The following is a 144,179-nucleotide window of genomic DNA, read 5'->3' as shown; positions in this document are numbered from 1 at the left end:
CAATGAGGTCAAGGCCTTACTCACTTCTAACAGTGTACTTGCACACTTCAATGAGTCCTTTCCTGTGTGCATCGCTTGTGATGCTTCCCCTTACGGGGTAGGAGCCGTCCTGAGCCACCTCAGGTCTGATGGAACTCAGGTTCCTGTTGCATATTACTCCAGAACACTGTCTTCTGCTGAGCGCAACTACGCTCAGATAGACAGGGAGGCTCTGGCTGTTGTTGCTGGAATTAAAAAATTCCATGATTTTTTGTATGGTAGGCATTTCACGGTCTTCACTGACCATAAGCCTCTGCTGGGACTGTTTACCACATGTAAACAAACTCCCCAAATCATTTTCCCTAGAATGCTTAGGTGGTCTATTTTTCTGTCTGCATATGATTTTTCCTTACTCCACAAGCCTGGGAAAGAAATGGGCCATGCTGATGGCCTCAGTAGATTGCCCCTGCCAGTAGTAGAAGCTGACCCTGCACCAGCTGTCAACATTCTTTCCATCCAAGCCTTGCCCGAGTCCCCTCTGAATGCCAGGGATGTTGCCGCTGAAACAGGCACAGATCACACACTTTCATGTGTCCTTTCTTGGGTTTTGTCTGGATGGCCTGAGCACTGCCCTAGTCCTGAGTTTCAGATTTTCTGGTCCAAAAGGAATGAGTTGTCCACTTCTCAGGGTTGTCTGCTTTGGGGAAACAGAGTTGTCATTCCCACCTCAATGAGGACTAGGATCTTAGAGTCCCTCCACGAGGGTCATCCTGGCATTGTTCGCATGAAGGCCCTTGTGCGCAGCCACTTGTGGTGGCCTGGGTTAGATAAGGACATTGAGGCTAAGGTGCATGCATGCCACCTGTGCCAGCGCTCTCGCCCAGAGATGCCCCATGCTCCTGTGCATAGATGGGAGGATACACAGTCCCCATGGTCTAGGTGCACATTGACTACGCTGGGCCCTTTCAGGGCCAGTTCTTCTTGGTCCTCGTTGACAGTCATTCAAAATGGCTTGAGGTTGTACCTGTCTCATCCACCACCACTGCAAAGACTATTCAGGTACTGAGGGGGATTTTTGCTGCACACGGGCTCCCAGATGTCATCGTGTCTGACAACGGCCCTCACTTTACTTCCTCCGAATTCCAAGCTTTCTTACAGGCTAACATGATTCGTCATGCCACGTCTGCACCCTTCCACCCGTCCACCACCGGTATGGCTGAACGCATGGTCCGCATCACAAAGGACGCCTTGAAAAGACTCACCTATGGGGACTGGCATCACAGGTTGGCTGACTTTCTCCTTTCTTACCGCACCACACCGTCCAATTCTACAGGGAGAAGCCCAGCTGAACTTCGCTGGGGGCGCAAACTTACTACGAAGCTTGACCGGTTGCATCCGGACAGACTGCCTTCATCTACCTCACATCCTAGGGCACCTAGACAACTACTTGTGGGAGCCCCGGTTTGGACTCGCAATTACGGGCCTGGTCATACATGGGTCCCCGCTTCTATTTCCAGGGTCACAGGTCCTCTATCCTAGCCCTGGACAACGGTCGTGTCCTGCGTCGGCACATCGACCAACTCCGCCCTAGGCGGGATCTTCCAGATGAGACTCCTGGGCCTTTTCCAGGGGGAGGGGGACCCTTTAGAGCAAAGGGAGGGGCACGAGCTGCTGCCCACCTCCAATGATGGAGCCACAAACGGCCCATTCCAAGATTCCGCGAGTGCCCCAAACAGGAATTCTAAGAGCCTATCCAACTACCAGGCATTCACGCCTACTCCAGCCAGGGAGTCACCCGGGGGTACAATCACTATTCACCTGCACAGCACAGTACTCCAGTCAGGGAGGATACCCGGGAGCATCCCAATAAATCATACCCCGCAAGAGAGCTGGCACATAATCCCCAGAGTTGGCCTGACCTTACCCCAAGTCCTACAGGGGGTCAAACATACAGGGAGATGGTCGAGGAACCAAGTCCCAACCGCAACACCTCTAGCCCAAATCAGGGAGTAACTGAGTTTTGGGAAGGTACAGAAACCCACACGAGCCCGGACACAAGCACGGGGTTTAGGGAATGGACAGCCTCCTGACAGGTCTTGGACGGACCTAGGAGGTTCTACAGAGACGCCCAGCAGTGGCTATCACTTCAAGGGGCCCGAGGGCCTACAGCTAGGCAGGTCAACCAGGTCACAAAGTGACAGAAGCCCTCGCCTGACGAGCCCGGTGGGCGAGCAAGCAGGCCGGGCATTGGGGCACAGTCCTTGGGAGGCACCAAGGCATGATAAGGAGAACAGGCTCACGTCTCCCCTCAGTCAGGGAACACCTGTCAGAAACCCAGAGCTGAGAAGGTCACAGAGAGCAAGGAAATCTCCTAAATACTTAGAGGATTACATAACCTTGCTGACCAAACAAAAGCCAGTAAACAGTAGGAGCACTGGGGAGTAGAACACTGCATCAAGAAATAATTGTATGTTGGTAGTAGTCTTAGCCGGGGGAAAGGGGTGTTATGTCCCGAGCCTTGCAAACGGGCTCGGGGCGTTTGCAGGCAGTCCCGGGCAGGTGCAAGCTGCCCGGACCAGACAGGCTGTCGCCAGTGCCTGTGCGCATGCGCGGGTGCTGGCGCGGGAAAAGTAACACATTGACCCGGGAATTGCCTATATAAGAGGCTGGGAGCTTTTGGGCGTTGCTGAAGCCTTCACCTGTAAGCTGAACACAGAATAAAAGAAAACCTGAGAACTACAACTGCTTCTTGTGTCTGCTTTTCGCCAAGGACTCAACAGGACTGATCTCAGTGCCAGTTCCATAGAAAGCAATCTCCTTGCCAATAAGAAAGTGCCAAAATTATAGTTGCAACAACACATGGAAGCAGAATAATTTTTTTCCTAGGGATATCAGGAATTAATTCCATTAGAATATTCCTGCTGGGTATGCTGCATTCTTCTTCAGTATTCTGCTTCTAAGGGCAGAGCTCACAAGCAGGGCATCAGCTTCCTAGATATTTTCCCCAGTGCGTGTTAGTTTTGATAGGCATACTTTATCTGCAAATGGAGGATTACTTATCAGTCATTTATGAATAAGATCTAGGTTATCTTAGTCTTGAAATATTAATTAGTCTTGAAAATAGATTCCTGCTCCTATTATTTGAAACAAGCATGGCCTTTTGTTCTGAAGGATAGACACTGTAGCTTAATAACATTAATGGGAAATATTGATCAAGCTAATGACTATCACTATAACTTCTGGCAGTGAATTTCACAAGTTAATTTCTCCTGTGTGAAGACATACTTTTTTTTTTGTCCCATGCTGGTCTATTTTAAAACTCCTGTATTATGAAATTATAGAATTTCAGAAAAAATCTGTTACTACACTCATACCAACAGATAAGAGAACAGAAATGAAAATTTTCTTTTCTCTATACCAGGGGTTCCCAACCGGGGGTGCGAGACAATATTCCAGGGGTGAGAAAACTTGGGTTTAGAAGTTTCAAAATTATAGTGTATATGCATAATTCATTGCCATTATATCAAACATTTGTAAGGGATGCGAGAATATATCAGAAGCATTCTAGTGATGCGAGGTATAGAAAAGGTCGGGAAACGCTGCTCTATATCATTCATAATTTTCTAAATGTCTATTTTTATAGATTTAGCAAATTTATATGCTGCCCAAACTCAGTGGAGATGGACTGCTTGCAAAATTATACTTAGTTAATAATAATAAGTAGAAAGATATGGCTTAATTTTTGCCTCCATGATGTTTTCCTCCCTCCCTTTCTAAAGTAACAATATTTAAAACTACAAGTAGTCTTTGACTTATGACCATAAACATGTAATAAATTGTTGCAGTCATTAAGCAGGAAGCCATGTGACTGCACTCAATTTTCATTAAGCAAATATTATGGTTGTTAAATAAATCCTTTATCTCCAATGGGCATTTTTCACCAAAAACCAGTTCATACAAAGATGTTTTGTTTTTCTTGAATTAAGTAAAACTGACTATAATTGATACTATATGATATATAAAAGATATAATGTCTTGTGAAAGATGTATACAGTTAACCAACTGTGCCTTGTAATTTGCCAGATTTGCAGAAGACTATTATATAGGACCAATAAAGATTTTCTTAAATCTCAACTGATTATAAATTTTGCAGTGAAGATCCATTTGCTACTGCCAGTGGGTAATCACGAGGAGGGGATTCTGATAGGGACAGTGATGAAAGTAGGAAACATTTTGTACTAAACAAATGTGTTTGTGGATAGGAAGCTTTTCTTTTTTAGTTAAAATGTTTAGTCCTTGCCAATCCATGAAGCAACAAACAAATCAGAAATCATGTGCTAGTGGAGTCCTTTGCCTTTACATCTACCTCCATTTGTTGTTGTTTTTCAACTTCATGCTCCATTTGACATGATTGCAAGAGATATGGAGGTGGGAGGCAAATCCAATAATCAGTTTTGCTGAAATAATTAGTAAACAAGTCGTCTCCAATGATAGATGCTACAGGGGGAAAAGAGGATTTCTCTGTTGAAACTGTGTTCACAAACCCAAGACTGGACTGTTCACAAACCCGGTTCATTTGACTCTGTGTAAGGGATATTTTAACTGCACCCTTAAGCTACTCCTGTCAGATGGATTCTAAACCCGTTTAAGAAAATCCTGCCTGGGCTGAAGTCTTATTATCTACATTGCCTGGTTGCTCTGTTATTTGGATGAGGACTGCAGAAATGGTTGGCCCCACTCACTTGCAAAATAACCTCAGCTGCCAGGACAAGCCTCTTCCTGCAAAGTAGTTAATGAAATGCCAGGATTACTGCAGTCTAAAAGAAATACAGCAGCCAAAATCCAGGATATTGTAAAATTGCAACAGGAAAGCCTGTGTTGAGGTTACATTTATAACCAGAAGGATGAGTATAGTGTGACATTTGTTCCTGCCCTCCAAAAACAATTGCTGACCCATTCTGGCACCTGGGCAGTGTGGACAGATCATGTCTTACATTACTGTGTAACTTTAAAAACAGGCTCTCAAAGGCTCTTCTTTTCCTCTTTCCTCCTAGCGCTTTTTCCCCTCTCATGTTGTGTCTTTTAGATTTCAAACCCATTTGTAGGGATTATGCTATTTGATATGTATCTACTGCAAATCCATTTTGGCTAAAAAAAAGGGGGGGGGCTAAAAAATAACATTTGATAATCCTTATTTATAAATTGCCTTAATGATAATTCCTGAAAACGATCCCCTAGAAAGCAGTGAGAATGACCACACTGGAAATATTATAACATTTAAAAATGAGCAGATAAAACAAAAGGGACTGAAAGAAAGAAACAGGTGATCTAAATGATTAAAAAAATAAAGAAAAAAACATAGTTGCTGTTAGGTCCTGAATCCATCCTTAATAGGGTCACTACCTATGACACATAAGACACATATTCTGACACATAAGTCAGAATATGTATGTTTTTTAATTCACTGTCAGTACAAAATGAAAATGTATTGTTTTATTGCTACTGTGCATTGACTTAGTGATGTAATTTATCACCATTGGACACCCAGTCCAACAAATCATTTTCCTGACAGTATTATCAGCTGCCTTAGCTATGTTGACAGTTCCCAGCACAAGCTGTAATGGATGGTGATTATTGTACAGTAATGCATTTAATCAGCACTTCAAATGACTTAGATGTTGTGCCATAGTGCCATTCATCAAGGTGGCCTTTTGTTTATCCACATCTTCTATATTTCACTTGATTTTTGACAGTCATCAGCAAATGCTTCTTCAAACCAAAAATCCACATAAGGCTGGTCTACAAACAAATTCCTGATTATGTAGAACAGTGTTTCTCAGTCTCAGAGACTTTAAGATGGGTAAACTTCAACTTCTTGAATTCACCAACCAGCACATGGACTTGTGCCAGATTTGGGATACAGGCTTACTTTCTTCACACCTACAGAAAGCCAAAAACTTTACTAAGTGAGCCAAGAATGACAATGTTCCCTTCCCAGCAGTGGACTCAGCAGGGTGTGGTTAAAAAAAAAAGTCAAGATGGAGGCTATGACAATGTGTTTGAGGCCCTGCATGCTTTTTATGTAAATATAGTCACCTCAGCGAGATGGGTGGCATAGAAATTTAATAACAAACAAACAAAAGACACAAATCAAACACAAATAGAGCTTCAGTTACACCGTTGTGACTACCAATCAGACTTCTTTTAATCATAGTGAGTAGACACCTCTGCTGCCCAGCATCATACAACTGATACAATCTTTCCCATCAGGGTTTGGATATATGTGTTTGAACATCCAAGGTTATAAACATAGAGATGTTTGTGCTGGCTGGCTGGGGATTTCTGGGAACTGAGGTCTATGCTTCCTAAAGTTGCCAAAGTTGAAAAAAACTGCTATGTAGAATCAAGGAGATGACTTTGAAGAAAATAAGAACAAAAAGGTTACATAAGGAAAGAGGACTGAAATGTTCTTGGAAAACAAGAGAGTATTTAGAAGACACTCAGACAAATTCCTTCCTGACTCATTGGGATCTAAGAGGGAGAAGAGGTAAAGCATACTCAGACTTGCAAGATTCAGCAATTTTAGCCTCTCCCAATAAAGGTTAGTTCAATTCTTCTGATGGGATCTTTTGATCTGGTCTATTTCAAGCCCAGGGAGACCAAAGGCTGGCCTAGGATTTAGTGAGCTCTTCTATTTCATTAGGACTATTATTACTGCACTTCTTATTGTCTGGTGTAATGCTGTGCTTTTATTACATACTGGAGTTAATATTGTGCTTTTAGATACAGCATTTTCATTCTGTACTTTATTGGTATTTTTAAAATATATATGTGCCATGGCCCGAGGAATATGGCTTATGGACAAATTCAAAGTGTAATAAATAAAATAGAAATAATTAAAAGACACAACAGTGATTTATTAATTGATTACAATTATTGCAATGTGCTACACCTAGCTCATTACTAAGCTCCATAGCCCTGAGATAAAGGTAGGTTTATATTCTTGAATTTCCTAATTGGAATGTGGTGAAGACAGTGGTGGGATTCAGCTGGTTTGCACCACTTCGGCAGAACCGGTAGCTAATTTTTTGTTGCCCAGGCCCAGAATGGACTTCTAGAAGTGGCATCTACACAGAGAACTGGTTGTTCACCTATCTGAATCCCACCATTGGGTGAAGATCATTTCATCCATGTTCATTTGCACATAGTCCAGGTACCAAACTGAGTGGCCAATTGTAGGAAATTTACAGAAACCTGAAATTGAGCCCTAGGAACAACAAAATAATGACTCTGTTTGCACATTATGATAAACTCCAACTTGACTAACTATGGGAAATTGAACAAGATAAAGAATACCAAGCACATACCATATTTTAGTGAGCATAATGGTTGGATAAGGACAGTGCATAAAATCAGAAACAAACAACATGCATTATGGTTTAGTCATCCCAAAGGTGCTTTTCAAAAGGCAATTGGATTTCCTTGGTTTTTACCTTGAAAATATTTCACTTATTATGACTTAGTGCAATGATGGTGAACCTTTTAGAGACCGAGTGCCCAAACTGCAACCCAAAACCCACTTATGCATTGTCGGGTGCCGGGTGGGTATGGCCCATTGGCTGGGTGTGGCCAATTGGCTGGGCATGGCCCATTGGCTGAGCGTGGCTGCAGTGGTAATGGCAGACTGGGTGGGACTAAAAAGTTCAATCAATCAATTCCAACTTTGCAAGATCTTTTTTTCCCCACGAGAAGTTGAAATTTACTGATTGATTGAACCTTTTTTTTTTTTTGCACACGGCGGCGGAGGCCTAAAGCAAAAAGGTTTTATAAAACCCAGCTGAAGGCCTAGGACTGGAGTGACAGCCTGCCTGCCCACAGAAAGGGCTCTGAGTGGTCGCCTCTGGCACCAGTGCCATAGGTTCACCACCACTGACTTAGTGTAATGTATAAATTCAGTCAAAAGCAATTTGATGTGTATTCACCCAAAGTGAAACGACCACCATGGGTATATTAAATAGTTAATATACAGTAACTGGGATTAACTTAATACAGTGATGATACAGCATATTTATAAAATATTACAGTGATATTTGTTTAAAAATATGTGATAATTGTGGCCCATAATCTCATTTAGAGTCAGGTAAGTTTACAGATAAAGCGTATCTTGAAAAAAATAATCAAATTCATTGTTTTCTAGAAGCAGCCAAGCTCTATTCTATTTGCAAATATTTTATTTTACATGAATAATGTTCACATATGATTCCATGAATGTGTAGATGGACAGCTTCAGTTACGTTTCTTCCCATATGCTTTAGATTGCCATAGTTGGTCTATGTGAAATAGAGTGTTTTATAGTTGACAAACTCTGCCAAAAATAACAAAAAACACTTTGTTAGATATGTTCAAAATAAAAGGAAGTGAAAAGTGAATGGAATTCTGCATATGATCAGCACAAAACAGTCAGGGAGGTGCCAGGAGACTGGGCATAAGTGTGGTGAATACATTTTTGAAGGAAGAACATTTGCCTCTCCCTTGTAAAAGGTGATGTGCCCTCTTCTCAAACAATCCTAGATTGATGAGACATTTTAAAGAATTTTTATCTGTTGTCCAACTTTTCTTTTTAGAGAAGCTTGCAGAGAAGGTGGTGGGCTTATAATTACAGAGATTCATGGGTGAAACAGATTAGTTAGATCATTATCACTCTTGATTCAGATGAGTTTATGGGATAGAAACTGCAATGATCATCTTAGTGGACTGGGTTGGAGGAAGTGAAATCTTCTATGCTCTGGTAGTTCCTGAGATGGCTTTAAGTACTGTCCCCATGGTAACCTCCTGGGCTAGCAATGATGACTTTAGAGGAGGTCATAGCTCTGTGCTGATTCTCCTCTTTCTAGAGAGGCTATCTTGAAAGTAGAGAGAAATCAAGACTCTGTATATTCTGTTATAGGATTCTACAGGGCTGAGCTCTTTGCTCCTTCTATTCAATATCTATGCAAAGCTGCTGGAAGAGGCCATGTATTGCACTGGTTTAAGTATCATGAATATGTAGATGACACCCACCTATACACTCTAGGACACATGAGAGATATGATGGAGGTCCTCTTCCAGTTGGTGGGGAGGAACAGATACAGTCTGAGCTCTAGCAAGACAGGGTTTCAAAGCTCATCTGCCCTTGAACCAAGGAGTAGGACAGGTATAGGCAATGTGGGGTGCTGCCAAAAATTATAAGGCGCTAGCAGTGGATATAAGATCTAGTTACTATAACTGTGCAATGACAAGTTGTTTGGTGGTTGGCATAGTTCAGCAAGGGTGAAATTTGTGCCTTCCAGTCAATTTTGACTCTCGCTGATTGCAATTTTATTGGCTAGTATCGATTGGAAATGGCTTGTCAGTTTCTTCTTCCAAGATCAAGGTCACCCAATGGCTTTGTGCCTAAAGTGGGAATACACACAGAACAGCACACACTCTGCTAGAGAGAAGTTCCTTGAAGATGGGCTCCAGCATGAGTTTGAAACCTTGGAAGACAAAACCTCTGTACATGGTGACCAACTCAGATTGGATCCTGCAATTGCTCTGAGGGGCTGGCTTCTGTCCATCTATTGAGCTGGAAGAGAGGCCTTGCTGAGAAGCCTCTAAGGGAATGCAGATTTCTTCTGTGGAACTGTCTATGCCATACATATAGGCCACCTTTTCCTATTGGGCCTTCAAAAGGCTGTTAAGATGTTGCTGTTCAATGACTGTTTGAAACATGCTGGGGTTTATCTGATTTCTAGCTGGTAATGCATCTAGTATTGTTTGTTTATTTATATCTTGTCTTTATTAATTTTACAAATAACTCAAAGCAGTGAACATATCCAACATACCTTTCTCCTCTTATTTTCATCACAACAACCCTGTGAGGTGAGTTGGTCGGAGAGAGAGTGACTGACCCAGCTGGCTTTTATGGCTATGGTAGGACTTGAACTTACAGTCTCTTGCTTTCTAGCCTGGTACCTTAACCACCAGACCAAGCTGGCTCAATTCAGTTATTTGGTACAATATCTGGTTGCTTTTGTTTTGTGGCTATATGCTGGTAGATGTAAATCTCTCACAGCTTTTGGGAACTTATATAAATAAACTACAGATTAGTCACTCTAATACTGGAATCTTGTAAAGAATATAGAACAAATCATAAAAGGATTGCCTTTAACAAAGTTCACTTAATAAATGAAGGGACCTTGGAGGTCATCTTATCCAACCCCCTGCTCAGGCAGGAAACCCTATACCATTTTGGACAAATGGCTGTCCAGTTTCTTCTTAAAAACTTCCCGTGTTGGAGCATTCACCACTTCTGGAGGCAGGTTATTTCACTGGTTAATTGTTCTAACTGTCAGGAAGTTTCTCCTTAGTTCTAGGTTGCTTCTCTCTTTGGTTAATTTCCACCAGGACAAGTTGCTTCTTGTCCTGCCTTCAGGTGCTTTGGAAAATAGCTTGATTCCCTCTTCTTTGGGGCAGCCCCTGAGATATCATATCCCCCCTCGTCCTTCTCTTTGTTAAACTAGACATACCCAATTCCAGCAACCGTTCCTTATATGTTTTAACCTCCAGTCCCCTAATCATCTTTGTTGCTCTTCTCTGTACTCTTTCTAGAGTCTCAACATATTTTTTCGTGGTGACCAAACTGGATGCAATATTCCAAGTGTGGCCTTACCAAGGCATTGTAAAGTGGTATTAATACTTCACGTGATCTTGATGCCTTTCCTACACTTTGAAGGTAGCACAGTCATTAGCAGAAATCAGCATGGATTTATCAAAAGCAAGTGTTCCCTAGTAATCTTATCTCATTTTTTATTAGGAAACTTAGTAAACGGTGGGACTATTGTAATATATCTTGACTCCAGTGAAACATTTGACAAATTACTCAGACACTTTGATTAGCAAGCCAGTCAACTGTGGTTCTGGATGGAGTGACAATTAAGTACCTACACAGATAGCATGAAAGTCATACTCAAAGAAGTATGTAACTCTCATAGAATTTTAGGAGAAAAAAAATTAGAAAAACTTTATTAATGGTTCCTGATGAAATTGGGAGAAATCTTGAGCAGGGCATCTTTTAAGATTGTCAGGTACTATAAACATAGGTTTAAAAGAGGAGATAAACTGAGAATCAGGATATTTTGGGTATGGAAGAATGATATTGACAAAAATGTTATGGGTAGTCCTTGACTTACAACATTTGTTTAATGACCAAAATTACAGTGGAGCAGAAAAAATTGACTTATGACTATTTTTCACAGTTAACAGCCATTGCAGCTTCCCCATGGTCACATGATCAGAATTCAGACGCTTGGCAACTAGCACGTATTTATGACAATTGCAGTGTCTTGTGATCGTGTGATAGTCTTTTGCAAACTTCTGACAAGCAAATTCAATGGGGAAGTCAGATTCATTTAACAACTGTGTTACTATCTTAACAACTGCAGTGATTCACTTAACTATGCCAAGAAAGGTCATAAACTGGGGCAAAACATATGATATCCTGTGATAAAATGCAGGGGGGAAGGAGATTGGGGAAATGGGAATAGGAATGGAAAGGAAGGAGGAGGGATGACAGGGTGACAGGAAGCATAATTGTCAATCTGGAATGAATCGGCTAGCCAAGGATGAAGTTGTAAGAATAAAATGTGAAACTCCACCAAAGAGGCACCAAACCCCAAAGCCATTCCCAAAACATCTCATTTGAATATGATTGGACCCCGATGAACTGGTCAAGGGGGGAGGGCCATGGACAAGGGGAAAACGCTAGTTTTGTGTGGGAATATTCAGATCCAGCTTTGCTTACGCTGTAACCGCTTGAACATAGTAAAAGTAAACCTTTCACTTCAACCATGGAGTTGAAGGTCTTTTGTTCCTAAGTGCCCAAGCTGGGATGGGCCTGACAGAAGAATTTTTTTGGTTGAAATGGTAGAGAAGGTAAAATGTTATTTTGAAATTATATTTTTCTTGGTGAAGGGGGAAATGATTTATTTTAATATTTTATATTCTCTTTGGAGGGGGGAGGATGAAGTGAGAGGTGGAGCAATCACCCAATTGCGTAGCAAACAGATGGAACGGTGGAAAGCAGCCAACAGGGAGAACATCAGGGCGAGGTAGGAGTGCACAGATGCCCAAACGTGTAGCACCCGTATGAATGTCACTTACGATGGTGGGGGGGGTGAGAGGAGAGGATGTGGAGCAGAGGTTGAGAGAAATGCGGGGGTGTGGCTGTGATCCCAGAGAGAGTTGCAACACTGACAGAGGAGAACTGGATGCCCCCAGGGTGGACAATGAAAAGGGGAAGGGGATGAGAGTTAATATTATGGGAGGAAAGAAGGATGAAGGGGTTTGGGGGGAGATGGGTGCTAGCAATGGAGGGGTGGGAGGAGTGATCCAGAGGAACGATAGAAGGAAGTGCAAGGAGAGTAACAAAGAAACATCTGGAACACAAATTGACCGGCCGGGACCAGTGACGCGGTCCAGGAGCCGGGTGCAAATGTCAGCCAAACCCATTTAAGTCATCATTGTTTACTGGCTTCTTAGCCCTGATGATGTTTGGAGTTCCCAAACGAAAGCTCGGCAGCTTTTAGTAAAGTATATTTTTATATCTATATTTTCCTGGTGGTCGCATTTTTATTTATACTATAAACATGCCCAGGAGTCGTATTTTTATGGAAATTTTTCAATATATTCTCTTTATATTTTTCCATTTTCTACACTTTTCTTTTAAAAAGTTTGTATTAATTTTTTTTATCTTTGTATTTCTAAACTTCAGTAAAGTTATTGCTATAAAACAAAGGGACTGACTTTGAGATCAAACTCAGTTAAAAATCACCCATTATTGTTCTGTCTACCAATTCAAATTAAGCTTCACGTTAGAATCATAGCATTAAAGACATTAAGAAAAAAGACATTGAAGTCATTAATCCAATCTCCTAGTTAGTATGACTATTTCTTCCAGAGCACTGAAGAATCTGGTTTCAGTCACAAAACCAAGCCCTAGGATAAATATAAGTATAAGGAAGAAATTCTAAAATAATTCAATCTATGCTTTAAATTACCCAAAATATGAACATAAAATGCTTAAAATGCCTAAAAGTACAAGAATGTATTAACCAGAAAATCATCAGGTTTCTCTCAGGCAAATATTCCAATCCCGGGGGATGGGAGGCAGAGAAGAGAGTCTCTTTTTAGTGCTCTTTGTCTTACTGTTAAGGGGAACTTTCCTAACACAAAGAGATGTTCAATAATACATTGATTTTCTCCTTAGTTGTGAGATGCTGGAATCTTTATTTTAAATTAATTTTTTAAAAAACTTCTCGATTTAGAAAGGTAAGAAATGAAAAAAAAATAAAAGAAAAAGACAGAAAGGGAGAAAGAAAAGATAAAAGATAAAAGAAAAGAATTTATGGAATGCTGTGCAATGTAATTTCTCATCGGCCTTTCATGGTAGGTCATACTAGGAAACCAGTGTCATACAAACTAATAGTACTTTCATTATAAAATTATAGTGACAAAATCCTGCAAGTTTGAATGTGCTTCTCTCCTCCCACCATCCCTTTATCTTTGTGAGAACCAGGAAGGGTAAGTCTGAGATGGTTATGTGTTATGTTTGCTATTCGTTGCAGCATTGAAGAGGCAGCAGGTGAAACAAAACTCTCTTTATTGCAAAGGGAAAACCGAAAAGCACACGCTCCGCCCCTATTTATACACTCAGCTTAGGAGGCGGCAACCAATCAGATTATAGTATTCTCCCACTTAAATGCATACTAACTAGTCTGTAGACAGAAAGTCTGGCTGGCAGGCCACGTGGTCTGCTAACTGTTCTTACAGAGATCCCTGCAATCGTTTCACAAATTTAACTTAATACATTACAACTTGGGTTACAGATCTGACCTGGACTCAAATTTCTTTTATTTGACCATGTTTTGATTACAGTTGTTCCTCCTGTCCCTTAAGGTTATCCCTTGTTCCTATTACATTTTTGTGCTTATTTGTCTGACAACTTTGGGGAGTTATCATTTTCGAATACCTGTTGGGTTTTCATTAATTCCCTGTATCTGATCACCCATCTGTATCTATTTATATGAATCCAGTATTTATAAACTCAGAGTCTGGCGTTCCACTGTTTGATGTGTATGCAACTGACCTAGAGAGGAATTCAGTCTCCATGGAATTTTGCAATTGATTGCAACATTTTGAGATTAGAATCAAGCTCACAGCAAAAGCTCTGGCTTATGTTCTGCAACTTTAAACGGCTTTTGCATTCTACTACATGTCACATTGGATGTTCTGCTTCAATAATGAAAGAAAGCATCATTTCAGAGAACATCTAAATGCTTTCTAAAGAAATGCCATTCCACCAAGATGTAATTTAAACCTTACCACTCTGACAAACTATTTAGAAGAAATATTAGGGATACCAGATCTGGGCTGTAAAAATCTAGGCAAACACTAGACTTGGAGTTTTCTGTATCTAATTGTTGTCTAGATTTTTTGCAACCCAGATATTATAATCTTATTAATACTCTAGCTGAGAAATTAGAAAGGATTTCCAGATGAAAAGTCTCTGTAGTTAATGATGCCTAAATCACCCCCCCCCCAAAGCTCTTTCCTAGCAATATATCAGATATTTACTATAGATTCTAGTGGGTATGGATTTATAAGACCCATCAAAATAAACTTTGTCTCTTATATAACCTCATTGTTCTGAATCGGCCATTGCCTGATTTATTTATCCTTTTATCTATCACTAAATGATGCTTCTGAAGATTTCACTCCATGTAGAAGTCATCAGGCCTGTGTGCAGATACCAGTGGTACCACCTCAGTTAGACACTTTGCTTTGTAGAGGTATATTGTTCTACCTAGACAGGGAGAACAAAAGCTTTGTGTCCACAAAAAGATGTAGCATGACCATTCCACCTTGCCTTTGAAAGGAGGCACCTCTGCGCATCTACTTTACATGAGCAGAAGTCCAAATTATCAGATGAATGAAAACCAGGGCTTTGGTGAACTGAAACTCAGTACAAGTAAATCCTTTTTGTAAAAGCAGTTAATAATTTCTGTGGTGTCTCTCCAAAGCTGCTGCAAGATGGGTATGTGGTTATCCTTATAAACTAGAGATACTGAATAAATGCTCCTGGTATATGCTAGTTTTTGAAAAAGAGTTTTTCTTTGTTCTAATGTTGATTTTATTCATCTGAGAGATGGAATTCATAAGAAAATTAGAGTCATTTTGGAGCCTTTGTTGCCATGGCAACACTTTGCTGCAGTTATACGTCTTTCCTTCAAATCTCAATTCAGAGGTGTCTGGTTATATTTATTCTTGTCCTTTACAGAACCTTATGTTATGATGAAAAAAAATCTTATAAAGATACAGTCAAACATCTGAATTTAAGTTCTTGGAAGGAAAGTTATAGCAGCCCAAAGATGCTACTATAAGCAGCAGATTAAGGGGCTGACAGATTGGATGCATTCTACTTTCTTCAGAATTCAAAACCATCTTTTTTGCAGGAATACCAGCTGGTTCCTTATGGCTTCCTGCACTGCCCCGCTTTGCCATGACCTGCTTTTTTTCTAAGTAAGAAACTTGCACGTTTCACACAAACACATTTTCAGAATTTGTCAAAACCATGACTAGGATTCACCAAAGGAGAATCCAGTTTCCTGGCTACCCTCCCACAACTAGATTAGTTGGACTTCAGATTCCATTCCCTCCAGATAAGGGGAATTACGAAAGAATTTCTGCCATTTTGTACACAAACTATCCATAAAAGGCTTCCAATCACCAATAAATGTAGATGATGTCTTTTCTCAAATCAAAGAAATTAGAGTATCCATTTCAGCAAAATCTATCAACGTGACCGATCATTCCTCCATAGTGGGTAATGTTGAATCTTTCCATCTCTGTGCATATAGTAATCTCATCGCAGCAATCATATATTTGAAATAATCTTCCATGGTACTTTTGAACTGTTTATCCATTAATCCGAAAAGGAAAAGTTCTGGCTTTAGTTGAATATTGATCTTCAAAATCCTTCATATCAAAATACGTATTTGAATTCATTTTTTTAAAATAACTTTTTTACATGTCCACCAAGCATAATAAAATGTCTTTTCATGCTGAAAAAAAATGAATTTGTGATCTATGGTTTTGATGATTAGATAGGACAGATTATAGAAAGAAGAGCAACATGATGTAACATTAGAAAGAGAGCTTAAAGATATTTGTATTTTATAACTGCTGTGAAGAATATTGGAAGCTATTTCTTTATATATTTTTTTTCTTTTCTGTTTTCCTTCAACAATTTTTCTTTTCTTGCACTTTTTGCTTGATTTTTTCCTTTGTATTAATTTGTGTAATTAATTTGTCTAATTAATCTTCTTGTTTAAAAGTGTGTGTGTGTGTTTGTGTGTGTGTCTGTGTGTATATATATTTTTGTGTGTGTATATATAGGTAGTTCTTGACTAAACACTTCGTTTAATGACTATTCAAAGCTACAATGGCACTGAAAAAAATGACTTATGACCATTTTTCACACGTATAACCATTGCAGCATCCCCATGGTCAATGATCAAAATTTGGATGTTTGGCAACTAGTTCCTATTTATGATGATTGTAATGTCCCAGGGTCATGAGATCACCTTTTGTGACTTCTGACAAGCAAAGTCAATGGGGAAACCAGATTCACTTAAGAACTGTCCAACTAATTTAACAACTGCAGTGATTTACTTAATAACTATGGCAAGAAACATCATAACATGGGGCAAAGGTCACTTAACAAATGTCTCACTTAACAACAGAAATTTGTTGTAAGTCGAGAACTACCAGTATACACACACACACACACACAGAGAGAGATACACATACATGTGTGTGTGTGTGTATGTATATCTATCTATCTATCTATCTATCTATCTATCTATCTATCTATCTATCTATCTATCTATATCTATATCTATCTATCTATCTATCTATCTATCTATCTATCTATCTATCTTTCTATCTATATATATAATAACAAAACGTGATCACCAGGAAAGTATAAAACATTAAAAGTTTTAAATATAAAACATTAAAAGTTTTAAATATAAAACATAAAAGTTTTAATAAAAAGAAGACCGAGCTTTCGTTGGCTCCTGCCAACATCATCAGGGTATATACAAGTCAATGGGAGAACACAGCCAAGCTCCCACCCAATCAGTTCATACCCCCACTGGCAGTTAAAAGGAAGAAACAGCTAAAACCACAGATTGCTCCTCAAAGCACAAAGCTGAAAACACCAGCCTGAAGATGACAAATGGGACTTCGTCGAAATGTCGCCAAGACACTTCCAATTTTACATGGGAGAAAACCCGAATAACCAAAGACCTACATACAAACACCCGCGAAAACCTCAGAAAACACACACACACACACATATATATATGTTATATATATATGTCTTTGGTTGTTCGGGTTTTCTCCAACGTAAAATTGGAAGTGTCTTGGCGACGTTTCGACGAAGTCCCATTCATCATCTTCACACACACACACACACACACACACACATATATATTCAAGAATATTGGTAAAAATGCGACTCCCAGGCATAATTATGAATAAAAGAATAAAATACGATCACCGGGAGGGTTAAAATAAGAATACTTTACTACAAATATACTTATACTAAAAAGTTGCTAAGCTTTCGCATCTTGGTTATCAGCTGGCCAATCAGGGCCAGTAACACGGTCTAGGAGCCGTGCGCAAACATTACTTGAACCTACTTAAACCACCTTTATTGTAATGGCCTTTTAGCCCTGACGATGCTGGGGAGTTCCCCCAGCGAAAGCTTGGCAACTTTTTAGTATAAGTATATTTTTAGTAAAGTATTCTTATTTTAACCCTCCCGGTGATCGTATTTTATTCTTTTATTCATATATTATATATATAAATATATAAAATTTCTGCCATTGAGGTCCAGGATATCTGGATGGTACGTGGTTGTGAAAGATCAGTCTGAGTTTTATTGCTACTCCAGTCTGCTAACTGCAGACTAGAAAAGAAGACTGTAAGGATTCCTTTTTCCACCTTACCTTCTTTCAATTGACTGGGTCTTATGCAACATGTGACAGGGTAATTGGAAGGAAGGAAGGCCTATCACTTATAGACTTAATAATAATAATATAGTTGAAAGGGACCTTGGAGGTCATCTAGTCCAACTCCCTGCTCAGGCAGGAAACCCTATACCATTTCAGACAAATGGCTGTCCAGTTTCTTCTTAAAAATTTCCAGTGTTGGAGCATTCACAACTTCTGGAGGCAGGTTGTTCCACTGATTAATTGTTTTAACTGTTAGGAAGCTTCTCCTTAGTTCTAGGTTGCTTCTCTCTTTGGTTAGTTTCCACCAGTTGCTTCTTGTCCTGCCTTCAGGTGCTTTGGAAAATAGCTTGACTCCCTCTTCTTTGTGGCAGCCCCTGAGATATTGGAACACTGCTATCATGTCCCCCCTCATCCTTCTCTTCATTAAATTAGACATACCTAATTCCAACAACCATTCCTTATATGTTTTAGCCTCCGGTCCCCTGATCATCTTTGTTGCTCTTATCTGCTTGATGCATTGTGAATCTTCCCAAAATATAAACAATATATATTTCTCCAGCCAAGAAGTTATTGTATCACCCCCCCCCCCCAAAAAAAAAATTAGGCAAGAGCACCTCTAAGTTTTCTATTCAGCGGAAAATGAAAGAATAGTCTTTGCAGTTTTCAGAGGACTATACATGTGTTTGTCACTTTATATACAACATAAATATACAGACCTACCAGCTGAAGATCTCCCATTAAGAAAGCCATGGTAGGACTTTAACAAAATGCTATATTACATGCATCCAAGCATGAATAGTTTATTAGAAAATACAGCAATGTAATAAATGTATTCCTTTCATATAATTATATATTGCAAGTTGTTTCAAGAATTCATGGCATTCAGAACAAGTCAGCCATAACTAATTTGCACTGAAATTAATGGTAGTCACTATAACAAATAGTCTCATTGATTTCAGTGGTGCTTTTTATGCTTCACTTAGATGAAATACTATCTCAAAATAAATGTGGCAGGTGAATTAAAGTTGCTCTTTCTACTTATAATATATCTCTCCCAAGACCCCCCCCCCGAAAGAACAAATGAATATTTTTTTGTTAAATTAACAAGGAAATTTAGATTTTAATTCTAAATAAGAAAAAGTTCCTTGGAGTATGGAAAAGGTGACAAGCCTAGAAATTCTCATTTGAAAGTTAAAAGCTTAATCCTAGGCTTACTATATTAACATGGCTTAAAGAGTGGATAATGCTCAGAGATAAAAGACTATTATACCTAGAGGGGCATCACCTAAAACTTTGTTGGCATGTCTTTCTGTGGTATGAGAGGAATAAAATTCATAGATACTTTCAAAACCACTTTATAAGAAATGCACTTCTTTTAGAAAGGGAAAAAATAAAAGCGAAAATTTATATTAATATACCTGGATGGCTTTCAACAATGGAAGCATTTGCTTACCCAAATTTAATTAATTATGACAAAGTTGTGACCTATAAAGATATTTTGGACAATGAAGGGAAATTGAAAGACAGACAAGAATTACAAGAACAAGGTATGGTGGCCATATTTGCAAATCTAAACGAGATATGAAAAAGATGTTAAAACAATGGGATACTATAAAGAACAGACAGAATTTGATCAGATACTGCTAAAAACAGATGAAAAACTGATTAAGAAACTCCATAAATATCTGTTAAGCTTAAAGATGGAAGAGGAACAAGTAAAAGAAACAATGATAACATGGGCAAAGAACTTTGGACATAATATAGAATTAGAACAGGGCTTTTCAACCTTTTCACCCATTGTATCACTTTTAGGATATGGCAACATTCAAGTACCACCAGTCACCTAGCAAAGTGTCAAAAACTTGATGACCCCCCCCAAAACAGGAAAAAAGTGATGAAGTACAAGTAATACTCAACTTACAACAGTTTGCTTAGTGACTGTTTGAAGTTACAATGGCACTGAAAAAAGTGTCCCCCAAGCCACAGGCGAGCAAGACACCTGCCTGCCCACCCAGCTGCACTCTTCCTCCTGTCCGAGTTTTCATTGTGGTGAGCATTTCTGTGGAGGATTGGCAGCGGGGTTGGGGGTGGGGAGTGCTTGGTTTTTATTTCCCCTGCTGGGTGGTTGCAGCAGGTTTTGGTCACTTCACATGACCCTGGGACACTGTGACCGTCATAAATATGAATCAGTTGCCAAGCATCTGAATGTAAATCACAAGACCCTGGAGATTCTGCAACATTCCAGCTGATCAGTACTTCTTCTGGGCTCAGCAGAAATGTCAGGATCAGTGCTGCTTTCCAGCTGATTGGCGCTTCTTCTAGGCTCTGCAGAAGCGTCAGTATCAGTGCTGCTTTCCAGCTGATTGGTGCTTCTTCAGGGCTCAGCAGAAGCACCAGGATCAGTACCGAGCTCCAGCTGGAGCCTGGTGCTGATCCTGGAGCTTCCACTGAGCCCTGACAGCCCTGAAGTGCTGATCAGCTAGAAAGCGGCACTGATCCTGGCGCTTCCGCTGAGCCCTGACAGCCCTGCAGCTCCAGCCATCTCTTGCTCAGGCTTGTGCGGTGTTGCCACTGGTTCAGCTCATTCCCCTCCCCTGCTACTTTTCTAGGATGGTCGCGTACCACCTGCCAGGTGCCAATGTATCACAGGTGGTACCCGTACCACTGGTTGAAAAGCCCTGGAATTAGAAAACTGGCAAAGCTTATGGGAAAGAAATGCTAAATTAATGAAAGCAGTGGCATATAAAGAAAACTTATATAAAATGTTTTACAGATGGCATTTATCACCAGTGAGATTAGCAAAAATGTTTAAAAATATTTCAAACAAGTGTTGGAAATGCAAACAAAAGCCAGGTACCTATTACCATATCTGGTGGACATGCCCTAAAGCTAAAAGATTTTGGGCAAAAATACACTTATGGTTGGAGAAAATGACTAAAAAAATAAATAGATTTCAAGCCAGAATTATTTTTGTTAGGAATAATAGGAGCAAATTATGAGAAAGACTGTATATATTTAATTTTACATGTACTAACTGCAGCAAGAATTGTATTTGCCCAATATTGGAAAAATGAAAACTTACCAACTGAAGAAGAACTAATTAAGAAAATTTTAGAGTGTGCAGAAATGGATAGATTGACTTTAAAGATAAAAGAGAAAGAAGATTCAGTGCATTTTAAAACATGGGATAATTTTTATCAATAGCTAGAAAAACAAGTTAGAGAGAAAGGAATGTGATATGTAACATCAAATATATACTAGTAAAAAGATTATTGAGCGATTAATTAAAATATTGTTTATGATTATTATTCATTGTTTTTTAAATACATGAACCCAGACAATGCTGTTTGCTAAATATTAAGAATGTCATTTAAAAAAATCTTAACCCTAACCCCAACCCTAACCCTGACCCACCCTATTCCTAATCCTATAAACATTATATATATATATACTTTAGAAAGAAGGTTGTAGTTTATTGAAGAGCAGAGCCAGATAGAAATGTGACCACATGTTGCTGGGAGTGGTGGGTTTTTATACCTTCTTGGGCTTTTGTGTTTGGAGTTGTTCCTGTGGCATGAACTTTGACCTGAGGTTCAGTGTGCCTTTTTAGTATTCTGATGGTGGTGGGTTAATCCTATTATGTCCTAAAAGTCATATCCTGCTTCCCTGGGGCTGTGGCTGTGGGTAAGGGGTTGTTGGTTCTAGGGATCTTTGACTTTCTAATCCCATCAGTTGCAGCCTTCCTGCCCCCAACCTTTTTGAATAGGATTATCAAATCTGCATTTCTACAGACCTGGTTTCTGCTTGGGGCAGAGAGACTTGGGCTTGATTTCCTTTGGAGAAATATAATATTCTGTCCTTTTTAATACCCCCCCCCAAAAAAAACATTTTCTTCTCTAGGAGGGTGGGTGGGTGCTGACTTCCAACAAGGCTTACTAAATTGATACAAACATTGAAATAGTATCTACTCTCACTATTTCAAAGTCTGCATTGGCCAGTGATTGAGTAGCTTAGCTAAATCCTTCCTTGCACACAGAAAAACAAATCTACCCCCCCAAAGCCATTACAATAATAAATGTGAAGTATCTCATCTGTCATGTATGGTTAGGTGATACTATCAAAATCGTCTTGACTGATCTCAACAGCCTGGGCAAGCTGTGATCAAGTACTTACCTGATAGACCACCAGAAAATCCCAAAGTTGTATTTCCCAAGGAATTTTTTTAAAAACTGTTAGAAGAAAATTGCAACACTACATGGAAATGTCTGTACAATCATTAGGAACTGTATTGTATTCAACTCATTTGAGGATGTTGATTTTACAACCTGCCTTTTTGTTCCTATTTTGATGCTTTTATTCAATAGCAAATATTATATATTTAATGCTGTTGAATAAAAAAGAATAGCATATAGGCTATTCTTCCTATATGCCACAACTACAATTCCATTCAGAGCTTTAAATTTCCTATTTGCAAAAATCTTTCCAAAACTTGTGACTAAAGCAACAGAAAATGGAACCAAGGGTGAAAGATTGGACATAGTGGCAGTGATATTGAACTGAGAAGTTCACTCTTCTTGAGTGGATTGGAGTTCATGTCTGTTAATGCAGAGAGAGATTTAATTACATTTTAATTATGAAAAGTGATCTTACATTAAGTCTAAAAGGTATAATTTTTAGCAGCAACCACATGGTGGCAATCATGCTCTTTGTTATCAAATTAATGATGGGTAGATCAGAAGGTCACTTTGCGAGCAAATAAATATTCACACTGATTCTGCAAACGGACTTCTTTTTTATTTGAATTTCTCCTATTAATGCTGATGAATAGACTGCAGAACTTTTTATTGTAACATCCCACTTGTGGCTGATTTCTACTACTGTTAATTTTATCCTTTCACTTAATTCCATTAGCTTGCTTGGTTACAATACCTTTTTTCTCTTTGTAAAAAAAAGAAGAAAATAAAAAGACCATAATGAAAATTATTCTGTGATGTCATGTTAGCATTTGTTTCAGATGAGCTCTTAATTTAAGATTTGCTTGGATTCCTTTAATGGAATAGAGCAGGGGTGTCAAACTGCTGGCCCACGGGCTGGATGCGTCACATGGAAGCTGTGCCCACCCCATTGTCAGCAATGGCAAACCAGTTCCGATACATTGCGCGATGTCACAAGTTTGACATGTCTGGAACAGAGGTATCTGATTGAGTAGCAACTGGTATATATTAAATCCTGCCTATTAAATAGCAAAAATCATATGTTTTAGCATTAACAATGTTGGGATTATCCTTTAGGCATTGTGTAGAATTATTTTAATATTTAAATTTCTCTTTGACAATTTCCCTAAAATTGATGTTATTAGGAAAAATGCTGCATCCAGCATAGGAAAGCAAATCAGCTTGTTTTCATTCACTTATTTAATCCATTCATATTGTGATATGGGTGGAGGCAGGAGAAAGTCAGAGGATGGATCCAATTTATAACATTTTTTTCACTAGAACTATAAATAGGTTGTATTTTCATCTTACAATCACATTACTGGAAATTCTTGACTTATGACCACAATTGGGACTGGAAGCTCTGCTGCTAAGTGATAAGGTTGTTAAGTGAGTCATGCTCAATTGTACAACCTTTTTTGCCATAGTTGTTAAGTGAATCCAGCTTCTGTATTGACTTTGCTTATTCTTGGGAAGGTCACAAACCCCAGTCACATGATTGCAGGAGCGTTGCAATGGTCTTAACTGGTTGTAAGTCACTTTTTTAGAATTGTCATAATTTTGAATGGTCATTAAATTAGTGGTCATAAATCAAGAACTAGTGCTCAGACTATTAGTGCTTATCATTAAAGCTAAAAATGTTGTCCTTTCAGTTAAAAATCTATATTTCTTTAATGTAATTATTTATATCTCTCTTTTCTTCACTGCATTCATGTTGCTGTATGTGGACTAAATGTTATCTCTCTTTCTATTACTGGAAGATACTAATGGACTGAGATGAAGAGCCAGGTCACCAAGAGATTGGCAGCGAACTTGAAAGGCAATGTGAACATATCACTCCAGATCTGCTTTGACAGTGTAAGCACAGCCAATAGCACTCATGTATATCATATGAATTAACATGTTCATGATTTAGTTTTAAAAAGGAACCACGTGCAGAAATATGGCTTCATAGTTCACATTGTTTTTTCTGTCAGCTGAATATTTATAGGGATTCTTTTTCTTTTGTGAGATTGTAAACCTTTTTGAGTATAAAAATGTCTATGTGCATATATACTGTATGTGTGAATAAATAAATGCAGAGATTTGGTATATTTGGTTATTGATTGATTATGTGCCATCAACTCATTGTTGACTCTTAGTGACCACATAAATAGATCTTCTTCATGACAATCTGTCCCTTACCTGGTCTTTTGGGTCTTCCAATGATGTACTCATTGCCACTGTAACTGAGTCCATCCATCTTGTTGCTGATTGTCGTCTTCTCTTTCCTTCCACCTTTCCTAGCATTAGAGCCTTCTCTAGGGAGCTAGGTCTTCACACAATGTGTCTGAAGTAAGATAAATTGAGCCCATATCTTTTGTGTGTTATGAGAATTCTGGGTTGATTGTTCAGTAATCAATTTATTTGTTTTCTTGGCTATACATGTTATTTTCAGGAGTCTTCTCCAATACTAAAGTTCAAAACCCATTCAGCATCAAGATGTTTTTAGAACTTGAGAGTCCCAAGACTCAAAGCCTTTCAGGCTTGCTGAGGTTGAGCCATTGTTTGCCACCCAAACCTCCACATCCTCCAGACAGTAAAACAGGACATGTAATAACCTTCTAAGTTGTTTTAACACAGGAACAGCAGTATAGTTTGTGGGAATTGAAGTATTCCCTGCAAATAAGATGAGTTCCCATAGAATACTTCCTGACTTTGAGGATGAATTTGCCACAACAATGGATTTCTGCAAAAAATCTTTCTAATTTTAGAAGTACAACTGGTTCACTAGTATTGCTACTTAAGAGGCTCTGGATCATTTCAGTTCTATGTACTTCATTTCTAATTGCATTCCATGTGGGTTCTACAGCCTTAAGGCTGAACAAACAGGATGTCTCTTGGATGCAAATAGTCCCTTTCAAGCATTCAATGAATATGCATTAGGGAAGTGAGGAGAGAGGAATTCTGGTGACAGGCTTCATCCCTAATTTACATGTCTTTTAATTTAAGACCCGATGAGAACCTTTATAACACAACTGAATGCAGACAAGAGTCACTCCCTGCAAAATCCTGAAAAAGCAGTGTTCTCAGTGACAAGGAGATAGAAGAGGCTACTTTCTAGGTCCTGTTTTGTCCAGCAAGAACTGCTTTTTAAGCTCTATTTTCTAATACTTCTAAAAGTTGAAAATTTATGGACTTCAATTTGTGAAATTATTCAGTTGGCATGGCTATTGATGAGAATTCTAGGAGTTATTAAGGAGAGCAACCAGATTGGAGAAGTCTACTTTGAAGAATCTCTTTAGGCTTCAGTAAAACCCATGCCATTCTCCCCAACACACATTTTGAATTTGTATGTTGTTCAGAAACTCCATATTTGCTCATTGTGGACATCATGACAAAATCCAGCACTACTTCCAGGGGCTTAGAATCCCACTACTATGGGGCTATAGCAATGGGATTGGTCAAGACTGGCATATGTAGATCTAAAAATTGCTCTTCTTGCTTCTGCAGCAATTATCACTTTCTGTCTTCTGATCATCACCTTAACTGAACAAACTCAGGGAATATAATCTGAGGATTCTCAATTCATCCACTGTTGCTGATAGTTTGGGTAGGCAAAAATGAAACATAATGGGATCTTTTTCCTTGTTCTCCTACATTTGTCTAACTCAGATTTGCAAGTCATACTCAGCTCTGCAGTATCCATTTGCCACTACAGCCCCTCTGCAGTTTACTGCTGCAATTAAGTGAAGCAACTATTCCAAAATCAACAAAACAGCTGCTATAAGAGCCATACCATTTAATGTTTATTTAATATTACTCAGGAGAGTTGAGACAGTCTTTTTCCAAAGCACTGACCATTTAAATCATTATTACAATTCTTTATTTTTTAAAAAAGCAGCAAAGGGGCCTTTTCTATGAATCACTGGTAGATTTTGAAGAAAAGTAGGTAAGATGATCGTTTATACAGTATGTGAATCTTCCATAATTCTATATTAATGGATGAAGACATGAATCTGCCTGCCTTCCTGCCTGCCTATCTATCTATCTATCTATCTATCTATCTATCTATCTATCTATCTATCTATCTATCTATCTATCTAACTTGCTGCTTTTAATATTTTTTATAAACAACTCAAGGTGAACATACCCAGTACACCTTTCTCCTATTTTCCTCCTCTTTTTCCAAAGCACTGACCATTTAAATCATTATTACAATTCTTTATTTTTTAAAAAAGCAGCAAAGGGGCCTTTTCTATGAATCACTGGTAGATTTTGAAGAAAAGTAGGTAAGATGATCGTTTATACAGTATGTGAATCTTCCATAATTCTATATTAATGGATGAAGACATGAATCTGCCTGCCTTCCTGCCTGCCTATCTATCTATCTATCTATCTATCTATCTATCTATCTATCTATCTATCTATCTATCTATCTATCTAACTTGCTGCTTTTAATATTTTTTATAAACAACTCAAGGTGAACATACCCAGTACACCTTTCTCCTATTTTCCTCACAACAACCCCATGAGGTGAGTTGGGCTGAGTGAGAGTGACTGAAATTCAGTTTACAAATGCACCATATTATCTTCAATGCTGAACATTTGTGGCACAGTACTATGTGTGTTTTTTAACAAATGAAGTTCAGTCCTCTTCTTCAAATTACTGTATTTTGAAAGAGCTGTCCAATTCAAAGCCAGTTTATAAGTTAAGAAACTGACCATCAACAGTTAGCTAGAGATCATATGATCATGGTCTATTTCTACTGAAACTGTAAGCTTTATTTAATATTTGCATATGATAGAGACAGAGACAGAAAGATGATAGATACTTTAAATTAGTCTTGATGACTACCTGGACAAATCCATATTGGTTTTTATGACAAAATTCAGAAATGATTTGCTTTTGCCTTTTTCTCAGAATTGAGTGAGAATGACTGACTCAAGGATACCCAGCTGGCCTCATGCTTAAGGCTGGACTAGAAACACAGTCTTCCAGTTTCTAACCTGGTGCCTTTAACCATTACACCAAATTGGCCATTGTTACATATAAACATATGCACTTTTTATGCATATCAGTGTCTTATTTGAGGCCATTTTTGGCCCTGTGCATGAAGCTATTCTAATTTATGAATATTCACTTCTTGTCTTGGGGTGAAAAGAACAAAATGCTATTTCAAAGCCACAATGGCTGAAATATGACAAGAGAGCATCTTTTCTTCTCTCTCTCTCCCTCCCTCCCTCTCTCTCTCTCTCTCTCTCTGTCTTCAAGAGCTGTACCGTATATACTGTAAGCTAGAACTGAGGAGCAGAGAAAGTTTCTACAAAGGCATCCATTTCTCTTGGCACACTTTGCATGTAGAGAACACTTCACTTTGGTTTAAAGTTGCATCTCGTATCTTTACTATTTTCATTACCACTGAAAGAAAACAGCATCAAATCCTGAAAATCTAATGTACAGAGTCTGACTTACAAAGCCAGCTGATGTATATTTGTTCATAAGTTTTATTAAAACAAGACTGAATTTTCTAATTTCACTTTTTTGTATGAGTGGTTATTTCCCTTCTTAACTCATCTACTGTCATTTTCAAAGATGCTAATAAAAAAGTATTGTCTTCATAGATGCCTTAAATTTGCTAGCATAGTTTAGAAGCATCCTCCGATTTCTCTATGTCTCTGTTTTATAAGTCCTGCACATACAAACAACAAAGAATTATCCATTCTTTATTATGCCTGGGTTGATAGCAAATGCCTTTTTTAGGACATCAAAAAAAGATATAATTACCACACCTAAAAAAACTATGGTTACAGGCTTACTTCAGAATAAGAGGAACCTGCAAATGATATTTTCTGTTATCTTTCTAGTCTTCAGGCATGCTCCATATCTTCAAATGTATTTTGTCATGAAAAATGGGAAGCAAAATCCACCTCAAATAGAATATCTGCAGACCCAGTTGAGCTGCTTGAACTTCATTCACATTCAGTGAAATGAAAGCATTTAATTTCTACTGGATCACACTGTAGATGTCTTCAGTTCACTCACTGGCATTCTGATAGAACAATTATGCATCTTTATATAATCAGTGTGGGTTGCCTCTCTTCTTTTTTGACATAGTTTTGCTTTACCTTCCCCGTATGGGAATAAGGGATTAACCAGCTGTTCTTTGTTAGGAAGAGGGGAGCTGAATAGGAATTTGGGGACATGATCTAGTTTGCTTCACTAGTGCCTGTTTTGAATGTTCTTTACAGCTTTCATTTGGGCTGCATAACTTTAGATTTCATTTGACATATTTGGATTCTGACCAGCATTGGAGGGAGGACTAGTTGCCCAAACTGTCCTCTTGTGTGTTTGTGAACATTATGAGATGATGTGTGTGTTTGTGGGTTCTGATATATATACCATTATCTTGTTGCTGACTTGCTTGAAGGGGTAAGGTGATTTTCAACCTGTGAATCAACAGGATGAGGTAGAGACAGCATGGATGACGATAGGTGACTGCATAGAATAGCTAGAGTAGATTTGTCACTGCAAACCTGAACAATAGCTTTTTATTAATATTCATAGAAGGAATGTTAACAACTGGAAAAAACAGAGATATTTGCAGAAGTATTGTTCAGTGAAGTACAAAGGAAAAAGAGGAGAGGGAAATTATCTCAGATGGTTACTATGTTAATGCTTACTGCAGGCTGTATGCCATAATGAATAGCTTAGTTTTTGGAAATTCATTATTTTGGTCTGTTGATACAAATATTGACTTTCATCTGTTCCCTCCATGGGCTAATCCCTCTTGTCATTCTCACCCCCATCCCAAATCCTCATTCATATATTTCAAATCCTCATTTATATATCTGGCAGCTTTGAGTTATGCTTTTAAGATAGAAAGTACACAAAGATGTATGTCAAGTCAAGGCAGGGAAGCATTGTTGACAGTCAAAGTTTTGTTCCTGAGGACATAAGCCTAAATCAAATTGACCACCTGCCTCTGGACATAAAAATAAAATAAATCTACAGTGAGAATTTGCTTTTATATGGAGCATCGTGGATTGTGTTTCATAACTTGGAAGAATCATCACAGCACACACTGGGTATAACCCAATGCGCAGCATCTGTTATGTTTACTGAATCATGTCATTATGTAAACTCATCTACAGGGACAGGATCATGAAACATAAAAGGGTGCCATTCTTGCAATGATGTAGCTGTGAGACTAAATGTTGAGATTTACAAGGAATGCAACTTGAAAAGTTCCTGAGCAGAGTATATCTTTTTCTGCAACACCACAAATGCCAGGCAAGGGAAGAGCAAGATAACTTCTTGTTACATATTATTTCCCAGATTGCAGTGTATTACTTCTTTCAATTTGATGACTGAACAGGCTTTGTTTGGCATGTCAAAATTCATATTTTAAAAGTGATCATGACCAATGAGAGTGTGTTTCAAGATTTTTGAAGTGTACAATGATGTCTTAAGCATCTTTATGATTTGAGCCCCTCATTTTACTTTTTAATTCTCCTTCCAGCGCTCAAAATAGAAACATACAGTAGGTTCACAACATCGATTCACAACAGTTTTAGGGATAGAAAGAATCCTATGAAGTTGATTTCTGATAGACAACATGATCTTATGATACCATCACATTTTCTATAGGCTCTTTCCTTAGGATAAACGTATAACATTAAAACAAATGTTTCTTTCCTCCCCCCTCTCCTCCTCCTCCTCCTCCTCTTTAAGAAATAAGTTTCACTGAATCTGACACCTAGAGCATGATCAGCAATGACTAAAGTCCTGGAGTAAAAACATAAGCAGTAGCAGTTCCTGCTTGGACTCAGTAGCAGATCCTCTTAGGCCTCAGTCTATATCACCTTATTCCTTAGTGTCTGGAAATGGATGCTCTTCAAACTACTCCTATATATATTTATGCAGATCCACTTATGAAATTATTAATGTACTTTATATTAATGATAAAATATCATATGCATGCATATTATATATTAGATTAAATCACTTATGTAGGATATGTTTATTAATGTTAATATATTTGATGATCTAAAGTAAATCCTCTGCCAGTTATTGATAGCAGTATTGTCACATTAAGCTAAAATGTGTATTGATGCATTTTCTGACATCAGGAGGGCACCAAGCTAGAGGAAGCTGCATAGAGATTGTAGACTCCAGGTGCCACACTGGGAAATCAGTAGGACGTACACTGAAACACAGTGTTGAATCCATCATTAGCAGAGGCTCCCTGCTGCATATGGCTAATCCTCAATTGTAGGGGTTGATGAGAACAAGGTAGAGGGACAACAGGGGTAGCTTTCTCATCCCCACTCCTCACATGCAGGATTTTCAAACAATTATGTCCAGAGAGTTGTGGGTTCACATGGTTGATTTGGGCATACCTGAATCAGGCATGCAATGAATTGGCCATCTATGTCATGATGTCTACAGAAGGATATCAATTAAAATTATATCTATCCCAGTCCAAATGCCAACAAAAGAGAGAATCACTATTTTCTGTCAAAAGAATAAAGGTAACCACACCTGCTGATATTTGCTTCAACATTGCAGAGAAAATATTAAATTTGGAATTAATTAATAAATAAAATTATTGCTAGCCATAAAAACATATAATTTTTAAGGAAGAAAAATGTTAATTATAATATAGAATTAACTTATTATTGACAGAAAAAGTGTCATGCTTTTTAGAAACAAACCAAAAATTTAAGCCTGCATTTATTGAACATTTAGAAAACTTTTGTGCAGAGTCTGCAGACCTGAAAGGCACATTGCAAGGTCCTCAAGCAAGACATCATGAGCTTAACAGATTAAATATCTTATAGATAAGAAAACTGCCATAAGCAAGTTTTAGATCAGAAGAATAGCCCACAGATATTCTAAATAACTGCTAAATAACTTAAATAAGAGCCTAGAAATATTCTAATATTTTAAAAAAGGGAGGGGATGGCAGTGGTGGTGTGGCTTGAAGAATTCTGGTGTGAACTGTTGCTATAGTTAATGGGTTTTTTTTTTGAAGATTTTGAAAGGTTATGAGATGAGTGAATTGTGGGCTAGGGAAAGTTGGAAGAATTGGAGAAGGGAGGAGAAGAGAATGAACTCGACTGAACACGGTAAGAGCTGCTATTAAAACCTACCTCTGGCAATTCATATAGGGAAGCAGAATTACTTCTCTGCACAAATTGCATCTATAGATAACCAACCAGCACCTTCTTTAAGTGACCCAAGTCCTTCTGGGTATGGAGAACCTGTGTCTACAGACACATGTTGAGGAATTTGCAGGTTTCGTGGAAAAAAAGATAAGAAAGAGCACTTGGGTTTGTTTCCAATTGAATTCCAGCATGGATGCTGATCTAATCTAGAGTAGGTCTTTGCCCAATTATCTGGGTACACTTGAACCCTGTTGCTCCTGATGAAGTAGACAGGATCCTGGGGAATGTGAGTTTCCCCTGTGTTTTGGACCCATGTCCTGATGAAGAGCAACAGGTTAAAACTGACAAGATAGAGTGGCTTTGGGTTTGGTTGTTTGAACAGGTGGTAGTCATGCCCAGGAGGTCTTTTGCACAGCTGCAAGTTGTGTGCCAGTTATCCTCTTTCCTAGACCAACTTGTCCTTCTCATAGTCATCTAAGACATATACTATTTGGACTACTGTAATGCACTCTACATGGAGCTGCTCCTTAAGATATCCAGAAACTTTAGTTGATTCAAAATGTAACCCCTCCCCCAACCGCGGCAATACAAGCTACTATATATAAACAGGGAGCAAACCCCTAATTAGCACTGAAGAAGTTACCTAGTTGGATAATGAAACCTCTGCAAGCAAACCATCAGCTCAGAGAACATCAAGGACTCCAATTTTTCTAAGTAAAATAATTCTAGATTTCAAGGGAAAGCATTCTGTTTCCAGTTATGGCTATCTAATTATTTTGAGAAATTTACAGTAGAGCCTCTGGAGGTAACACCCCTCCCCTCATTATACATTATACAGTATACAGCTAGATATACTGTCTCTAAACAGTTCCATAGAAGCTCTGTTTAATTCTAATAACTAATTATACAAACTCTCTTAAAAGATATTTAAAGTAAAGCCCATCTACACTATATAATATTCATTACAGAACGCAACTTAGGGCAGATGTTAGGACAATTCTTTGCATTCACAACTAGTTTGATTCAATCCAAAGCACATTACCATTTGCAACACTCAGAACAAGAACCTGAGAAATCAAAAGAAATAATTTCTGTATCTTTTTGTTATCTTTTTCTTATCTAGGATAATAATTTCCATGCATTTTGCAATTTCCCCCCATAAAGCTTTAGATTACATCACAGCATTTGAAGTTAACAAATGAAAAGCTGATGTAAGGCAAAGTTACTGATGTAAAAAATGTTTAAAACAATTTGTAAAAGACCTTGAACTCATAGAATTTATCTCTTCTTGTTAGAAGAAAATTTTACTTTTTCTAACTGGAAATAGATTGTGTTGTTTTCCTTTTGATTTTTTTTTTTTTTTTGAAAAACACCATCAAAAGAACAGGTGAATTATTGCATGGCAGTTCACTAGTCAATCTCAAATACAAAATTCATTTTTCTGTTTTGTTTGTACTTTGTATATATGTGGTAAGACAGAAAATGGGGCAGCTGTTAGATGCAAATTTATTTATTAGATTCATCAGATTGCCCAACTCAACTGGTATTACTCTGGGTGGTGTACAACATAAAAATCAAAGAAAGCAAAGAAAGCAAACAATGCAATATTTAAATATAAAATATAAACTGACAACCAAGCACATAAAAAAACAATACCAGGGGATTCCAAATTGACTGATCCCAATGCCTGAGGGAAAAGCAATAGCAATAGCACTTAGACTTATATACAGCTTCATAGTGTTTTACAGCCCTCTCTAAGTGATTTGGTTTATAGAGTCAGTATATTGCCTCCAACAATCTGGGTTCTCATTTTACTGACCATGGAAGGTTGAGTCAACCATATATATATATGGAGATATTGGTGGCAAATAAATTTAATAAATATAAACAAACAAACATGCTTCTCTCCTCCTCCTCCTCCTCCTCCTCCTCCTCCTCCTCCTCCTCCTCCTCCTCCTCCTCCTCCTCCTCCTCCTCCTCCTTTTTATGAGGCCTTGGACAATTTATTGGATTAGTAATATTTTCCACCAGGGCATATGAAGTATACCACTGTCAGCCTAAATGAGCTGAGTTTTTTGCAATTTCTATAGAAATATTTCTTCCTCTCACTATTCAAGTAGCATTCCAAACCTTTAAATTAGCCTTGAATTTCTGAACTACTCATTTGTCCACTCCTGTTGCAATGTTGCTAACAAATCTAATTATCTGTGCAGTGATTTTTATACTGAGCTTTTTTCACAGCAGTACAATATCCTTAAGTGTATGTATATGAATGCTTATGTCTTATAGGCTGAACTGAACACTAATTAAATAGAGTGCTTTTCATTTATTAAATTAAATATGGTGATTATTTAATCAGTTATTTGGAAATGCAAAGATTGGTGCCAATGGCTATTTTTAATTCTCCCCTCCTCCTCAAGCGTTCATATTTGAATGACACTTTGCTTGTATTGTTCCCTGGGACTCTACTCTTTTCTACCTGGGAAATTACTAAAACATTTTCTGGGAAAATGGGAATCATTATTGAATTTAATAGCATGAACATTTTTCTTGAATAGCTGAAGAAACAGACAAAATGCTTGTTGTCTTCTGATCAAATCTCAGTAAACAAGCCATTTTATTCAGTAGCTGATTTTTAAAGGAATTAGGAAGATGATTGTATTATTTTATGAAAAGAAAAGGCAAGGCAAAATATAAGGTAATGGAATGTGAAGTTCTTTAGCAAGGTTTAAAGTTCCATTTTTGATAATATTAAATATCAAACTGCATAACAGCAATGCATTTTAAGACAATATGTTGTAGTTTTTATATGTGTCAGTTTGACAACTGTACAACAAAAGAATTATCAACACAGGTCCAATGATAAATGGGTCTTATGAAGCATCAACAAGTGATTTGTCTGGAAAAATGTCCATTCAAACCACCCTTTGAATCAAATCTTTAAATTGATTAGGGCATCAAATTGAATTAGGCGTGAGTGCCAATTTAAAGATTTACTGGACTTTCTGGTTTTGCAGTTTCAAATGAGATTGTAGTTTTTCTTCCTCAAATGAACAAAGTTGGATAAGGGATGATGATGGAGGGAGAGGTATGATAGTTCTTGAATATTAACATGATTGGCCTGCAAAATTTCATCAGTTCTGCAAACTGTATGTATCAGAGTGGAAGTACCTTGCTCTCCTCATTCGTCTGCTAGAATTGTTTAGGCAGGTTTCCTTGGAGGAAGAGAGAAAATAACTTGATTGTATTGTGCTGTTCTTTTGGGATCGCTCCTATATGGTCTTTGAGTCTCTTTAGATTCCTAACCTTTTTATCTGTATTCTAACTTTCTATTGGTTTGATCTGTAATAGTCCATTAATGCCTGTCTCCAGAAGACTGAAGTTCTTCAGCTGTTTCAGTCTTCTTTTCATTTCCTTTTCATCCCCCCCTTTTAAAATAGAAAGAAAAATAATGTTGCTTTCTGTCACTGTGTGAATGTATCCAGGACAAGAGTCTCCAAACTCTTTAGTTCATCAATCCCTTCATGAAGTTTCAGATTGTTGATCAACTTCCAAACATTTATTATATAAAAATACATTAATAAATACAACTTTAACCAATGGTGTTATGAATAATAGTAATAATAACAACACTGATCCTTTTGGATAATCCCTTCAACCACTGTGGGTCGTTATTGTTCACTTTGGAGAACCTCATCTAGGATCTTTGTACTATTGTACTATTGCATAAAATACAGATTATTTTTAATATGATAGTATATACATACTTACAGCACAAATATTTTGCAGACTTTTTTTTAACTGTAAAAATAATCCTAATTGTCATTTACAGAATATGAACCTTGTTAATTGGTTATGCCAATGAGCCTATCAGTTCAGGAAAAGAAACAGTGGTCATTTCAAACTTCATTAACAACTTAATTTTCAACAGTTTTTTATACAGAGTTTAAGATAGAGAAAGATGATTTCTGTATTGGTTAACATACAGTATAACCTCTAAAAGCTCTTTGTTGGCCAGTTTTCGAATATGCTGTACTGCAAGTAGATTACTTCAAAATTATACTATGGTGAGTTTTCTAGTTGGGTTAATATTCTCTAAGCTGTCTACCATCCATGCCATTTTTATTCTATTCTATAAAAACATTGAAGCAGTTACAGTGTTTTGAAGTTTATCTGTGCCTGATTCCTTCACTGAATCAAATATTTATTTTCAAATCAATTAAATAAGATATAAGTTGCAGAACTAGAGTGATTGGAAATAACAACATAATGATGGCAGAAGAGAAAGGATGTTCTAAACACTGAGGATGTGTCCTTGAGAAATGAGCAAAGTTATTGCACAATTTTTAAGCTTGACAGAATACAGAATAACAGATTTGGATGGGACCTCAGAGGTTCTTCTAGTCCAACTGCCTGCTGGAGCAAGAGATTCTATGCTGTTCTGGACAAATTGCTGTCCAATTTCTTTAAAACCTCCAGTGAGGGAGCAACCACAACTTCTGGAGGCAAGCTGTTCCACTGATTGATTGTTCTCACTGAAAGGAATTTTTTCCATAATTCTAGGTTGTGTATATTTATTTCATCAAGAAATATGAGCACTAGAGACTTAATGTTTAGTTTTTGTAATGGGAGGTGAAGCTTTACCATGTGTTTTTATATGTTCCATTATTAATCTGGATAGATATAAATCCTATATTAGAAGAAATCATTTTAACCATTATAAATGCTGTCTCCTTATTAAATATACTGACATACTAATACTTGTTGATGAGTTTGCAAGTATCAATTTGAAAGCTAGTCATAGAATCTAAAAGACAACTGTGTAAATAGCTCTCTGCATAAGCTTCTGTCCCTGTAGATTCCACCTATTTTCTCCTTTTTTACTTCCTTTACCATTGAATAGTTCTATTAACTTAACATGAAGTTTCTAGAGACATTGACCCACTTTCTGCTTTTCACTTGGTGAAAAAGAAAAAGAGAAAAGAATGTTTTTTCTCAAGAGACAATGCATCCTTTTCCATATATGAATCCAGTGGTTCTTCAAGAGCACCACCTCCATTTCCTCTCCATCCATCTTGTCAGCTTGTATGATGCTGGCCAGGAAAGACATTAGAGACACAACTATATATATATATATGAAGCTAAAGAGTTCATCCAAAGGTGAAGATTTTTTTAAATTTTAAAGCAGTTACTGAAGCTTCTGAGAGCTCTGTGTTCTTTTAAGTGTGTAAGAACAAGTCTGTGTACAACTCTTCTTTTTAAAGCTTTTTCTCTTGCTTTTATAGATGCAACTATACAACACGCAAACACCACTTATTCTTACTATGCTACTTGATGTACTTCTAAAGGAAAGATTGGTGAGGGGAGAAACATAAGAGGGTTATAATGTTTTGGATAAGCGGAACTTATTAATGGCAAAGCTGAAGCTGAGTACAGGTATATTAATCCCCTCCCAGCTATGCAGCTGGAAAATGTAGTGTCCAGGCCTGGTTCTCCGAATCACTATTTTAACCTTTTCCTCCACTATATTTTTTCAATAATATATTAAGGCTGAAAAAAGACAATAGACATTTGCTACAGGATAGAGATACTGCAGCAATGTTTTCTCAGAGGCAGTTTAACGTGATTTCCCCAAACACAGATTTTCTTTCCCTTCTTGAATTTCTGACTGCCCAGATTCTTGTTTATGCTGAAACAGTTACCTAGGGATTCATTAAAAATAGAGGAGGAGGAAAAAAAAGGAGGTTGAGGAAGCAGATATGTCATAAGTATATAGAACAGATCTTGGTAATATTTACTGAGCAAGTTGAAAAGAGGTGATGCAAATGTTAAACCTGGGGATTTTTGTCTTTTTAATCTTTCTTGGTAAACCTTAGAAACCTAGTGCCCCTCAGAGTCACACAGAGCCAAATAAGATTGGATGATCCCAATCCACTGAGGGAAATCTATGGATGACAATGTACAATCAGATTGTGATAGCCCTCTGAGCCCTAGTGATATGACTGGGTGCATATTTTGATGTAGAACAAAATGCAGATTTTCATCTGGGGATAACAGATAGAATTTGCCTCTCAGTTACTTCTTAAGTGTAGTAGCTGAATTGGCTCTGAGTGAAACTATTATGGAGATCTCCTTTACCCTTTCTGTGGTTTATCTGTTACCCTACAGCCAAATCTCATAAATTTCTCCTTCATGATACACTGGCAGTACTAATTGGATTTAAGTAAATTATTCCACAAATTTAGTAATACCCAATGCTGTTCACCAAAGATTTCTTATATGTGTGTTTGCTCTGAGCTAATCAGCAAAACCATCCCCTAATCAAATCTAATTAAAATTATCTAATTCTCATGCATGATGGCTGGATTAACATGATGGAATGGGATTGTAAAAATCTGATATCCCTTAATTAAATTTTCCTTAATTTCTTGGGAATTGTTTTTTCTGCTTCCTATATAAATCATTCAGATGCCTTCCAGCATAGTCAATGCCATCCAAATCCTCAAAAATATAGTGACAATGACATCATAATCAAACAAGATGAAAACAGACGGGCAATTGTCATTATGAATAAAATGGATTATGTCAAAGAAGCTGTAAACAACTCTCGAACACACTGTTCTACCAACTTTTTAGATCTCGCAGCTATATATCAGAGAGAACTGTGCAATCTAATGAAAGAATATCCTAAGGAACATGCAACACCATATCTATATGAAATTAGCCCAGGAACCACTAAAAAGCATCTTCTACTTCCCAAAATACGGAACCCAAGCAATCCAACAATGTGGAATGGTCACAATTAGAATATGAAATTTCATGGATTCTGTAGACAGATCTTGTGCTATCAGCACTTGCAGCTTTTTATATATGAGATACCACAAACTTCCTACTAAGGCTGAACTCCATGGGCAATCATCTCTTATCAACCCCAATTTACCTTGCGTGAATATTGAGGCACTATATTCCAATATCATGGCATAGAGCCTTTCTCCAATCATTTCTGCTTGCCAGTTATATTCAGGCAAAGTGAGTGTAGTACAAGTCCCCTCATTGTCATCTTGTGGGACCAATGAAGCATGTATTCTCTGCCACAAGCTTCTGCCCCAAGGAATAGCATTTCAAAGATAAGGATGGCATCCACCCTCTTTAGATTCTGGAAAGCTTTTAAAACCTGGCCCTACTCCCAGGCTTGGAATTAATGTATTAATGAAGCCTCTATACAAGGTGGGTTTTTTTTTTTTTACTGTTGTGAATGTTTTTTCTGGAGTATTATTTAATTGTTTTAAATTGAATACTGGTTGTAAGTTGCCCAGAGTCTTTTGGAGTACATATAACAGATCTAATAAATAATTTACACAAATATGGGATTTAAGCCATCAAAGCATCATCACTGATGCCTAAACAGCATGCTTGATCACCATTTGTGTGACTTTATGCTCATCCATAATAATTTCACAATTGGCAATAATATATACCAACAAATCTGTGGCATAGGCATGGATACATGCATGGCTCCACAGTGTGTGACATTCTCATGGCTGAGCTAGAACACTCTCAACTCTTCCCTTTGAAGTTCAATCCTTTACTTAAGATTCATTGATCACAACTCTATAATTTGGATCCATAAAAATCAATCTTTCATGCCGGGGACCAGTACTGGTCCATGGGCCAGGGGTTGGGGACCCCTGCAATAGACCAACTGATAGAGTCAGATTGAATCCTAGGGAAGATTTATTAAAAGGCAGACCACAGTAATAGAACAACAGAACACCACTGATTGTCACCTATAGCTCCCAGATCAAGCCATGTACGTTATTAATAAGCTAATAACCACCAGGCTAGAAACCAGGAAATTATAAATTCTAATTCTGCTTTCAACACAAAGCCAAATGATTAACTTTGGGCCAGATCTTTTCTCTCAGCCCAAGAAAGAATAAATTGGCAAAAATGTTGCCAAAAACTGCAGAGACTTTTCCAAGCAGTCACCAGGAGTCAAAACTGATTTGAAGGCACAAAACAGTTCACACTGGACAATGACGCTGCAGCTTTTCAGGTAGTGGGTGGCAGACCCAAACATGCATACAGAAAAGCACCCAACATGAAATAGAATCTCATAAGTAAGAAAAAAAAATCAACAGTAATATGTTGCTCATATGGAAATGAATTTCTGCCACAAATCCAGATGTCTATTCTGCATATCTTTGCCAAAATCACCATCACAGCCCCAACAAGTAAACAAACAGGATTAAAGACACCTTCATCTGCTTTCCTTCTAAGGGAATATATGCCAGCAATGCTCCCCTGGATTCTACATAGTACAATAGAACAAACTTTGCTCTTAATGGACACAAGTGTGACATCAGGACTTGGAGCAAGGACAAATATCACAGCATTTCAATCTCCCAAGTCACTCTATTTCAAATTTCAAAGCAATTATTTTCAAAGAAGGCTTAAACAGCATCGAGCAAAAGAATGGTAAACTATGTATCCGAAGGTTTCAGGCTGTCTTAAAAGGTCTTTACAAACATAATGTGTTTTTAACACATTGCAAGTAATAAATACTTGTAATGTGTCTCACACATAACCAACCTGTCTTCCTTATTCCAATTCTGTGGATCTGAGGATGTGAGCTACAGTTCATAAAAGCATGTGTTGTTAGATAAAAATGTGTTAACTGGAAAAAGTGCTACCAGGTTTCTTCTGATATTTTTGGACTCTGAATGAGACCCAGAAATAATGTGCCATTTTCAACTCAAGTATTAGATATGTTTCTCGTATGGTTGCTCCTCTACAAAAATAAATAATAAATATTTATTGAGCTACTTATATAATTTCCAGTACTTAGAGAAGGAAAATTGAAAAAAAGACACATACATAAGACCAAGCCTTAGGAACAAATGTATATAAAGCCAGAATTGAGAAGACGGCAGCAGACAGCAAATGCCAAATTTCCAAAGAAGCTGATGAAACAGCAGACTGCCTAGTGTTAGCTGCTGCAAGAAGCACAGACTGATTACCAGCAACAGCATGACAAAGTAGCAACAATACTGTACTGGAAAATCTGCAAAAAATGCCATTTGCCTGCAAGCAAGAACTGATGGGACCATAACACAGAGAAAGCAATACCACATGAAGAAGCTAAACTGTTCTGGGAATTTAGAATTCAAACAGATAGGCATCCGAAATTTAACAATTGTTGGTAAGAAAGACAAAAAGTCTGGATAATCGATGTGGCAATACCCAGAGGCAGCAGAATAGAAGAGAAAGAAGAGAAAATAACAAAATACAAAGACCTACAAATAGAAATAAAATGAGTGTGGCAAAAGAAAGCAAAATACCAATAGTAATAGGCTCCTTGGGTGCACACCCAAAATAGCTGGAGCACCATTTGAATACTATCAGCATTGACAAAATCACTATCAAATTGCAAAAGGCAGCTTTACTCACATCAGTTTACATCCTGTGACGATACCGCTAATACTATAAAAGTCTACATCTGCCTATCCCAGGTGCTTAAGAAGAACTTGATAGCTAGATAAAAATGCTGACTCCATCTGACTGTGTAATGACCCATAATAATAATAAAACAGATAATTATTTCTTTGTATATTTGTGACAGGTAAACAAATTTCCTTCAAGTAGTCCTGTAATTGATGGCCCTGATTGCTCAGCTAACAATCCTAAAACCAGGGCTTTTTTTCTCATAGAACGCCCAGAACAGAGTTCCGGCACCTTTTTTGGATGGAACCTTGTAGGGTAGGCAAGGCGGGTTGTATGACATGTGTGAGTTCTGGCACCTTTTTTTTTTTTTTTTTTTACAAAAAAAGCACTGCCTAAAACCATTTGTACTCAGTGCCCAGGAACGTCAACTTCTAGTTTGGTCCATGTTGATCTAAGTAACTGCCAATCTGGGATAGGTTATCTCTAAATTACATCTCATACTATTGTTTATGGAAGAGGCATTCTTTGTCTGATTTCTATGATAACACCTATCCAGTATGGTTGGAGGGAATCATAAAATACAGAGACTTGTGAATAGAAGTAGAACAACTGTAGCAAAAGAAAACAAATAGAGTACCTATGGTAATAGATGTCTTTGATGCAATCCCAAAACATCTGCACCACTTGAAAACCACCAGCATTGGCAAAATCACCACCAATGAATCGCAAAAGAGAGCTTTACTTGGAACAGCTTACATTCTGTAATGCTACCTTTAACACCACCAGGCAACAACAACATCAAACAACATCTCCCTATCCCATGCCTTTGGGAAGGACTCAGCAAGTGGACAAAGATGGCCAATCTGGTCTAATCATAATGTGAGACCAATCATAATAATTCATTGTCTACTACACAAATATTTGCAGATTTGAAGTCAGGATTACCTTACATTTTTAAAGCTTCAGTCCATTCAAATTCTTTTAATTTATTGCAGTGTAGAAATACCTCCTTGCACACTAATGCCCCTTAATTTTTTCTAGATTTTCTGTCCTCCCTTTTTTTAACACACACACACACATACACACACACAGTATTATCATAAAAAATGAACCAAAAATTGGCATATCACAAAATACTATATTTATTTGCATTAATTCTTTGAGCCCATAAAGGTCTCTGTGGGATAATAGAGTACATCATAGAATCTAGCTTGTCAGTTTTAACCCAAGAACTGGTCAAGTATTATCAAATTGAAATGTTAAGCATATATAAAAAGGCTGGCTCAGCAACATGGTTCAAATTATATATTTTCCTGTGAACTATGGAAGATTTCTTTTTGAGCATCTCATTACTAGGATGCATAAGTTGCAACTTTCTTCTCATGATTGGTGAAGGGCATGGAAAGTCAGAAATGTTCTTTTCTGTTCAATGATCCATATTCACTGCAGGCAAATTTCAAGACAGGAATATGCCAAGATGTACATTTTAAATGAATTTTCTTAGTGAAGAGAAGCATTTGCTGAGGCAGTCAGCAGAGTCAGTTTTGTGGATGGGGGCATGGTGCTCAGTGTAGGTGAGAGACATCCTAAGCTCTCTTACAGGGCAATAGTGACAACCTACAGCCTGTGGACTAATGCTGGAAGCAAGTGACTGGTTGAGAGAGAAAAGGTACAGGTATGAGATGGGCTGAACCAGAGGAAGATAAAAGAGAAAGGGAGAAGGAAGAGGAGAAAGGGAAGAAGGATTTTCCAAATTTACAGAATCTCAGTTAAGAGGAATAAAAAAAAATGACCACAGATGAGAACTGAACAACCTGGTACCCTCTCATCACTTCTAATTATAAATCCTATAGTTCTCCCTATTTGCTACGGTTGATTGAGAATTAGAGTACAAACTATCTGGAGGCGATCTGACTCCTTATACTCCCTGTTCTATACTTGAGCTGCATAGCTGTCCATATTCAGCTAAATTGTATCATGATCTCAACTATCATCATTTTGTTGCAACAAAAGTAGGCTTCAGTAGATTTCCCCAAAGGTTCTACAGTATGCAGAGATTAAGATTTCTGCATACTGTAGAATGTTCTGCTTTCAATCTCTAGCTAACAGGCTCTTGCTGAACTGAAAATGTCCCTCCCGAATAGAACCATCTCCAAACCATGCAGACACATGGGACCAGATGTCCCAAATGGTCTAACCAAATATGGCAACTTCATCTGCTCAGATGGTTATGCAAAATATTTTTGTTTGGAATAAAGGACACATTTGGGAGGCATAATTTATCAAGAAAAGTTCTTGTGCAGGCTTGTTTAAAATGCACAAGTAGTGAATCATTCCATATTTTTGCTCTCCTATCATTTCCATGAAGCTTGCCCAGGAGAACATCCTTAAAGTTTGGCTTCATTGTTTGAAAAATAATTCTTTTTGGCAACTGCTGCCATCTTCTGATACTTGAGTCTTTACTGGTTTTACACGAGGGCTATACCTATATCACTGATAATACCTAGTTTGGGTAATGAAATGTCTGCAAGAAAACAAGTAAGCTCAGAGAGCACCAAGGATCCCTCATGTCAACCCTGAGCTATAAATATTCTCCTTTATTCATATCTCTCACTAAATATACTTTTGGGGGTTATTGATGCTAAAATGGGTGTTTTAATTCCAAATGGCCTTTTCTTCCTGCCTGCACTTGACCAAAAAATTAAATAAGCCTATATTTGATCATTATTTGCTCTGGGATGAACAGTGCAAACAAAGTAGAATCATAAGTTGAAGTTTATTTATTTATCCTATTTAGGAACTACCCATCTCCCTCACAAAGGAATCCTGGGCAGTGTACAAATATACCTGAATGTAACTGAATATAAAATTTAAAATACTGGCAAGGGCAGTTAAAATTTAGGAGACAAATGATGGCTGAGATTATGGATATTGAAATCCATCATAAGAGCAGCAACGTAAGACAAGCTTGATAGATACAAGCCCCCTGCCCACCTAGAAGTTCAAAAGCATGTGAATGTGAGTAGATAAATAGGTACCACTTTGATGGGAAGGGTTCCATGTGTCTTGATGTATAGTCATACTGGCCACATGACCATGGAAATGTGTTCAGACAATGCTGGCTCCCCTGGCCAAGAACTGGAGATGAACACTGTCTACCAGAGTCTGAAATGACTGATCAGGGAAAACTTTTATCTTTTGTATGATGGATAAAGCAAGGACAGGGAACATGTTGCTTTCTTAGGTGAAGAGTGTGATCTCATGCATCCCTTCCCTGCTATCTCTCATTTAAATAAAGTAAGGGAAGTTGTTGTTGCTGAAACATATTTCAGCATAGAAGATAGGGAATATACCCCATATTTAGGAGCAACAAGATAATTTCAGATAGCCCATGATATATGCACCTTTACCTTCTAGTACCTCACTGTAGCTCCTTACTCTCAAATATCTGGCAATCATCTCAGTCTCAGTAAGACAAGGTCTGGCCCACACTTTTGAATATGAACAGAGTTTATATTGTACAACTATGAAGTATGAATTTCTGGATTGTTATAACAAAGTCCTGAATTATAACTTCAGATAATTGCTGAGCTAAATGGAAATTTATCTTATCTAGTTACTGCTTTATTGCATAACTGATAAACAGAAAACACTTACTGTTTAAAGCACTGTTCAAAGACACCTCCCATTTGATTTATTATGTGTCTGAAATTGAGAAGACAAAGGAAGCAAAAGTCATTCTCCTCATTTAATAGACCTTTATAGGCAGTTTGTGGAGCTGCCAGTAGGCCTAGTAACAATTTTGGGTGAATTTAATTTGAACCCCAAAGAAAAGGTGAAAGAAGACAAATCAAAGTTTTTCATCACTTTAAAATTTCAGTCCCTCTTCCTCTGAATATCTTTGAAGTGATTGAATTTATTCAGGTAATGGAGAATCTGAATCAGATTTTTTTAGATTAAAAATGGTGGATGTGAAAAATCTGGTGATTGATTCATGTAAACCAAACTGTGTTCAGCTTAAAAACTCTGATAAATACTTTCCAACAGATCTGGCAGAAGGTCTGAAAATAAACAAAAATAATATTCAAGATAAGTGACACAACAACTGCATGTTTACTTCAGAAATTCCATTCTGTAGACATGTCCTTCAATACTGAGCAAAAATAAACCATAGCCTCTTTCATGGAAAAATATATATGTGAAATCTTATCATTGCAGTTGGATTATAAATTTGAAATTGAAGTTGCTTATCATATAGGTTTTCATTTCTATTCCCTCAATACAATCCTTGTTGCGTCCTTGGCGGGAAAACAGACACGAGAAGCAGCTGGAGTCCTCAGGTTCTTTTATTCAGCGTTCAGCTTACAGGAAGATGGCTTCAGCTCAGCCCAAACGCCTCGCAGCCCCTTATATAGGCAACTCCCGGGTAAATGGGTTACTTTTCCCGCGCCAGCACCCGCGCATGCGCACGGCGCTGGCGACAGCCTGTCTGGTCCCGGGCAGCTTTGCACCTGCCCGGGACTGCCTGCAAACGCCCGAGCCGTTTGCAAAGGCTCGGGACATAACACCCCTTTCCCCCGGGCTAAAACTACTACCAACATACAGCATTTATTTTATATAACATTTTGCTCCCCAGTGCTCCCACTGTTTACTGGCCTTTGCCTTGCCAGCAATGTTATGTAGTCTTCTAGGTACTTGGGAGATTTCTTTGCTCTCTGTGACCTTCTTAGCTGTGGGTTACTGGCATAAGTCCCCTGACTGGAGGGAGGCGTGAGCCTATTCTCTCTATTGTGCCCTGGTGTCTTCCAAGGACTGTGCCCCGATGCCTGGCCTGCTTGCTTGCCCACCGGGCTCGTCAGGCCAGGGCTTCTGTTGCTTTGTGACCTGGTTGACCTGCCTAGCTGTAGACCCTCAGGCCCCTTGAAGTGATAGCCGCTGCTGGGCGTCTCTGTAGGACCTCCTAGGTCAGTCCAAGACCTGTCAGGAGGCTGTCCATTCCCTGAACCCCATTCTGTGTTTGGGCTCATGTGGGTTTCTGTACTCTCCCAAAACTCAGGTGTCCCCTGATTTGTGCTAGGGGTGTTGTAGTCGGGACTTGGTTCCTCGACTAGCTCTGTGTATGTTTGACCCTCTGTAGGATTTGGGGTAAGGTCAGGCCAACTTTGGGGATTGTGTGCCAGCTCTCTTGCGGGGAATGATTTGTTGGGATGCCCCCGGGTATCCTCCGTGACTGGAGTGCTGTGTGATATGTGTGGAAAGTGAGTATGCCCCCGGGGTGACTCCCTGGCTGGAGTAGGCGTGGATGCCTGTTGTGTGGGTAAGCTCCATGACTTCCTTTTCGGAGCAATTGCAGAATCTTGGGACGGGCCGTCTGTGGCTCCCTCAGTGGAGATGGGCAGTAACTCTTGCCCTTCCCTTTGCTCCAAAGGGTCCCCCTCCCCCCCTGGAAAAGACCCAGGAGTTTCAGCAGAAAAGTCCCGCCTAGAGCGGAGTTGGTCGATGTGCCGACGCAGGACACGACCGTTGTCCAGGGCAACCTCGTAGGAGAGAGGACCTGTGATCCTGGACACAGAAGCGGGGACCCATGTATGACCAGGCCCGTAATTGCGAGCCCAAACCGGGGCACCCACAAGTAGTTGTCTAGGTGCCCTAGGATGTGAGGTAGATGAAGGCAGTCTGTCCGGATGCAACCGGTCAAGTCTCGTAGTAAGTTGGCGCCCCCAACGAAGTTCAGCTGGACTTCTCCCTGTAGAAGTGGACGGTGTGGTGCGATAAGAAAGGAGAAAGTCAGCCAACCTGTGATGCCAGTCCCCGTAGGTGAGTCTCTTCAAGGCGTCCTTTGCGATGCGCACCATGCGTTCAGCCATACCGTTGGTGGAAGGGTGAAAGGGCGCAGATGTGGCATGACGAATCAGGTTTGCCTGTAAGAAAGCTTGGAATTCGGAGGAGGTGAATTGAGGGCCGTTGTCAGACACAATGACATCTGGCAGCCCGTGTGCAGCAAAAATCCCCCTCAGTACCTGAATAGTCTTTGCAGTGGTGGTGGATGAGACAGGCACAACCTCAAGCCATTTTGAATGGCTGTCAACAAGGACCAAGAAGAACTGGCCCTGAAAGGGCCCAGCGTAGTCAATGTGCACCCTAGACCATGGGGACTGTGTTTCCTCCCATTTATGCACAGGAGCTTGGGGCATCTCTGGGCGAGATCGTTGGCACATGTGGCATGCGTGTACCTTAGCCTCAATATCTTTATCTAAAGCAGGCCACCACAAGTGGCTGCGTGCAAGAGCCTTCATACGAACAATGCCAGGATGACCCTCGTGGAGGGATTCTAAGACCCTAGTCCTCATTGAGGTGGGAATGACAACTCTGTTTCCCCAAAGCAAACAACCCTGAGAAAGGGACAATTCGTTCCTTTTGGACCAGAAACTCTGAAACTCAGGACTAGGGCAGTGCTCAGGCCACCCGGACAGGACCCAGGAGCGGACACGTGAAAGTGTGTGATCTGTACCTGTTTCAGCGGTAACATCCCTGGCACTAAGAGGAAGCTCGGGCAAGGCTTGGATTGATAGAATGTTGACAGCTGGCGCGGGGTCAGCTTCTACTACTGGCAGAGGCAACCTACTGAGGCCATCAGCATGGCCCATTTCTTTCCCAGGCTTGTGGAGTAATGAAAAATCATATGCAGACAAAAAAATAGACCACCTAAGCATTCTAGGGGAAATGATGTGGGGAGTCTGCTTACGTGTGGTAAACAGTCCCAGCAGAGGCTTATGGTCAGTGAAGACCGTGAAATGCCTGCCATATAGAAAATCGTGGAATTTTTTAATTCCAGCAACAACAGCCAGAGCCTCCCTGTCTATCTGAGCGTAGTTGCGCTCGGCAGAAGACAATGTTCTGGAGTAGTATGCAATAGGAACCTGAGTTCCATCAGACCTGAGGTGACTCAGGACAGCTCCAACCCCGTAGGGGGATGCATCACAAGCGATGCACACAGGAAGAGACTCGTTGAAATGTGCAAGAACACTGTTAGAAGTGAGCAAGGCCTTGACTTCTTTAAAGCAAGCCTCATGTGCTTGTGACCACAGCCACACAGCTTGTTTGTCTAGTAGCCTGTGAAGAGGCTCAGCTACACTAGCTTTATGTGGAAGAAAAGAATTGTAGAAATTCAGGAGGCCTAGGAAGGCCTGAAGTTCGGCCTTAGACTTTGGCCTGGGTGCTTCTAAAATAGCAGTTAGTTTGGATTCAGCAGGATGAATCCCAGCAGCATCAATTTTGAATCCCAGAAATTCAGTAGAAGGCACCCCAATCTTGCATTTGTCTTTTCTGAGCTTAAGGCCTGATTTCCTGAATCTTAACAGGACAGCCCTAAGCCTTTCAGCTAGAATGTGTGTGGAGTCTCCTGCAATCAAGACATCGTCAAAGTAGGGGCAGACCCCTGGTATACCTCGTAGTGTGTTTTCCATTACGCTTTGGAAAATCCCAGGAGCGACATTCACTCCAAACTGCAGCCTTTTTACCTTAAAGGCTCCCCTGTGGGTCACAATAGTCTGAGCTATGGCAGCATCATCATCAACAGGCAGCTGTTGATATGCTTGAGCTAGGTCAAGCTTTGCAAAAACACGCCCCCCCTTGAGAGAGGCCAGGATGTGACTGACCACAGGAACAGGATAGGCATGTTGCTGCAATGCCTTATTGAGTGTGCATTTGTAATCAGCACAAATGCGAATGTCCCCATTTGCCTTTAGAGGCGTGACAATGGGGGTCTCCCATGGGCTGGAATCAACAGGTTCTAGGATTCCTTGTTGGATTAGTTTGTCTAATTCAGTGTCAATCTTACTTTTTAAAGCAAAAGGGACCCTTCTTGCTTTAATCCTAATGGGAGTGACAGTGGGGTCTAGCTTTAAGGACACAGGTGGTCCTTTGAATGTGCCCAGCTGGGGGCTGAAAACATCTGCAAATTCCTTGCAGACTTCCTGTAGGTCGAGTGTTTGTAAGCTGTTGAGTCCTGTGACGTGTATCCCCAGGGCCTCAAACCAATCGAGTCCTATGAGACTCGTTCTTTCACCCCCTACTACTAACAAGTCTAGTGGACCTTCAAAACTCTTGTATTGCACGTTAAGGGTGGCCTCCCCCTTAACACACACTCTTGAGTTCTGAAAATCAGTTAATACAATATCAGAAGGCCTTAACTTGGCCTTAGTCCCACTACTGGAACAAATCTTCCTAAATGTATGCAATGAAATGATGGAAAGGGCAGACCCTGTGTCTAGTTCCATAGATAATGGAACCCCTTGTAGCTTCACGTTGAGTGACAGCTTTTTCTTCATGGGCTTGTGTGTGCCTGTCCTACAGATGTTTCTACGCGAAGCGCAAAAACCTACCCTATTCTGGCTGGGGACTCTGGTACCCTTCAGGCGTTCTTCTTGAGGTTGTGCCTTTCGTCGGCCCAGACACACAGCTGCAATGTGCCCTTGTTTGCCGCATGCCCGGCAGGTAGCGGAGCGGAACTTGCAGTCGGTTCTCCTGTGGCGACCTCCACAGCCGATGCACTTGAGCGGAGCTGAAGAGCTTTCCTTCTGATTTTCTCCCTTCGCGGGGTGTAGACGGTCGACTTCTTCGTCCGGATCCTCCTCGGAGTTTCGTCGGACGTCTTCTTGGTGCACGGACGCACCCTCTGCACTGCTTCTGATCGGCCGCATGTTCTTGACGGCGCCGCCTGCTGCTTCTTCCGCGGTGGCTTCCCTTAAAGCGTCTTGGAAGGATAATTCTTCCTTAGCGAAAAGTCTCTGTTGTAGCTCTCGATGCCTCAACCCGCACACGAATCGGTCCCTCAGTCGTTCCTCGAGGTCCTTGAACTCGCAGGGCTTGGCGGCCTTCCGTAACGCGGCGATGTATTCCTTGACTGACTCACCGGACCGTTGATCCCTCTGCTCGAAGGTGTGGCGCCATGAGATAACGGACACCTTGGGGTGAAAGTGGTCCTTCAGCAGCTTCTTCAGGTCTGCGTAGCTTACAGACTCTACTGGAACAGGTGCTGCAAGGTTTTCTGCGATTTCGAAGGCGTCTTGGCCGCAAGCGCAAAGCAGGGTGGCAGCCTTCAAGCTATCTTCCCTCACTTGGTTTGCCTTGAAGTAGTTCTCCATTCTGGATACGTAGGACTCCCACCGCTCTGGATGTGAGACGTCGAATTCCGCAAGCCTTCCGATTTTCGCCATCTTCGGATCTTCAGGAGACGGGTCTATCAGCCAGCCTACCCCCGAATGCGCACTGGATTGGCGGGCAGCTGCTGAGTCAACACCGTTCCTCTTCCGCCGCTCAGGACTCCTTGGGTAAGCTTACACTTTTTCCTTTCCAGGTAGTGCAAGGCATCCCACCTTCGTCGCCAGTGTTGCGTCCTTGGCGGGAAAACAGACACGAGAAGCAGCTGGAGTCCTCAGGTTCTTTTATTCAGCGTTCAGCTTACAGGAAGATGGCTTCAGCTCAGCCCAAACGCCTCGCAGCCCCTTATATAGGCAACTCCCGGGTAAATGGGTTACTTTTCCCGCGCCAGCACCCGCGCATGCGCACGGCGCTGGCGACAGCCTGTCTGGTCCCGGGCAGCTTTGCACCTGCCCGGGACTGCCTGCAAACGCCCGAGCCGTTTGCAAAGGCTCGGGACATAACAATCCTATTGTTCAGAGACACCTGAGATCTCCCTTATGGGATCATGGTCTACATTTATCATGGCAAGTAGGAATTTTTGAAGGAAAAATAAAGGAATTATTTTATCAGATTTTCCTCTGCTCAGAAGTAGAAACAATTCAGTAAAGCTCATTTGACAGCTAAACAAAACGGAATCAAATCCTTTTTCCTCTTTTCTGTTCCTCGCTACTGCTTCTGAGAAATTTATTATGAGAAGATTCTCTGAATGAAAGGAATAAAACCCTTTCTTTTTCATTTTGATTTTTAAACGAGAGAGGCAAGCCTGCTTCAGTGGAAGGGGAATTTTGGTATCGTGACTTTAATAAACCACAAACAGAAGTCCAAATAAATTTTGGTTATTTCCCTTTTCAATTTTATTTTATATGTCTTTGGGATTTGTTTTCTTTTTCTTTTTAATAATTTTCTTTCTTTTCTTTTTTATTTGTTATTGTTGTGGGTTTTTTCATTTTTAAAATTTATGCCGGACATTTGCTTATTTTTCTCTGTGCCTTGACATATTAGCTGCATTATTTTCTGATACCTTAATTAAAAATACATTAACATATGCAGTGTAGTTATTGTTGCTGTATGTGACCATTCCCCAGTAACATTCTGCATGACATCAAACCATTTCTAGATGGCATTTAAAGAGATGTTTTAAAGGCAGGCACCCCATCTCCCTCATATATCTATTACTGTATTGCCTACATGTGTCATGGAAAAATAAATGTTTTGGAACTTTAGAGCATATTCAAGATATCTTACAACTGAATATTATGAAGCTTATACAAAAGCTAACAGGAACTACCTTTTCTCTATGTACATGAAACAAAACAACTGAATCATATAAAGCAAATATATGAGCATAACAGTCCAAATAAATTACTACTCTCTATGTTGAAAGAGTTATTACAACAGAATATTACTTTTGGGATTAATGTAATGTAAACCATATTATGATTCTGACTATATAAAGTTTTTAAAAGAATATTCTCAGCTGCATTACAACTAGATCAATGTGGGAACAGATGCAGTATGCTGGGTCTAGGACAACTCACCACAGCCAACACGCCAGAGTCAACTCACCAAGGGATAACTCACCATCGGAAAACCTGCCATGGGACAAGAGTTACATTAATATGGTAGAAATAGTGGAATAGAATCATTAAAGAAAGAACGCCAAAGAGGAGAAAAAATAAGATGTGAATGACAAAAACTAAAATAATATTTTAACAATCTTAAATAATTAAATTGAATTGTTGAATTGTCCTGCAGCAAGTTGTCCTGTGGCAAGTTGATCATGGTGAGTGTCCTGTGGGGAGTTGGCCATGGGGAATGGGCCATGAGTTGACCATGGTAAGTTGGTCGTGGCAAATTGGCTGTGGCGAGTTGTCCATTCTGCAATATGCTCATTAACAGAGGGATAGAATCAAGATCATGTGAAAGGGGCGTTGTCTTACCTGAACACCTTTTCTCAGCATGATGATGGAGAATCCACGGATGGGTTGTCTTAATCTATCTGCTCCAATTAGACTAAGTCTGAAATTTAGTACCGTCCCCTCTGTGCCAACTGCACCCCAGTTTTAGGCTAAGGCGATACTCAGACTTTAGTCCGACGCGTCTGATCAATATGGGAACCAGGCCAACTGACCTTATGGGAGGGAGTGGATTCTCTATCATCATGCTGAGAAAAGGCGTTCAGTAAGACAACGCCCCTTTCTCCAGCATGATTGGATGGAGAACCCACGGATGGGACATACCAAAGCCCTGTGTCCCTAGGAATTAGATTGGGCCTGGGTCCCATCCAACGTTAATGCGTGTTCTAGAACCTTGCGGCCAAATGAAGCCGGAGAAGAGGCATATATACCATCTTGTAGTGACGGACAAAGGAAGAGGGCGATGCCCATGTTGCTGCTCTACAAACTTCCTCTATGGAGGCCTGGGTAGACCAGGCAGCTGTAGTAGCTGCACCCCGGGTGGAATGGGCCGTGATATGTCTAGGAGCTTGCAGTGACTGAGTCTGGTATGCCAGAGAAATACAAGCTCTAATCCACCTGCCTATTGTGGGTGAAGAAATCTTTTGTCCTAGTGACGAAGGGTGAAAGGACACAAACAGAGCCTCTGTTTTGTGGAAGGATGAGGTTCTCTGTATATAACAATATAAAGCCCTGCGCATATCCAATTTGTTCCACTGAACCTCTATGTCATTAGATGGGTTCGGACAGAAGTCCGGCAAAACTATTTCCTGAGATCTATGATACAAGGAATTAACCTTGGGCACGAAGGAGGGGTCTAGCCTAAGGGTTACCCTGTCCTTATGGAAAGTACACAGGTCCTTCCTCACTGAAAGAGCAGCCAGTTCAGAGATCCTTCTGGCTGAAGTTACAGCAACAAGAAATGCCACCTTCATCGATAACTGTTTGAACAAACAAGTGTCAATAGGTTCAAAGGGTGGCGAAACAAGAGCCTATAAAACCTGATGAAGATCCCATGAGGGGTATCTATGTACAGTTGGTGGTCTGGCATTGTTAGCTCACTTCAGGAAGGAGCATATCATAGGGTGATGTGTTAAGGATTCATTGCCGCAGGAAATAACTGTGGCAAGTGCTGCTACCTGCCTGCGGATGGTGCTTGTGGAAAGCCCCTTGTCCTGACCATCCATCAGGAACTCCAAGATAACTGGCACTGAAACTGCCAAAAGGTCAATTTTGTGAACCGAACACCAATTACAGAAGCTTTTCCACGTGGCATCGTATATTCTATTCGTCAAGGGTCGCCTGGATTGCTGAATCATAGCTATGACCCTTGATGAATATGAGTCTCGGCCTAAGACCTGCCTCTCAAGTGCCAGACAGTTAACTGGAGCCATTGAGGGTCCGGATGGTGTATTTCCCCCTGAATGAGGGAGATGCGATTTGCTGGGATCCTCCATGGAGGGGATGCGGACAGCTCCATCAGGTCGGCGAACCAAGAGTGTCTCAGCCAATGCGGTGCAACCAGGAGGACCTCTGCTCGTTCGCGAAGGATCTTCCTGATCGTGGCAGGAAGAAGCGGCAGGGGAGGGAAGGCATAGAGCAGTTCCCTGGGCCAGGGACTGCGGAGCGCATCTGTTCCCTCCGCTGATGGAGACAGGAACCTGGAAAGGAATCTGGGAAGTTGTGAGTTGGTTGGGGAGGCAAAAGGTCTAAGGTTGGGGAAACAAACCTGTCCACGATCTCTCTGAACACCTTCGGATCCAGCTGCCATTTGGAATGGTCCACGGTGGCTCTGTTCAGTGAGTCCGCCTGTTGGTTGGTCACTCTGGATATGTGCTCCGTCCTGATGGAGGCAAGATTCAGTTCCGCCCAGGACCCCAGCAATTTGGCGTCGTGCATGAGAGGCCTGGATCTTGTCCCCCCTTGTCTGTTGACATGGGCCTTGGCTGTAATGTTGTCGGTTAAAATCAGAACATGTTGGCCCTGTACTATATCGCTGAATCTCTTTAGGGCCATATGTATGGCTTTGAGTTCCAGCCAGTTTATATTGTTCTTTAGATCCTGCTTGGACCACTGACCTTGAGCCCAGTGTGTGTGGAGGTGTGCCCCCCACCCAAACAGGCTTGCGTCTGTGGTAATGGTAATACTGTCTGGTTCTTTGAATTCTGCTCCCCGTGACAGAGCCGGGGAGTCCCACCATCGAAGGGAGTTCAACACCGACCATGGAACTTGGACCTTCTGGTGGGATGTGCTGGTGTGAAGTCTCTGAAATGGAAGGAGAAGCCACTGTAATTCTCTGGCATGGAGACGTGCCCATGGCACAATTTGCACGCAGGACACCATCTTCCCTAGTAGCTGTGATAGGGAGGCCAATGTGACTACTCTGTCCCTTCGGATCCGACGTACAAGAGTCTGAATAGAGTTCCGTCGGTCCTGAGATAGGTAGACCGTACAATTGTCTGTGTCTATAACAGCGCCCAAATGGAGGAGCCGGGTTGTTGGTACGGTATGACTTTTCTGGAAATTAACAGAAAACCCGTGCTCCTGAAAGACCCTGATGGCTAGGGCGAGGTCTGACTAAGCATTTTGGAATGATGATGACTGAATTAGTATGTCATCTAAATAGCATTGAATTCTGATTGGAATTTGTCTAAGGTGGGCTGCGAGCACTACCAGTACCTTTGTAAATACTCTCGGTGCACATGAGAGGCCAAAAGGTAGGGCTCTGTACTGGTAGTGGCGTTGGGCATAACTGAATCTGAGGAATTTGCGGTGGTCAGGAAAAATAGGAATGTGCAAATATGCCTCAGTCAGGTCTATTGAGGTAAGAAAGTCACCTTGCCTGATGCTGGCCAGGATTGATTGAAGTGATTGCATCTTAAACTTCTTATACCTCAAGTAAAGGTTTAGACCTTTCAAGTCTAAGATCGCCCTCCAGCCCCCCGAAGTCTTAGGGATGACGAAGAGGTTTGAGTAAAACCCTTGTCCTTCTTGGTCTTGTGGTACTGGTTCAATTGCTTGTATTTGTAATAAATGAGCTATGGCCTCTGACATAAGATCAGCTCTGGACCTGCTCATTGGAATAGGGCAAGAGCGGAATTTGTCAGGTGGTTGAGAACAAAATTCTAGTCTCAGACCGTCTAACACCCATGCATCTGTAGTGGTGGCTGCCCAAGTGCTGGAATAAAGGGCCAGCCGGCCTCCTATGGGAGGTGAGACTGCGAGATCACTTGCCTCGTTTAAAGAAATGGCCCCCCGCACCTCGAAAGGGCCGCTTGGCCTGGATCTGTGGCCTGCTTCTCTATGCTGAACTATCTTGCTGTCGTTCCTGTCTCTGAAAGGAATAGCGAGATGCCTGGGCCCAGTCCCAGGATGGAGCTGGCCGAAAGGGCTGCCTCCTGTAATTGCTCTGTGACATGCTGTTCCCCGAGTGTTTATCTCCTTTCTTTGATGAGTTAACCAGAGTTTTATGTTTGTCCTTACCTTCAGTTAAGTATGGTTCTAGTGCCTTACCAAAGAGATGTCCACCTGTGTAAGGTTTAGAGGCCAGACGCCACTTAGCCTTGGTGTCTGCTCGCCAATTCCTGAGCCAAAGGAGCCTTCGTGCTGAGATGTCTGCAGCGATGGTCCGGGCAGTGTATTTATCCGTGTGCAGAGAAGCATCGGCTAGGTACTGGGACGTAGCCACTAACTTACCCAGATTTTGGTGAGCTCTCAGCTGTTCCAGAGGAATCATGTCCTGGAGCTCACGTAACCACAGGACTTACACCCTGGTGAAGAAGGCCATGGATGTTGCCGCCTTTGTTGCCCAGGCTGATGCCAGATGGGACCTACGTAATGCGGACTCAATCTTTTTATCCTCTGCCCTAAGTGCCTCATTTATATCCCCAGGAATGTTAGCACTGGGAAACAATGAGTTCAATGACTCATCAATCTCAGGAATCTCCAATAGGGAGGTCAGAGAAGGGGCAACATTGAATAATGTCTTCTCTACGGCACCAGGACTTGAGAGGGATCCTAAATTCTCCCATTGTTTTTGAACCATATTGAGAAAAAGGGGAGGGCAGGGGATATGGTTCTGAGAGACTGAGGGCTCGGTATATATGGCGTGGGGACCCTTGGATGTAGTAGGTGGGGTCTCCTGCTCTTGAGGGAGGTTTGCAGTTGTGCAGGCCTTGATTAGCAGGGAATTAAAAAGTGAATGGTCAAAGAGACCGACAGGAGGGGTGGGTCAGATGAAGTGATACCTTCGTCCTCTGACATAATCAGGCCCGATGGTTCAGCCCCTGGTGATTCTAGATCTGATGAAGGTTCATCCATGATATCTGGAGATTGGGAATGATACATGGATTGTGGGGGTGGCTTTTGGGCATTGGAAGCCATGAATTGAGCCACAGCCTGGGCTATCATGGACTGAAGGTAGTCTGGATTTAGAGTCTGGTTCTCAGGAGGGCGAAGCCCTGCTGCAGTGGGGATGAATGTGACCTGAGGGCCCAAATTCAGGGTATCCTGGCTAGTCAAGCCTGTCCCTGGAGCTGCTCTTGTGGCTGGTTCTGGTTGGGAAATTCCCCTGGGGGGAGACCAGGCCCCTGGGACTGAGGCACAATGTGAGGAAAGGGGTTCAAAAATGGACCTTCCCGTTGTGCCTGTCTGACCTGGGGAGGCTGCCCTCTGTGGATTAGTGGTTTCCCTGCTTGACTTGGCTCGCTTGGAATTATTCTTTCCACTTGCTTCAGTAGTATGTTTCCTCTTGGCCGGCTCGTTGGTAGACTTTTCTGCCATGATGAATCTGCTTTGGGCTCAACCTCAGCAAAAACGCCCCCTCCTCAGCGTTGTAACTTACTAAGGGAGCCCAGCAGAGATGATCCGGCCTGGTGAGGGGGGTGGGCAATGGGGGGTTGGTAGGCAGTGCGTCCTTCTGGAACGAGCTCGCCCTCCCCAATCCAATCTGCCTGTGAAAGGTTTGTCAATTTTAGAGGCCTCTGCCTCAAATTGTCAGAAACTGCCTTCTGGAATGTTCCTGCAGGCAGTCTGGGCCTCTGCAAGTCTCAAAATGGCTGCCGGGAGGTGATTCAAAATGGCGGCCGCAGCTCTGTGTGCCAAAAACGGCCGTTGGAAGGAAGGCCTGTGAGGCCTGAGGCCTAAGCTGTGATGAGCCCTCGTTCCAGAGAATCGCCTGGGCTCCTAACACAGTGGAGGGTGTTTGTTTGGTCAGCTGGGAGGCGCTGAGACTGTGAGGCCTGAGGCCTAATCTGCGATGAGCCCTCGTTCCAGAGAATCGCCTGGGCTCCTAATGCAGCGGAGGATTCAAAATGGCGGCCGCAGCTCTGTGCGCCATTGGAAGGAAGGCCTGTGAGGCCTGAGGCCTAAGCTGCGATGAGCCCTCATTCCAGAGAATCGCCTGGGCTCCTAATGCAGCGGAGGGTGTTTGGATGGTCAGCTGGGAGGTGCTGAGATTGGCCTAGGCCCGATAAGGCCTTCAGGCCTCGGTGAAGTTTTGGAGCTTCCGGAGCTGCAGTCAGTTGTAAAAGTCAGACTAGAGCCTGGCTCTGTTAGCAGCAATTCAAGGAAGCTCTCAGAAGAGGAAGGGGGGGGAAAGGGTCTATGGATGCCCAGCCTGTCAGCCCGGCCAGGCAGTCAGGTGAGGATGATTCCAATCGCTGGAAATCTTCTTTATATTATGAAATTAATTAATGAAATCAATTAAATAATGAAAAATGAGTAGTTAGAGCTATGCTAACAGAATAAGAAAAAGGGAAAATACACAGTCTTCTGCTCCAGGAGCGAAGAAAAAACGCGTCTTAGAGCAAAGAGACTAAGTCTAAAACTGGGGTGCAGTTGGCACAGAGGGGGTGGTACTAAATTTCAGACTTAGTCTAATTGGAGCAGATAGATTAAGACAACCCATCCGTGGGTTCTCCATCCAATCATGCTGGAGAAGTGTTAATACCACTTTACAATGCATTGGTAAGGCCACACTTGGAATACTGCATCCAGTTTTGGTCACCATGATGTAAAAAAGATGTTGAGACTCTGGAAAGAGTGCAGAGAAGAGCAACAAAGATGATTAGGGGATGGAGGCTAAAACATATAAAGAACGGTTGCTAGAATTGGGTATGTCTAGTTTAATGAAGAGAAGGACGAGGGGTGACATGATAGCAGTGTTCCAATATCTGAGGGGCTGCCACAAAGAAGAGGGAGTCCGGCTATTCTCCAAAGCACCTGAAGGCAGGACAAGAAGCAATGGATGGAAACTAACCAAAGAGAAAAACAACCTAGAATTAAAGAGAAATTTCGTGACAGTTAGAACAATTAATCAGTGGAACAACTTGCCTCCAAAAGCTGTGAATGCTCCAACACTGGAAGTTTTTAAGAAGAGACTAGACAGCCATTTGTCTGAAATGATATAGGGTTTACTGCCTGAGCAGGGGATAGGACTAGATGATCTCCAAGGGCCCTTCCAACTTTATTATTATTATTATCATCGATCATCGCACAGTCAGCCAGATGTTCAGACTGGATTTGGCATTTTTGTCTACCTATCGAGTCCTTACCAAGGACCTGGGATAGGCAGATATGGATGTTTGATGGTATTACAGATATTGTTCTAGGATGGAAGCAGTTTTTAGTAAGGCTGCCTTTTGCAATTGACTAATGGTGAATTTGTCAATGCCAATGGTGTTCAAGTGGTGCTCCAGTTTTTTGGGGATTGCATCCTATTATTATTATTATTTCCTCTGCAAGTTAACACATAAGCTACTGCCATTTATACCAATTACACTTTCTGAAAGGTATTTCAAAGCAGTTCTGGGCTGAGTCTGACACAGTAGTAATGTGTATACAGGCTCATGTGTTAAGATTGTCACATGGTCCCATTCCAAGTAGGGCTGCAACTATTGTACTAGCTCAAATTGGACAAAAGCTCTTCTTGCCACTGTCTCCTCTATAGTAACTATGATTGTAGGCAAATCACAGAACTACTGTCTCAGACCTTCTAGAGACAACAATGAAACTGTCAGTAAACAGTAACTCCAGTTTGCTTGCATTCAACTTTGGAAAGCCGCAGAGATGCCTTTGAGAAACTATGCTGCAATATTTACAAAAATCTAGGAAATGATGAAAGAAACTGGCTCTGCCTTAATTTTCTAGAGTTTAAGAGGAAAGGAAGAGAAAACATGGTAAGGCTTTCAAGATTCTATTACTATGATCTATATTAGTAGTGTTCCAGTCATTCCTGGTATACTGTATCTCAAAAACTTTCCTCCTCCTCCTCCTCCTCCTCCTCCTCATCCTCATCATCATCCTCATCATAATAATGTTGGAAGGGACCTTGGAGATCATCTAGTCCAACCCCCTGCTCAGGCAGGAAACCTTATACCATTTCAGACAAATGGCTGTTCAGTCTCTTCTTAAAAACTTCCATTGTTGGAGCATTCACTGCTTCTGGAGACAGGTTGTTCCACTGGTTAATTGTTCTAACTGTCAGGAAGTTTCTGCTTAGTTCTAGGTTGCTTCTCTCTTTAATTAGATTCCATCTGTTGCTTCTTGTCCTGCCTTCAGGTGCTTTGGAGAATACTGTGGCTCCCTCTTCTTTGTGGCAGCCCCTCAGATATTGGAACACTGCTATCATGTCCCCCCTAGTTCTTCTCTTCATTAAACTAGACATGCCCAATTCCAACAACCATTCCTTATATGTTTTAGCCTCCAGTCCCCTAATTTGTCTGGCATGATCTGTTTTTGACAAACCCATGTTGGCTTTTGGTAATGACTTTGTTTGCCTCTAGGTGTTTGCTGATTCATTGCTTGATTATCTTTTCCAAGATCTTCCCAAGTATTGAGGTCAGGTTGATAGGTCTTTAATTTCCTGGATCCATTTTTTTTCTTTTGTGAAGATGGGAACTACTTCAGTTCTTTTCCAGTCCCCTGGTAGTTCCCCAGTGCTCCAGGATCTTTGAAAGATATAGTTCAGTGGTTCTGAGATCACATCTATCAGTTCCTTCAGAACCTTGGGGTGTAGTCCATCTGGTCCTGGTGATTTGAACTTATCTAGGGTGGACAGATGCTCATTTACCATTTTCTTGCCTATCTTAACTTGTGTTTCTAATCTGTTTTTTACGGTACTGTTTTTGATAGGTTGGACTGTTTTTTCCCTTTGTGTAAATACAGATGCAAAAAACAAGTTGAGTACTTCTGCTTTCTCCCTGTTGCTTGTCTCCTTCTTGCCACTTTCTCCCACTAATGGACCAATCATTTCCTTCACTTTTTTCTTGTTTTTTACATGTTGAAAGAAGCTGTTTTTGTTATTTTTGACTTTTGTTGCAAGCCTTAGTTCATTTTGAGCTTTAGCTTTCCTCACTTCAACTTTGCAGGCTCAAGCTATTTGCTGATATTCTGCCTTAGTTATGTGCCCCTCTTTTCACTTTTTATACTTGTCCTATTTGTCTTTCAATTTATCAGAGATTTTATTTATTTATTTATTCAGCTTCAAGGCACTGGGATAAGATTTTAATTCATTATTGGAGCAGACCACGATGGATGACACTAGGTCCAATTACCCCTCCCACTGACTTCACATATTAAAATATTCACATATTAAAAAGTACTAGGAAGAGAACTGAGCTCTGTGGTCACTCTGCATGTAAAAAATTGCTGGGCTGATTTCTCCCCACTCATAACTGCATCCAGGAACCATTAAGTGAGGAGAGATCAGAACTATTAGAACCCAGCGTTCTCAATCCTCAACTGTAGCAGATGGTCCAGAAGACAGCAGAAACAGAAAAACTGCTCTTCTTTCATCCAGTTATGATGAAAGTCAGAAGTGCAATCAAAAGAATTCTATTCTATACAGACCTGATTGAAAAGGATTCATATAATCCAGAATTATATGGCAATATGAAATTGTTTCCCCACAATGGACACAACAGTCTTCCTTAAAAAGGAAGATTGGAAACAGGGCAATCGTTGCCTAATACAGCTGTATCTAGGAAAGTCTGTTATATGTAATGTGATGTTCTCACATTGTTTTCTCCTATTGATTGTTCAGTTTTAGTTCTTTCACGTTTCATCCCGCTCTTCTTTTCTATACATCAAAGCAAAGCAGAAAATTAAAATGCTGGCTATGATGCACATTTCACAAAATTATTGTCATATTAAAATAAAGGTAGAGATTTAATTCTTAATTCCTATATGAGATATAAAGAAGAAAAGTTAAAATGAGATTTGATTCAGAGATTTGTTTAAAAGTTGATCTGATATGATCTTCTGAATAAGTAGGAAAGCTGAATCAAATTGTTCAATTAAATCTGATACCTCCAAAGTGATTTGGAAAACTGAATCAAATAAAATTTTCAGATTGATTTGAACCATGAAATAAAATCAAATTGAGTATCCAAATCAAATTAAAGATTCATATTGGATTGGACAGATTCACAAAAATCTAATTGTAATACTGCTAATGTAGTGGAGTGCACTAGGATTCAAACAGCATCTCAAGGGCTGAAATGTAAAAGTGAGTAAAGCTACACTGCAACTTTTAAAAAGTGATCAGGAAACAAAACATATATAAATTAAATAATATTACTGTGAATCAATGTAGTGATATGATGTTACAGTTCAACCTACACACTTAGATTCCCTTACATTTGATTCCTAAATTTAACAACTTGCAAGCAAAACAAAATCGAAACAAATTCTCACTCACATATTCTCTCTCATGTGCAGAGTAGATAACCAGGAAGAGACCAAGAAAAACAGCACTAAGTGGTAGTTTCATGCTGACAAGCAACTGATTCTGGAGGCGTGGAGGGTTTCAAACTGGAATTCTGAATTCATGTACGTGTTGACCCTCTATTCTGAACAAGAAATAAAATGTTAAAATAACAATGCTGGAAAAAAGAAAAACAGAAAGAGAAAAGGAAGGAAGGAAGGAAGGAAGGAAGGAAGGAAGGAAGGAAGGAAGGAAGGAAGGAAGGAAGGAAGGAAGGAAGGAAGGAAGGAAGGATGGAAGGAAGGGACTATAAAACACATGAGGTAATATCAAAACCACACAGTTATAAGTATAAATAAAACAGAAAGATAATATTCCAATGGCTCTAATTATGACCATCTGTGTTTTTCTGGGATTCTTACAGTGAAGCTTGAGAACGCAGTACATGCTCTTATTTTGTAACACAGCTGCTGTTTTAATTGAGCTTAACAGAAATAGTGATAACTGCTGCATGTGTTCAATTAGAAAGATCTGTGGATTTGGGACGGCTATCAAGTCAGGCATTATATAAAATGTTGAGGAGACACTTCTACATATTTTCTGACACAGGATTTGCCTCCCCTTACTTTTTTCTTTTTTTTCACTCTTTTAGCACCTATTTGTCAGTTTTAAAGAAAGGGTAAGCAAAATTTCCCACTGAGAGTTCAATATTCCAGTCCTGGGACCCTATATATCCATAAGAGTATCATTAAGATTTATAGCACAGATTTAAAAGCAACAATAACTGAATGCAAATTAAGATATAGTCTGCTTACATAGAAACAAGTATTTTTTGCAGAATATAATAGAATAGAGTTGGAAGGGACCTTGGAGGTCTTCTAGTCCAGCCCCCTGCTCAAGCAGGAGAACCTACACCATCTCAGACAAGTGACTGTCCAGTCTCTTCTTAAAAACCTCCAGTGATGGAGCACCCACGATTTCTGAAGGCGAGCTATTTCCACTGATTAATTGTCCTCACTGTTAGGAAGTTTCTCCTTAATTCCATTGTTTCTTGTCCTGCCCTCTGGTGCTTTGGAGAATAATTTGACCCCCTCTTCTTCACATGATCTTGACTCTATGCCTCTGTTTATGCAACCCAGGATTGCATTAGCTTTTTTGGCTGCTGCTGCACATTGCTGGCTCATAGTCAAGTGATCGTCCCCTAGGATTTCAAGGTCCCTCTCACAGTTACTGTTTTTGAGCCAGGTGTCACCTAATCTGCACTTATATCTTTGCTTTTTCCTGCCTAAATGTAAAACTTTACTTTTTGTTGGATAGGGCCCATTGTTAAAGTTTGTCAAGATCTTTTTGGAACCTGAGTTTGTCTTCTGGGGTGTTGGCTATTCATGCCAATTTAGTGTCATCTGCAAATTTGATGAGTCCCCCTTCTATTCCTTTATCTAAGTCATTAATGAAGATATTGAATTGGCCCTAAGATGGGGTCTTGTAGTACCCCATTGCTTACTTCTCTCCATGTGGATGTAGTACTATTTTTTAAAAAACAAGTTTTATTAATTTTCAATTTTACAAAGCACCAAGTATTAAGGAAGCAACATGGTGATTGGGTAATCCATGATCCAATAACAAGCTCTTTCATACAAATGTCAGGTTACATCATCAAAAATTTCCTCTCTATTTCCCTTGGTTATTATATCACATTCAAATTAATACATTGCTAGTTATAACTCAATCTGTTAAGACATTTATCAACATATTTTAACTTATATATCTTCATGTCCTGTTTTTGAATTTTACCTAATTTCAGTTACCGTACTCCAGTTAGCTTAATAGCCATAGTGTTTAGATTTCGGGTAGCCTAAAGTTCCCTTAGTTCATTACAAAATAGGTGATATGTCTAAAATATTTACTCAGATAAATTCTTACTTTATTTCACAAACATATTCAGTTTCTCATCCTAATACCTCATCATTTACTAATAAAATAAGCTTTATCATCTCAATCCAACTTCTATATTTTAATTCAAAACTATTATTCTAGTGACTATTTTTTTTATTTCCCTTATAAGTCTAAATCCTAAATATTAAATCAGCTAGTGTCTTTTAAAATCTCCTTAGCATATTAAATGAAGTTTTAAGCTCTTCCATTATAGGTCACATAAAGAAATCCCATTTTTTAAGTCTAACTCTAGCTTTCCTTTTGTGCCAAACAGGCTTCCATAACAGTGCCTTTAAATCCTCAGGTGGATCTCCCTTCATTCCTACACATGTCATTTGAATCGAGAGAGACCATCCAATTATCATTTTTTCCAGGGAGATGGCCCCTTCATAATCATTAGGTTGTTGGATGTAGTACTATTGAGGACTACTCATTGAGTACAGTTTGTCAGCCAGTTACAAATCCATCTGGTGGTGATGTTGTCTATTCCACCTTTTTCTAGCTTACCGAGTAGTAGATTGTGGTCTATTTTGTAGAATGCCTTACTGAAATCTAAGTATACTATGTCCACAGCATTTTGCTGGTCTACTAATTTGGTCACTTTATCAAAGAATGATCTGTTTTTAACAAACCTATATTGGCTATCAGTTATAATTTTGTTTGCTTCTAGTTTTTCGTAGATCTGTTTTTTGATTAACTTTTCCAGGATCTTCCCAGGTATTGATGTAAGACTGATTGGTCTGTAGTTTCCTGGGTCTGGTTTTTTTCCTTTCTTGAAGATTGGAACTGTTATGTCCTGGGCCTGCTGAATGACTCAGCAGGCTCAGGAAGCTGCAGAAGGCCCGGGCTGACCACGTGGTTGCCCAGGACCAGACAGGCTATCTCCAGCCTTGTGCGCATGCGCAAGATGGGAGATTAGCCTTGCGTTGATTGGCTGATGCTGTCCCTGCAAGGGGAGCATAAAAAGGCCCTGCACCATTTTGTTAACTATTCTGTTGGTGAAATTGAATAAAGAAGACTTGTTTTTGTTACTCTTGCTTTGTCTCAATGCCTTTGACTCACAAACAGAACAGGAACCACATCAGACCTTTTCCAATCCTCAGGTAGTTCCCTGGTGCTCCAGGAGTTTTGAAGGATATGGTGCAATGGTTCTGAGATAACATCTGCCAACTCCTTCAGAACTCTGGGATGTAATCTGTCAGGTCCTGGTAATTTATATTTGTCAAGGTTGGATAAGTGTTCTCTTACCATTTTCTTGCTTCTGATGTTCGCAGTCCCCAGTCTACCAATCTGCCCTCTGTTCGCAGTCCTGATCTACTAGTCTGCTGTTGTTCATAGTCCCCGGTCTATCAGTCTGCTGCCATTCACAGCCACCAGTCTACTGGTCTGCCATCATTCATAGTCCCTGGTCTATTGGTCTGCTGCTGTTCTCAGTCCCTGGTCTACCAGTCTGCTGCTATTCCCAGCCACCCATCTATCGGTCTGCTGCCATTCACAGTGATGGATCTACTGGTCTGTTGCCATTTGCAGTCCCCAGTCTATCGGCCTGTTGCTGTTTGCAGTCCCTGGTCTATCAGTGTGCTGCCATCCACAGTCCCCGGTCTACTGGTCTGCTGCTGTTCACAGCCACTGGTCTACTGGTATGCTGCTGTTTGCAGTCATGGATGTACTGTGCTGCAATGTTCCACCCCCACCCCCCCACTGACAGTTCTGCAGCCATGTGACTCTTTTTTGTTCATCTGTTGTGCTGGTGTTCTGCTCCCTTCAGCAAACAGGGATGCCTGGATGGTCCACAGTAAGCTCTCCTCTCCCTAACTGGCTCTCCTCCCTGCTCCACTATCTCACTGGCTCACCTCTTTCTCCTCTCTGCCAGTTGTGCGCTACCCTCAGTCAGCTCTGCTCTGCCCCACAGCTAATTCTCCTCTCTGCTCTGCAGATCTTTCTTCTTCTTTTCTCTTCTCCAGTCTTTTTTATTTTTCCTGACTTATCTTTCCCTCTCCACCTCTCCTCCTATCATTTTGTCTTAATTTAAGACAACTTAGTTTAATAGCAACTTCTCTCCCCATGAGGTAACCTCTGTGGCTGCCATCTTGAAGTTAGTTGACCCAACTAGTTGAAAACAGTTAACAAGCAATTTCTGAATGTAATTAGGAAAAAGAATTATCTGAACTTAGTGTCCTTTTGAAGAAATTGATTGAGATTTGAGCAAAAAGATAGTTATATACTGCTGTCTTGTGGTCTCTTCATGAGGTGTAACTGGATGAAGCATTTGTGGGGGATGTCAAATCCTTTCCTTATTTAGGGAGGAATTATGAAGATTTGGTCTACTCATTGGTTCTTCATTCTGCCATAAAAAGAAACAATTCCAGTCTGCCATTTCTTCACTGCGGGATTTGTTTGTTTGTTTATTTATTTATTCTGCTCTGTAGAGCTACCATTTTCTTTATTCTTACAGTAAATATAAAGTAAAACCTAATATTGGTTACATTTCCAATAAGAGCATTCTATCTTCAGACACCATATTGAAACTGAACTGCAGATTGCATGGCCATGATATCTGGCCTATTTTGGAGATTTTGTTTAAGGTCTTTCCCCTCTCCCACTTCTTGTAATATTTTGCATGAAAAGTTCTAAAGCACAATTGATACAATTTTGATTTATTCTGATGAACTTATTGGATTTTGAATCTTTATGATTTGAAACTCCTCTTTAACCTCAGAATTTCTTTCCTCTTTTCTATCCTAATTCCAGGCTTCCAGAACTCTACATGGTATTACTGTCTCTAAAGCAGAACATTTTTCATGTGTAGATTTATGATGTTTAGCCAACAGATTTGTAAAATGGACTATTACACAAAGTACTATTTGGCTCTTAGCTATCAATCATTGGAGATTGATGGAGAAGAATTTTAGACACATTGGAATAGCAGGAATAATCTGCAATCTGAAAGACAATGCAGATAATATAAATAAATATTCCAAAAATATTATATATGTGTTGGATTATGACTCCAGCACAAAGCACATACTGACTTGCAATTTGGGGGTTGTAGTTCCATAGACAGAGACTGGCCTAGAGAGATGGAAAAGGAAGGAAGTATTGTAACATTTTTACAATTTTTTTTGTTTGTTTCATAGAGAAAGGTGGCAACTCCCTCTTTTGCCAATGCTTCCCTCTTGTGCATGATTCCAAGTATATAATCAAATGTTTCTTTATCTTACTAGCTTTTGACAATTGGAATCTCACTACCTATGTATTGAAGTACTTCTACAACCAATACACCAATACCTTAGCAATATTGTCATAAATCAATCTTATTTTCCACTGGTTTCATATACCATCTGGTGTGGAAGTTGTTTTAAGCAAACTTATTTTCATATTCAAACATGCTGGACAATGAGGCCAGCTGCTTTTTCATTCCCAGAGGGTGGATTTCCACCTGAGCCATCTGTCCTCCAATAACTGCATAATATGGTGTACCCCCTCCTTTTCTGTAGCTCACTTTACATAATGCTTCTTGCCACAGGGAAATAAAGCCCTTGGAGTATCTAGCCCCCATGAGTGCTGTATTAATTCTGATTCTGTCAAAACTCTAGAGATCTGTATGGTAACAGGTTTCTGACTGAGATAATGATTAGGTTGTAAATAAATAAATGAAAGGAAATATAATTCAAGGAGCTGTTCTCCCCAGTTGAAATGTTTTGCTATTGAATTGACGCATGAGAAAGAGGTCTGCAAAATATTTCCACTCCCTGATTGTAACAAAGAGGCTGGCTACAGTGAAAGATATAATTTGTGCTGAGCAAATCAGACCTTCCAAATGTTGGTACTGTGGTTGTGACTGACAAAATAGGAAAAGATAATACTGGCTGAAGCAAAGGACAAGAGAGTGGTAAGATAAAACTGACCAGGATGCTAAATCTTGATTTGTTACTGGCAATAAAACCTCCTTCTCCATCGCTCTTAAGCAGAAAACTAGCATAGAGAATGCAGGATCAACACACCTGGAATATGTAAGCTCAAAAGAACCTTCTAGAAAACTGCTTCTATTTCCTATCCATCATTCTGCCTAGTAGTAGTTCTTCTGTGGGGAGGGGGAAATTTCTCCAATAGTGCAGAAATGATTGGAAATAAGGGGGAGCTTTATTTTATATTTATAAAGTATTTGTACATATTATATAATTTAATTATATATATAATTTTTTATTTTGGATTGCCTTCTGAACCCCGATGTTTTGTAACTGGCTGTGACATTTGTCAACAGGAAAGTGCCCACACCTTAGCCGCTCTGTGAAAGTGTCTTCTTTAGCATGACCATACAGTTCCTAATATAATTACTGGGCCCCCATATAGGATGCTACCCCATACCAATTCAGATTGCAAACTGGAGAACACCATAAATACTCCCCTGTTGCTGATTAATCTCCTCAAGCATACTTAAATAAATGTATATGTAGGACAGATAAGACTTCAGTCAGTCCCAGGTGTTTTTCTTTTCTCAGGGTAACATTCAAAAATTCTTTTCTGCAATTCTGCAATGTAAAAGAATATAACCTGAATACTCTGCCATCTAATTCCTATTTGATACAATCATGTATAAACCATGCCTCATGTAACAATTATGTAATAATTATGTATTGAAACTGCTTCCAAAAGTCTTTATAATATAGGCCTGATACATGTACATGCACACTTGTGTGTGGCCATGCACACGCATACACACACATATACTTCTACACAACACTTGACCCCTCTTAGTTGTTTCATCCACTTAGTTTTGAAAAGCTATAATAATGGAGGCCAGAGAGCAGTGTCAAGGTAACAACTGGAGATATGTGTATGTATTTGTGGTATTATCATAGAGTACACAATATACTCAAATCAACAGTGCATGCACTTTCCATAAAATTTAATTAGCAATTACAGCACATAACACAAGTGCTTCTGATGCATATTTTCTATCACATGCTTGTACAGATATTTATATGTACTTACCAATGGCATATCCTGGTCTTTTGCTGACCACAGCACTATAACCTGCAGAAAAGAACCAGGGTGATGTCAAAACAAAATTGACCTATTTATCAAGCTTGAGGTGGACATACCTCAAGGGACAGTATATTTATCATTTCATGCCTAATGTTATTTTAATATGCATAATGAAATTAATTGAGCAGACACACAAAATTGGCCATCAATTTCAATTGCTTTACTTGAAAAGGAAATCTGGCACGTTTGGCATTTTAAATACTCATTTCCTCTAAGGATGAGTTCCCTGAAGTCCCCTCTGATTAACCCCAAAATTACCAAAGTTGTCCAGGAAATAAAATAGATAATTCTTCTAGCTCAGAAATTTCCCCTTGCCATTCCTTTCAGTTCACACATGCAAAAGGGACGATGGCTGAGGAATTCTGGGAGTTGAAGTCCACAAGTCTTAAAAGGGCCAAGTTTGAAGACCCCTGCTATAGGACAATAGTTTTCTGTGGATTTGAGGGTGGAGAGATGACAGGAACAGCCATTTTACCCACAGTAAGAGCCTGTTAAAGGACACTCAGTTCATGAACCTCACTTACTAATCTCTTTTGCAAATTGTCTATTAACTATTTTAAAGCTATTAGAGACTTTGAGAATGACATATTGAAACAGTCTTCATTAGGTGAGTTTATTTTCAACTCTGAACAAAAGAAAAAAATAATTATAAGCTTAAGAATATAAAGAATTTGAAATAAAATGCAAGAAGTTAAATAAGAATTTGAACTAAGAAAATTATAAATGGATTAAGAGTCCATATAAATTTGGAATATTAACTTTTATTATAAGATTTTGGAACTAACTATAAAGAATAAATGGTTTTTGTAGGAAATAGGCTTGTTTTGGTTATTGTAAAACCTAACAAGGATTCATAATTTTATGATTTTAAAAGCTGCACACTAGAGGAGTCTAACATTTCTAAAAAATACGTAAAACAAAGATAGCTAATAAAAAACAAGTTTTATTTATTTGTTTTTTGCTGGAGAAGTGGAAGAAAGGTAAAGGAAGCATGTTTTTACCTTGCTTTTAGCAAAACAATTTTTAATTTTAAAGAAACTGAAAATTTTAAAAAGTACAAAATAAAAAGTAAAAGGAAGAGAAAAAACAACTATCTTATATATTATATGTTATCTATAGTCACTGGTTACTAATACATATTCTATTATAATATGAATACAAAATATTGAATTGTAAGAAATGATGAAAGAAGTTGAGTGATGGCATGGGAAGAATTAAAATACAACAAGCTGTTTTAGGAACTTAATATGATTAATAGGAACTTAAAGTAGGTAAATAAAAGGCTTAATAGCATGGATTTGAGGAAAGATTTGAGATCATATACAACAGCAAACAAGTCAGAAGGCAGAGCAAATGTCTGAGACTGTTATATAAATGAAGCCACTCACAAGCAACGGTGAAAGTCTAGAGGAAAGATATTTTGGGGCAAATTTTTCTGATTAAACATATTTAATGTTTGATGCCATATTTAATAGCATGTTGATTAGGCATCAAGAATACTTTTCTAAAAACAGAAATACAAATTAAAATTAAGGATAAATTAAATATCTAATAAGAAAAGTAACACCAACTGCACAACCTTTAAAAAGTAATTCATCTTATTAAGTTTCAAAAGCAATCACTGAACCATGCCAAAGTAACTTTTCCTAATTAAGTACTGAGCAGTTAGGAAATTACACAAATGGTATAATGGACGAAAGAAGTACATTAGAAATGCAAAGTGAGAAAATAACTCTGGAAAGTACAACCATGCTCTCCCTGCTCTCATTTTTTTCCCTAAGAGTATTATTGCACAATAAAATAATAGATCACAGTGAAAAAGCTAGACATTTGGAGCCAGTATTATTAAGAATTACTCAGATTTATGTGTTTAAACTATAGGTCTCTATCTGTGTACATCTCTGTAGTGATATTGATAGATTATATGTGCCATGCAAAAATGGAGACGGGTTTACTTCAAGTCAACAAACTGTTAAAACAGAAAAGCATGCATTGGCTGATTATATCAAAGTCAATCAAGAATATGCATTGATGCAAGTTAAAAATTGGAAGTTACTAAATATACAGGAAACAAAATATGAATATCAAAATAATATAATAAAAATACAAATAGAAAGCTGGCAGAGATAAACATTATATGGTAAATTTCTGCAAAATAGCAATAGCAGTTATATACTGCCCCATAGTGCTTTACAACACTTTCTGGGTGATTTATAATATCAGCATATTGCCCCCAATAATCTGACTTCTCATTTTACCGACCTTGGAAGGATGGAAGGCGGACTCAACTTTAAGCCCATTAGGATTGAACTCCAGGCTATTGGAAGAGTTTGCCTGTAGTACTGCTTTCTAACCACTGTGGCAGCAAAGACTGAAGGAAAAGTAAGTAAAATAAAACCTGGTAATGGCTTAAAACTGGAACATTAAAAAAGAAACTGAAGGTTTGATTTTGGCTGCACAAGAGCAAGCTGTTTGAATTAATGCAGTCAAGGCCAGAATTGAAAAATCATCAAATGATTCAAAATGCAGATTGTGCAAAGAGGTAGAAAAAACAATATATCATACTATTCTGCTGATGCTTATGTAAGAAGATCACACAAACTATTTGTAAACAATGATATAACACAGTTATCAAAATGGTTCACTGGAACATCTGTAAATATTATCATGTGCCAATTATAAAAAATTGGTGAGAACAGAATAGAAAAAGTAGTTGAAAATGAGCAGATTAAAATACTGTGGGATTTGTAAATACAAACTGATAAAATCAGTAATAATAATACACCAGATTTAACTGTGGTTGAAAAGAAGAATGTGTGGATAAATAATGTCACAATACCAAGAGATAATAGTATAGATGACAAAAAGTGGAAAATTTCATGTACAAATGATGTATCATTGACCTAAAGTCCTTAACAGCAATATCCAATGTGTCCATAAAGACTTTGTGAAGAGTTTTATATGCCTTTTTCTCCAGGGAGAAGAACTATTTTTTGTTGAACTACTAGAAATACTTCCTTCTTGCTTGGGGTAGTGGTGTTTTGAGTAGAAATATTTTGTACATTTTATTCAACTTCCATGTTGAAGTAGATGATGTCCTGGCATAGTTTAGATATATTTTCCCTCTCTTTTTAAATAGATATAAGGACTGTCTCCAGAAACTAATTTTTTACTTATCTTTGTGGACAGTGAAAATTATTACTAAATTATATATGTTTTATTTTATATATATATGTGTGTGTGTGTGTGTGTGTGTTAAAATAAAATGAGCACCAAGGTAATTAAAACTATAAAAGTTTAATTTAAAAACGCCAAGCTTTTGCCGTCACCTGCCGGCATCATCAGGGCTTAAAATGCCAGAGAGTGGGAGAGTCTCTTATAAGCAAGCCAGAGTCTGCGCCCGGCTCCTTGATCTCGTTATCGGACCTAATTGGATAGATTGTACTCCGGTGATCCGTTTCTTCCTGCACCCCTTATCTACGTGTATGTCCTCATTTGCCTTCTTTTCCTTGGATTCTAGGGTGGGTGGGGCAACCTCCCTATCTCCCTGGTTGCCCCCCTCCTTTGATCCATTCTCTCCCTCAGGTTTGTGTAGTGGTTTGCATTTCCCTTTCCTCTTTTTCCAATCCACATCCATGCAGCTATTCTCTCTACGAGTGCTTTCCCTTTCTTCCCTAACGCCTCCCCCTCGTGCCCAGTTGTTACTAAGATGGTCATGTGTAACATTCTGGGCTGCCTGGGTTACAGCAGTAAATTGGGGTAGTTCAGTGAGCTGTTTATCCATGTGATAAGCCTCGTAAGTATGGTCATGCACAGTCATCATGCCCCTCCCCCCTTTTTTGTCTTCTGCATCCTTCCTCCACACGTTACAATCGGGATCATCGATGCGGGGGGAGGTGGGATTATAGTCTCCTCGAACATCGTGACTTTCCTCTTCTGCTCCCCTCCTCCCTCCAATGCTTCTCGTTCTTGCATGCGTGTGGTACAGGTCTTTAGAGTCAATGGGTGCTGCCGATACGGGATGCGGCAAGATGATTTCACAAGCCCCACCCCCCCGTGTTCTTCCGTCCGGGTTCACTCTTCTCCCTGCTCCTCGGGATATCCATCCACTCGTTATTACACTCAGCACCACATGCTCCATGCGTTCCCGATTCGGTTGGTGTTAAGCCCTGATGATGCCGGCAGGTGACGGCAAAAGCTTGGTGTTTTTAAATTAAACTTTTATAGTTTTAATTACCTTGGTGCTCATTTTATTTTAACATGAATATACCCAGGGTTCATATTTTTAATATTATTACTCATGGATATGACAGAGCAGTTTTGCTCAGAGTCAGGAAGTGGGAGAAGTTTGCACGTCGTGTCTCATCCAACTACTGTAAGCTAGCATTTCTGCATGGCTGTATCTAGGAGAACCTGACCCCAAAGTCACTGAGGAGAAGACTGACCGTGGATTCCTTGGAATGCAGACAAGCAGTTCACCAGTTTCAATGGCGTACTATGCACGCGTTGATTAACGACCAACACAGGCGTATAAGAAACTTAAAAGCATGGGTCCAAGACCACCAGAACTACTGCACTATGGAGTTGACAAACCAGCACTTTTGGATGCTGGACCGGCACATTCAACAAGCTACGGAACAAACAACTCGATATATGATGGAGGCATTCCTAAGGAGAATGAACAACTTACGTGGTTCCCATAACAACATCTCATCAGGAAGAGTGGTATGTAATTTGTCTACTAAAATATTAACTCAGTCACAACTTTCCCTGTTGCAACGGGATGTGGGCTATAATCTTACAGATGCAGGCACGCTGGACTTTGTGGCAGCACTAGAGCCTGCCTTATGCCATATTGGAGCGGGGGAAGAGGTTAGGAGTTCTATTAGGCAACAAGTCACAGGCCTTATAATGAACCACAGACGCTACCAAACATTATCTGGGAGTGAAAGGGAAGCCCTGAGCCAACTTAAAAAAGATGACACTATTGTCATACTTCCGGCAGATCAGGGGAGGGCAACTGTTGTCATGGACAAGGTGGTGTATATTAACAAGGCGCTGCAATTGCTCAATGACAGTACTGCATATAAGGTAGTTAATAAAGACCCCACAACTACACTCAGGAACCGTACCAACAAGCTTCTTGATGACTTAAAACGGAATAGGAGGATGGGTGAAGACGTGTTGAGAAGAGTACGTCCTGGTGACTCAGCTCTTGCCAGGTTCTATGGGCTACCCAAGATACACAAACCCAACGTCCCCCTCCGTCCTATTGTCGTGTTTAGGGGCACCCCTACCTCTGAATTGGCCAAGTGGCTGAGCGTACGCATCAGCCACCGGGCCAACAATAGTAACACCACTGTGAGATCAGCAGACAAATTCTTAAATAAAATTAGAGCCCTGAGGGTGGAGGAAGACAAACTTATGGTTTCTTTTGATGTGGTTTCCTTGTTTACTTCCATCCTGCAAGACCTTGAGGTCACGGTCCTAAGAGACCGATTGGACCAAAGAAACCCAGAACAACATCAGGACTCCCTCCAGACGGAAGATCTTATAAAACTGGGAGTCTGTTTAAAGACTTACTTCACCTTTCAGGGCACTATATTCGAGCAAATTAAGGGAACACCAATGGGGTCTCCGATCTCCAGTATAATAGCAGAGGTGGTGCTCCAATGGTTAGAACACATAGCAATGGCCCAGTACCAACCAAAATTTGGGGCCCGCTATGTGGATGACACGTTTGTAGTCATCAAGAAGCAGCACAAGATTGACTTTATGGGCATTTTGAATTCGGTATACCCAGACATCCAATTCACCATGGAGGAAGAAAATCAGGGCTCGTTGGCATTCTTAGACGTATTAGTTCAACGCCAACTGGATGGATCTCTGACCACCAGGGTATACCGAAAGGCAACTGGTATGGATAGGATTCTCCATTATGAGAGTAACCATTCGACAGCCCATAAAGTCAGTTGTGTTAGAACCTTATTCAAATGAGTGGAGTCACATTGCAGCACTGCCAGAGCAAAGAAGGAGGAAAGAAACCACCTTTTCCAGATATGCAAGCGCAATGGGTACCTGGTAAGATTCATCAATCAGCATAGTATACCATCTGAATCCCGGAGTAACCCACCACCTGACGAACCAGTGCCATAGACAACACGTGTCACCCTCCCCTATATTTGCAACGTCTCAGAGGCAACAGCAAGAATCCTAGCGCCATATAACATAAAAGTAGCACACAGACCAAATCAAACGCTACGTGCCGCTATTATGTGCCCCAAGGACCCGCTCCCCAGCATGGAAAGGTCGGCAGCCATATATAAGATTGATTGTATGGACTGCCCATGCAACTATGTTGGGGAGACTTCCAAACGAGTGAAGACCAGGGTCCATGAACACAAACTGGCAGTGAAAAGGGGCGAGCAGCACTCCCAGATATGGGTATATATGGCGGAATTGGGCCACCGCTTTAATTTTAACGAGGTATGCGTCTTGGCAAGTGACAATACAAAGGGAGGCCGGCTGCTAAAAGAAGCATGGCTCTCCAATAGTGACTCCATTAACCAGCGCATTGACCTCTGCTTGGCACATTTGGTATTAAGATCATGGAGTGCGGCCAGTTGCCCATCCTGTTACTGATGGCTCAATGGCATGTTCAGTAGAGAAGCCAAGGAAGATATGCCAATCCCCCGACAAATTGTGGATAACCTAGAGGAGAAAGAACAACATCCGAAAACCCCCACCACCCCCACAGTACTGACGCGCTTCCAAAAGGCTAGGAGGGCGGCGAAAATCAAAGCCCAGAATCCCCGTATTATGGACACCGGGGACATCCCAATTGGTGCACAGGAAAACATCGCAGATGGAGATGGGATGAGATTCTCAGGATTGACACCTCACTTACAGCTTTAGAGAAAACAGCTGACCGATCCAAAGAAGACGGGACGACTCCCCCGACCAGCAACACCAACCGAATCGGGAACGCATGGAGCATACGGTGCTGAGTGTAATAACGAATGGATGGATATCCTGAGGAGCAGGGAGAAGAGTGAACCTGGACGGAAGAACACGTGGGGGGGTAGGGCTTGTGAAATCATCTTGCCGCATCCCGTATCGGCAGCACCCATTGACTCTAAAGACCTGTACCACACGCATGCAAGAACGAGAAGCATTGGAGGGAGGAGGGGAGCAGAAAAGGAACGTCACGATGTTCGAGGAGACTATAATCCCACCTCCCCCCGCATCGGTGATCCCGATTGTAACGTGTGGAGGAAGGATGCAGAAGACAAAAAAGGGGGGGAGGGGCATGATGACTGTGCATGACCATACTTACGAGGCTTATCACATGGATAAACAGCTCACCAAACTACCCCAATTTACTGCTGTAACCCAGGCAGCCCAGAATGTTACATGACCATCTTAGTAACAACTGGGCACGAGGGGGAGGCGTTAGGGAAGAAAGGAAAAGCACTCGTAGAGAGAATAGCTGCATGGATGTGGATTGGAAAAAGAGGAAAGGGAAATGCAAACCACCACACAAACCTGAGGGAGAGAATGGATCAAAGGAGGGGGGCAACCAGGGCAATAGGGAGGTTGCCCCACCCACCCTAGAATCCAAGGAAAAGAAGGCAAATGAGGACATACACGTAGATAAGGGGTGCAGGAAGAAACGGATCACCGGAGTACAATCTATCCAATTAGGTCCGATAACGAGATCAAGGAGCCGGGCGCAGACTCTGATTGGTTAGGGGCTTGGCTGTGCTCTGATTGGCTGGGGGGTTGTCTGTGTCTGTGACACAGGATGTCACCACCACACATCCACGCAAAAAATAAACCCAAAGCCACACTGATGATGAGGCACGACCACAAACCAGAAGCCAGACCACAGCTGCATCATTAGCCACTTTAAACCCCTCCAATCCATACATGAAGCAAACTGACACCCTCCATGAAGAGGAGGCACGACCACGAACACGAAGCCAAAAAATAGCAAGGCAGCCCAAAATCTTAAACCCCTCTGCAACTCAGACTAACCTGAGCACAACCAAACAGAACACTCCCCCAGCCAATCAGAGCACAGCCAACCCCCCAGCCAATCAGAGCACAGCCAACCCCCCAGCCAATCAGAGCACAGCCAAGCCCCTAACCAATCAGAACACACCTCCACCCAATCAGAACACAGCCAAGCCCCCACCCAATCAGTTCATACCCCCACTGGCAGTTAAAAGGAAGAAACAGCTAAGACCACACATTGCTGCTCGAAGCACGAAGCTGAAAACACCAGCCTGAAGATGACGAATGGGACTTCGTCGAAACGTCGCCAAGACACTTCCAATTTTACGCGGGAGAAAACCCGAACAACCAAAGACCTACATACAAACAGCCACGAAAACCTCAGAAAACATATATATATATAACAAAATCAGACTCGAAATCACCAACATCCTCTGCACCAGCAAGCCACCCAAAAGCAACTTACCCAAAGAGGAACAGACAGCACTACGTAACCTGAAATAAGACACCAGCATAATAATCCTACCAGCAGACAAGGGCAACGCCACGGTGGTTATGAACACATCTGACTACCAAACCAAATTAACCAACCTACTCCAAGACTCCACATACAAACCCCTAAATACAGATCCCACCACCTACCTGGAAAAAACCACCAGATCCAAAATAAAAGCCTCCCCCATTAGCGAAGAGATCCAGCAAAGAATCATTCCCAGAGAGAAATCATCCAGATGCCCCAAACTCTATGGTCTCCCCAAGATACACAAAGAAGGAACCCCACTCAGACCTATAGTCAGCTCCATAGGCTCACCTCTACAAAACCTAGCCAAATTTCTCGCCAAACAACTACAGCCCTATGCAGAATCCATCACCTCACACGTAAAAAACTCATTCCAGTTTATAGAGATCATAAAGAAACAAAGCTTACAGCCCAGCGACCTACTAGTGAGCTTCGATGTCATATCCCTCTTCACCCACGTGCCTATCAAAGAAGCCTTGACAGCTATTCAAAACAAATATAACCCCCCCAAACACATCTTAGATCTGACCAACCACTGCCTATCCAACACATACTTCATCTATAATGGACAAAAATATAAACAAACAGAAGGAGCACCCATGGGATCACCCCTCTCACCTGTCATTGCCAACCTCTACATGGAACACTTTGAAACCCAAGCTCTAGAAAAATCGGATCACAAACCCAAACTCTGGCTCAGATACGTAGACGACACCTTCATAATCTGGCCACATGGGAAAGAAAAACTGGACAACTTCCTCACACACCTCAACAGCCTACACCCCAAAATACAGTTCACCATGGAAACAGAAGCTAACAACCAACTTCCCTTCCTGGATGTTTTAGTCTACAAGAAATCCAATGGCTCCCTAGGACACACCATCTACCAGAAGAAAACACACACAAACCGCTATCTGCACGCTCTCTCACACCACCACCCAGCACAGATCAACTCTGTAGCCAAGACACTCATCTCCAGAACAAAACGCTTAGCTGACGAACAACACCTAAAACCCGAACTACACACTCTCACCAATGTACTAACATCCAATGGATTCCATAGAAATAAGATTACAAACCTAATCCAAAAAGAAACCCCCACTAAAATCCAAGACAAAGAACAAGAAAACGGCAAGCCCTCCTCCCATACATAAAAGGCACCACAGACAGAATCAGTAAGATCCTCCATAAACACAACATCAAAACAGCATTCTGCACAAACAGAAAAATATCCACCATCCTTAGAAACCCCAAAGATAAAATTGAATTAGAAAATCAAGGAGTATACGAAATCCCATGCACCACTTGTCCCACCACATACATCGGACAAACCAACAGAAGAATAAGTGCACGCATTGAAGAACATAAGAACTCAGTCAAAAAAGAGGAACCAACATCTTCCCTGGTCCAACACCTTAAAGCCACAGGACATGAAATTGACTTTAAAAATACCAGAACCATTGCCAAAAGTGAACATTTTAATAACAGAATAATCAGAGAAGCCATCGAGATAGAAAAACGCCCACACAGCATGAACAAGCGAGATGATACCTCCCGCCTACCAGCCATTTGGAAACCCGCCCTTATTGACAAACGACTCCCTAACACAAAAAATGATACCAGACCCACACTCACAAAAACCACACAGGATGTCACCACCACACATCCACGCAAAAAACAAACCCAAAGCCACACCGATGATGAGGCACGACCACAAACCAGAAGCCAGACCACAGCTGCATCATTAGCCACTTTAAACCCCTCCAATCCAAACATGAAGCAAACTGACACCCTCCATGAAGAGGAGGCACGACCACGAACGTGAAGCCAAAAAATAGCAAGGCAGCCCAAAATCTTAAACCCCTCTGCAACTCAGACTAACCTGAGCACAACCAAAAAGAACACTCCCCAGCCAATCAGAGCACAGCCAACCCTCCAGCCAATCAGAGCACAGCCAACCCCCAGCCAATCAGAGCACAGCCAAGCCCCTAACCAATCAGAACACACCTCCACCCTATCAGAACACAGCCAAGCTCCCACCCAATCAGTTCATACCCCCACTGGCAGTTAAAAGGAAGAAACAGCTAAGACCACACATTGCTGCTCGAAGCACGAAGCTGAAAACACCAGCCTGAAGATGACGAATGGGACTTCGTCGAAACGTCGCCAAGACACTTCCAATTTTACGCGGGAGAAAACCCGAACAACCAAAGACCTACATATATATATATATATATATATATATATATATATATATATATATATATATATATATATATATATAGTTACTACATATGTCAGACGTTAAACTTAGGTTGTGGGAATTTATTTAAATCATCGTTTTCTATGCTCCAATGAATGGATTTGGCAGGTTACTTGATGAAATGCTCCTCTGAATGGTTTACAAATATCTATTTGTATGTAAACATTAATATTAAAATAGCTAGTTTCCACACACACAACTAAAAAAACAATAGGCAAGAAATCTTCCCATTGATATCACTACTACCAAAACAATTGTTAAATCATACAGCTTATGAATTACGATCTGTGGCTTTTTTGAAGAACTATACTCTTGAATAAAAACAAAAGTAAGTAAGTAAGCAACTCCTCTACACGGAATAGGTCACAGGGATCACTGCATTACAATGAAATGTGCAGAAAGGGAGACATATTTGTTAAGACAGGGAGCTATAGGATATCAGAGCCCCACAAAATATCAAAGGGGTGCTTCAATGTGATCATGCTTTGATTGAATCACTTCATCAAAGCAGGCTGATGAAACTTAGCTCAACAAAGAAAATGGAATGAGGTAGTTCTGAAGGAGGATTTAAAGTGAGTTTAAAGTGGCTTATACATGATCACACTTCATTTTATCCCCACAGAACCATTGTACAAGATAGTTAAGGCTGAGAGAGACTGACTGACCTTAAGTCAACCAGTGAGCTTCTATGGTTGATGGTGAAGTTGAATGTGGGGTTTCCTGCTTTTTCCCCCAACAATTGTGAACATCACATGAAATATTGACATCACTTTATAATGCCTTGATAAGACTACACTAGTTTTGGTCTCCAAGAAATAAAAAAAAATGTTGAAAGAGTGCAGAGAAGAGCAACAAAGATGATCAGGGGACTGGAGGCTAAAACGTAGAAAGAATGATTGCAGGAATTGAGTGTGTCTAGTCTAATAAAGAGAAGGACTAGGGATGACATCATAGCAGTCTTCTAATATTTGAAGGGCTGCCAGAAAGAAGAGGGGGTCAACCTGCCTCCAGAAGTGGTGAATGCTCCAACACTGGAAGTTTTTAAGAAGAAACTGGACAGCCATTTGTCCAAAATGGTATAGAGTTACCTGCCTGAGCAGGGGGTTGGACTTGATGACCTCCAAGATCCCTTCCAACTTTATTATTATTATTATTATTATTATTAGTAGTAGTAGTAGTAGTAGTAGTAGTAGTAGTAATAGTAGTAGTAGTAGTAGTAGTAGTAGTAGTAGTAGTAGTAGTAAAGATATACTGTAGAATAAAGTCTGTTTTATTGAATCATTTGGTTGATTCAGTTAGGTTATCCAAAGTATATAAAATCACAGTATAAAATATAACTTAGGAAACCCACCAGGCTTATCAAGATATTGCCTCTTATTCTAATACATCTGCTACCCTTTGCTTATTAAAAATGCATTTTATCAATATGGATTAACTGCATTTTTGTCCCAATATTCTAGCTTAACATCAATGCTAAAGTATTTCTACTCAGAAAAGAATTTTACATTTCAAACTTCTTGGTTCAAGGATAGCAAATGCCAATTCTTTTAGGAGTGATATAAAAGGAAGCCTTGAAAATTTCCCAGTTGAATTGCTCCTGTTCACCCTCTTTTCCCCCTCCCAGCTGTTTCCTCTAAATAGGTTGCATTGTCCTCAAGGCAGTTAAAAGGGCTTTCTTTTATGCTCAGCAGCTGGCAAAGCTGAAGACAACCAGTCAATTAAACCTATAATTCCATGGCACAACTTAAATAAGCTGTCTGAGAAAGAATCTTTAAAGAATTAAGAATCTGCTTTAAAAAATTCCCATGTTATTCCAGAAGAAATATTATGAGTAAATATTGTTTAGAAATTATTTTAAAAATAAAGGAGTCTAGCATCAAAAGTTGATTATTTTACAGCATGCAATTTAAACATAGACCAAGAATTCTGCCCAATATGTCAGCAGTCAAAATATCAGCTGATATTTTGGCCTCTTATATGTAATCACTTCTTTCAGTGACAGCTTTTCAGTTACTATCAACCTCTGGCATAAGCAATAAATAAGGTCTTCATGATGCTTAAGAAGAATTGCTTCAAAACGTATGAGAGAGGGAACATAATATTTCATTGCTATTCATTAAAGCAGCATAGAAAAAATGTGTCTGCTTTAGATGTCACATTTTTACTGAGCCAAACTTTACATATGCACATAGATTAAGACTCTACATACTTTAAAAACGTCACCAACTAGATCAAGTCTTAAATGCAATGTTTAATATGATGTCACTGATTGCTTTTTATCACAGATCCTGGGCTTAAAGGAAAGCTCCTATTTCAGTATGCAAGCATGCAGGAAGAGAAATAAAGGAAGGTCCACCGGCAAGGTGAATGGAGGACTTATACGGCTGTGCTGAGCTTAAGGCTAGAAGCTCTTCCCTCCCCCTTTAACAATAGTGGGATTTGAAAAAAGGTATTTTGATTTACTTGCAATTGAAAGAGGTATAAAAAAGTGGGCAGAAGCTGAATAGGTCAGAAGTTCTTATAATTACAACTTCAGCAATGCAAATAATGTTGTACCAAAATCTATCCTCCAATTTAGAGAAGAGTTTATTCTTGCAAATTCTCTCTCTTCAGATGCTTCAGAATTTTCCTCCTTTGCTTTGTTTTGGCTGGTGCATCAATTGCAGCCTTTCCTGGTTCAGGAGAATCTGGCTACAGTCACTTGGACTCTCCTTACCATCTGGATAAACTACTGCAATGGGACTGTTTTTAAAGTCTACTTGGAAACTACAGTTTGTCCATTGTACAGTAGACTGTACAAACCAGCACATGATACTGGGAATATTGATGCCATTGGTATGAGCCCTGCATTGGCTATCAATTGGTTTTTGGGTATAATTTAAAATACTTACTGGTAGTGATTTTGAATAACTTTTTTATGGCTTTGTATTCTGTACACATGCGTTACTAGCTAGCCCAGTGTGAATTTGCCTGTATTGTTATAGGGAGAAATTTGACATTGTTCCCCATTTCTATGAAGTGAAGGGAGTGAAACACGGATCTTTAGTGGTAATGCAAAACTCTGGAAGAGCCTTCCAGCAGAGATCAGACTGTCCTTCATTCTGGCAGAATGTTAAAAACTGAGCTATTTCAGAGACTGTTCTAGCTAGTTACTGAGCTCTGTCATCTTTTTTTATTTTTATTGCTGTTATTTATATAGTTTGATTCATTGTGGGTGGTTATTTTTGTTTTAAGTTTTTCATTTTTGACTTACCATGGGTGATTTAATACTTCTATATCATGTAAGTCATTGAGAGTCACTAGACTGCAGCAGGATATAAATGTAATCAATGAATCAATAACTTTCTTTTAATGTTTTATCTGAGCTTCCTTTATTGTTGTAAGGTGACCAAAAATATTTCTTCTGTAGATTTTTTCCCCATTGCAGTCTCTCTTATTACTTTGAAGCCTTCTTGGCTGCTTCTGCTTCTTGACCTGAAAAGCCCCATGGGAGGTGTTCACTTGCAATTTAACTGATACGTAGGAAGCCAGGGAATGGCCATTCATACATAGCCATTCTTCTGTCTTGAAATATAATATCTATATCTGCTGCCACACAAAGATATTGCTATGGTGCTTGTCCAAAACAATAAAAGCATCCACTGGGTCATGCCGACAATCTGTTGTTTCCAGGGCTTTGAGCTGATAGTTGCAACAATGCTGCAGCCTAAGGAGAATACTGTATAGTTTTAATATCCAACTTCATATGATAAGGATTATTAAAACATTCTAAACAAACAGACTTTTTTTTGTCTTTTGAGGCTTGCTACTGAATTGTTTCCAAAGCTCTGATGCTAGCCCAGAGCTGTGTTCTGTTATGACTTAGGCAACAAACCAAGATGCAAAATGACAGGTTTTTGATAATCCAGACTTAGTCATTGTAAGAAGACATTTTCCTCCTCTTGGATTGATTATCAAGCCTCAAAATTTTCAAAGCTTTGACTTGCTCCAAATTAATTCTGGCAGTTGCTTAGCTATTCAGGGTACTCTAGGAATGAATCACAATTAAGTAGAAGCATACTAAATATTTGCTAGTTGAGTTTTGGATTGAAACCAGCAGATGTACTGAGATAAATATATTCTGAACCTTCATTTTTTCCCCCTTTGTTCTGTTTAATATATTGTTTCTATTGACTGTGGTTGCTATCTTGATGTTGGAAGACTGGTTGTATTTCTTTCCTGCCTTTCTGGATACTCCAGATCAGGTATCCCACAAAGGGGTCATATAGCAAATGGGCCTAAACCCAATAAAATAAAATAAAATCATGCAATAAATCAGATTTAGCTGTGGATGAAATCAATAAAAGTATAAGAGAGCAATGGATAATAAAACAATTTAAATGTTTAAATCTGGTTGATAGCATCCATCAGTGTTTGAATGGAAGGAAAATTTCCCAAAAGTATTATCTTTTTGGACCATTGGTGAAAGTTGGGGATGTGGGCTACTGTTTTATAGTTACTCTGCTCCAACCTGAATGGGCAGTTATAGCAGCTGAAGTCCCTGGCTAGTATTATATAGAATTGTCCCAGGAAATTGTTGGGGAAAATACTTTGTCACTTGGGATCATCAGTATGGCAATGATGCCCAGTTATGTGTCTCCATTCTGGACTGGGCAAGACTTATGATGCATTTCCTGACATAATGTTTGGGGGCTGTAAGGAACTGAATAAAACAAAAGATGCCGAAACAGAATTACAGCAAGAAATATTTGAATTTTCTGGTGATTCCTTTTTGCCTATCGGTGGACTCACACTTCCCTTTAAGAAGCAGATTCATAGTTCCAGGAAATTCTGCTGGATTCATGTTTCCTGATCCAAGGTCAGGAGAGTATTTGAACAGTTTCATATGGTCCACCAATTATGGCCCTTTTTAAAGCAGGAGAACCTAGCAATGCTCATGCCCTCATTTACTTCAAGTTAAATTACAATTTAATATATTGCAATACATTGCATTTGGGGATGCACTTCAAGAGAATCTGGAAATTCCAGTTGGTGTGGCAGCAAATATCTTGATTGGTGTGTGTTACTTAAGCACCAATATTTGGGGAATTGCATTGGCTACCAGTACATTTCTGAGTATATTCCAAGATATTCTTTTTGACTTATAAAGTTTTACATGGCATGGGTCCAAGTTAATTATAGGACAGGGTTCTCCAAAGGGGGCCTGCTTGCTCCACTCAGATGAAGAAGTTTTGTGTGCTCTCTTTGAAAAGTTGAGGGGACTGAAGCCTAGAATCAAGGATTCTTGATGGCGGCCCATCTTTATGGAATAGAATCAGAAATGACTGAGGTAGTACACAAGTTTAGAGAAATAAAATAAATAATCAACTCTTCCCACCCCCCAAAAATCTGGACAACCTCCACTTATTGAACATTTTAGAAAACAAGAAATCTTGTTTTTTTCTGTAGAAATGGGGACAGGGATAGGTTCATGTTTAATCCTTATGTAGTGGAGAGAGGAGCTGGGGCAGGATTGGCGCTGGCTGGCAGGATTGCCGATCCAGCAAGGAGGGCAGGAGCTCCAGCAGCCTCTGCTATGGCTGGTAGTGGGACATGGTCCTTGGGGATGGAGTTGGCTGGAGCTGGGGGCTGCCTGCGTTCTGCTGAGGGCCCGGGATCAGTAGATGGGGCCTGGGCTGATCGCTGCCAAGGAGACCCAGCTGGATGGCGGATAGTTGGACTGGGGCAGCCACCGAGGCTGGAGCTCTGCTGGAGCTCGGAGGGCAGCTGGCCAGAAAAAAAGGAAAGAGGTGGGGAGAAGAGGGGAAGTGATTGAAAAGTAGGGGTTTTGGTTTTGGTGTGAGGAAAGGAAAAGAAAGAAATGGAGGGAGAGTGAGAAAGGAGGTTGGTTGGTTTTTCTTCTGCTTCTGTGGGGCAAGCCTAATGGAGTAGGGAAGAGGAAAGAGAGGATTCTGTGGGGAAAGCCTAATGGAGTAGGGAAGAGGAAAGAGGTTTCTGTGGGGAAAGCCTAATGGAGTAGGGAAGAGGAAAGAGAGAGGTTTCTGTGGGGCAAGTCTGGAGGAGAAGAAAGAGGAAAGAGAGAGATTCCTGTGGGGCAAGTCTGAAGGAGAGAAGGGAATAGAGAAGGAAGGTTTCCAGTGGGGCAAGGCCAGAGGGAGAAGAGGAGATAGAATAAGGGAGGTTTCTGTGAGCTGCCTGCAAGAGGCTGACCACCATTATCTCATGTGAGCTGCCTGCCTAGAGACTGACAATCATTATCTCACGTGAGCTGCTGCTGATAGAGACTGACCATCATCACCTCATGTAAGCCGCTGCTGACAGAGACTGGCCATCATCACCTCACGTGAGCTGCCTGCTGAGGGACTGATAGCCATCACCTCATGTGAGTTGCTACAGACAGAGACTGAGCACCACTGCATCATGGGTCTTGGACAAGCAGAGGTGTCCAAGTAAGGAACCCCTTGGACCGGTAGCCAGACCAAGAGAGGGCCAGGAGAACCCGGACTTTTGGGGGTAGTGCTACACTTATTTTTAGCTTTAAATTGATTGTTAATATTATTATTAAGATTTTTTCTGATGTATTTGGGGAAGATAGTTTCTATATAAACTTAGCTGCACAGGAGCCAGATTCAGAAAAAAAGGCTCTGACGAAGTTTGGGTAATTTGTAAAATGTTCTTCTATGAACTTTCTTTTGTACTAGATTAAAGTTAGTTGAAATCTCATTTGAGAATTCTTCAGGTCTCTCCTTTCCTAGTCCTCTATTTACTCCTCCTTGTTATAGATTGTGGGTATCTGAGAAAAGAAGACTTGTTCAGTAAATGTCACAATATAATAATCCTTCATTTAATTGCTATTGAGGTTTTCATATCAACGTTGGTTGCATAGTATATAATCTCAGTTTCAATAGGGAACTGTCAAACACTATTCTTATGCAGCATATAAAACCCTTCTGTGTGACAAAGAAATGGAATTTTCTGACCAATATCACTCCCACACTCAACAATAGCAAACCGAATAGTATTCTTCCCTTGGCTGGATTCTTGCTTTCTTTTGAAAATCTGGGTTATTATGAAATCTTTTTCTTACCTGATTTCAGAATAAATATAGATAGACGTATTAGATATCCTAATATGGGTCTCCTTTTTTTGCTTCCACTTTTGGAAAAGTATTACATTATCTGGAAGCCAATATTTCAGTGCCAGAAGAGCCATTACGTTACTGTTAATAATAATAATAATAATAATAATAATAATAATAATAATAATGAGGAAGAGGTGCCTGGTTTCCAAATGAGAACAGTTGTATATCTCTACTGGATTCTTTCACTGCCAACTCCCCCTGGTTTGCCTCTACATTCTGAATTACTTCTTGTAAGGCTTTGATTTCTTTGCCCTGGGTAAACCTTTGCAGTTCGTCCAATTCTGTTTCTGTAAATACTTTATTTCGTGTTATAAATCGTCGTTGATCTGCTAGTCTCTGTTCTGTTATTTCTGATTCTGGATGTTGTTCTTTCCAGAATTGGTGCATTCGTTTTAGATATCCTCGCCTTGTTGGACTTGATCTGTAGTTACAGATCATTATTTCTTTGTTTTCCATCACTGTGTATCTGCGACGGGTAAACACCTTTTCTTCCAGTAGTTCTGCAGCTGCTGGCCCTGGTTGCTCAGCCAACAGTCCTGAGTCCTGTAACCCATTTTTCACCAGATATCCAGGAACTCCAATATCTAGTGCGGACCTTGTTAACCCGGGCGACGTCCGAGCCGGTATGGCATTCTGAAATTTACGTCTCACCATATTTTTTATGGGAGAGACACTCTTTGTCTGACTCCTCTGATGAGACCTGTCCAGTATGGTTGAACCTCTGGCATAGCTCTCATCTTCCTCAGAGTACACAAGCCCCACAACCACGTCAAGGAAGCACCAATTCACTGCAAGAAACAAACCAATTAATGTACAGCACAGCTGCAGTTATAACAGAATACCTGGGATGTAAAATCAACAAAAAAGAAAAACAAACAAACAGTGCACCAGAAAAATGGAAGGTTAGACTAGAAAATAAGATCAGCAAGTTAAGATCACATGCAAGCAAGCTAGAACAGATGAAAGAAAAGAAGCTGAAGAACAAGAAGACCAAAGAATACCTAATCAAGAAATACCACTTAGAAACAAGGAAGATCAAGGAAGCACTGGAAATAATAAAGCAACAAATAACAGCTATAGCCAGGAAAATCAGTAGATATGAAGCTCGAATTGCAAACTATAGGCAGAACCTCCAATTTCAATCCAATCAGAAACGTTTCTACCAATCCATCAATGGAGAAACTGCAAGGAATCAGTCAGTACCTGACAAGGAAGAAACAGTGCAGTTCTGGAAGCAGATATGGGATAACCCAAAGAAATACAACAAGGATGCGGCTTGGTTAAAAGAGGTGGATGCAAATAAAACAGAAGTTGAAATGAAAGAACTAGTAATAACAACAAAAATGGTAGAAAAAAGAGCAAAGAAAATCAAAAATTGGTCAGCACCAGGTGAAGATGAACTGCATGGGTTTTGGTTGAAACATCTAACTGTTATACACCCACTCATTGCCAAGCAGTTCAACAATATACTACAAGGAGGAGAAATTGAAAAGTGGCTAACAACTGGGAAAACCTACCTAATAATGAAAAATCCAGCAAAAGGGGCAACACCAGGTAACTACAGGCCAATTACCTGCTTACCAACAACTTTCAAATTACTAACTGGTGTGGTAGCTGATGCAGTACAACAGCATCTAGTTGAAAACAATCTCTTTCCACCTGAGCAGAAAGGAAACCGCCCCAATAGCAGAGGAACAAAAGATCAACTCCTAATAGACAAAATGATCTTGGAAAACTGCAAGAGAAGGAAGACCAACCTGAATGTGGCATGGATTGACTACAAAAAGGCATTTGACTCTCTGCCACATGATTGGATAATCAAGTGCCTAGAAATAACAGGAGTCAGTAGAAACATCAGAAAATTTGTGCAAAGATCGATGGCACAATGGAAGACACAGTTGCAGATCAATGGTGAGAGGCTGGGAGAGGTTAATATCAAGAGAGGAATATTTCAAGGAGATTCATTATCACCATTACTATTTGTTATTGCACTGTTTCCTCTGTCAACAATACTGAATAACTCAGGACATGGTTATCAAACATCAAAAACATCTGCTAGACTATCCCATCTCCTTTACATGGATGATCTGAAGCTGTATGGAAAAAGCATCATCTGAAATAGAATCGCTGCTCAACACTGTCCGTATATATAGCCAAGATATTGTAATGGAGTTTGGCTTGGACAAATGTGCCACACTTACTATCAAACAAGGAAAAATAGTGAAAACTGAAGGAATCAAGATGCCCCACGAAAATAACATTAAGAGTCTGGATGAGGAAGAGTACTACAAATACTTGGGTATCCTTCAAGCTGACAACATCAAGCACACTGAAGTCAAGAAAAAGATTAGAGGTGAATACATCAAGAGAGTGAAGAAGATCTTAAAGTCCAAACTCAATGGAGGAAATACCATAAAGGCAATCAACACCTGGGCAATTCCAGTCATTAGGTACACAGCTGGAATAGTGGACTGGACTCAAGCAGAACTAAAAGCAATGGATAGGCAGACCAGAAAAATAATGACAATGAATCATGCCCTTCATCCACGCAGTGACATTGATAGACTTTATCTACCAAGGCAAATAGGTGGGCGTGGAATGCTACAAGTACATCAGATGGTTGAAGAAGAAAAAATGGCTTTGGAAGAATATCTGAAGAACAATGATGAAGATGCACTGAAATTAGTATATCAGGAAGGCTTACTAACTACTGGAGAGACCAAACTGGCCTACAAGAAAGACCAAATGAAGAACAGAATAGAGGCATGGGAAGACAAAGCACTACATGGCCAATACATAAAAAAATAGCTGGGAAAGCAGATAATAATAAAACCTGGCAATGGCTAAGAGCAGGAAAATTGAAGAAAGAGACCGAGGGATTAATTCTGGCTGCACAAGACCAAGCCTTAAGGACAAATGCATACAAAGTCAAAATTGAGAAGACAGCAACAGACAGTAAGTGCCGCCTATGCAAAGAAGCTGAAGAAACAGTGGACCACTTGGTAAGCTGTTGCAAGAAGATTGCACAGACTGATTACAAGCAGCGGCATGACAAAGTAGCAACAATGGTGCATTGGAAGATCTGCAAAAAATATCATTTGCCTGTAAGCAAAAACTGGTGGGATCATAAAATAGAGAAAGTCATAGAAAATGATAAAATTAAACTGCTCTGGGACTTCAGAATTCAAACAGACAAGCACCTGCAACATAACACCCCAGACTTAACAATTGTCGATAAGAAAGACAAAAAAGTCTGGATAGTGGACGTGGCAGTGCCTGGAGACAGCAGAATAGAGAGAAAGAACTGGAGAAGATAACAAAATACAAAGACCTACAAATAGAAATAGAAAGACTGTGGCAAAAGCAAGCAAGGGTAGTACCAATAGTCATAGGCTCCTTGGGTGCAATCCCAAAACAACTGGAGCACCACTTGAACACCATTGGCATTGACAAATTTGCTATTAGTCAATTACAAAAGGCGGCCTTATTAGGAACTGCTTCCATCCTGCGACGATACCTGTAATACCATCAAACATCCACATCTGCCTATCCCAGGTCCTGGGTAAGGACTCGATAGGTAGACAAAATGCCAAATCCAGTCTGAACATCTGGCTGACTGTGCGATGATTGATATAATATAATAAAGTTGGAAGGGATCTTGGAGGTCATCTAGTCCAACTCCCTGCTCAGGCAGGAAACCCTATACCATTTTGGACAAATGGCTGTCCATTCTCTTCTTAAAAACTTCCAGTGTTGGAGCATTCCCCACTTCTGGAGGCAGGTTGTTCCATTGGTTAATTGTTCTAACTGTCAGGAAGTTTTTCTTTAGTTCTATGTTGCTTCTCTCCTTGATTAGTTTCCATCCACTGCTTCTTGTCCTGCCTTCAGGGGCTTTGGAGAATAGCTTGACTCCCTCTTATTTGTGGCAGTCCCTGAGATATTGGAACACTGCTATCATGTCTCCCCTCGTCCTTCTCTTCATAAAACTAGACATACCCAATTCCAGCAACCGTTCCTTATATGTTTTAACCTCTAGTCCCCTAATCATCTTTGTTGCTCTTCTCTGTACTCTTTCTAGAGTCTCAACATCTTTTTTACATTGTGGTGACAAAAACTGGATGCAGTATTCCAAGTGTGGCCTTACCAAGGCATTGTAAAGTGGTATTAATACTTCACATGATCTTGATTCTATCCCTCTGTTAATGCAGCCTAGCACTGTGTTGGCTTTTTTGGCAGCTGCAGAACACTGCTGGCTCATATTTAAGCGTTTGTCCACTAGGACTCCGAGATCCCTCTCACAGTTTTGAGCAAGGTACCTCCTATACTATACCTGTACATTTGGTTTTTCTTGCCTAAATGTAGAACCTTACTTTTTTCACCATTGAATTTCATTTTGTTAGATAGTGCCCAGTGTTCAAGTCTGTCCAGATCCTCCTGTATCTTAAGCCTGTCTTCTGGAGTGTTGGCTATTCCTGCCAGCTTGGTGTCGTCTGCAAATTTGATGAGTTCCCCATCGATCCCCTCATCCAAATAGTTGATGAATATGTTGAAGAGCACTGGGCCCAGAACAGAGCCCTGGGGCACCCCACTACACACTTTCCTCCATTTCTCAAGGCATCTTCTTCAGATTTCTTTTTAGGGAACTAAAAAGAATTAAATAAGAATTAAAGAGTTGGAAAGGATCTCAGAGGTCATTTAGCCAAATCCCCTGCTCATCATAGAAATACTAGAGCATTTCTGACAGATAATCACACAGTTTCTTCCAAAGACCTGTACTGAAACAGAATTTATCAATTCATATGACAGCCTATTCCACTGGCTGGCAACTTCTACAACCAGGAAGTTCCTTTTGATGTCCAGTTTGATTTTTTCCTCGTAATTTTAACCCACTGCTTCAGTACCTGCTTTCTGTGATTATCCTTCAGTTCTTTTCTGACTGCTATCATGTTTACCTTCAATCTTATTTTCTGTAGGTAAGCATGCTGGGATCTTTTCATTGATCCTCACAGAACTTGACTTCCAGACTTTTCACTATCTGATAATCTTCCTCTGAACTTGCTCCAATTGGTCACTGTCCTTTTCAAATTATACTGTCCAAAACTGGTCACAGTACTCCAAATGAGGTCTGAGTAGAATGTATGTTTCTATTGTGTTGAATTAATCAGCCCTCAAGAGCAAAAATCCAAATTTATTTAAGACAGATGATCATTATTTTGTTATTAGTTTCTGTGGGTGATAGTCTTTGATTCGCTTTCACTTATGCTAAATTTTAGTTGTTTGATGTGATGAATTAACTAGCACTACTGTTGGCATTTGTTTTATCTTTTTTTTGGGGGGGGGGTGGATGGGATGCACTTTTGGACCTTATTATTATTTACCATATTTCCATTGTCATGTTTTTAGATTTTAGGCAATGGTGTTTTGAATGGTCTGAATAACAAATAAATTAAAATTTAATCTGTGATAGTCCATTGGGAATCAAGTGGAGTTATGGTTAAAAATCAGTGACTTTGCTGAACACACACACACACACACACACACACACACACACACCTTTTTTCTTTCCATATGATTAACTTATCTCTCAAAAACATGAATGTCTATTATCTGTTTGTGAGGAGGCCTAGACCTCCAGTGTCAGAATTAGAAAGCAAATTCTTATGCTATGAGAAGTCCCTATTTTTGCCATTCCCAACTTGAACATATCTCATTAGCAGCTCATCATGCTCTGTTCAAAGATAATATGAACCTTATAGCATCTAAACTCATCTCAGAACTGTAAAAGAGCATTTGTACAGCCTTAGCTCTACATGAATTGAGATCATTATGGGACAGGGAAAAAATGGAAGAAATGATAAAGGATCCAATATAAATAATCATGTTAGTCAATTCATAAATCTTAGGAAAACAAACTCTCACAATAAAGTTTCACAGACACTTTTGTATAATTTCTTGTAATTAAAGATTTCTTTTTGAATCAAACTAATGTTTAGCCAAAATTAGATTACATTGCTGTCCCTCCCCCAATCTTTAATGTTTTAAATAATAGCCATTGGTACATATGGAAGAATATCAAATGACAGGGCTTTGAAATGTATCAAAGGTCTGATTTTCAGAACACAACTTCCTTCACTACTCCCTTCCAGATACCCCAAAGACTAGGCAATCTAGGTTTTACAGCTTTAAGGAGCTGAAAAGAACCAGATGACATCACAAGATAGTTCCACAAGCCATACTGTCTGAGCAGCATGAGACATGCTATGCTTTGCAATTAATCTCCTTCCTATCCTTGGCCACCTTTTTACCTTTTGTTCTTTAACTTCTATCTCCTGGATTCTGATCTTTCATCTATTTGAAACACAGAGGAACAGAGTTTCTCATGATGCACTCTATCTTGGTATGGGAGAAGATGAGGGGTGCATCTGCTTATTAGATGAGGGGTGCATTTGTCAAACACTGAATATTCTGGCTTATCTCCCAAGAATTCTGTTACTGCTACATTGGAACCAGAGATTTTCCTATTTCTGGTAGCATGGGAGACTTGCTTCTATTCTGCCTGGAGCTTTGTTTCAAAGTCAACAATGTAAAAGATTGAACCTTGGACTCTACATATCCAAAAGATTTGCTTTGTCATTAAGTGATGTCTTCTCGCAACCTATTCCTCCTTTAGGGTTCCTATGGTTTTCTTTAAGCCTCTTGATTGTATCATTTTCTAAAATATTAGAAACCAAACTAAGCCCTTTTCTGTTAATCTTTCTCTTGTCTCTTTCATTCTTCCTGACCAAGGGATGCATCTTCATTAGCTATTTCTTTCATTCCATTTACTTTTTGCTCCATTATTATTAAAAATAGGCTTTGCCATCTTTTTTATCCTGTAGCATTGCCATTCTCATTGCATGGAAATGATGAAAGGAGGAACTTTTCTATATACGCCTCTTCATTTTGGAAGAAATGTTAACATTTTTTTTTAGTACAGATAATATTTTTCTTCCAAATGTCATAAGCACAACAGATAAAGTAAAAAAGTGCCTGGCCGCTACTGCTGCTGTTACACATCACTGAAGGAGTGGTAGGTCAGGTTAAGGTAGGTTGCCTTAAAACTCACCTTTCTTGGTGGTTCTTGGTACTATGGGATCTGAAAATTTCAGGTGGCTAGTAAGAAAGAAAGAATGCCCAGAAGTAAAAAAAAGTACAACCATGTGGCAAAAAAGTTGATTCTTTCAGCTTCCAAAATAGCTTTCAAAAGACATTACATATCAAGATTAATGCTTTTCCTTTTTGATAAGGAGCTCTATAAGTAATGAAGAGAAGGCAATAGTTATCACAGCAGCCTTTCCCTAAATATGTAAATTAATTTCATAACTGGAGAAAACCCCACCACCATAGGAGAATATGTGTGTGTGTGTGGGGGGGGAAGGGTGGAACAATCTCAGTAACATCACTGTCTCTTTGGAACAGTAGGCTTCTGAGGTTAGATGGTCCTCATTTTGCTATCTTTCCAAAATTGGGTTAAGATTGTTCTCTACCAAGGTCATTTATTATGAAGATTTTAATCAGAAAACAACATTTTTTTTGTTTTAATTGTAACAAGTTAATTGGCTATCCCTCTGGAAATCATAATTCTTTGTGCTGAGTGTTTAGAATACTTCATGTACATTAATTCTGTTCAGTTTAGCTGTTTATTTAGGAGCAGTGAAAGCGCAGTGGTTAGAAGGGAATATTGTAAGCTAACTCTGTCCATAGCCAGGAGTTTGATCTGCTCAGGGTTGACTCAGCCTTCCATCCTTCCAAGGTCAGTAAAATGACGATCCAGATTTGGGGGGAGGGGGGAGGGCAACATGCTGACATTTGTAGCTGCTCAGAAAGTGCTGTAAAGCACTGTGGAGCAGAATATAAATCTAAGTGCTATCACTATTACAGATTAGAATATCAGAACAAATCCTATACTTATATTCTTTCTTTTTCTTCACTGGTTCACTTAATTACTATTAATGTTTGTTGTAACATTTAATATTATTCTAAAGTTTCTCATCATAGAAGAAACTGAATTACTGGTTCCAATCATCATAAGAGTTTCATATCCATTTCTTCAGTTTACGCAGCATTAAAAACATGGTGGATCAGCTATGACATTGCCTTAATAAGCTGCAGAAGATTATTAAAAGGAGGGCATGTTGGGAGTGGTAAAGAGAGAGTAAGATGTCTCGTTCTCTTTCTGATAAACATCTGAACATTCCCTGTTATTATCTTGCATAACTGCATGGCTTAAGAATAAGTGGCCAGAACTTCTTAGGTGTCCTTACCCTGGGACAAAACAAAGGCTGTGTTACAGGTAGCCTGACAAAAGCCACCTCCTTTGTTAAAAGAAAAGAAAACATTCAAATAGGGGACCTATGAATCTTACCAAGTGACTTTACTACACTAGCTCTATTATTTAGAAATCCAATGTCTTTAGTTTCCTGATTATAAACACATTAGGGTTATCCAGAATGAAATATTTTTAGCTGATGTGCTTTTAGTTTATAACTTCTACTCCTTTGAGATTTACAATAGTTTTATTGAAATTATTCCAAACAGTATTTCCTTAAATTATTCATTGGAAGGCATTTTCTACCAAAATTCCTTAGGTATAGATAATTAATTTAATTATTTTGGTAGCCTATACTTTTAGGATTTGATGCTGAGACTTTTTTAATTTAAGAGGCAAAAAACCAAAACAATGCAGAGTAAATAATCTAAGCTTGGCAGTATGCATTTTTTCTATTTACAATGATTTGTTCCCCCTTTTCTCTTTTTATCATTCTTTTTCAGGTAGTTGAATATTGCAGAATACAGAACTAGATCCAACCATTAAATAATTCATTTATATTAAAATGACAAGCAATAATTCTCACTTGTTGCAGGTAATTATAAAGGCATAAACATTTAACTCAGAGTTTGCTTAATTGGTATGTTTGATGCCAGTTATTGTGCCAAAGCATTCCTACCCTCTCTATTTTCATATTTTTAACTCTTGCATTCAGTAAAATACAAAATGCAATTATGCAATAGATAAGGAAGTTGCTAAAAATGCTGGGTAATAATATCTAATAGAGCAGACCTAAATGTAACTTAAGGAAATGGTGCTGCAGGTGAAAGTTTGATAAGGAAGAGTATCCAAGTGACTTACAGGCAATCAAAAAGGTAATATAAATTCAAGAAAAGTACATATCACTATATGAACATATTTTATTCATTTTTTTCTCCTGGTATACAGCACAGATCAGCTCAATAGTGTGACTTTGCATAGCACAGCCCCTCTAATTGTCAGTGAGGTGATTATCATAGTGGCAGAGAACAGTGGTGAGAGCATTGGAAGAGAGCAATGGAATAGCTTGCCTTCAGAAGTTGTGGGTACTTCATCACTGAAGACTTTCAAGAAGAGACTGAACAACCATTTTTCTGAAATAATATAGGGTCTCCTGCCTGAGCAGGAGATTGGACTAGAACAGGGGTCCCCAATTTATGGTCCGTGGCCCAGGAACGGGCCATAGGCTCTTGACCAGTGGGCTGCAGAAATGGCTGGCCGGTGCATGCATGCATGGACATGCATTCCCCCCCCCCACTCGTGCTAGTGCCCACGGCCCTGGTTGCACATGTGTGCAGGTGCAAACGGGAATGCTAGCACAGGACAGGTATCTGCAGCTTGTTTGCGCCTACATCGCTACCCCCAGGTGGTTTGTGTGGCTGTTCATGCATGTGCATGGTGCCAGCGCATGACGCATGCGCAAATGGGGCTGCTAGTGCTGCGCCAGTGTGCGTGACCCCATGCACATGTGTGCGCGTTTCACACAACAATTTTGAAGCTGCTCTCCTTTCCTCCAGTCCTTGAGCCCAGAATGGTTGGAGACCTCTGGACTGGAAGACCTCTGAGGTCCCTTCCAACTTTATTATTCTATGTTCTATGTAACCAGAGTAGAGAGAGCTATGTGTGCCAATGGCCTGGGACTCCTCATTTCAATAGCTGTGAAGGACATTGTATTGTCACCAGAGTTGATGGGAAATTCCATTCAGTTTTTTTTATTGGGAGAAATTGAGAAGGGCTACAACCAATTTTGTTTTTCACATCAAGCAACAAAATGGTTTCCATTTATATAGTTTCATATATAAAAACTATTTCTATACTGACTTTTGTAACTGAAAAAGTCTTCAGAAATATTTATGATAAAAGCATATCAAAACCATAACAATAATCATAAATCCTACCTAAGTTTTAAAAAAATCCCAGTTTACAAAACAATCTGATAGGATAAACATATGTGCTTCACCTCTGTAAAGGACAATAAAAGAGATACTCAGACCTCAAATGTTCCGACTTCACTTCCAGTTAATTTCACTTCATTTAGCAGAGGAATCCATATGAGGTGGTTCTGCATTTTTTACACATCTTTTGTATATAGTACACAGCCTCTTGTCTAAGATGAAAGAATGTAAGTTGCCATCTTATGAGTCACAATTACCCACCAGTCTATAAAAAGGTCATCTTAAGTATAAAAAGAATTATATAGATGGAAAATTGATCACAGCTTCTTTAGGCTAAAATTATCTTTGAGAAACATCACTCATTCTGACCTCAGTATTGCAAGTCAGAATACTCATTTAGATCAGGACTGTGTGTTACCTTTGGTCTAAGTTCAGTTGCTTTGTCAAATGACTAAGTCAAATGTCCATCGAGAGCCATCTATCTCTTCCCCAACAACTTACTAGTTTAATAATATGACAGAGCCACTAAATGAAATACTGAGCATGATGTATTTCCTAGAAGGAACCAGGAATTATTATAGAGGAGTGCTTATGGTAAGTTTTTACTGCTTTGCCATCTACTGTTTATCTTAAAGCAGCAGATTCTATCTTTGATACTCCATGCCCTTAATAATCGTATGATACAAATATAACAATTGTGTTATGTGGAGTTGGTCTGTGGCAGATTTTTAAATGGAGCCACTAATTAGACTCCTGGGGCTCCAGTCCACAAAGCACTGAAACTACCTGCCCTATTGAAAATATCCTGCAGAAAGCTTTAAATGGGTTAGTCTGAGTACAAAATAATGCCTTAAAGAAGAGGCAGAACTTCTATGGAGGGGCCTGCCATGTTCATTCACCTTTGGTCTCCACCTGGTGCTCAGCTCTCAACTGTGGCTCCAAGTAGCTTTATTACTCACCTCACAGAGTTATAGTGGTGGAGAAAATAGGAGGATGAGGGTATGTTGAATACATTTACTGCCTTAAGTTATTTCTAAAAATAAAAAAGAGGGATACAAATAAATAAATAAATAAACAAACAAACATGTGTAGCAGCCACATCCCTGTAAACTGTCTTGACAGATGGGCCAAGCCACGGAAAAATAACTGATGTGTCTTCAATTCTCAGTGAGATAAGGGATTTGTCTTATCCCAGAGTATGAAGTTTGGCCTTGACCCTGGTGAAAGAGTGAAAGAGACTGATCACCAGTCCAATGGTCAAGCAGGCAGGCAGTAGGTGTTGTGAGGTGCTAAGAGCACAACTGAGATTTTCTGGTCATCCACTGCTACAGGAGAAGTCTCCAGCTATAATGGTTCTCCATGCCACTAGAACTTGCCCTTGCTGTCATATGATGGGCTGAGCCTGATCAAAGACCAAGAAGGATGGAAAAATCACTGGACCAAATACTTTTTCAACTTACTCAACAGACCATCCATAGCTGATCATGATGTCTTTCAGCAGATTCCTCAGCTGCCAGTCTTGGATGTTCTGGACCAACTCTTTTTACCAATGAGATCAAGAAAGTGATCTCACAGATGAACTCAAACAAAACAATGGGGGGGGGGAGAGAATGGCATTCCTGCTAAGACCTACAAAGCACTGGACCCAAAAGACTTGCAGGCATTCTAAGACATTTTGGAAGATATTTGAGCCACAAGAAAGTTGCCTGATGATTTTCATGATGCCTTCATTGTGGTTCTCAATAAAAAAATAAGAGAAGTAAATCAGACTGCAGAAATTACAAAACTATCTCATTGCTGTCCATTGCAGGCAAGATCTTCTCCCACATTCTCCTGGACAGACTTGTCACTGTCTTGGAAAGAAACCTCCAAGAGGTGCGGTGTGGCTTTTGGCTAGCAGACATGATGTTTGTCATGAGGCAAGTCCAGAAGTGTATCGAGCAGAACAAGCCTTTTTACTCTGTCTTCATTGACATGACAAAGGCATTTGACCCTGTATATAGGAAGGCTTTCTTGATCATCCTGAGATATTATGGATGCCTGAGGAAATTCATGAGGTTCATTCAGCTGCTCAATGGTGGAGTGATAGGATAGGTTCTTTACAACAGTGATACATCATCTGCATTTGCCTTTTCCAATGGAGTAAAACAGGGTTATATTTCAGCCCCAATCCTACTCAATATGTTCTTTGCATGTTGTCACATGCTATCCAGGATCTGAAGGAGGAGAGTATACATCAGGTATCAGTTGGATAGCTCATCTCTTTGACCTTTACTATTTGAACACATGGACAAAGTATCTCCACAGAGTCCTTTGAGATCCCCCTCCTGTTGATGACAGTGCAAATGTTCATGTCATGGTTCCGATAGATGAAACCCATCAAAAGAACTTCAAGGCAAGAATTCTTCCTCAAAGAACATTTTATTTAGGAAACAAAGTATCGGCACTACATAGTTGAACCCAAAACTAGATTCCCTTCCCCCAGATACAAAGTACCAGAATGCAAGTCCTACCTCCACAAAGCAGTCATAAATCACATTCTCCAATTAGCCAAGAGCGTGGGCTCTCTTCCCAGCTCCTCAGCCTGCCAAAACGTTATCAGTTTGTGTCCTTGAGTTTCCCATGGAGCTGCATTGTTATTATGGCTAGCTGAGCTCAAGCATTCACCCCTTCAACATCTAATTTCTAAACAGAAGAAAAAGCATGTTAAAAGCAAAGTAAAAAATGGCTGCAATTTCCATCAATTTTCAGGGCAGGAACATCCAATGTTACAGTGTTGACAGTTCACATGCTGCTATGCTGTTCAGCCTGACTATGAACCTGAACAACACTGAAGTACTTTACCAGCCTATCCCAAATACTGAGGCTGTAGAACCAACAATCGCTGTTGATGACACCCAACTGACAAATATAAACAGCTTCAAATATTTGGGAAGTATCCTCTCCATGAAGGAACTTTGGTAGTGCAGTATGGCATTGCAGACTAACTCTTCCCACAGCATGAAGTTCGATCCTGATGAGGCTCAAGGTTGACTCAGTTTTCCATTATTCCAAGGTCCGTAAAATGAGGACTCAGATTGTTGGGAAAATATGCAAATAATAATGGTTATATTGTAAACCACCCAGAGGATGCTGTAAAGTACTATGGGGCAGTATAGAACCCTAAATGCTATTGCTATCTCTAGTGATGAGTCTTTGAAAAAAAATGTCTCCAGGATCAGCAAGGCCAGCCAAGCACTGGGTGGTTGCATACTAGAGTGCTCAATCAATACAACTTCCATATCTCCACAAAGCTGAAAGTCTACAGAACTATGGTTATCTCTTCTCTCTTATAAGGATGTGAGTCCTAGACTCTGTACAAAGGCATGTCTAACAACTGGAGAAATTTCACATGCACACTATCTGCTCCATCCTTAGCATTTGTTTGCAAGAATGTGTCTCCAACTGGAGGTCTTGGATAGTGCAGAGTCCCCTACTACTGAGTCCCTAATTATCAGAGCCTAGAAGAGATGGGTGAGACACATTATCAGAATGGATTATTACTATATGCCTCATCAGTTGCTCTATACTGTACTGGAATCTGAAAAGAGACCTTGATGTCTACCATGCAAGCTCTACAAAGATGTTGTGAAAGAAACCCTATTCTGCTGTCACATCCAGCCAAGGGACCTAGAAGCTGCAGCTGCTGACAGAAATTCCTGGTCAGCCCTGGCTTTGAAGACAGGTACTGCCAAAAACTGATAGAAAATCATGAGCAGAAGCATAGAATAACACCCAACATTACTACAACAATGGACTTCCATTGCCCCATTGTGCTAGATTTCAGCTTCCAGACTGGGAATTGCAAAGCCACTCCCATTCCACAGATGAACTGCAAAGAGTGTGTCTGTGTCTCCTTTGAAATTGAATAACTACCATATGTATCTATCTATACTACTGTCCCATATATGCATGTAAGTACAGTATGTTTGTGATCTGATAGAAAACCTGAAACAAAGTTGTTCAGTGGTAGCAACTGGAAGAGCATACAGTACACTTACATCACAGGAAAACTAAAACACTGCATGTTTGCCCAGGCTTTGGGGTGTTTACCTACCTCTGGTACTTTTATTGCTTTGATATTTTGTAGTATAGTACTGTAAGTATATTTATTTACTTAGCTAAGCTACTGTATCAGTGCTGCAAAAATCCAGATAATGACTTTATGATAGGATAAGTTTATTAAATAGCAATATATTTTTATTGTGCTATGTCCCTCTTCAATCATTCTCACTTTTGACTCTGGCCTTATCCACTTTTGGATTGAGCCTCGTCAATAATTGACATGAAGCTCTTAATAAGAACACAACAGGAAAAAGAAGGTTGGGACTTTAGGCCTTGGTAGAGAAATAATGTGTTCTAGGAAAGAAATACACAAATACAGTACTTACGTCATTTGAGTATAACTTCTCAGAAATCTCATTCTAATTATAATAGAGTAAGAGAATTGTGCTTCCCCCCCCCCTTTGACCTAATATTATATTGTCAGCGCCCTTTAAAAAATTATCTCTTTTTTTAGTCATGTGAAGTCATCTCAGATTTTCTGGGTTATCATTTCGCAAAGGTTGCTTCTATTCAACAGTTGCTATGGAAATGAGGAAATAATTGCTCCAGTTATTCTTATTTCATATAGTAATTTTGACCAAAACAAGTCTCTACACCCTTAAATGTGAAATTTTAAAGTTAATAAACCAAAGGAATGTGAAGAAAAAGATTATGGTAATTAATTTTATAGTTTTTATATCTTGGGCATAAATGTTCTGCTAGAAAAGTTAATATTCCAGTGGTCTGTGGGATTTACTTCCAGGTAATCAAGGATAACTTAAGTTTCTAACAGTGATGTAAAGTCAATATAGGTTTGTGGAGATCTTGGAGTTCTCTGAACATGGTTGTTTGCTTGCATAGGGTTTGCTCTCCTGTTCCATCACAGCCTGCAGGAACCTCTAAGAGGGAACTGAACTTAGTAACAAGATGAGAAACTGCAAAATTTCAAATCTGTGTATGAATTTGTCTAATCATTGATGACATCTACCTGGATGGATCTTGTTCTTGTTCTTCAGTTGTTAAATTGCTCTGCTGCCCCTTCAAGGATGGCAGAAACAGGGTGCTTTCCTAGAATAGAATAGAATAGAATAGAATAGAATAGAATAGAATAGAATAGAATAGAATAGGAATAGGAATAGGAATAGAATACTTTATTGGCCAAGTGTGATTGGACACACAAGGAATTTGTCTCCGATGCATGAGTACTGTCAGAATCCAGTTATATTTCATCTTTAGTTATCAAATATAGAAACCCCCAATTCTGCCTTCTCTGGATTCTGCCATAAGAGGGAGAGAAGGGGAAGAACAAAGGGGCTTTATGGCCCTCACTTCCTTCAGTATACTTCTAAGGAACTGAATGTGTGTATTGCAAAAGAACTAACCATAAGAATGGGGCCGTTTCCTTTCATGTAGTTTTTTTGAAGTCTCCATCCAGCCGGGCAGTAATGAAAAGGGGGTGGAAGTGTAATGCCTGAGACTGTCGCTGAAAGAGGGGGTTGATTGGGTGGGGCTACTGGGGAACCCCTTAAAACCTTGAATTGGAGAGCTTGGACCCCAAGTCCTATCTAGAACGCCTGCAACCATTTTCTCTTAATAAAGGATTCCTGTTGGAAGAATTATTCCAAGAGTTCTGTCTTCTTAAGATGCAAAGTGGGGTGGGTCCTTACAAGTACTCAATGTACATACAAGCAACAAGTGATAAATCATAATCAATCCTTTGACCTGAAAAGGGGGCAACACCTTGCTTTCTCAGCATCTTTGCCTGGGCCCTATTCAGAATCAATCAATCAATCAGAATAGAGCTGTAAAGGACCTTCTAGTTCAGCCCCCCGCTCAAGCAAGAGATCCTATACCATTTCAGACAAGTGGCTGTCCAGTTTCTTCTTAAAAACCTCCAGTAATGAAGCATCCACAGATATGTGGGCTCTATGAAAGAGGTAATGTGGCTGATTGGTGATTTGCAAGAAAGTCCAGCATGTCTTTGCAACCACAACCATTGTGAGGAGTTCAGACACAGTTATTGACACAAATAATAGTGTCAATAATGGGTTGTTATACTTTCCAGGTGTTATGACACAGTTATTGACACAAATAATAGATCAAATTACAACTTTAATTTTATGATTTGATATGTATTCAGAAGTCTGTATTTTGAAGGAATGTTTAAAGATTTCTCTCATTCCTAAAAACGTGTAATACATAATGTCTAATACAGTACAGTAGTCATCGACTTATGACCACAATTGAGCCCAAAAATTCTGTCACTAAGTGAGACAGTAGTTAAGTGAATTTGGCCCCATTTTGTGACCTTTCTTGCTATAGTTGTTAAGTGAATCACTGCAGTTGTTAAATTAGTAGGACGGTTGTTAAGTGAATCTGGCTTCCACGTTGACTTTTCTTGTCAGAAGGTTAGAAAAGGTGATCGCATGATCCCAGGACACTGCGACTATCATAAATATAAGTCAGTTGCCAAGTGTCTGAATTTTGATCACGTGACCATGTAAGTGTGATTGTAAGTGTGAAAAAGAGTCATGTCACTTTTTTTAGTGCCGTTATAACTTTGAACAGTCACTAAATGAACTGTTGTAAGTCGAGGACTACCTGTAATGATGTAATAAAAGTGCCTCATCTGATTTGCTGCTATCTGGGGAGGACAGCCAGCAGGTTGAGCAGGGAATGGTAGAGAGTGACACTTCTGTTTGAAAGTGGAGATGGACAAGTGTTGAAATTTAGATCCCTAAAGACTTTCCATGAACACATCTGAACACTGAGACCAGAGGGTCTATGATGAAGCTCCTAGGTGAGACAAACACCCTATCGATCCTTTGAGGGGATAGAATCAGAAGACATTAAGAAGGAGGGTGTGTCTCTGAATGGCCGCATTTAATTGCATACATTGACACTCTGAAGCCGCACCAGGAACCTTCATAATAGACGAATCAGAACAGCTCGACCTTCTCTGTTCTGAGACCTCTCTCTCTCTCTATATATAAAACTACAGCATCCATCATCCCCAACCAGCATGACTGTAATTTTTGCCTAGTGTGTCATAGGTATGATTCTACTAAGATGAGGATGATTATGAGAAGGACAAGGATGAGAAGGATGAGGAGGGACATGATAGCAGTGTTCCAATATCTCAGGGGCTGCCACAAAGAAGAGGGAATCAAGCTATTTTCCAAAGCACCTGAAGGCAGGACAAGAAGCAATGGATGGAAACTAATCAAGGAGAGAAGCAACCTAGAACTAAGGAGAAACTTCCTGACAGTTAGAACAATTAACCAATGGAACAACCTGCCTCCAGAAGTGGGGAACGCTCCAACACTGGAAGTTTTTAAGAAGAGACTGGACAGCCATTTGTCTGAAATGGTATAGGGTTTCCCTATAGGGTTGGACTAGATGACATTCCAACTTTATTATTATTATTTAGCATATGATGAGAACATGACAAAAGAGAAGTAAACATATATAAACTTTCCATGTAGTTATAAGTAAAATTTCTATGGGGGCACAACAGTGGCCTCATAAACTGGATGTCCAATTCAGCTATCCAGGTGATCGCTTCTAGCGTTGCTTCATGCAGATGTTCTAGGGAATGAGAGAACACATGCCATGGGCAATCTTGCACCACAATCGCAACAAGGGGAATCTTTCCATCCCCACTGATACAGTGCAGAGGGACTAAGAAGATGAATTATTTTAAGAAGCAATTGTAGGCTTTTTAAAAATATTATCTCTAGATTAAAACCTTATATCCAAAATTAATACGCAGTCGATAGGCTTCATGGATTGTTATACTTTCCAATTGTTATGACATAGTTATTGACAAAAATAATAGATCAAATTATAACTTTAATTTTATAATTTGAGGAAAATTTATATTCAGAAGTCTATATTTTGAAAGAATATTTAAAGATTTGCCTAATTCCTAAATGATGTGTAATACACAACATATTATATATTTCACAGTTTTTCTGTGCATACTTTGGTATTTAATAATCACAGTTGAAAGCTGGTGAACTAGGTTTACAGATGCACAGATGTGCCAGTTGCATGAATTGGAAATAGAATTATTTATTCATTGCTACCTATAATTGTATATCACATCTGCTTGTGTAAACCAGTCATTAAGTCCCTTTATCCTAGTTGGCTAGGAAAAAGTTCTATGCTAACTTTTTTTCTAAAATATTCATTTTGTATTTTGTAAAATGAGGTACTAAAGGCAACTGAAGTAACTGATGTCCAAGATTTGTCATCCACAATATATACTTAATGATTCAGAATAATGATTTCTCCCTCTAGTGGCAGGATTGAAATTGCGATGTTTAGACGATTGTGGTGGTGTCTTCAACAACACTTCCACAAGCACTGGTGGCAGCTATAAATTAGGTTCAAATTAGGAGTTCTTGGTGCTCTCTAAGCTTAGTTGTTGTTGTTGTTTTGTAGGCATTTCATTACCCAAACTAGGTAACACCGTCAATGCTAGTCTTGCATGCATTCCACCACTAGTACTGATGATGTTAGCTAGTTTGGGTAATGAAATGCCTGCAAGAAAACAAGCAAGCTCAGTGAGCACCAAGGACCCCTCACTGATGGCAGCACTATGAAATGGCAGCAATACTAGTTAGCAGCAGCAGACTGGAGCAAAAAGTATGGCCATTTTCTACAGCCAGTCTTCAGGATTTGTGAGTGCCTTGCCCTTTTAATTAATTGAACTGGTGGTGATGGTTTCTTTTTATATGTATGTAAAGATTTTTTGGAAGAAAACTGTTATATAAGAAAAGCAAGATCAGAAATGGGAGTAATGCAAGGTATGTGAGGGATCTAGTACCTCTGAATTATTGAACCCTGAAGAGATCACAGGGGCAAAATTGTCAGTGAGCATGCAGAACATGCAGAAGCTGTCTATAGGTATTCTGATAAATGTTAATTGAAATGAAACTTGTCTTTGTTCCAACTTCATTTCTGATGCTTACAGGCATGTCAAACTGCTGGCCCGTGAGCCGGATACATCATGCTGAAACCCAATATGTTGTGCGATGTCAGATGACGTCACGAGTTAGACATGCCTGCTTCAGAACATCTAAAAAATGCTAATAATACTGCTGAGTAATTACATGATATGTAAAACCAACCCTGCTCCCATTCCAGGTGTTTTGCCTTATTTAGCCTAATCTGATGTTGCCTCTCCCCCCAAAAGGCAATGCTTTTCCAGGCTTAGTTTTGAGGGAATTGCACCAGAGCAATTGATCACTCTTACAACGAACCTTTGAATAATGTGCCAGGAAGTATATTCTAAAATTCATTTATTGATTTCTAAATGAAACTACATTACTTAAACATAGTTATTGGGGTCATTTCCTCTGAAAATCTAAAGTTATTCTTGTTTTGAAATAATAAAAAAGATAATTTGCTATCAACTTTTGTAATGCCTCTAGAGATAACATTCAAGGTTCGGGGGAAGCCTATGTGGTCTTAGGGCTTTAGACTGTGCTCCTGTGGCTTTTTGATATTGACACACACTCTTGCTCTCTTTGAGGAATATATATCAAAACCTTTGCATCAGGAAAGTTAAGATAAAAATATATAAAGGGCAAATTTGTATTTAAACTCACAGAAAAGCTATCCATATGAGGGAAAATTGTGACTGAATAATGAATGTGATTTTTAAAAAAAAAACTTTTAAAAATCCATTAAAAAGCCTGATAGAATGAAATCTTCTTAACAGAAAAAAACAGATATATTTATCTAATCAACAAACTGAATTATACTGATCAACATAACTCTACAATTGTGTAGCTAGAAACAACCATTTCTCATTTGAATGTAATTATAGATGGAAAGACTAGAAGACAAAATGAATTTTGAGTATCTTTCAAGTAGAAAGATGAAACACCCATGGGAACACTGCTTTCAGGACTAATTGCAGAGATAGTAATGCAATGCAGAAATCTATAGCACTCATAGGCATACAACCCAAAGTATGGAACTGGGACATAGAAGATATCTTTCTCCTAATAAACTGGACCAACTGAAGAACATACACAAAGCTATCAACATCTTCAAAGGAATAAAATTCACAAGGAAAGAAGAAAAAAAAACATGCTACCCTTCCTGGATATCCTCATCAGCAGAGGCAGTGATGGCAAATTATAAACACAAGTGTGTCAAAAAACTACCCGTACCAACCAAGTGCTCTACTACCAAAGTAACAACCCAAATTCCCACAAGAGAAGCTGTCTAATAATGCTATTTAGAAGAACACAAACACACTGCAGCAACCCTGAACATCTGAAAAAGGAAACAAATAATCTATATAACATCTTCCAACAAAATGGATATCCACACAACTTCATCAAAAATGCCTGACCACCCAATCCAATATAGCACAACCAACACAAGTGGTGAAAAGAATAACACTGCCATATCAACATCTCAGAAACCATCAACAGACTATTATAATCACATGGCATCACCATAACACACAAACCAGCTAAAGCTTTTCAAAACACACTAAATAAACCAAAGGACCCAGCAGCCCCAGAAGAAAAAATGATTCATCTACAACATACAGTGTAAAGACTGTCACTATGTAGGTCAAACAGGCAGGAGACTAGCAGAACGCATCCATGAACACCAACTAGCAATCAGAAGACATAATGAAAACTCCCTAATTCACAATGTATGGACAGACTCCACCATAATTTCAACTGGGGAATGTGAATATACTGTTGTTGTTAATTGTGAAGTCGTGTCCGACCCATCGCGACCCCATGGACAATGTTCCTCCAGGTCTTCCTGTCCTCTACCATCTTCTGGAGTCCATTTAAGTTCACACCTACTGCTTCAGTGACTCCATCCAGCCATCTCATTCTCTGTCGTCCCCTTCTTCTATTGCCCTCAATCTTTCCCAGCATTAGGCCCTTCTCCAGTGAGTCCTTCCTTCTCATTAGGTGGCCAAAGTATTTGAGTTTCAACTTCAGGATCTGGCCTTCTAAAGAGCAGTCGGGGTTGATCTCTTCTAAGACTGACCGGTTTGAACGCCTTGCAGTCCAAGGGACTCGCAGGAGTCTTCTCCAGCACCATAGTTCAAAGGCCTCAATTCTTTGGCGCTCAGCCTTTCTTATGGTCCAACTTTCACAGCCATACATTGCAACTGGGAAAACCATGGCCTGGACTATACGCACTTTTGTTGGCAGGGTGATGTCTCTGCTTTTTAGTATGCTGTCTAGATTTGCCATAGCTTTCCTCCCCAGGAGCAAGCGTCTTTTAATTTCTTGGCTGCAGTCCCCATCTGAGGTGATCTTGGAGCCCAGAAAAATAAAATCTGTCACTACCTCCATTTCTTCCCCATCTATTTGCCAGGAATTGAGAGGGCCGGATGCCATGATTTTGGTTTTCTTAATGTTGAGTTTCAAGCCAACTTTTGCACTCTCCTTCTTCACCCGCATCAAGAGGCTCTTTAGTTTCTCTTCACTTTCTGCCATTAGAGTGGTATCATCTGCATATCTTAGGTTGTTGATATTTCTCCCGGCAATCTTAATTCCAACTTTTGTTTCATCTAGCCACTGCCTACAAGCTCATTCTTGTATAGTTCTTCTGTGTAGTTTTGCCATCTCTTCTTAATCTCTTCTGCCTCTGTTAGGTCTCTGCCATTTTAGTCCTTTATCATGCCCATCTTTGCATGTAACGTTCCCTTTCATATCTCCAATTTTTCGAAGAGATCTCTGGTCCTCCCTATTCTGTTGTTTTCTTCTATTTCTTTGCACTGTTCATTTAAGAGGCATTCTTATCTCTTCTAGCTATTCTCTGAATTCTGCATTCAATTGGGTGTATCTTTCTCTTTCTCCTTTGCCTTTCACTTCCCTTCTTTCCTCAGCTATTTGCAAAGCTTCCTCAGACAGCCATTTTGCTTTCTTGCATTTCTTTTTCTTTGGGATGGTTTTAGTTGCTACCTCTTGTACAATGTTGCGAACTTCCATCCATAGTTCTTCAGGCACTCTGTCTATCAGATCTAATTCCTTAAATCTATTTGTCACCTCTACTGTATATTCATCAGGAATATGATTTAGTTCATACCTGAGTGGCCTAGTGCTTTTCCCTACTTTTTTCAATTTAAGCCTAAATTTTGCAACAAGAAGCTCATGATCTGAGCCACAGTCAGCTCCTGGTCTTGTTTTTTACAGCTTCTCCATCTTTGGCTGCAGAGCACATAGTCAATCTGATTTCTATGTTGACCGTCTGGTGATGTCCATGTGTAGAGCCGTCTCTTGGGTTGTTGGAAAAGAGTGTTTGTTATGACCATCGTATTCTCTTGACAAAATTCTATTAGCCTGTGCCCTGCTTCATTTTGTACTCCAAGCCAAACTTGCCTGTTATTCCGGTTATCTTTTGGCTTCCTACCTTAGCATTCCAATCCCCCATGATGATAAGGACATCATTTTTTGGTGTTAATTCTATAAGGTGCTGTAGGGCTTCATAGAACCGGTCAATTTCATCCTCTTCAGCACCAGTGGTTGGGGCATAGATTTGGATTATTGTAATATTGAACGGTTTGCCTTGGATTCGAATTGAGATCATTCTGTCATTTTGGGGATTGTATCCCAGTATTGCTTTTCCTATTCTTTTATTGACTATGATGGCTACTCCATTTCTTCTGAGGTATTCTTGCCCACAGTAGTATACCTGATGGTCATCTGAGTTAAATTTACCCATTCCTGTCCATTTTAGTTCGCTGATTCCTAAGATGTCGATGTTCAGTCTTGTCATCTCTTTTTTGACTACGTCTAGCTTGCCTTGATTCATGGATCTTACATTCCAGGTTCCTATGGAGAAAAAATCTTTACAGCATTGGACTTTCCTTTCACCACCAGATATATCCACAGCTGAGTGTCCTTTCGGCTTTGGCCCAGTCGCTTCATTCTTTCTGGCGCTACTAGTACTAGCCCTCTGCTCTTCCCCAGTGGCAAATTGGACACCTTCCGACCTGAGGGGCTCATCTTCCGGTGTCATATCTTTTTGCCTTTTAGTACTGTCCATGGGGTTTTCATGGCAAAGATACTGGAGTGGTTTGCCATTTCCTTCTCCAGTGGATCACATTTTGTCAGAACTCTCTGCTATGACCTGTCCGTCTTGGGTGGCCCTGCACGTCATAGCTTATAGCTTCATTGAGTTACACAAGCCCCTTTGCCACGACAAGGCAGTAATCCATAAAGGGGGTGAACATACTAGATCAAGCTAAATCCAAAAACATTAGGGAATTCATGCAAGCCTGGCACTCAGACAAATCAGCCATCAACAGGCACATAGAGATAAACAATTGCTACATGACATTCAGAATAGAACAGAACAGAATAGAATAGGAAGGGACCTTGGAGGTCTTCTAGTCCAGCCCCCTGCTCAGGCAGGAGAAGAACCTATATCATTTCAGACAAGTGACTGTCTAGTCTGTTCTTAAAAACCTCCAGTGTTGGAGCACCCATGATTTCTGAAGGCAAGCTGTTCCACTGGTTAATCGTCCTCACTGTTAGGAACTTTCTCCTTAATTCCTGGTTGCTTCTCTCTTTGATCAGTTTCCAACCATTGTTTCTTGTCCTGCCCTCTGGTGCTTTGGAGAATAATTTGACCCCCTCTTCTTTGTGGCAGCCTCTCAAATACTGGAATACTGCTATCATGTCACCCCTATTTGTTCTTTTCTTTAGACTAGCCAAACCCAAATCCTATAGCCATTTTTATATGTTTTAATCTCCAGGCCATGGACCATCTTAGTTGCTCTTCTCTGAACTTTTTCCCAAGGTCTCAACATCTTTTTTGTAGTATGATGGAAAGTTTTCATGGAAAGTTAAAAAGGAAACATAAAGACCAAAACACCTCCTCCTTAATAATCAACACCCAGATGAGAAGAGATTAACACCAAGATTAGCACCAAGACCACTCCTGCCAACACTGACAGACCAAGGCACTAATATCCCTTTTAGCATTGATAATGTTACCTAATCTGGTAATGAAACATTTGCAAGGAAACAACCAAGCTCAGAGAGCATCAAGGACCCCAAAATTGTTTTAGTAGTAGTTCCAGATGAAAACTCGTGTTACTAACTTTCTACCAGTAAAACAAGTCTGCATCAGATTCAAAAGCATATAAGAATACCAATTGTTTTGAGGATGAAGTCCTATTAATAATCAGACTATAACATAGTGTATATTTTCAAATTATAGAAGCTCAGCCATATTTGGAAAACCTTGTTAGGACTTTTCATTTCTCTCAACAATCGTTCAGATCTTAAATGAGCTCCTTAGTTAAATATCTGCAAATGCTGTCTTGTCTCTTTTAGACAAGGTTCAGAAGTCATTTTAATGATGGTCTTCATATTGACAGGGCTTGTACTTTCAGCTAGTATTGTAATCATTTATGAAGGCAGTTAGCCCCCAGGCCTTTCAACATAAATTGTATGTATATGACAGAAGTTTCTAAATTCAGACCCTTGATGCTAAAATTCAGTAATATTAATAGAAAATGTTTCCTTCCAGATTACTAATGAGTTTGGATAAAACTCAAAATGAATAATAGTTTTTAAAATATATACAAGCACATATACCTCTATACTGTACTCCTAATTTACCATAGCTGCTGTTTCATTCTCCCTTCCCAAAGGGCTTCATTATTACTCATATATCGGTTTTTACTGTCAGTCAGAATACAATTATCTAACAGAACACAGTGCATATCCATTTGTTTTCATAGGACATTTGCTGAGGGATTTTTTTCCACTGGTCAGAAAACAAAAAACACATCAAAACTCTCACCAGCAACAAAAAAGGTGACAAAAATAGAGACTACTCATGCTTGCCCAACTCCTAGTGAAGAGTCAAGGATGGAATAACAGCTTCTGAATGCAAAAGAATTTCAGCAAAGGGGAAAGCATCAACAATTCATCCACAAATTAGATGCCTTCTGTCAAAGTATGATGAACAAGCTACCTGCCATTTTCCTCTAAGTGAATAGGAGCATTGCTGACAGAGGAAAACAATAACAAGATCAACCTAGTCTGATAAATTATGAGAGCTTAGACTCCATTAATAGTCAGCCATTTTATATAAACTCCTCAGCAGGTTATTACCATGGCATTTGGACCAGAGCTACTTGGACAGCTTGGACACTAGCAGTAGCCAGACATACTTCATACTGTATGATGAGAGGGAGGGAGGGAGGGAGAGAGAGAGAGAGAGAGAGAGAGAGAGAGAGAGAGAGAACTTTTCACTGACTTGTTCTGAAAGCTGTTCACCTTACTTTTCCCCAAAATATTTTTTCCTTTCCTTTCCTTTCCTTTCCTTAAATTATAGATATAAGAATGACTCCCATTCCTCAGCTTTCCTTCTCTGAAATTGAAAATATCATATCCAACCTAGGAAGAGAAATCCTGCTCCTATCCTTATCACTTCCCCCAGTTAGTTCTGACCTATATCTAGTATTCCTAGTAAGGAAAATGTACTAAAAAAAGAGAGAGAACAGATTTGGAGGGAGCAAAACAACAAAACTCCAAACTTTCTACTATCATGGCCCTCAGCTGGAATAATTCTTAGGTCAGTGTTGAGCTGATTGTTGTACAAGAATAGTGATTCAAGAAGCACAAAAAAGTCGACAATGAAAAAGCTGGTAAATTTAGTGTACTTCTGGTCTCTCTGTTTCATGAGTCCTCAAATGAAAATGTAATACTGCAAGTTTTGTGTGGAAAAAGCACCTCTTACCTCTCCTCTCACCAACTTTGCCTGCACAAAAATATGAGATTATGTAAAAGATCAGAGAAATAATAATAACAGCAGCAGCAATCATAGCAGTACCCTCCCTTCTTTTCTTAAAATACTGGGAGTCCAAATATTGGTGCCAAAGAGAAATAAGGTCAGATGAAATAACAATAAAATAATCTGACTGGTTCAGAGGTTCTGCCATTCCTCACACCATCTTACCAGTATGGATAAACTCAAGAAAACCAACAAATTAACAATATGTTGTTGATTTATCTATTTAAAATAAGGCTTGGACAAATTTTGCCACTGAAAATATAAATATAATATTAATTTTGAATAAAACAAATGCAGATATCATGTTGTGTATTGTGCATGAAAAATACACAGCATGGTATCCTGGTGGCTTTAAAAGAGGATTACATAAACCCTTGGGATATGTGCTTATTCATAATATTCTTGATGTAAAATACAATTGAAAATTCATTTTGGAGAGGCGATACATAGAAAGATTTATGTCCTTGTTTCCAGTCTTCCTACCTCGAAGCTACTATGAACTATAAATAGAATTTTAACCAGAGATATCATGAATTTTGAGGAAACTCAGTGGGCCCAGGGAGTAGATTCCTCTATAGAAATGTCCTTGTCCTCTGACTTAGGTTGCAATCTTATGTTGCTTTGCATCCCATTAGCCAGAGGTTTGGCCAGTTTTCATCTTCACAGTAGACATTTGAATTTGAAAACTCAAAAAAAAAAAAAAAAGTCATAGGGTGGGTCAATATGGGGAATTTTAAAAGAGCTTCAGTGCTCTCAGCACTTTGCTGTCTGTCCCTTCTGAAATCTAGCTTGAACATAGAGCTACAGAAATTTAGTCTATTGCATGGAAAACAAGAGACACATAAAACATCTCTCCACTTCTATTTTTCCCCCTTAGGGCTGTAGTCTCTAGATCTTAGTAAAGTTTGAGCATTCATAGTTTAACATAAGATTGCTTTGGTCATGTATGCAGAGTGGCATGGAGCTAGACATCATTCTTCATTAGGAATTCAGAATCTTCTCTGAGATATTTGCCTAATGCAAAAGCTCAGTATGACTTTTGATTTTCTTCCTCACTTTTGAAAGAACATCAGCAAGAATATATAATAGCAACAAAATGCCTCAGCTACACTGACTGCTACAGATGGAATATAAATTTTTATTTCAAAGCTTTTCTTTTCCTTCTCTCTCATGTTCATATTGAATATATCGTTTAAAAAAATTATCTCCCTACATTTTTGAATCCTAGCACACTTGCATGCACATATACACACCCTAGAAAAATCTTCCAATTATATTTCCTGATATTTCCCCTCTGGCAGCTGAAGTTACTTTGAACTAGAAAAGTACCTTTTGGCAGTTGGGGAGGGGAGGGGGCGGAAGGATAGACCTGATCATTTCTGCATACTCTCCAAGATTAGTCTAAACTCTTTCTCCATCTCTTTCATTTTATGTAACTATTTTTAATAAATGGAATAACCTTCCTAGATCGGTAACCCAGTCATTGTTTTGTCACACCTATGCCTTGAGTTTTATTTAAGCTTTTCTGTTTGTAATGACTGCCCCAATTTCTGTCCTTTTGGAGATGAGATATAGACTGCTAACTGTTCCTTGTAAAAAAAAAAAATCCCCTCTTTTTACAAATAGTTTTCCTTAAAAAAAAAAAAAGATCTTTGCTAAAATAGAAATGAATTGAATTTGGGTGCCTTCATCTAAAGAGAACCTTAAATGGGGGGGGGGTTAATAGTTAAAAATGAACTTTTTTCATTCTTTTAGAGAAAATTTTTCCAGAGTGGTCAATATTGACTCCAAGGATAATTGGGACTTTCCAAGGGTTTGTTTTTATTCTAATATTTCATAATAATATTAATTAAAGTAGTACTGATTAAATTGAAACTTAAAAAAGAAGGGGTCAAAAAGTTGAAGAGTGTTGGTACCCCTGTCCTAGTGTATAGTCTGACTTATTACTACCTTTCTTCCTCTTCTGATCTACTCATTGTGGAAAATGCCATAAAAATCTAAAACCTCCTGGGTTCCTTTGGTGGCACACCTACTCCAATGCAGGTAATTTAAAAAGGACAGTGATAATATAACTTCATACCATGTAGTTTCACACAATCATAACAAGACACAGTAGGGAAATAACAGCTGCAGAGGGGATAACTACAAATTGTTCTTGTTTTTTAATGTGCCTTTGCTCTTATATTAAAAAGAAAGACTTCCCAGCCTCATTAAATAATTGAAAAGTAGCACTTTGCTTAGATGTTATTACTTTCTTGTGCATGATTTTCAGTTTTAAACAATGTTGTATGCTCAGAATTTGAACTACAGTACAGAGACAATAAAGAAATAACCCTCAGGGGCTGAAATGACACTGAAAGTTCCATTTTCATAACTCACCAGCTCTGGACTTCAGTTCTCAAGAATATTTTAAAAGAAAGCTTAACAAATAAAAGCAGAGGGCAGTGTAACTGAGTGAAATAATTTTAGGTGTATTAGCTTGGGATCTACAAGAGTGCAAGCAATCATACATTTTTGGTTAATTGTTTCACACCATTTCTTTCTTCACACTGTGCTGGCAAATTGGATATGAGTTTTCAGTTCTATTATTTGGAGTTGTGTCAAAGATCACAGAGTGAAATATCTGTGCTTTATTTCTCACAATAAACATCCCAAAATAGGGAGAAGAGAAAGAATCAAAATGGCCTCTAGTGATGCAGAAAAAAAGAACGTTGTTTCAAACTAAGGATATCTCATAGTATTCCTGTCATCTAATTCTGTTTTTGGTCCAATAAATCTGGATTAATTAAAGGAATATTTAAATTGCTCTGTAATCTTTCCATTTAATTATATCAGAATGAAGTTTTCATCAGGTGTATGGGAATGATATCAGAATGTCCTGGAGGTTAAAAGATCCCAGTCTACTTTATCTCATCTAGAATATCACAGTCTTCCTGTCCTCCTACCAGCACAACTATGGTGGTATTCATTAGGATAGGATAAGACCTGCATTAATATACTGCACCACTTAGGTACTTGAAGGTGAGCCAGGTTTAAGTCTACAATCTGTCATGGAAGCTCAGGCAGTGACTTTAGGCTAGGTACAATGGCTTAGCCTAACTTATATTACAATATTTTTCCTGTGAGGATAAAATTGAAGATTACTATATAGGTTGTCTATATAGTATACTGTATCAGCACTCTAAGGTAAACAGGACACAGGACAAGATGAACTACAGGTAGTCCTTGACTTATACCATTTGTTTAGTGACTGTTTGAACTCTTTCATATTTATGACCATTACCCACCTCTATGGTCATGTGATTAAAATTCAGACACATGGCATATATTTATGATAGTTAGTGTCCCAGTGTCATGTGATTACCTTTTGCAACCTTCCAACAAGCAAACTCAATAGGGAACCCAGATTCACTTAACAACTGTGTTTCTAACTTAACAGTTGCAGTGATTCACTTAACAACTGTGGCAAGAAGGGTCATAAAATGGGGAAACTGTCTTGCTTAACAATGGAAATTTTTGGGCTCAGTTGTGGCTGTAAGTCTACATAAGACTATAATTCTATTTTATTGCATGGATACATTAACAGATTCTTGTACTGTAAGTCTGAAAGTACAAACTTAACTGCTCTCACTTTTAATCCCTTGATTCATTAGATGGACCCTTTCTACTGTAAGTTTCTTTCTCAGACCATTGTACTATTGAGGGCTATTTCCTCTCTTGTCTGATCATTTCCTAGGCAGCATCTCTTCCCCAAAGTCATCCATGCATTCTGTTATAACTGGAAGAAAGATGGGATATGCTTCTAACAAATTAATAAAGAATTTACATAAGCATTACTGGTTATATTATAACTGTAAATATCACACACTTTAAAGAAGATTTTCCCCTGCCTAGTGTCTCCCTATGGGTTAGGTCAGAATTCATTAGAACACTAAAAAAAGCCTTGCTAAATCAAGCCCATGGCTTATCTATCCAATGGCCAACTAGCTACATTCAGAAGGATCATAAATAGGAAGGCATTGCTCTTCTCCTCTGCTGTTCCTCAGAAGCTGGTATTGATGGTATTCTGTCAGTGATTCATAGTAATAATAAATAGCTCTCAAGATTACCTAAATTGCTGGCAATTGATAATGTAATTATGTGTTGTGTGGTTGTTATTTAATATTTAAGGTGGTTCCTTGTCCTGCAAAGCATTAGCAATGGCCAGCTGAGAAAAGAGAGACAATGAAAATCCAGAGGCTGTCCCAGCTGGACTATCATCTCTTTCATTAAAACTGTCCATTGCCCCCTATCTTGGAAGGACTGGGCTAGACCCCTCCTTGATGGCTTTCAGAAAGTTGTTAAAAGCCAGGCTTTCCTGGAGAGCATTTCAACAATGCCCACTCTACCAACTTTTATTTGCTATTGCTACATGTGGATGTTAATTTTATAATTATATAATTTAGTATGCTGGAAAATTTGCATAAAAATACGACTCCTGGGCATGTCTATGGTACAAATAAAATACGAACACCAGGAGAGTATAAATATAAAAATATACTTTACTAAAAGCTGCCAAGCTTTCGTTTGGAAACTCCAAACATCATCAGGGCTAAGGAGCCAGTAAACAATGATGACTTAAATGGGTTTTGCCGGCATCTGCACCCGGCTCATGGACCGCGTCACCGGTCCCGGCCGGTTAATTAGTGTTCCAGATGTTTCTTTATTACTCTCCTTACGCTTCCTTCTATGGTTCTTCCGGATCATTCCTTCCACTATCTCATTACTGGTATTCATCTCCTCCACCACCCCTTTATCCTTATTTCCTTCCATAGCACTGACCCTCCTCCCCTTTTTGTTTTCATTCTCCACCCTGGGGGCATCTGTTTCTCCTCTATCAGTGTTACAAGCTTCCCTGGGCTCACCGACGCTCCCCCACACACACGCTTTTCCCAATCCCTGCTCCACACCCTTTCTTCTCACTCTTCCACTGTCATGAGTAACTTTCATACGGGTGTTACATATTTGGGGGTCTGTGCCTTCCTCCTCTGTCCTAGCAATCTTCGTGTCGACAGTTCTCCACCGTTCCATTTGTTTGCTGCGTGATCGGGTGCTTACCCCATCTCTCAATTCATCCCTCCTCCCTATCGCACGCTCTTCCCCTTTGCTGATAGGAACGGTATTCAGGCGGACACCAGGTCTCCAGATCTCTGCATTCTGATTCCCTGCGTTCTCACTCCCCTCTTCTGTGCTCGTCTTTGGGGGGACTTCAAAGTGTTCGTCCCGGGAGGGGGCTGTATTGTTGGTGGGGGTGTTCCTTGTCTGCAGGGAATCCAGGCAGAATTCCGTGTCTCTCCCTTTCACCGTATGCCTAGGCAATCGAGCCATGCTTTCGTTCTTCTTCTCCCCTCTACCCACAGCGTCAGGCTGCAGGCTCCTCATGCTGGATCTTCCACACTCTCACAGTTGTTGTTAAGTTCTGGGGGTGGGGGTCTATCATGATGATATTGGGGGAGGGGGAGGTCTTCCATCGGTGGATGATTACGTGTGTTTGACAGTGGTAGCCTCCTCAGACGTTCATTAGAGCGGTATTGGTGTTGATCGGGCGAAACGGGGGTGTCCCTGGAGTGTAGAGGGTTGGCCAAAGTTCCATCTATCTGTTCAGGATGGAGGCCAGGTATCCCGTCACGTTTACAGCTGTGCAAGCATTGTTCAGGCCGCTTATAATAATTGGCATGGTGTTTAAAATCCCATTTCCTCAATGCTTGTTGAGCTGGATGTAAGTCAATGTGACGATTAACCGCATCTTTGTTGGAATACCACGCCTCTTTCAATAGCCGGCCTCCCTTAGTGGCATCCTCAGACATAATGCAAACATTCACAAAGTCAAACTGGTGGTCATGTTGTGCCATATGCATCCACAATTGAGAATGCTGCTTGCCCCTTCTTATAGCTAACTGATGTTCATGCAAGCGAGATCTTAAACGCTTAGCTGTTTCACCCACATAGTTGCCATCGCAGTTCTTGCAATTGATTTTATAGATTACTGCTGATCTATCCATGGCAGGGAGTGGGTCCTTGGGGCGAACGACTTTGGACCGTAATGTCTGATTGGGTCTGTGGGCCACTTCTAGTCCATGGGGGGCCAGCAGTCTGGCTGTTGCCTCCGAGACGTTATTAATATATGGCAAAGAAACATGCATTCTTTGTAATGATGGTTCCTCTCTCTTTTGGTTGTTCCGGGACTGGGGTGTAAGACCGTACTGTCTGATAAACCTCAAAGGATACCCATTACGTTGGCAAATCCGGAAAAGGTATTGCCTTTCTTTCTTCTTAAACTCCTCAGTGCTGCAGTGGGAGTCCACGTGCTTAAACAATGCTTTAATGCAGCTAGCTTTATGAGATACGGGGTGGTTGCTCCTATAGTGGAGTATTCTGTCCGTGTGGGTGGGTTTACGAAACACCCCTGTAAGTAACGTCCCATCCAACTGACGGTATATTGACACGTCCAGGAAGGCTAGGTGACCTTGTTTTTCTTCCTCCACTGTAAACTGGATGTCGGAGCAGATCGAGTTAAGTACTCTCATAAAGGTAGCTACATGTTGTTTTTTAACAACCGCAAACGTGTCATCCACGTACCGAACCCAAAATTTGGGTTGGTATAAGGCCATAGCCCTGTGTTCTAGTTGTTGGAGTACTATTTCCGCTATAGTGCTAGAAATGGGGGAGCCCATAGGTGTCCCTTTAACTTGTTCGAAGATGGTGCCCTGGAAGGTGAAATAGGTGGTGAGAGGTAACGTCGAATGATACCATCCTCTCATCATCCTCCACCTTAAGGGTCTTAATTCTGTTGAGGAATTCTTCTGCAGAATTGACCGTTGTGGGGCTACCTTCCACAAGGTGGCCCAGATGAGTGCTAAGCCACTTCGCTAATCCCGATGTAGGGGTACCTATAAATGACACGATAGGGCGAAGTGGGGTGCCTTCCTTGTGGATTTTTGGGAGCCCGTAAAATCTAGCGAGCGCCGTGTCACGGAGGCGTATCTTCTTTAGGGTATCATCTCTGATTTTCTTACTGCGTTTAAGATTATTAAGCAGTTTGTTGATTTTATTCCTAAGGGTAACTGAGGGATCCTTCTCAACTATCCTGAGAAGGATCCCTCAGTTACCCTTAGGTATCATTCGACGTTACCTCCCTCTTCACCTCCATCCCCCAGGACTTAGCTATTTCAGCCCTGGGAGAGCGCTTGAGGAATACAGAAGGGAGCCACCACCAGGACTCCCTTCAGACAGATGACCTCCTGCGATTAGTGGAAATATGTCTTACCACCTATTTCACTTTCCAGGGTACCATCTTCGAACAAGTTAAAGGGACACCTATGGGCTCCCCCATTTCTAGCACTATAGCGGAAATAGTACTCCAACAGCTAGAACACAGGGCTATGGCCTTATACCAACCCAAATTTTGGGTTCGGTACGTGGATGACACGTTTGCGGTTGTTAAAAAACAACATGTAGCTACCTTTATGAGAGTACTTAACTCGATCTGCTCCGACATCCAGTTTACAGTGGAGGAAGAAAAACAAGGTCACCTAGCCTTCCTGGACGTGTCAATATACCGTCAGTTGGATGGGACGTTACTTACAGGGGTGTTTCGTAAACCCACCCACACGGACAGAATACTCCACTATAGGAGCAACCACCCCGTATCTCATAAAGCTAGCTGCATTAAAGCATTGTTTAAGCGCGTGGACTCCCACTGCAGCACTGAGGAGTTTAAGAAGAAAGAAAGGCAATACCTTTTCCGGATTTGCCAACTTAATGGGTATCCTTTGAGGTTTATCAGACAGTACGGTCTTACACCCCAGTCCCGGAACAACCAAAAGAGAGAGGAACCATCATTACAAAGAATGCGTGTTTCTTTGCCATATATTAATAACGTCTCGGAGGCAACAGCCAGACTGCTGGCCCCCCATGGAATAGAAGTGGCCCATAGACCCAATCAGACATTACGGTCCAAAGTCGTTCGCCCCAAGGACCCACTCCCTGCCATGGATAGATCAGCAGTAATCTATAAAATCAATTGCAAGAACTGCGATGGCAACTATGTGGGTGAAACAGCTAAGCGTTTAAGATCTCGCTTGCATGAACATCAGTTAGCTATAAGAAGGGGCGAGCAGCATTCTCAATTGTGGATGCATATGGCACAACATGGCCACCAGTTTGACTTTGTGAATGTTTGCATTATGTCTGAGGATGCCACTAAGGGAGGCCGGCTATTGAAAGAGGCGTGGTATTCCAACAAAGATGCGGTTAATCGTCACATTGACTTACATCCAGCTCAACAAGCATTGAGGAAATGGGATTTTAAACACCATGCCAATTATTATAAGCGGCCTGAACAATGCTTGTACAGCTGTAAACGTGACGGGATACCTGGCCTCCATCCTGAACAGATAGATGGAACTTTGGCCAGCCCTCTACACTCCAGGGACACCCCCGTTTTGCCCGATCAACACCAATACCGCTCTAATGAACGTCTGAGGAGGCTACCACTGTCAAACACACGTAATCATCCACCGATGGAAGACCTCCCCCTCCCCCAATATCATCATGATAGACCCCCACCCCCAGAACTTAACAACCACTGTGGAGAGTGTGGAAGATCCAGCATGAGGAGCCTGCAGCCTGACGCTGTGGGTAGAGGGGAGAAGAAGAACGAAAGCATGGCTCGATTGCCTAGGCATACGGTGAAAGGGAGAGACACGGAATTCTGCCTGGATTCCCTGCAGACAAGGAACACCCGCACCAGCAATACAGCCCCCTCCCGGGACGAACACTTTGAAGTCCCCCCAAAGACGAGCACAGAAGAGGGGAGTGAGAACGCAGGGAATCAGAATGCAGAGATCTGGAGACCTGGTGTCCGCCTGAATACCGTTCCTATCAGCAATGGGGAAGAGCGTGCGATAGGGAGGAGGGATGAATTGAGAGACGGGGTAAGCACCCGATCACGCAGCAAACAAATGGAACGGTGGAGAACTGTCGACACGAAGATTGCTAGGACAGAGGAGGAAGGCACAGACCCCCAAATATGTAACACCCATATGAAAGTTACTCATGACAGTGGAAGAGTGAGAAGAAAGGGTGTGGAGCAGGGATTGGGAAAAGCGTGTGTGTGGGGGAGCGTCGGTGAGCCCAGGGAAGCTTGTAACACTGATAGAGGAGAAACAGATGCCCCCAGGGTGGAGAATGAAAACAAAAAGGGGAGGAGGGTCAGTGCTATGGAAGGAAATAAGGATAAAGGGGTGGTGGAGGAGATGAATACCAGTAATGAGATAGTGGAAGGAATGATCTGGAAGAACCATAGAAGGAAGGGTAAGGAGAGTAATAAAGAAACATCTGGAACACTAATTAACCGGCCGGGACCGGTGACGCGGTCCATGAGCCGGGTGCAGATGCCGGCAAAACCCATTTAAGTCATCATTGTTTACTGGCTCCTTAGCCCTGATGATGTTTGGAGTTTCCAAACGAAAGCTTGGCAGCTTTTAGTAAAGTATATTTTTATATTTATACTCTCCTGGTGTTCGTATTTTATTTGTACCATAATTTAGTATATTTATTTTCAATTATCTGTGAATTTTCTTTGCATATATTGTAAACTGCCAAGAATTATGAGCATGCAGCATGATATAAAGTATATAAATAAGTAAATTTAATATATAACAAAATGAATAAATGATCCTTTAAAATATTGTTTATTTGAATATTTAAAATTTGTATGCTGCCTGAGATGGATTTGGATCCTCAAGGCTGGGGCAGAAGATGGGGAGAATAGTATAAATAATTTGTAATAAAGAAGTGTGTTTGGAAGGAAGCAAGTTGGAGGATGGTTTTTCTAGAGAATAGAAAAGGACCTCATTGATTAAAAATATTTAGGTCTCAATTTGACAATCAATCATCCAAAAATGTGGTAATTATGACATATTCCATAAATGAGTTACAAGTAACAGCACAATTTTCTATCACAGAGAAAGTTCATACAACTAAAACCTTTAAAGGGAGATAGTTCTAAAAATAATGACAATTTCCCCTCATGCTTAAGTCTGATAATTTGTTTGCTTAATAGACTTAGATTTTTTAGTAATCCAAAAAGAACTTCAAATCCAAGTTAACACCAAGTGAATTTTGATTCAGCATTTGTAGATCTAATGAAGATGGTGGTGTGGGTGGGGGACAAAAGATCAATTTCTTTGAGTTCCCTTAGAGATCATCTGAGATTTGAGACAGTCTAGTATTTTTATTGGCAGCAATATTATGTATAAAATATTTTCTTCTAACAGTGGAAGAAACCCAAAGTATTTACAGGTTTTGAACATCTTTTTTCTATAGGAATGTAATCAATGGTGGGAGAAGTTGCACCCCTGAAAAGCTATTATATTTTGATATTGTTTATTCTCACACATATGGCATGATATCCTTCTATACAAGAAAGAGAATGGGTCTGGTATTTTTGAAATCCTGTTAAAGAGTTTCAGATGGTGCAATTTATATACTGAAATAAATTCCTTTAGCAGAAAACTCAGGTGGCTTGGAAGACAAGACTGGGAGAAAATATTAGCATGCCCTACTGAAGCCTGAAGCTTATTCAGATCAAGTGAGTTTCAATCCATTGCCAGCAAAAACAAATAAACAAAATAATTGAACAAGGATCAGTAATACTGTACCCAGTAATAGTGTGAAAGCTTGAAACTTTTTGAGCCTCAAACAGGCATTTCGGCAAGCAATCCTATGTTTGTAAGAATATTGTTTCAAAACTCTGAACATCAATTTGAGAATTCCAGATGTTTTGTTTTATGGCTTGTAGTACAGATTTTCTTTAAAGAAAAGGTCCAGTATAGCAGGAAGACAAAGTGAATAAGGCAAAATAAGGCAGTAAGTGCAAAGGTGTTGGTGTGTGTGTGTACATACATGTGCATGTCTGTATGACTGTGCATTAACTTGCTTCATATGTTGCTAATATTAGTAATATGAGTTGGAAATACAAACTGGTTAGAATTATATTTTGATGGCTTGGGTTGTTTTGCTGACCTTTTGCATGATCTTCTGCTATGCTGATGTTGGACTTCTGGGTACCTTTAAATGTAAGCTTTGCAGATTGGGACAAAGGGGGATGCTTTTTTTTTTTTTTTTGAATGTTATAATGCCGCTTCTTTATTTGAATTTATAAGCTGCTCAACCCTAATGGGCTCTGTTATTATTTATGCAAGAATACAGCAGTAGCATTTTAAAAAATGTTTGCATACGTACATTACACATGGAAAGTACAACTTCAGCAAAGAATCACATAGTAGTTGCTTTTTCTAGGGCTTGTTCTTATAAGATATGCAGGCTGTAGAAACTTCCCACCTCTTGCCAACCTTACTTGAACTTGCTTAATAGAGGGTGTGAAACAGGACATTATTCCATTCAGACTGAACAATCCATCAAAAAATTGGCTAAACCATTTTTAATTTTTTTTTTTTTGAAAAAAACATTGGAAATAATAGTTAACTCCAGTGTTTATTGTTTTTAAATATGTCTTTATAGCATTTATTGTATTTTGGGAAGCTAGCCAAAGATATTAAAAAAGTGGGTCATATTTAAATATTCTGAATAATTAAAAAGAATAACCTCAAGCTCAAAACACTTTCTTGTTTCCATAACCTTGGCACAGACTCAACCACTTGCCTTCAATCTTGCACTACATCCTATTAGAATGCCCAAAGTGCTCAGCGGCTTCTAATGCCAATTTGGAAATGAGAACAGAATGCAGAATTTTAGCATATAGCAGCCTTCTTAAGCCTGCCCTTCTCCAAACAGGTATTGATTGCAGCCTTCAGAATTCCCAGTCAGCTTATTCAATTCTGGGAGCTACTATTTAGTTATGATGTCTCGCCTTATGGTGAGTTTACTTTTAATCTGGATTCTTCTCACAGTGCTAAAGTGTTATGTGATTTGTTTGGTTTCAGCTTAATGTGAACCAATTACAGATTATAAACTATGATTTATGATTCAACATAATGTGTGAACAAATAATGTCCTGATGGATGAATCTACAGCTTCCTGTTGGGGACTGCACAGGGGCAACAGTTCCCGTTGAAGCTGAAATGACCACATCTTCTACCTGAGAACATATTGTTTGATGCTACCTGAATGATGAGTTGCAAAAATAGGAGAAAGATGGCCTTGCTGGATCAGATCCTGATGGAAAAGAAATCTAAAGCAGAAAAATATTATTGGATCCAATGAGATCACAGGAATCTCCTCCTGTGAAGGAAGCAAAAGAGCAAGCCTTGGAATCAAAACTGAGAATATGTGATGTCTTGGCAACAGGTCTTATGTATATGTGGAGCACAAATAAATTGCCAAAGAACAAACATTTTGATAGAGATCATTTATCTTCTGTTTATGTATGATGAATGGTTAACTTAAAAGAAATTGACTTTAATTCTAGCTGCATCTCATTTTTTGCTAGGATGGAAAACACAGAGGATGCTGTGCTGAATCAGAGCTAGGATCCACTTAAGTATAGCATTTGCTGCCACTTATAATGATGCACTTGGACATTATCATCAGGATGTAATTGTTTTATGCTCCCTCACCTCTCGCCTCTCTAGATGGAAATGGATGAGTGCTGCAGAACCTGAGCCTCTTCATGTTCCTGCTGTTGAATGGAGCCATGGAAATCTGCCTCAAAACCTTACCTGTCTGTGCCTAATCTAATTGTAGTGGTGCTGGGAAACTCATAAGCAGTGACAAAGGTAATAGCTCCTTCTTACTCTTTGTTAATTAATGACACTTAGAAAGCTTTTTAAGAGCTTGATGTTCAGAAAGGTCACATTTCAATCAGTTTATTGCATAATAAAATGCAAGTATTTTGTCAACCCAGCATTTCTAAAGAATGTATGATAAATGGGAGGTGCCGGCACCATTTATAAATCAACACCACACAGCCATGATGTGGTATCTCCATAGATAAGTTGCTCTGCATGTATTCATTATGCCCAGGCCATGCTGATTCAAATATGTTACATCTTTCCTTTTTTTTGTTTAGATTATAAGAGAAAAAAGAATCTATATTTCACTTCATTGTTTCATTTCATTTTTTTTCACTTCATTTCATTTGTTAATTCACATTTACTATTTATTACTTTTACATTCCATGTTGCAATCCCATATAAGTTGTCAGTGATGGTTCCACGACTTTCACACAATGCTACTTATTAAGATAGAACTTGGTATTTATTTATTAAACATAAGCAAATATCAATATCAATTAACTGCCAAAAAGCAGAGAGAGAGAGGTAGAAAGAGATGTACAACAGGCAAGAAGGTGCATTTTATATATACTGTATCTGCATCAAAAGGATAGAGAACTTTTTAGAGCCACTGGATACAGTGCTATGAACAATCCCAAAGAAAATTACTTTTCTTTATTCTAACCTTAGCTCTTTTACATACATAATGGCAGCAGAACAGAGATTATCCTTCCTTTGTTCTGTACCATGAAGAAACAATTTGATGGATATCTCAAAGGTGCTTTTTTCAAGAGGCAACTGGACTTTCTTGTTTTTTTCTTTGAAGATATTTTGCTTCTCATCCAAGAAGCTTCTTCAGCTCTGTCTAGATGGTAGGTAGTGGAAGAATTTGTATTGCTTGCAGACAGCTGGTCATTTGCATGCTTTTAGAGAGTTGTTGGGGCCATTTGGAGGTTTACTTGTATCCTCAGGTCACCTGAGTAATGCAGATATTTGTTGAGACTTCTTGGCTGCAAGATGTTTTTTTCTTCTTCCTTTCTTCATTGTTGAAGACAGGTGCAGGCTGTTGGGGATGAATCTGTGTTGTCTGAAACTCAGACTAAAGTACAAATGTTTCCTGTAGTCTGCAATGTTTTCTAGAAATTCGTTCATACTCCTGCCCCATTCATCCCAAAGTACATAGCTAAATGTCTGTGGAGATTCTCAGTCATCCAGGTATGGTCATTTGCATTCTCAACACACATTTGCACTACTCAGGTAACCCTGAGGACACAGGTAAACCTCCAAATGGTTCCAATGACTCTCTAAAAGAATGCAAATGACCAGCTGCCTGCAAGCAATACAAATCCTTTCACTCCCCACCATCTAGTCAGAGCTGAAGAAGCTTCTTGGATGAGGAGTGAAATGCCTTCAAAGAAAAAAACAAGAAAGTCCAATTGCCTCCTGAATAAAAAGCACCTGGATGACTGAGAATCTCCATAGCAATTTGATGCATAAGGATGATGTATCCAACATGGATTGGATTACTAACCTTAATCACATTTGGCCACACAGAGTGCTCTCTACTCACAGTATGGATGGTACCATTTTATTTCAGTAGTCTATGGCTTGTATGCCATAAGCACAAACAAAATCCATTTTCATACCAAGATCCTTCTACTATTTATGCAAAGTGATTGATTTTGATTATGAGCCATAAAATGGCAGTGAACCATTATAATGTAGATAAAGCTGATCCTAACCTGGTTATTCAGTTTTCCTGTTGGTATACCCAGTGGCACAGTATCTGAATCCATTCACCTTCCTGTTGGATCTCCTCCCTTCTCTTTCTTTCCACCTTTCTCAGCATTAGAGTATGATCATTTGAGCCTGGTTATTTGTGCCTCAAGTGACAACTCTGGATTGATTTGTTTGATCATCCATTGATTTGCTTTCTTTGCAACATCAAATTTCTAACACCCAAATTTCAAAAGCATCAATATTCTTCTTAGCCTGCTTCTTCAAAGTACATCTTTTGCTTTTATGGCTATTACAAGGAATACAATTGCTTCACTATTTTGATTTCTGTAAGTCTAAGCACATTATGCCATTTGAATATATTTTCCACAGTCTTCATGACTGCTATACCCAGTGCTAATCTATGACATATTTCTTAATTGCTTTTTCCTTTACTGTTGATGGTTGATTCTAAAAAGCAGAAGTATCTATAATAGCTTGTATGCCACCATATGTTGCTTGCATCCCTCCAATTTGGAGATAAACACTGTGTAGCAACATATATTCAGGGATAATATCTAGTCCTATAAAATGAAAACATAGTGAGAAACAGTAAATGGGAAATAGTTGAGAACTCGATATAATGGGGTGGAATGGTACAAAATGAAAGAATTCGATTGCACCACACCACAACTAGATCCTTGCTATCCTAAAAGATACATTTCTGCAATCAAATCTAATTTAAGAACTAGGTTGTCTCAGCTGGTACTGTAAATGTGCAATGTTACAATAGCACTTTCCCTGTTTGCTTCCTTCACAGGATGTTCTGCTGCCCATGGTGATGAAGACTTGGCCCAAGTGTTTATATCTGAAAAATTGTGTAACCACGGAAGATAATTAAAACTTATCATCCAGATAAAATATTACATGTGAACATTTCACTGCTCCTTCTCCTTTGGTGGCTTTGTGTAAATAAGTATTTATAAACCTGAGACATCTCAATTATATGGATTTAACTTGGGGGTGATTATCATAATTGCTGTTTGCCTTTCCAAGGTGTTTATGTTTTTATTTGCTTCCCCTCACCCCCCCCCCCAGCTCCTTGATTACATTACTTATAATGCCAATCATGGGTTAGAGGATTTATCTTCCGGGTCTAGAGTAAGGAGGGAAAGTTTAGAAAAGAATGTGAATTAGGTTGGCGGCAGCATAGCTGTGAACTCCTGCTGAGTCTTCACGCCTAGACCCCTGGTACTTGGGATTCTGATGAATATTAGAAATAATTCTTCATGCCATTACCAGCTGTGAGCATATGGCAGGGGTCACTGTGCCACCATGAAGGCAACAATTCTGTAGGCATCTTCATACAATATCCTGTAAAGGTGATATTACAACATTGGAAAAGTGTTACCTGGCCAATGTTGGGGCCTGTTATGGTACTGTTGGTTTAGATGTGGGGAAAAAAATAGACATTTGATTTGTTGCAGAGACTAGTTTCTATGCGAGGATCATTATTCCGTTGCTTCTCATTACTTGTGAGAATCTGTTTCAGATTGAATGATTATTTGTATGCATGTTTAGGCCTGCCATACAGTGCCTGAGAAAGTGCAATGTTATTGTCCAGTAGGCTACATCTTATTAGTGTATAGTTTATTTGAGTAGTTTGAGGTATATATCTTACTGGTGTGCTATTGTTCTCTTTCTTTGGTCCTTCCTGGGAATTGGTTCTCTAAATTTCTCTGTTGATCCCAATGGGTTGGTACTTTATTCTCCTGAATGCCAGATTTAATTCTATCAGGATCCAATCTGGGTCAGTCACAGGGACTTGTGCTGAAGTCCATCCTCAGGGAACTTCTCTCTCACAAGAATGTGAGAGAATTCTCACTAGAATTCTGGTGAGAGAGAAATTCCTTGAAGATGGGCCCCAGCGTGAGTCCAAAAGCTTGGAAGACTAAAATTCTGGTCCTGGTGACTGACCCAGATTGGATCCTGCAACATTATCCTGGGACATGTATATTTGCTTTTATTTGTTAAGTCTATCAGTTGAGTATTGCTGTCAAATTTTCAAAACAAATTAATTTGTAGGACAGATACTGACTATTGATGATAGATTTAGTGACATGTTTTAGGTGGATTCTGGAAGCAAGGCAATCTGTAGGTTTCATGTATAACATGATGCTGATGTGTTGGTTGTGTAACTTTAGAGTGACAGCAAGAAAGTAGAATTGTTCCATAGACAGGTTAAGGTGAGGTTTTGATGGTGTGTTGGAAGTTGTTGAAGGACTTGAATGAGCAGTTCATTTCCATGGGTACAGATGATGTAAATGTCATCACTGAATCTGAAATTAAGGAGGGAATTCATGCAGCAAGAATTAAGAGTCAGCCAGGAAGAGGCTGGCAGATTGAGGAGCCATAGATATGCCCATGGTTGTGCCAGTAATTTGCAAGTACATGTAATTCCCAAAGGCTATTGGTTATTGGTGGGAACAAATTCATGAAGTCCATTTGTAAGATAATTTCCTGGTTAGGAGACTAGGAGTGGGAGGACTCAGGCTCCAATTCACCTTTAGTCATGGAAGCTCATTCAGTGACTTGGGCCAGTCATTTTCTTTCAGCCCAACCTATCTCCCAGGGTTTTTTGTTATGGGAAAGTATAGGATGAAAGAACATTCCATCTTGAGCTCCTGTACAACAGATGGGATATAAATCATTCATATATATGCCTCACTCTCTGTGAGTTGCCTTGGATTTGACTTGATAAGGTCCTTTGTGCTTCAGAGTGAGGATGTAATTCTCCTCACTAAGATCAATAGATGATGATGTTTGTCCTGATGAGGTGTTTTATATAATCCAGTAACAGTAGAAACATCAGAATGGCTTTCTGTATGTTATATGCAGAAAAGACTCTGGTAGTTACAGGAATTGTCAATGGAAGCAGTTGGAGCAGGAGATGTAAAGTGCCATGGCTAGTTCATTTTATTCCTGGAAGTGAAGGAGGCAAATTTCTCCCTGAAGGAGTTTCAAAGGGAGGCGTTATTTAAGTCTTTGTCAAACCGGGGATGTCTGCAGGATTAGTAAAAAATCAAGATGGCAGCCAAAGTGATACAATTAAAGCTCTAGCCTTTGATGAATGATAGGTAGAGTCTTGATTGCACTGTCCTGGTTGCCATCATGACTTTTTGACCATACTCTACAGAGTCCTGGTCAAAGCAGAGTTATATACTATTCCGAATATTACCTCTAATTCTTAAAAGTTTATTTCATTATAATTTTTGTTAGAATTCTCATCCTTCATTTCTACAATATATTGCTATAAATATTAAAAATCCATGACAAATTACTCACTGAAAAATGGGGGGGTTGCTTTATCTTTCCACTACTAATAGCCTTCCCAAATCCCCTTTCCTCCTCTATTTATTTCATTAGAAACACAAAATTCTAAATTTTTCAGCTTGCACTTTTTTATAGGGCTCCTTAAAATTCCAAACCCCTGCTGTGTGCAAATTCAGAAGTTTTATTTTTAAAACAATTATTACATGATGACTGAATCATTAGCTAAGTGCAAAATATTTTTGCTCATATGCCAGTGTGATTCCAAATATGTTCTGCACAGGTTGCAGAGGTAGGCGGAACAGTTGGCTTGTACCCATTCATATGAATTCTCCAGAGTACAGTGAAATAAATAAATAAAAGGTTAGAGACAACTTATGTGCATATGATAGTTGTCTTTGAGGGTGGCGATTGGGAAAAAAGTGATGTAAGCAGCTTCATATCTCTTTGTTGTTTCTAAGCTGTCTTATGGTTGCTGAATGCAAAAATGCTGTGAGTGAAAAAGAGTACACTGAAGAAAAAGGCAACAAAAGTCTTCTCCAGCATTATAATATTGCTCAGGGAATTATTTTATTAATCATGAATTAATTCAAAGTCATCTTTTCAATAAAAACAAAACATGTTTGACAAAATACATCACCAAAAAGCCATCTGTGCATATCTAAATACACCATCTATGTTTCATTAAACTAAGCAGCATAGTTGTATGGTCTATGTTATTTTATTAGTTTTCCAGATTCTTCAACTACTTTAGGTATGGGACATATTTATTACAAAGGGGGAGAAATGTAATTCAATAAGAAAGAAGAATCCTGATAACCCGTAATTTATCCATACTATAAATTAATGTGAAAGTTAATTATTAAAATTAGATTATTCTATGTATCATAATCACGAATGATAATCGTCTGCTTGAGTTTCTCTCAATTTTAAATTTTTCATAATAGGTCCATAGTATAAGAGGCCCATAGCTATAGGGAGCTGCAGTTCTCTTAATGTGTTCAAAATTGTTCTGATTCAGAATTAAGATGCTTTTTAATCCAAGGCTAGACAGATAACTCAAACAAAGATAATTCCAAAACAGATATTTAATTCAGAAGAAAATACTTTCAATTGTGGTTGTTGCTTCTGGATAATTACACATCTGTTCATCTTTATTAGGTAAAATCATTAATTCCTCCACATCAACTTCTTATGAGGAATAGGGCTATCTGAGTCCTGCAGTGGCCCCGTGCTTATTCTCAGACAAAGACACTCCATACTGGCACATGGCCAGGATATCCTGTAAAGAGCTCAGTGAATCCTCCTACAAATCTGTTAACATGAGATTGTTGACTAGCTAAACTACATTACCCATAAGCCATCTCTTAAGGAGACAGCATTTAACCCAATAAATGCCAAACATTCTAACATACAGATCTACATGATCCAGAACAAAAATCAACTCAAGAAGAGGGTCAGAAAACTGGTTATTCAAATCTAATTGCCAACATTTTCCATTAGAACGAGTTTCAAATGCAAGGGCTTAGAACTCTTTCAGACGTTTGGTTGCTGAATTAGCAGTTAACCAAATGCACCTTTGATTTAATTTTATTACCAAAAGAATTACATGAATATATAGGAATAGCACTTAGACTTATATATACTCAGAGAGTGTTTTCCAGCATTCTCTGAGTGGTTTACACTGTCAGCATATTGCCCCCAACAATCTGGATCCTCATTTTAATGACCTCAGAAGGATGGAAGGCTGAGTCAATCTCAAGCCCCATCAGGACTGAACTCCAGGCTGTGAGCAGAGTTAGATTATAATACTGCATTCTAACCACTGTGTCACCAGGGCTTATATTGATGAAATCAATAGAAGTTGAGTTGAAGAATATTTCATAAGAGCTTCCTATTCAGTTTCTTTATAAATACTGTCTAACTGGTTGTTCTTCTTTTTTCCAATAGGTAAAGGCCCTATGAATTTCCTTGTAGGGGTTGTGAACAACAATTTCTTAGGGTAGAGATGTTATATCAACAAGCAACATTTACCAGCCTTAAGGCTGGAAAGTGCAAGGCAAAATGTCCATTAAACTAAGAGAAACAGGAAAAAGAAGTACTAGAATTAAATTATGGTAGGATTAGGGATTGTACTTTTATGTTGACAGAGGAAAATTGATTATTTCAATGGTTTCATAGTAGCTGTCTGAGAGGCTTCAACAAAATCTGACAATGAAATTCTAGTTTAACTATGCAAAGTTGAGTGTTTGGGAACTATTGCCAAGTTCTTGTCAGTGTTCCTGGCATTTGGTAGGATTAAAAAAAATTATAACTGGAATTTATATTTTTAAAATGTGGAGATTTGCTAGTACTATTCCATGCCCAGTTGCAACCTAAAGTCATGTTGTATCTGATAAGGCCTAATATGCATGTCCATCAGTCTCAATCATTTATCAGTGCAACAAGGTAGACATAAAGCTCTAAAATTAACTATATTTCACCCCTCCTTTTTTCACCTAATCAATTGCTGTGATGAAGAGTTCCTGAATCTCAGTGTTTTTATAAATCTCAGTTGGTTAATAAATATGCTATCTCTTGGATATTGTTTACTCATGGTCAATATGGGGTTATCCTTGTTTTCCGTGGTCCATAGCTTCCAAGCATTTAGAAGCTGAACATGTCAAAACTTCAAATGGAATGCTCAAAGAACGAAAGGTCCATTCTACCTAATAAAAAAATCTCTGGGAGGAGGGTAAGCATGAGCAATCCTACTCTCCTATTCATGAGTTTATTTTGGACACTTTGAGGTTTGGGCTAACAATAAAAAATACCCTTCCACAAGTTGTGCTTGACTCTTTTTAACTACACAGGCAAAAGAGTTTTCTTGCTTTCTAAAAGGATTGTTATTTTAACTTGGTATAGCCCATAGTTAGACACATTGTATCTTCTGGTAGTCTCTCATCCACATAATTATAGGCCCTAATTCTATTTAGCATTTTTGAGATCAGGCCAAGTCAGTTATGCCATTATTTTATATAGTTAGTCTTTGCTTGCTGACCATTCATTCAACGACCATTCAAAATTACAATGGTGGTGAAAAACTAGACTTATGACTTATCTTTAAAGTTGTGGCCATCACAGCACCCACATCACCTAATCACAATTGAGGCAATTGGCAGTAGGCAATTTATAACACTGTAGAGCAGGGGTCTTCAAACTTGGCCCTTTTATGACTTGTGGACTTCAACTCCCAGAATTCCTTAGCCAGCATACCTGGCTGAGAAATTCTGGGAGTTGAAGTCCACAAGTCATAAAAGGGCCAAGTTTGAAGACCCCTGTTGTAGCGTCTTGCAATCCTGTGATTGCTATTTATGACTTTCACAGCTGGCTTCTGACAAACAAAGTTAGTGGGAAAGCTGGCAGGAAGTTGTGGTCTTGTGACATTGTTCTTAATGACCTGCAATGATTTGCTTAATGACCACTGATAGAACTGATCAATGTGATCATATCATATTGTGCTTAAAGCCTGCATTGCTTAGAATGGAGTTGCCAGTTCCAATTGAAGTCTGTAAATGACACCTACCTATAATGATACATTTGAACAAGATTATGGAATTTGAGATAAATAGATTCTGAGTGTTGACTTTAAGTTCTACCTTTCATTATAGGTTTTTATTGGATATATCATTCTGTGATATATTTTTGTTACATATTATTGCCATCACTTTAAATAGCAAACTACCTAGAGTACAGCAGGATGCTGTGTAAAAATGAAATGACATGAAACATTTTGAATCCAGTGATGATTGGTAACTGTCAGAGATCATTTCAATGGCATCCCCATGGCAATCCCCCTTATGCTCTACAATGATATATTCCTAGCATCCCTATGTCTACAATAGTAATGAATTGGTTCTTCCAGTTATGCAAGTTTAGCAATTTTTAATAGGATTTTTAGATTCTGAGAATGGGATGACATTTACATTAACTGCTGTTTCCCTGCTGATAGTGACTAATAGGATTACATTTAAGTAAACAGCAAGTTAATCTTATTTTTAACTTATGATATAGCTTGCTTAATGAGGAAGTTAATTATTCAGTTTGTTAACATGATTTGGTGCAACAAGATAGGTTACTTTGGAGTCTTTATTAATTTTTTAATAAACCAATCACCCCTATTTGTACCTCTACCACCCCAGCACCCCAGCAGCACCAGACGCATAGAGGTAAGAAAGGAAAGGAAAAACAGGGCCTTCTGCCATCGATGATAATAAACGGCGATGTGGGCGGAAAGTGGGATGGTGATGGGGATTGGGAAGGGTGGTGGGGGGGGGAGGGGTGAGCCTGGATTGGGATTGCCGAGGGAAATTATGGAAAATTCGGGGGGATTGGAGGAATTAGGTGATTGGGGGAGAGAGGGGGGTGTGGGATGGGAGGGGAGGTGGGGAGGGAATGGGATATAGGCTTTTGAGGGGGGAGAAAGGGATGCTGCGAGATGGGATAATGATTCGGAGGGATACGTGATAGAGAGATGGGGAAAGAATAAAGTTTCCCTACAAGTAGTTGCTATGGCAATTATTTGCATTGCCTAGGTGATAGCCTAGCTCCATGATGTCACTGTTAAAGTGATTCTATCTTGAGGAACTTTATGAGCCTCAGCTGCAGAGAGACAAAAATCTAAACATTTATCAATGGCCTACACTACTCTCAAGTGAAGAAGAGGGAAAAACAGGGAGGGAAGAAAGTGAGATGGCAAGAAGAACTAGCATTTCCCCTTGGCATGTGAAAACGTGCTGCTCAGTGGGGAGCCAAAGAGAAAAGTTAATTTTCTGAAGCTGACAGGTGATGATTGGACTAAGTAGCAAGTCGGAAGCACCCAGCTCTAATATCCAAAGCAAGAAAAAAAGCATGAGAAGTTAGATAAAGTGGATAGCCAACTGATATCTTTTGCACTTTGTTAAAATTTGCCTTTGGAGTTCATGCGATTGCTCAGGCATATTTTATCCTTTGTTGAATAACTCCAAAGGAGAAATGGTGTAATCAAATGACCTGCCATGCCTCAGTTGCAGGATGATCAAGTGAAAAGGTGGAATAGAAGACTTGCTTTTAGAGATCATAGTCATTATACAAATCAGCTCCAGTTTTCAGCACAATTGTTGTTGTTGTTGTTAATTGCGAAGTCGTGTCCAACCCATCGCAACCCCATGGACAATGTTCCTCCAGGTCTTCCTGTCCTCTACCATCTTCTTGGAGTCATTTTTGTTTTTGTTAAGTTCACACCTACTGCTTCAGTGACTCAATCCAGCCATCTCATTCCTCTGTCGTCCCCGCTTTTTCTATGCCCTCAATCTTTAACAAGCATTAGGCCCTTCTCCAGTGAACTGGCAAGGTGGGAAGTTGGGTGGAGGGGGGGGGGGGGGGGGGTAGAGGGTGGGGAAGGGGTCTGAGGCGGGTGGGCGGCGCGCGGCGGAGGGGGCGGGGGGGGGCGGCGCGGTCGGTAAGGTCCTTCCTTCTCTCATTAGGTGGCCAAAGTATTTGAGTTTTCAACTTCAGGATCTGGCCTTCTAAAGGCCAGTCGGGGTTTCTGGGTCGATCTCTATAGGGACTGACCGGTCTTTGTTTGATCACCTTTCAGTCCAGGGGACTCGCAAGAGTCTCCTCCAGCACCATAGTTCAAAGGCCTCAATTCTTTGGCGCTCAGCCTTTCTTATGGTCCAACTTTCACAGCCATACATTGCAACTGGGAAAACCATGGCCTGGACTATACGCACTTTTGTTGGCAGGGTGATGTCTCTGCTTTTTAGAATGCTGTCTAGATTTGCCATAGCTTTCTCCCCAGGAGCAACGGTCTTCTTTTATTCTTGGCTGCAGTGGTGATGTTGGATTGCCCAGAACAATTAAAATTTCTGTCACTACGCCAAGTTCTTCCACATTTTTTCTTATTTGCAGGAATTGAGAGGGCTGGATGCCATGATTTTGGTTTCTTTAATGTTGAGTTTCAAGCCAACTTTTTGCATCTCCTTCTTCACCCGCACTCAAAGATGGGGCCTCTTCCTCTTCACTTTCTGCCATTAGAGTGGTATCATCTGCATATCTTAGGTTGTTGATATTTCTCCCGGCAATCTTAATTCCAACTTTTGTTTCATCTAGCCCTGCCTTTCTCATGATGTGCTCTGCATATAGGTTAAATAGGCAGGGCGACAGTATACAGCCTTGCCGGACTCCTTTTCCAATTTTGAACCAATCAGTGGTTCCGTGTTCGGTTCTCACTGTTGCTTCTTGACCCGCCTATAGGTTTCTCAAGAGACAAATGAGATGGTCTGGTACTCCCATCTCTTTAAGAACTTGCCACAATTTGTTGTGATCCACACAATCAAAGGCTTTTGCATAGTCAATGAAGCAGAAGTAGATGTTTTTCTGGAACTCCCTAGCTTTCTCCATGATCCAGCGTATGTTGGCAATTTGATTTCTAGTTCCTCTGCCTCTTCGAAATCCTGCCTGTACTTCTGGTAGTTCTCGATCCACATACTGCTGGAGTCTAGCTTGTAGGATTTTAAGCATAACTTTACTAGCATGTGAAATGAGTGCAATGGTGCGATAGTTTGAACATTCTTTGGCATTGCCTTTCTTTGGAATTGGAATGTAAACTGACCTTTTCCAATCCTGTGGCCACTGTTGAGTTTTCCAAATTTGCTGGCAAATTGAGTGTAGCACTTTTACTGCATCGTCTTTTAAGATTTTGAATAGCTCAGCTGGAATACTGTCACCTCCACTAGCTTTGTTGTTGCTCAGATTTTCTAAGGCCCATTTCACTTCACATTCTAGGATGTCTGGTTCAAGGTCAATGACCATCTCATTGTGGTTATCTGGGATGTTAAGCTCATTCTTGTATAGTTCTTCTGTGTAGTTTTGCCATCTCTTCTTAATCTCTTCTGCCTCTGTTAGGTCTCTGCCATTTTGGTCCTTTATCATGCCCATCTTTGCATGAAACGTTCCCTTCATATCTCCAATTTTCTTGAGAGATCTCTGGTCCTCCTATTCTTGTTGTTTTCTTCTATTTCTTTGCACTGTTCATTTAAGAAGGCATTCTTATCTCTTCTAGCTATCTCTGGAATTCTGCATTCAATTGGGTGTATCTTTCTCTTTCTCCTTTGCCTTTCGCTTCCCTTTTCCTCAGCTATTTGCAAAGCTTCCTCAGACAGCCATTTTGCTTTCTTGCATTTCTTTTTCTTTGGGATGGTTTTAGTTGCTACCTCTTGTACTTTCATCCATAGTTCTTCCGGCACTCTACTGTATATTCATCCGGGATATGATTTAGTTCATACCTGAGTGGCCTAGTGCTTTTCCTACTTTTTTCAATTTAAGCCTAAATTTTGCAACGAGAAGCTCATGATCTGAGCCACAGTCAGCTCCTGGTTTTGTTTTTACTGACTGTATAGAGCTTCTCCATCTTTGGCTGCAGAGCACATAGTCAATCTGATTTCTATGTTGACCGTCTGGTGATGTCCATGTGTAGAGCCATCTTTTGGGTTGTTGGAAAAGAGTGTTTGTTATGACCATTGTATTCTCTTGACAAAATTTTATCAGCCTGTGCCCTGCTTCATTTTGTACTCCAAGGCCAAACTTGCCTGTTATTCCAGTTATCTTTTGGCTTCCTACCTTAGCACTCCAATCCCCCATGATGATAAGGACATCATTTTTTGGTGTTAATTCTATAAGGTGCTGTAGGGCTTCATAGAACCAGTCAATTTCATCCTCTTCAGCACCAATGGTTGGGGCATAGTTTTGGACTATTGTGATATTAAATGGTTTGCCTTGAATTCGAATTGAGATCATTCTGTCATTTTTGGGATTGTATCCCAGTATTGCTTTTCCTATTCTTTTATTGACTATGGCTATTCCATTTCTTCTGAGGGATTCTTGCCCACAGTAGTATACCTGATAGTCATCTGAGTTAAATTTACCCATTCCTGTCCATTTTAGTTCGCTGATTCCTAAGATGTCGATGTTCAGTCTTGTCATCTCTTTTTTGACTACATCTAGCTTGCCTTGATTCATGGATCTTACATTCCAGGTTCCTATGGAGAAAAAATCTTTACAGCCTCGGACTTTCCTTTCACCACCAGATATATCCACAGCTGAGTGTCCTTTTGGCTTTGGCCCAGTCGCTTCATTCTTTCTGGTGCTACTAGTACTAGCCCTCTGCTCTTCCCGAGTAGCATATTGGACACCTTCCGACCTAAGGGGCTCATCTTCCAGCGTCATATCTTTTTGCCTTTTAGTACTGTCCATGGGGTTTTCATGGCAAAGATACTGGAGTGGTTTGCCATTTCCTTCTCCAGTGGATCACATTTTGTCCTGCTATGACCTGTCCATCTTGGGTGGCCCTGCATGGCATAGCTTATAGCTTCATTGAGTTACACAACCCCTTCGCCACGACAAGGCAGTAATCCATAAAGGGGTCAGCACAATTAAATATATTTAATTCAACACAGCTAAGAAAAGACCCTTGGATCACCTAATAAACTAGTCTTCCAAAGCAGCATAACACTGCATTCACTTCTACAGCTTTCAGGTTACCACAGTTTTCATGATTCTGATCTTTTTAAGTATAGACACATTATGAAATTTGAACATCTTTTCCAAGGCCTTCATTGCTTTTTTACAAAATGCCAGTCTGCAACGTATTTCTTCACTGCTTATTCCTATATTGTTGATGTTTGATCCTAAAAGGCAGAAGCTACCCACCATTTCAGTGACAATTTCAAGGTTGGTTGTTCTAGCTGTTGTCATTAGTTTGGACTTTTTTATATTTAATTTTAGCCCCAGTTTTTCATTGTGCTCTTTGGTTCTTAGTACTAGGGCTTTTCATCTACCAGGGTAATATCATCAGCATAGCAAAAGTTATTGTTATTTGTTTCTGTAATTTTAAAACCATGTTCATCTTCTTCCAATTTAGTTCCCTTAATATATATTCAGCTTATAAGTTGAATAAATAAATAAATCTGGAGCTAGTCCATTTCTTCAAATCCTGTCCATATTGTGACTTCCTGATCTGTATATTAGTTTCTTATTATGACAATGAAATCTTCTGGGATTCTCATTTTTCTGAACTCTTTCCACAGCTTGAGTGATTGACATAATCAAAGGCTTTTCTATAATTGATAAAGCACATGTTGACTTCTTTTTGTAATTCTTTGGCTTTCTCAATTATCCAGCATGCATCAGCAATAATGTCTCTTGTTCCTCAGCCTTTTCTAAACCCAGCTTGAACATCTGGCATCTCTTTTTCCATGTAGGGCTCTAATCTGCATTGGAGGATCCTAAGCATTATTTTGTTATCACAACTGTTATGGACATCTCTCTATATAATAGAAAAATGATGAGTATAATAGGATCTAAAAATAAATAAGAATATAGTAATAGTAGTAACGAAACGAAACGAAACGAAAATCATGGCATCCGGCCCTCTCAATTCCTGGCAAATAGATGGGGAAGAAATGGAGGTAGTGACAGATTTTATTTTTCTGGGTTCCAGGATCACCTCAGATGGGGACTGCAGCCAAGAAATTAAAAGACGCTTGCTCCTGGGGAGGAAAGCTATGGCAAATCTAGACAGCATACTAAAAAGCAGAGACATCACCCTGCCAACAAAAGTGCGTATAGTCCAGGCCATGGTTTTCCCAGTTGCAATGTATGGCTGTGAAAGTTGGACCATAAGAAAGGCTGAGCGCCAAAGAATTGAGGCCTTTGAACTATGGTGCTGGAGAAGACTCCTGCGAGTCCCTTGGACTGCAAGGCGTTCAAACCGGTCAGTCCTAGAAGAGATCAACCCCGACTGCTCTTTAGAAGGCCAGATCCTGAAGTTGAAACTCAAATACTTTGGCCACCTAATGAGAAGGAAGGACTCACTGGAGAAGGGCCTAATGCTGTGAAAGATTGAGGGCAATAGAAGAAGGGGACGACAGAGAATGAGATGGCTGGATGGAGTCACTGAAGCACATGGACATCACCAGACGGTCAACATAGAAATCAGATTGACTATGTGCTCTGCAGCCAAAGATGGAGAAGCTCTATACAGTCAGTAAAAACAAAACCAGGAGCTGACTGTGGCTCAGATCATGAGCTTCTCGTTGCAAAATTTAGGCTTAAATTGAAAAAAGTAGGAAAAGCACTAGGCCACTCAGGTATGAACTAAATCATATCCCGGATGAATATACAGTAGAGTGCCGGAAGAACTATGGATGAAAGTACAAGAGGTAGCAACTAAAACCATCCCAAAGAAAAAGAAATGCAAGAAAGCAAAATGGCTGTCTGAGGAAGCTTTGCAAATAGCTGAGGAAAGAAGGGAAGCGAAAGGCAAAGGAGAAAGAGAAAGATACACCCAATTGAATGCAGAATTCCAGAGAGTAGCTAGAAGAGATAAGAATGCCTTCTTAAATGAACAGTGCAAAGAAATAGAAGAAAACAACAGAATAGGGAGGACCAGAGATCTCTTCAAGAAAATTGGAGATATGAAGGGAACGTTTCATGCAAAGATGGGCATGATAAAGGACCAAAATGGCAGAGACCTAACAGAGGCAGAAGAGATTAAGAAGAGATGGCAAAACTACACAGAAGAACTATACAAGAATGAGCTTAACATCCCAGATAACCACAATGAGATGGTCACTGACCTCGAACCAGACATCCTAGAATGTGAAGTGAAATGGGCCTTAGAAAATCTGAGCAACAACAAAGCTAGTGGAGGTGACAGTATTCCAGCTGAGCTATTCAAAATCTTAAAAGACGATGCAGTAAAAGTGCTACACTCAATTTGCCAGCAAATTTGGAAAACTCAACAGTGGCCACAGGATTGGAAAAGGTCAGTTTACATTCCAATTCCAAAGAAAGGCAATGCCAAAGAATGTTCAAACTATCGCACCATTGCACTCATTTCACATGCTAGTAAAGTTATGCTTAAAATCCTACAAGCTAGACTCCAGCAGTATGTGGATCGAGAACTACCAGAAGTACAGGCAGGATTTCGAAGAGGCAGAGGAACTAGAAATCAAATTGCCAACATACGCTGGATCATGGAGAAAGCTAGGGAGTTCCAGAAAAACATATACCTCTGCTTCATTGACTATGCTAAAGCCTTTGATTGTGTGGATCACAACAAATTGTGGCAAGTTCTTAAAGAGATGGGAATACCAGACCATCTTATTTGTCTCTTGAGAAACCTATATGCGGGTCAAGAAGCAACAGTGAGAACTGGACACAGAACCACTGATTGGTTCAAAATTGGAAAAGGAGTCCGGCAAGCCTGTACACTGTCGCCCTGCCTATTTAACCTATATGCAGAGCACATCATGAGAAAAGCAGGGCTAGATGGAACAAAAGTTGGAATTAAGATTGCCGGGAGAAATATCAACAACCTAAGATATGCAGATGATACCACTCTAATGGCAGAAAGTGAAGAGGAACTAAAGAGCCTCTTGATGCGGGTGAAGAAGGAGAGTGCAAAAGTTGGCTTGAAACTCAACATTAAGAAAACCAAAATCATGGCATCCAGCCCTCTCAATTCCTGGCAAATAGATGGGGAAGAAATGGAGGTAGTGACAGATTTTATTTTTCTGGGCTCCAAGATCACCTCAGATGGGGACTGCAGCCAAGAAATTAAAAGACGCTTGCTCCTGGGGAGGAAAGCTATGGCAAATCTAGACAGCATACTAAAAAGCAGAGACATCACCCTGCCAACAAAAGTGCGTATAGTCCAGGCCATGGTTTTCCCAGTTGCAATGTATGGCTGTGAAAGTTGGACCATAAGAAAGGCTGAGCGCCAAAGAATTGAGGCCTTTGAACTATGGTGCTGGAGAAGACTCCTGCGAGTCCCTTGGACTGCAAGGCGTTCAAACCGGTCAGTCCTAGAAGAGATCAACCCCGACTGCTCTTTAGAAGGCCAGATCCTGAAGTTGAAACTCAAATACTTTGGCCACCTAATGAGAAGGAAGGACTCACTGGAGAAGGGCCTAATGCTGGGAAAGATTGAGGGCAATAGAAGAAGGGGACGACAGAGAATGAGATGGCTGGATGGAGTCACTGAAGCAGTAGGTGTGAACTTAAATGGATTCCAGAAGATGGTAGAGGACAGGAAGACCTGGAGGAATGTTGTCCATGGGGTTGCGATGGGTCGGACACGACTTCGCAATTAACAACAACAAATAGTAGTAGGGTTGGAAGGGACCTTGGAGGTCATCTAGTCCAACCCCCTGCTCAGGCAGGAAACCCTACACCATTTCGGACAAATGGCTGTCCAGTCTCTTCTTAAAAACTTCCAGTGTTGGAGCATTTACTGCTTCTGGAGGCAGGCTGTTCCACTGACTAATTGTTCTCACTGTCAGGAAGTTTCTCCTTAGTTCTAGGTTGCTTCTCTCCTTGATTAGTTTCCACCCGTTACTTCTTGTCCTGCCTTCAGGTGCTTTGGAAAACAGCTTGATTCCCTCTTCTTTATGGTAGCCCCTGAGATATTGGAATACTGCTATCATGTCCCCCCTTGTCCTTCTCTTCGTTAAACTAGACATACCCAATTCTAGCAACCGTTCCTTGTATGTTTTAGCCTCCAGTCCCTTAATCATCTTTGTTGCTCTTCTCTGTACTCTTTCTAGAGTCTCAACATCTTTTTTATATCGTGGTGACCAAAACTGGATGCAGTATTCCAAGTGTGGCCTTACCAAGGCATTTTAGAGTGGTATTAATACTTCACGTAATCTTGATTCTATCCCCCTGTTAATGCAACCTAGCACTGTGTTGATATTAATACTTCACGTGATCTTGATTCTATCCCTGTGTTAATGCAGCCTAGCACTGTATAATACAAATAGTATTATAAAAGATAATGAATAAATGAGTATCCAAACTTAATTAATGGTATGACATATTGTACAAAAGGTAGCACAAAACTGGGTGTTTGGACGGATATTTTTGAATCCTTGTCTGAAAGAAATAGAAATCACACTCCCTAACTGAAAATTTCTTCAAGATTGCATAAATAAAGGTCTGTCTAGACTCTAGAGTCTTTATATAGGGAAAAGCACAGCAGCATATGGTTTAGAGTTTTTAATTGAACTATCATCACATGGATATAACTGGAGAACATAGGAATATCCTTAAAACATTCAAAAAAATTGCTTAAGGCAATTATCCAGCCTAGCTAAAGAGAAGGCCTTACAAAATTGCAGAATCATGATGGATGATAAATAAGAGGCTGGAGTGAACTCTTTCAGAGGAATCTAATAAAATAAATGGGGAGTAACATCTTGCTTAAATTTGTTTGGAAGTATATATCACAAATTCATTTTTAAAGTAGTTCTAGCTTTGTCGCAACCTAATGACCATAAAGTTTCCATAGAGAAACCCAGTAAATGAACTTTATCTAGGGCTTTTTAATTATTTAAATTGGTCTCTAAGTATTAACTGAGCTCAAATTATAAAGAAATAGGATTACCTTTAGTCAACTTTTAGACCTCAAAATATAATCTAAAATCTAAGTTGAAAACACCATTTTAAATCTAGATAGGAAGTTGGATTAACTT

At 39.8% G+C, this 144,179-nt stretch overlaps 1 long non-coding RNA gene across 1 annotated transcript; it reads left to right on the top strand.

The window, feature by feature from the left end:
- The first annotated feature begins 81,713 nt into the window (after positions 1-81,713).
- On the top strand, positions 81,714-128,369 carry LOC120307704. Its single transcript, XR_005556621.1, has 3 exons — positions 81,714-81,982; positions 125,437-125,580; positions 128,114-128,369. It is a non-coding gene; the product is annotated as an uncharacterized LOC120307704 (long non-coding RNA).
- The last annotated feature ends 15,810 nt before the right edge of the window (positions 128,370-144,179 follow it).

Source organism: Crotalus tigris, unplaced genomic scaffold (assembly GCF_016545835.1).
Source record: "Crotalus tigris isolate CLP2741 ecotype Arizona unplaced genomic scaffold, ASM1654583v1 scf7180000017810.681375, whole genome shotgun sequence".
NCBI lineage: Eukaryota > Metazoa > Chordata > Lepidosauria > Squamata > Viperidae > Crotalus > Crotalus tigris.
Note: the sequence above shows the minus strand (reverse complement) of the source record. Positions and strands in the feature narration are given on the sequence as shown.